This window comes from Cinclus cinclus, chromosome 3 (assembly GCF_963662255.1).
Source record: "Cinclus cinclus chromosome 3, bCinCin1.1, whole genome shotgun sequence".
NCBI classification, from domain to species: Eukaryota; Metazoa; Chordata; class Aves; order Passeriformes; family Cinclidae; genus Cinclus; species Cinclus cinclus.
The window spans coordinates 100583367-100727545 of NC_085048.1; the positions used below are offsets into that span (position 1 = coordinate 100583367).

At 40.7% G+C, this 144179-nt stretch overlaps 1 protein-coding gene across 1 annotated transcript; it reads left to right on the plus strand.

The window, feature by feature from the left end:
* The first annotated feature begins 41701 nt into the window (after positions 1 to 41701).
* Positions 41702 to 119689, plus strand: SPTLC3 (serine palmitoyltransferase long chain base subunit 3). Its single transcript, XM_062489391.1, has 12 exons — positions 41702 to 41818; positions 70272 to 70463; positions 71923 to 72077; positions 72992 to 73140; positions 83202 to 83326; positions 85521 to 85614; positions 94138 to 94243; positions 102071 to 102290; positions 104430 to 104556; positions 115919 to 116054; positions 117038 to 117167; positions 119531 to 119689. The coding sequence occupies exons 1-12, from the start codon at positions 41702 to 41704 to the stop codon at positions 119642 to 119644; spliced, it is 1665 nt and encodes a 554-aa protein (XP_062345375.1). The 3' UTR covers positions 119645 to 119689.
* The last annotated feature ends 24490 nt before the right edge of the window (positions 119690 to 144179 follow it).

Below are 144179 nucleotides of genomic sequence, written 5' to 3' on the forward strand. Positions count from 1 at the left end.
CAGAGATGGGTGCTGCTTGACAATTAGATTAGAAACATCAGTGACTAGCTGGTGTCTTTGGCAGACACTTGTGGCTTCCAAGAAACAACACTTTCAAACCTCGGCATGCCTTCCATAATCACCCAGACCCTTTTGCCATGGCATTTGTGCATCTCCATATTTCAATGGTATTTCCCTTCCCAATGTTAATGGCATTTTTCTTACCATGTGCACTGAAATAGCAGAATACAGAGAGAAAAAGGATACACAGGGGACTGAAATTTAACCAAAACATGACTGTTTTCTTGCGTTGTCTCTGAAGCCTGCTCCCTGTTCATTTTCACAACTGAACTGAACTGTATCAAACACAGCCTAAAATTTATTACCAACATGCTCCTTGCATGCTATTCTGTGGTGGAAGAGACTTCATTTTCTCGATGCTGTTAATCCACCAGCATTTCAACAGCTCCCGAAAGTATCCTAGACTAATTCTGCTAAGCAGGAAAAGGGTCATGGTACCCATTTCAAAATGGGAGTTAATTTGCTTTGAAATGCAATTAAAGACATTGGTCACTATGGAACTTGAGAGGAGAAGGAGCTGGCTGTTCCCACTAAATCTCAGAGAGAACATTTGCTCCTTTTAAAGTGGCCCTAATTTATGTTTGCTTCCTCCTTATCAAAATAACTGCAAAACTAAATTCCCTATTCCTGGAGATCTGTTTTTCTTTTTTTTTTTTTTTTCAAATGCTCTTTCAAGGGCCTTTGACATTCCCAATCACTGAATATGCCCTTTTGAGATGTCTGATGATGACACAAGGTATATTAAACCTTGCATTTAAAGATGCTGGTACACTTAGCAGTGGATTTAGCCCCAGTTAAAACAAGGCTGTAAGTCATCTTCTGCAGGATATGTCGAGATGATAATTTTTCCATTCTGGGCTGTTGCTGATACAGCAAGCTCCTCTGAGGGATCAATTATCAGCTGCATTTGTAGCATTTTGGTCAGCACATGCACAGGAAGACACTGTTTGCACACCCTGAAATGCTCAATCCTGTGCCACTTTGACAGCACTGGCAGGGAGCCTCAGCACTCTGCTTCTGCCCCTCTGCCCCCAAAGGCTGCCCTGCACCAAATCTGTGCCTCTAATCTGGCTGTTGAGTTCCGACCTAAGCTGTGACCCCCAGGGTCACAGGGTTCAGCCTCAAAACTTTCTAAGGGCAGCAGAAGAATTGTGGGAGGACCAAACAAACTGATCCCCTGAGACAGCATTTGCTACCATTTTCCCTAAAGGATCACAGATGTCCCCGAGCTTCCAAGAGAGGGGCCAGCTCGGGTATTTTTAGCCCCTCCCTTTCCTGCAGGTGGGTTCTGAGATGCCCCAGTGAGAACTCAGCCCCGCGGCCGAGCGCCGCCCCCATCTCAGGTACTGCACACCTCTGCAGCAGCCAGGGAAAACCTGCCAAACACACCTGCCATGGCTATTGGGCAGGAGGGACAAGCTCAGCACCTCCTGATTTGGAGCAGCCACTCTACTGTCTATTCACAGCCATTCCCTAGAAATACTCCCTGGGGAGACCTCTTGGCTTAGAAGGAGAGGCCATACCTGTGATACGCTCTGTGACATCCAGCAGAGCTTGGCCACTCAGTTGACTCCACTGGTAGCTGAACTCTTTCATAAGTGATTCTTTATCTACAAGACAAACACACGTTTCTGCTCACTCTTCTGAGAAGAGTGATAGGAGGAAGGAGAGTGGGGAGGGAAAGGGCAGGGGCACCCCCAGTTGATAAAATGAAGTAAATTTCCGCTGATTTTTGAATCCTTTACTTCTTTCCTTCCTGCCCAATTGGGAGGGGCTTAAACTGCCAAAGAAGAGCTCTCCTTTCACATTTGTAAATGCAAAGTTGTCTGCTGTACCAGGAGCTATGTTAAATATTTTGGATCAGGGACCTCGAGAGTTCAATCACATGTAAGCAGTGAAAAGGTTTTGCATTCTAGAGCAAAGAGGAAGAAGCCCAGACTTGGGAGAGAGAAAGGCACAGAGTCAGGCAGTTCATGAGTTCACAAAGCATCTGAGGTGGAGAAAGTGCAAACTCCCCTTGAAGATATGCATCTTCAACACTCCATTTTTCAGGCATATTTCCCCAGTGCAGCATTTTCAGAGCTGACGTAAATCTCTGGGGCACAGGAATTAGGGCAGTCCTTGCCTGAGTAGGTATTTGCTACAGCCATCCTGTCCCGTGCAAAACATGTGCAACAAGGCACCACAGGCAGTAGGATTTCTCTCTGTTTGTTTTAAGGAAATGTACTTGGTGAATCATCAGTTCCCCTTAGAAAAAAGAAGACAAAGAAGAAAGGTGGACAAGAGGCAGCTAATGCCTACAATGTGGAGCCTTCCAGGAGGCTGCTCTGCACAAGCTCTGATGGGCCAATGTGCCTTCATGCCAACAGCAAAGCTATTCATTTGGGATGGAAAATGGGTCCCAAGCAAACTCCAAAAACCCCTTTGCCTCTGAACTGTAGTCAAGCTGTAGTCCAGGACCTCCTCTTCAGAAGAGCAGCACAGAGCCAACGGCTCCTGACACTTTTGGGAAATTCTTCATTCAAGCCTCTTGGGGGACTGGTGCCTAAGGACCTTGCACCTGCACAGCTTCTGGTGGATGTCAGCTGGAGCGTTCCACAGGCAACAAGAGCTCTCAAGGCACTCAGTGCTCTCTTGTGTCAGAGAGCCAGAGACACAGTTGAGGTGAGTCCATGTCAAGCTCAGCCTTACCTAAACGAGCAATGGATTCTTCCAGCGCATTCACAGCTGCGGCGTGAACCCTGGGGTCCTTTGAGTTCAGGCTCTTTGTTATGCCCTCAACCAAAAGGACAATCACCGGGTTCAAAGCATCTTTCAGGATGGCTATGATTTCTGCCAGCACATCCAGCGCCTTCTGCTTCACTTTTTTGTGGCTGTCAGCAATCCTCAGGACAAAATAATCAAAAATCTGTGAAGAGACCAAACAACACGAAAGCTAGATTAACATGTCCTCATTTGAAAAGAGCGCTCAGCAATGTAAAAGATCCAAGTGATCCTTTCTGTCGGGTCAGCACTTGCTTGCGCAACTTCACGGCTTTCCTGTGGGCCGCTCCGCGGAACGGTTGCACAACCTCATGCTGGTGTAAAGATTTTCATCTCTTTTGAAGAGGTTTGCGTGGGGAAAGAATAGTTCCTATGGTGTTTCTCTCCACCTACAAGTCATTAAATTGATCCCATTTATACATGCAAAACAGTATCTTTGCTTTAGATGTATGGAAGCAGATATTTATAGGGCCTGCTTTTCTATAGGGTTGCCTCAAGTACTGATGACAATTATGATTTTGCCAAAACTATGGCTGGAGGAGATCCAAGGTTTCTTTTGTCTGTGTCAGAATCTGTGTTTGGAGAAGTGCAGGGCTCTGATCAACTCTTCCAGGATCCAGACCATTTGTCTAACTAACAGGTAGACTTGTGAAATTTAATGTGCTGTACAATTCCCATTCGAGCAGGTTCAGTCCCTTGAGAGCAACATTATCAGGCACCATTTTCTGGAAAAAGGGAAAAAGGAGCTAGCTACTGCGAGGAGAAGGAAGAGAACCTTCCTTGGCCATTTTCCTCCTTTCCCAAAGAGAAAGAAAAAATAAAAAGAACCAAGAGGGAGGAGCATCATCTTTACCAAGAGGACTACGAAGCAGGATGGAAATGAGAAGCCAGAGTTGTGCCTGTGCAAGACAAGATGGAGTTTACAGAAGGATCCTTGCAAAACAACTGAGTTTAAACCAACCCAGCTTGATACTTCTCTTCCCCATGCAAACCCATTTTTTATCTAGAGAAGAAAAATGCCATGCTTTCAGTGGCTGGGCCCCCTTCACTTAACCCAACCAGGAGTAGGAGACAGCAGAAGTTACACCAGCAGTAAATTCTGTCATCATCTGATGAACAGCATCAGTAGGCACCTGCCAGACAAATACAGTTGCACTGAAAGAACTTGTCCTGAAGCCTGGACCTGTATTAAATTTGTCTGGCTAAGAGTGACCAGCCTGTCCCAAAGAGCCAGGATGTAGTGCCAAGAACACACTGAATTAACTTGACTGCTACAGGCTTGGCAGAGGAGCTCAAGGAAGGGAATAGTGAAGATAGTCTACACACTTGGACAATGTTGGTGGCAATGAGCTGGGGGCTGTTTTTGCAGAGGTCTAGGAGCAGTGCCGCTCCTTCCATCCGTGTCTGAAACTCCCTGGCTTGCAGGAGATGGTAAAGCTTCTGGAGTGTCTCCGTTTCATCCACAGCTGGAGGTAACTTAACCTGGGCTTTTGGACGCTGTAGGAGGTGTCCATCAGAGGTTGACTTCACCCTGGAAAATAAAACCAAATTACGACTTGTTGGTGATGACAATACCTTCAGATAATTGTGAGCAAAACATCTAGAGGAGCTTCCCTAATGATGTCATTTCAAGCTAGAAAATCATGAGGCTCTGAAAAACAATGTGGACCTCATGATAATCATTACAAGACACAATCTGCAAGTAACACTCTTGCCAGTGCTCCCTCAGCAAAAACAAGGATGAGTTACATCTGATCGATCTTCAGGTGGCTTCCCAGGCACACAGGTAACATTGCTTTGTGTAGAACGAGAGACACTACTTCCAAGTTTAAATGCCTCCTCATATGGGAGGTGTGTATCTTAAAATAAGGAAACTCATTGCTCTGGAGAAATATCTCCGCGCCAGGCATGACAGTCTGGAACAGGAGCTCAGATGCATCTGTGCAGGTGAACAGGGGCATATGCAAAGGATCCATAAAATCAGTAACAGAGATGAAAAGGGAAGTCAGACATCCCAGCACTACACTCAGTGTAATGCAGAACTAGACATTTTCATCATAGAGCATTTGTAGGGAAAGGAAACAATCTCTGACACAGGCCATCTCTGCCAGAAAGACTTTTCTGAGGAAGAGACATGTCAAGCGTGTCATGTGCTTTGTCACATCTCAGTACCATTGACTAGAAGGCAATGTGGCCTGGGGCTTCTTCAAGCCATCCTTCCTCTTCTTCACCAGCTCCTTGACAGATGGGCATTCACCCTTCTGCTCTTGCACCCCCTACAAAGACATAGGGAAATCCCATGAAACTTTACAGTATCAGACAGGAAATGGCCTGTTGAAAACACAAGTTAGAGCCAGGATCACTTCTACCAAGGCTTTGGGAAACAGTGTGTGTGTGTGGGGGGGGGTTACGCTTAAATGTAAACCCATTTTCTCCTCCTCCCCTTTCTTGTTTGTGATCAATATTCAAAATATTCAAAACCCCACTTTTCCCCTACTAATATCAGCTCCTTTGTGGTCTGCAGATGAACAGGCTGAGGATTAACAGCTCATTCCCAGGAGCAAAATGATTGAGCAGAGGAGGAATGAGATGAAGACAGATTAGGTCTGTTTGATGTCCTATTAGCAGTGGGAATACTTGCACAAAGGAGACATTTCTCCTGCCAAGCACTTACTTTCTTCTTAATTCTTCTCAGAATATCTTCCAGGTCACAGGTGGAAACAGATTGCTTCAGAAGCTTTTTAAATTTTTGATGATTCATCAGCATCCTCACCATCTCCTGTCCGTAATGCCTAAGGAAGGAAGGAAGCAAGGAAGGAAGGAAAGAAAGGAAGGTATACAAACAAAAGTCGAGTGTTAAAAGAATAAGGCTAAACTCATCAGGTGCAATCCTTGCATGAGAAGGCATTACCTACTCAGCAAAGCGAGAGATTTTCCCCTACTTGTCACTGCAGAGTGCTGTCAGCTGAGCACAAGAGGCAGGAGGAGAACGTGGGGCAACAGAAAAATACCATTTCACTCTGACACTGTGGGTGTGCTTCTTTGGGAACAAAAGATCCCAGGGAACAAGGGAAACACATCTGCTTTGCTTTCAGGTCCTATTAGCAGTGCCTTGCTGCCATTGCACAATAATTTGCCTTTCTTTAACTGGCAGGGAAGCTGGACAAAAAAATCTCATGCTTCTTACTGATTATTCTGTACTACATGTATGCCTATGACGCTAGTTACTTATGTGTCCTGGGCAGCTATTAATGGGAATTTGTTCATGGGAGTTTAAGTTTAAAATCAGGGGGTTTTGATGACTGGGGTTGATTTTGCCACTAGGAAAGCACAGTTTTCTTCAAGAAGAAATTTAGAGGTCATTGAGCCACAGATAAGAGCATTCTAGAAGTCTGCAGAAGGGGTATAGAAAGACTGAATACATTGTCTAAAGTGCCCTGAAATATTTCAAGGAAAGTCTTGAGTTAATGAGAAATTGATGCTTGGGATCCTTCAGTGATGACCATTAGTCACCACTTTGGCTTTGTGTTGTGCGCCTAAGGCCAAGCAAAACAAAACAAAACTGGCTAATCTGAGCTTTTTGGATCTCAGGAAAGAATCCTTCAGGTCCCAGGAAGTTGCAAATGCTCCTTCTTGTTGGACAGCCTCAGGTTACCCAGTACAGTCATTTCCCCAGGCAACCCAGAGCAGTGGTCACAGCACCAAGCCTGACAGAGCTCAAGTGGTGTTTGGACAATGCCCTTGGGCACCTGGAGTGGCTCTTGGCATGTCCTGCACATGGCCAGGAGCTGGACTTGATGACCCTGATGGGCCCCACACAACTCAGGCTATTCCATGATTCTATGGCCCTTAGCCACACAGTGACATAACTTAATGTTTCCTCTAGTTTCCACTCCTTTGTGGTTTTCCCTGCATAGACAGGCACAAAACAGTTTGCCTGTCTTGAGGAGGTGAAATGCACACTGTTACCTTGTGTCCTTGTGACAGTCCTGAGCAAGCGTCCCTGCCGCGTGCGCCAGCCTCTCAGCCCTGGGTGTGCCTGCGAGCTTCGTGACTCCAATTTTCTCCATCAAGGACAGCAGCAGCTGGGCCGCACACTTGCGCACCTGGGCGTGGCGGCTCCTGGCAAGAGGAGAGCAAACACTGGGACACAGGGAGAAGGAGCAACAGCAGCACAGGCCGTGGCCAGAGCGTGCTCATTGATGCGGGAAGCAGGCCTGGCTTCTCCCTGCAGCTTTAGACACCTGTAGAAGCTTCAAGGCTCTATCCTTAGCCTTTGCAGGCACTTCCACTTCCCCACCATTCACCACATCTCAGCAACTCTGAGAGACTGGGAGAACTCCAGGAAGCAGCAGGAAGCTGAGTCAGAGGAAGTTTAGGTTGGATATCAGGAAAAGGTTTTTCACCCACAGGGTGGTTGGGCACTGGAACAGGCTCCCCAGGGCAGTGGTCACAGCACCAAGCCTGACAGAGTTCAAGAAGCATTTGGAATAATCTCAGGCACATGCTGTGACCCTTGGGGTGCTCTGTGCAAGGCCACGAGCTGGACTCCATGATCCTGATGGGCCACTTCCAACTCCCCGTATCCTACTGTTCAGTGACTCAGAGAAATAATACCCTGAGGGAGGGCAGAAATAGGGGACAAGAGGTCAGAAAGAAGATGGACTGGAGAATCCAGTCACTGAGTTGACAGAAGATGCAGGATACGGGACCCTTCCCTCCCACCATTCCCATGCTTTAGCTCATCCCTTCCCCCACCTGCACTCTAGAAGGTGAGGAATATCACAGAAAGAAGAACCTACTTGACTCCACTGTCCAGGAGAGCAGTCATTGCTCGTGCAGGAGTCACGTTCTCCACCATGATGCCCAGGGTCTGACTGGCTGCTGTCTGAACAAACTCTGGGGAGTTCCACACCATCCGGAGAAGGACCCGAGCCACCTCTTCCACCTCAGAGTCCATGTCCTTCTTCAAGGTCACAAAGAGCTCTCCCAGAGTGACAATGGCCGAGTAGGACACCTTTGTGCGGAGGTTGCTCACCTGGGGAAGTCATGAGGGGAAACATAAGAATCACCTCAAAAAGAAAACCAGTTGCCTTAGACAAAAGTCCCAGGAAATGACAACATGTCCCACTGTGTCCAGAGGAACATAAAAGCACAATAAGAGCAGCAGAGCACAAGCACAGAAAGGCACTTCCTCTGGCACCAATTTCTGGCCTGCTTACTGCAGGCCTAATGAAACCCATTTCATTAACGTGATCAACTTTACCCTTCTATAATTTCAATTCCTTTGATTTTAGGCGCTTTTATTTGAAAAGCAAAGAACCAGATTAAAGCAAGGGTTGCTTTCAAGCCATAAAGGCACAAGTCATAAAGGTAAAAGAGTCAGTGCGCCTGTTCACAAAAGCAACACCGGCACTTGAAGCAGTCAGCCAGGAAACAGAAAACTCTGGCTCAGATCTACAGACTAATTTGCAGCGTTGAATTACAGCTTGGGCAGAGATTAGGACTCTGGCATATAACATAACTGGTGTCTCAGTTTCTGCATTTGCACATTTCATTATAATGGCAGCTCACTCAAAGATGAGTGTCAGCTACTCGACCTCCCAGTAAATTCAGCTCCACAGACACACAGGTCCTACAGATGGCTGACAGACATCAGAAATATAAGGTCTAAAACCAGAAATGAAGGCAGTCCCTGAGCACACATGGAGATGAACAAGGACGTGTCTACTCTACACACCGTGTATGAACTACAGGGCGCAATTCAGAACAATGTTCTCACCTCACTGGTAACTGGCAGGCAAATGTCATGAAGTCTAGAAAGCAGGACTTGTGAATGGGACCCAGCCAGGTGTTTGATGCTGACCAGTCCCTTCTCCTTCATCTCCCTGAAAGGCAAGAACAAAAAAGATGGATTTTTCTCTCCACCCAAGAACTAGGCCGCACCCTCTGAAATTACCAGGCTGGCAGCTCAGTCAAGCAATGGGAAGTGCTTTTCAAGGAGTACTTGACGAGATCGTGGAGCTCCTTGCTGCAGGATGCTGCGCCAGTCAAAAGCATGCACAGATCCAAGAGACAAATAGAGGAGTTTCAGAGACCTCATTTGTGGCTGTTTTAGAGGACAGCCTCTCCAAAAGGACTGGCACACGGAGTCCCAGTCACACTGCTTCCTAGAAGCTGTGAGACCGGGCCATGCTGCCGTTTCTTGTCACCTCCCTGTACCTGTCCCTAAGGCAAAATCCCAGTGGGCTGTTACTGGGGCATTTTCCTTCCTTTGCCAGCCCCAGCAGGCAGTTCAGCAGTGACAGTCTGCACTGGCACTCCAGAGCTGAGTTTCCCCTCTACAATCTAGGCCTGTCTGTCACCCACTCCATTCCACCTCCACATTCCCCAAGAAAGCAGCAGGATGTCCCGGAAGTTTCCACACCTGGGCAAGAACAGTTGCAACTCTGACTTTTCCCCAAACCCCCTACCTAAAGCAATGCCCACAACAGCATAAAAGGTGCAAACAACTCTGTCTCTCAGCACTTGCTCCGTGCAGCCCTGAGCTACAGGAAGGAGTGTGAGGCATCAAGGCTGCAGTACAGGGCTGGTGACCAATCCCACAGGCACCCCTGAGTGTCACCCAGAACCCCCACACCTGCAGAAGCTCTCTGCACCTCACGGGGCACCAAAGAGAAATGGGGAAGAGAAAGCAGAAGAGAAAGGGCAAAGCAAAGGCGACTACACAAGGAGATGCCTCGTGGCAGAGTTTTCGTGCTCATCCCAGTGTGAATGGAGTCCTTATCCCTGCATGAAAGAATCATCCATCAGAGAGTGGATGCTAACCCAAACATCAAAAACACAACCCAATACCACCTAACACTTGTAGGCTTATCGCCTCTGGGCCTCCTTCTGTCCGTGTCTAATTGTGGGACATATGGTGAGTATTGAGAAAATATCTGAGGCCCATAGGAAGCAGTGTGAAGGAAAATGTTGAATTCCAAAAGTGCAAGCTCCCTAGAGGATTTCATTTCTTTTTCCTTCTCCTCTGCCACAAGCCCTTCAGGAGTAATGACAGGCTGAGGGATTTGAAAAGCACAACTCGGTCCCTTTCTCCAAATGAGGAATGGACTCTGATTTGGAGCTGCTTCTGGGACTCACATGCAGGAGGTGACAGGGAGACCCTGTCCCTGCCATTGCTGTCAGCAGTGGGAGCAGAGAGAAATCTTACTCAGTCCCACTGGGCCACTGCCCCAAGGCACCCAAACTTCTACACTCAAAACTGCTGCCATCCTGCTTCTGCCTTCAGCCAGCAAATCATCTCATCCCACAGCTTCCTCTCTTCCCTCAACATTTCCTTTGCAACTCCATGGAGCAGCAGGCAAAGCGAGGAATCAGCACAGAGCTGCTGCAGCTGGAGCAGAGCTGCAGACCAAGGCCAAGAAAAGGCTGCTCTCAAATCTTTATCCTCTCACTGCTTTGGAGTGCTTTCAGCAGTGCCCTTTGGCCCTCTGGGCTGTTGCCGCTCAGGAGCACTAGCAAGATACACCTTACCTCTTTGTGTGGCTGAACCCTCCCTGGCTGTGACCCTAGGGACAGCACTGCTCAGCTGTCTCTGCCCGGGCTCCTGGGACACGGCTCTTTTAGCAGACGGGAGCCCACACCTCCATTCCCAAGGTGAGGGTTCCTCACATAATCTCCATGCCGAACAATTCAGCAAGATTTCTTGGGAACAGAGGCTTCCCAGGTCCTATCACACACCAAGAGCTCTTTTCCTTCATCCTCTGGGTTTGTGCTGTAGATTCAGAAGATGCTGTAGATCAGATACAAGAGAAGAAGTGAATTAATTGAGTTCACACCTTTACAATCAACCCATCTAATGGGTGAGGAATTCAAAGCATATTTCATTTACTGAAAGCTTTGTTGTTTTTTTATTTTTCATTAAATAAATCTTTTTGTTGTTGTTGTTGTTCAACTTCTCTGAATAATATGAGGCTCGCAAGCCAGGAGAGAAGGGTTCTATGACTTTAAGTGTTGCCTGTTGTCTTCTACAAATTGAAATCAGGAAACTGGCAGTGTGAGTTGTCTTTCCCAGGGAAAAGAGCCACTGTCCATCTCCAGGGGCCTTTGTCTGGGAGTGGGCTTCTGCCTCCTGAAATTCTGAACAGCACAGGATTTCTCCAACACCAAACCAGCCACCACTTAGAACCCTGGCTGCCTTTGGAGTGCCCAACACCTCCTCCAATCTGACAGCGGGAAATTGAGGGTGATAAGAATTGTTTCCCATGGAAACATGCCACTTTTCATGTCTAGGGTCCTGTAGCCATGAGATCGCTAGCCAGCTAAAATTCCAAACGGCACTAAATTTCTCCAAGACCCAGACTGACACCACCTAGAGTTCTGTCTGTTCCTGGAGTGCCAAATGCCTCCTCCAAACTGACATCAGGAGACTTGGGAGGTGAGTTTTTCTTTACAGGGAAAAAGGCCACAATTCATGTCCAGAGACCAATAGTTTGGAGTGGGCTTCTGACTGTTAAAATTCTAAATAGTGCAGGATTTCTCCCAGCTGCCTGGGATTTCTCCCAAGCTGCCACTGCCTTGGACCATTGCTACCTTAAGGGTTCCAATGCCTCCAAATTCACATCAGGAACTTGGGGGGGGAGGCGGGGAGGGGAGTTTTGTTACCTATGGAAAGTGGTGCCTGAGAAGATAAAGAACTGGACACTGCATGGTACAATATTAATCAAGTAAATGCCTCATTATTGCTTTCTTCTAACCCTAATATACAATTTCTCTACCCCTACATGTAATGACACAACTTATCATTGGTTAAAGCCTTCCTGCACAAGGCAGATGTGGGCTTTTTTATTTTTCGTTGGCTTCAGAGTTTCTTGGCATTCACCTATCACATTCAGCTCTTCTTGTTTTGCCCCTTCTTTTCTTGTTAAGCAACCACTGTAGTTCTTCTTATCTCTCTTTCAAGGTGACTTCAAGGGCAAAGCTAGAGGTGTAGCTCAGGCTCATAAAAGTGTTCATATCCCTTTCCTGTATCATTCACAACATGTCCATTTTCCTCTAAAAACATTCCCACAATTCCCCCTTTTTGTTTTTGTGCTACAAACACTGCCTACACCAACTTTTGCAAGGCCCTTTGCAAAAGCTGCAGTAAACAAGGCAGTAAATGTAGCACAAGTACAATTATTAACAATACCAAAATTGCTGTCTCCAACAACCCTTAAAGCCACCCACTCAAACCTTGTCCTTTGAACACATGATAAAGTCCAAAAAATCCCACATACTGTTGTCCCTTTAAAGTTTTTTGTTGAAGTTCCTGAATTTTCTTGCGAACAGATTCAGAGTGACTATCCAGAGTCATGCATCAAACTCTGTCAAAGTCCTCGCATCCATGACCATGAGCTAGCAACAAAAACTCAGTAGCATCCCTATTCTGCAAAGTAGCATGTCTAATTGTATTAGTGTCTGTTGTCAACATTGACAATAACTCTGAAGTTTTAGTTGCTGTTTTTCCCACGCAGTAAGCCATTTTTTCCAAATTACACAAACCCTTAGCAGCAGCTAAGCCAGGAAGAAATATTGCATTTGCTGCTTGTTCTATGAGACTAAACAACATAAAGGAATCATCACAATCATTTTTCAGCATCCTAGCTGATCTTTTGCTGCAGTGCTGCTGCATTTATGTTTTATTAAATAGCATCTTTGTTGGTTAGTAAAAGGAAAAGCCAACTTTTGGCCACAGGCCACTGGATATGAACAGTGGGCCTTTTCCCTGAAAAACCCAGTTCACCCCCCCACTTTCCTAATACGAGTTTGGAAGAGGCATTTGGCATTCCAATCCAGGGTTCTAAGTGGTGGCGGCCTGGGTCTGGGAGAAATCATCCACTGTTCAGAATTTTAGTAGGTGGAAGCCCACTCCTGGCAACAGGTCCTTGGCAATGAATGTTGGCACTTTTCACTGTAAAAAAATAAAATCATAGCCCCAGTTTCCTGATGGGAGTTTGGAAGAGGCATTTGGCAGTACAAAGACACACAGGGTTTTAGGTGGTGGCAGCTTGGGTCTGGGAGAAATCTTGCACTGTTTTGAATTTTAGCAGGCAGAAGCCCACTCCCAGGAACCTGGTTAGGAAAGCTAGACCTTTGCACTGCAAAAAAACCCCTCATTTCCCCAGTTTTCTCATGTCAGTTTGGAGGAGGCATGTGGCACTCCAAAGGCAGCCAGGGTGGCACTCCAAAGGCAGCCAGGGTTCTAGGTGGTGACATCTTGAGTCTAAGAGAAATACTGCACAGTTTGGATTATTAGCAGGAGGAAGTCCGCTTTCAGGAACAGGGCCCTGAAAACAAAACAAACAGTGGCCCTTTTCCCTGGGAGAGAAATCTTGCCTGCATGCCCGTCCCCCCCTCCCCCCCCCCCCCCCCCCGCCCAGTTTCCTGATGTCAAATTGGAAGAGGTGTTTGGCACTCCGAAGGCAGCCAGGGTCCTAGGTGGTAGCAGCTTGGGTCTGGGGACAAATCCCTTGCCATTCAGAATTTTGGCTGGTAGAAGCCCACTTCCAGCCAGAGGCCACTTGCTACTTATGGGGCCCTTTTCCATGGGGAAAAAAACCTCACCCACTAGTTTCATTATATCAGTTTAAAGGAGGTGCTTGTCACTCCAAGAACAGCCAAGGTTCTAGGCTGTGGTAACTGAGACTGATAGTACTGTAGATTTAATTAACATATGCAGTTTGATAACCAAGATGCCTTGACAAGAGCAAACAGAGCTTTGAAGATTACAGGACTGGATCAAGTCTGGATGACAAGAAAGAAGATTTAACTATTTAGAATTGTAAAGTTTGTCAGTGTGATGTTTAACTAAATGATTGTAGCAAAAAATTACTAGCCTTCCTGAAAATGGTATATAAGCATATGTAGCTCACAGTAAAATTCAGATTCTGATGACGAATCAGCTGTACCCATCTCTCTCTCTCAATTGTTGATAATTGGTGCCCCGTCTGAGGGGAAGGACCAGCCTACCTGGTGGCAATCAGCAAGCCCCCAGAACTGATCATGTCAGTGGAAGAGCCACGTCTGGGCCCACAATCACCTGTCCTGTTGTGACAGGATACATTGGCATATAGGGCCATGTTCTAATATAGTCTGTACCCAGCATATTTGGAGTGTTTCTGTAGATCCAGATCCCCTTTTCACATTATGTCTGTGAAAGGTAAGCTCATGATTTGGGGAAGTAAAATCAATTGAGCTATTTGAGTTCCTTTGGGGAAGGTGGTCAAGGTGTCCAGGCCATGATCATAATCTCATTATGATAGTCAGAGTCTATAGCCTCAGGGAGAAGAAACAGTCCCATCAAAGAAATGGATGACTGACCTAAAAGCAATCCATGCATATGTTGCCCTGGTGGCCCAAGAAGTTCTCTGGGAAGCAAATGGACCAATGACTCATGTAATATTACTGTACTGGAGACTGCCAGCTCCAATTCAGTGCTCCCTGGTGTGGCGGGTTGTAGGTAGGCGATGATCTGGAAAAGACTGCTTATGGCATCTGGTCTGGGGCTTGCTGCTGGAGTCTGCTCTGGTTTGCAGTCCCTACAAATTTCACAAGTAAAGCTTCTAAACCCCTTTTACTGAGCATCAAAAATGTCATATTGAGTTCGGGTTAATAGCAGGTTCTCCAGTCCCTTTAAATCATGAGGGATCATAAGATGAGTTGACACCATAGACCATAAAAGATTATCAAAGCAGGGAGATCCCAGCCCATGTTCTGGAGCCATTCATCTTAGTTCCTTAATTTCTGAATAAGCAAAGTGTTCCCACCATGGGGTATTTACCCCAGCACCGTGAAACATGACTGGGATGACTATTTTTGCTGCAATATCAAAATCCCCCTCCTTCAGAGCCTTTTTCTTTAATTGCACCCAGTTTTCATGGTGGTCAGGAGGAAATAGGTCAGGTTCAGCAACTGGAACGACTGGTATTGGGTCAGAGGGGACCCCCTCGTCCTCACTGCTAGAGCCGAGGTCAGCAATATCGGCTGCTAATGACCATGAGACAGAGACACTCATTGTAGAAGTGATTTAAAGTTATGATTTAGGATGGGGGAGCCACACTTGCCCAGAAGACCAAGCATGGTTTTATTATCATCTCTCTCCTCGGACATATCCTTGTCGGAAGAAACACGGGAGATGAGTCTCAAGCTATCATGATCAACAAGTCTCGTTTATTATGCGCTAGATGATTACTTTTATACATGCAATAATTAGCTCATGCATATTGCAAACTTATAGCTCTTCATTGGTTATACTGTTCATGACGCATATGACCTTCGCAGTTGCCAATTCCTCTATTTTATTTACTTTTCTGCATTCCTTCTGCTTTCAACACCCTTGTTGTTGTATAATATCTGTGCTCAAGGATACTGTGTCCCTGCAGGCAGTCACGTAGGCCACGGCTACACTTTGACTAGCCTGATTGTATCGTGGCCTTTGCAATGCAACTATTCTTCTGTTATGCTCTCCACACTTCCCCCGTTTTCTTTTTGTGCCAGTAGGGATGTGTTCCCTCTCTGATCTATAGCTTGCATTATTGCTGCCTGTAAGCACTTAAAAAGGCATGGCACTATAATAAGCATCCCAAAATTTACAGTCCCGATTGTGATTAAATGTTGCAATAGAGATGCAAGCCAGGGACCTAAACCAAGACTTTTTATCCAGTCTTCAAGCGCAAACCCAGAGTTTTGTTGTAAGTGTGTGGTTAGTGTATGTAATTGCTGCAATTGTGTGTGTATGGAAACAGAGTGGTCTGATAAGAGAAACACCATAATCTCCCACCTGTTGCCTGTTGATGTACCCAAGTGTCTCGACCACAACACCCACAATGTATCAGCACCCAGGCATGATGATATTGGTCTCTACAGCTTAAGCATCCATAAAACCTTATCTCATCGGCATGATAATTGGCTAAGCAAGCAAGCAAATATGCTAATTGGTCTGCTGTCTTTGGCTCTATAATAGCTGGGCTAAATATTGTCCACAAAAAGGGTCGGTGCGGTCGAATCAGCAGCTCCAACTGCAGGGGTAGGTTCCTGACGGTCTCCACCTTGTGGCCGGTTCGCTGGTCTAGTCCAGTGTGCAGGGATCCACTCGGGCCCTGCAGGGGTGGAAACACAAAGATAACCCCTTCCCCAAAAAAAGAACTTCAACTGGACCTTCCCAGAGTCCTGTCTTGAGACATTTGTACTTGACCCACACCCCTGTTGGTTTTTTCTTGTAATTGTCCGGTTCACGTGTTCTATGTATGATAGCGGCCGGAACCTCCTCTGAACCAAAGATACACAAGTGGTTTAACACGAACAAAGTTTTTTGAAGTCTTTCTTGTATGTCTAAAGTGTCTTTGAATTTGTCTAAATATCTCTTCAGTGTATTGTGTGCCCTCTCTACTATTGCTTGCCCTTGAGGATTGTGCGGTATACCTGTCAGATGTTTAACTCCCCATTCACTTAGGAAGCTTTGCACCCTGTGGCTAACATAGGCGGGCCCGTTGTCTGTTTTTAACTGCTGGCAAACTCCCATCGCTGCGAAACAGCTAGTCAGGTGTCTGACTACGTGAAGCCCCTTTTCACCCGGCTGTGCTGTAGCCCAAATAAAGTGACTATGTGTCTCAATAGTAACATGTAGGTATTTCAGCCGACCAAAACTAGCTACATGGGTGACATCTGCCTGCCAAATTTCATTAATTATGGTCCCCCTTGGGTTGACCCCTATTCCCAAGCCTACTCCATTATTGTGATTGGCGCAAACAGGGCAGCTCCTAACAATTGCAGCGGCCTCGGCTTGCGAGATGCGAAACTGTCTTTGCAGGCCTCTTGTGTTTTGATGAAATATTGAGTGGGCTTCTCTGGCTAATGTAAACTGAGGCAGGGGTACTGTAATGGCTGCAGATACTAAGTCGTCGGCTCTTTTGTTTCCTTCTCCTAGGCTGACATTCCACTTATGACTCCTAATATGCAACACTGAGTAGGCCTCCGCCCTGTTTCTCAAAGCGCGCTTGAGCTGTAAAAACAGTTCATACAGCCTTTTGTTTTGCACGTCCTTAATAACAGCATCCTCGATTCTGGCAGCAACCCCCACTACATAAAGTGAATCGGACACCACGTTCAACGGTTCGGTGATGTGAGTCACTGCCCATACGACAGCCAGAAGCTCCAGTGTCTGTAAACTATCCTCGGGCGCTGCTTCCAGGAGTTGCTGGTGCCATTTCTCTCCCTTTTTCCAGACAATCGCTGCTCTGCGCGTCCTTTTTCCCGCATCGGTGAAGGCCATAACAGCATTAGGGATGGGCTTTTCTTCTTTCAGTGGTCTGGTAATCCAACTCCATTCCCCTATCCATCACAGTGCTCTGGGTGCCAGAGCCCCTGTCTCTATTCGTGCTCCTGCCCCCAGCAGTGCCTCTGCAAGGTCAGCAGAGTTCAGCAGGTACCAATCCAAAATAGGTTTTTCGATGGGTAGGTTAATCACTGCTGGTTCTAAGCCGGTAATCTCCAGGGTTCGCATGCGACCTCTTTTTATTAATATGGCCAGGTTTTCAATTTTTGTAGTTAATGTTTTTCGCTTCTGCAGTGGCGGCGAAATCCACTCTAGCACCCTCTCCCCCGTTTTCTTTTTACATTGTGTAATAGCTCCAAGTAAATGGGGTGCATTATGCCAAATGGTAAGGCATAGGGGTAACTCCGGATCTAAGCGTGACACAAAACCTTCCGAAATGCAAGTGCCGATATGTTGTAGTGCTTCTTGTTGTTCTAGCGTGAGGCTCACAGGCGTACAGGGATCAGTTCCCTTTAGCAATGGTTGTAGCTTTTCTAATAAATTGTTTGGAATGCCTGTAACTTGTTTTAGCCATTGTAAGTCTCCCAAAAGGCTCTGAGCGTTGTGTAAAGTCGCTATTGTGGTGGCAATTGACAACTTTTGTGGCTTGATTATCTGTTTAGTTATAGTCCAGCCTAAGTACTTCCACGGTGGGGCTCTTTGAACTTTTTCTGGAGCTATGATTAATGAAGAATCTGCTAATGTTTTTCTGATTTTTTTCTATTTGATCTTCTGTAAAGTCCTTGGGTTGTGAAAACAAAATATCATCCATATAATGATAAATAATTGTGTCAGGCAGTTGTCGTCTCAAAGGCTGCAGTGCAGCATCAACATAAAGTTGGCATATAGTGGGCGAGTTTCACATGCCTTGTGGTAAAACAGTCCATTCAAACCTCTTATCCGGCTCTCCTCTGTTAATTGCTGGTAGTGTAAATGCAAAACGCTTGGTGTCGCTCGAGTGTAGTGGAATCGTAAAAAAACAGTCTTTTAAGTCAATGATGAGAATGGGCCAATTTTCAGGCAGCATGGTCAGATTAGGGAGACCTGGTTGAAGGGCCCCCATTGGCTCCGTCTGGTCATTTACAGCTCTTAGGTCATGGAGCAATCGATATTTTCCAGATTTCTTTTTTATTACAAAAATAGGTGTGTTCCATGGGTTGGTAGACAATTTTAAATGTCCTTGTTGAAATTGTTCTTGTACCAGTTGATGTGCATGTTCTAGACTTTCCTTTTTTAAAGGCCATTGCTTTACCATCACAGGTTCGTTAGTGGTCCAGGTGAGTGGGAGCAGGAAAGTTCAAGCAATGGCAGCTACCCTAAAGGGTGTTCATTGGTAAGAACAAGTCCCAATTGCGACAGTACGTCACGCCCAATTAAACATTGTACTGTGGGAGGAAGCGTGGCTATTGAAAAAGATGCCATTGCTTGTTTACCTTCTATTTCTACGGTGAGGACGGGAGCGCGGTTAGCCAGTGTCATTCCTCCGATGCCGGTTACGGTGGTTGTTGCAGCTTGTACCGGCCAGTTGGAAGGCCATTCTGCAGGGGAAATAATACAAGAGTCTGCACCTGTATCCAATAGTCCAGTCAGCTTAATGCTTTGGCCTTGGAAATGTAACCGACAAGGCCGCTTGGGGCGTGTTGACAGGTCTAATGTGAGCAATGTCAGTCCTCCGGTGGAGCCAAAACCCCCTTGTGCTCTAGGCTCTTGTTGTAAGGGAGTTATTTCTCTGGTTAATTGTGGGAGCGGTACCAATTGAGCCAACCTTTGCCCTTTTGTGATTTTTATTGGGGGATAGGGGGTATGGACCATGATCATGATTTCCCCTTCATAGTCCAAGTTTATAACGCCAGGCAAAACAAAAAGTCCCAACATTGAAGCAGATGAACGACCCAAAAGTAGTCCCCCCACAGGTTGTCCGTTTATTAAGATAGGTCCAGTGAGTCCTGTGGGAATTTTGTGTGGCATTGTGGTTAGGATTGTGATGTCTACTGAGGCTGCCACGTCCATGCCGAGGCTCCCGCTGGTGGCTGGCTGCAGTTGTTGGCTGGTCCTGACGGCATCGCAGCTGCAACTTGTGTCCCCGCGCGGCCGCTGCTCGCGCTGTTTCTCAAGTTTCCCGACTTTCAGCGACAAGCATTGCTGTTATGCGTGTTGGACTGGCACTTCCCGCACCAGACTCCTGTCGCAGCACATTCTCGTCGAATATGTCCACTACTGCCGCAGTGGAAATATTTTATTTTGCTGTCTCCATTAGGATGGGAGCGATGGTTGATTACTGCCGCTTGGAGGGGTGCAAGAGCTGCCATGACTTGAGTCTGTGAAGATTTTGCCTGCTCTTGTAGCGCTTTTGCCTGTTCCTGCAACCCCTCTCCTATCTTTTGTAGGGCATTAACTAAAAAGACTTGCGAGCCTGAGGGGAGGGAGGCAGCCCTTTCCAATAAATCTGCAATTTGCCAATCTCCTGGCATAGAACTTATAAGATTTCGAAGCAGCTGAATTGCAATTTTGCATTACACACTGTTTCAATAGGGGCCCCTGCATATAATCTTGTACCCCGGCTTTTTCTATTGCTTCTATGACCTTATCTACAAAAGCTCCCAGTGGTTCTTCCCTTCCCTGTTTTATGCCCATATAAATAGGTACTCCTCCTGGACTTTTAATTTTGCTCATGGCCCTCCTTGCTACATTCATAGCTTCCCGACATTTATCTGGACCCATTAGTGCCTGTGCTTCAACCCGCAAATAGGCCCCCAACCCCATCAACTCTTCCACCGTCAGGCCATGCAACGGGTCTCCTGGGGCTCTCTGTACATTGGCCGATGCCATGGCCTCTTGCTGCCAATGTGCACTGAACAGCATTAACTGATGAGGTGTATAAATCAATCGTGCCAGACCCCTTATATCCGAAGGTAACATAATATAGGAGTTAAAAAGATAGTCCAGCATTTGTCTAACGGGTTCACTAGTGACTCCATAACTTCCCACTGTGGCACGCAATTATGCTAAAAGCTTCCAATCCAGTGTTGTAATAGCCGCCTGCAATCCTCCCTGAGGACTGTGAGTAAAAACAACTGGAAATGCAAGAGACTCGGTGGCGGCCTCGACAAGGTCAGAGTCTCCCTTTTCCACCCCCTGACGAGCTAACGCAGCCCACAGCTCACGCCTCTCCCTTGCCATGGCCTCCGCAAGGTCAGATTTTGCCTCAGGGACAGGCTCAAGGCTCGTTGAGGCTTGCGGAGCTCGGGGGGGGGTCACAGGGAGGCGGCCAATTTGGCTCGCTTCCTGGGTCTGCTGAATCCTCAACAGGGGGTGCAGACGGAGCTGGCGGCACTGAAGCCGGTAAATTTACAGTGGTAAAGGTGGGAGGATTTGGAGCACTAGCATTCCATTGCAGGTCATAATTTTTATTTCTTTCTTGGGCTGTCACTACCTCCTGTGCCGCTCTTTTTTCCGCCCGACTCATCAAGAGTTCATTGTGTACTACTTTCCACAATTTGCTTATCTTTTTTGCCGGTTTATCATCCTCTAACACTAACTCCCACAACTTATCCCCAAACCGTCTCCATTCTGATAATTCGTGCACAGTATGAGGGTTTATAAAATACCCATACGAATAAGCATACTGCAAAAGGGAGGGGAGTTCCTTGGCTAAGTCTATCCCTTTAATTTGCCTCTTTCTTAAGAAGGCTGTAAATAAGTCATATGCCGCTTGCCTGTCCATACTCACGTCAGCGCTGTTGCAGCCCCTCCAGGCTTCGGCAGCACGTACCGGCCCAGCCCACCGCTGTGGTCGCTTAGGACACAGAGCACTTTCTTTTTTAGCTCTGTAGTCGTCCCTCTAGCTGCAGGACCCAGACCCAACATGTTCTCCGAAGTTCGTGGCGTATCACGTTTATCACGTCGATGGTCACCATTTGTCGGAGGAAACACGGGAGACGAGTCTCAAGCTATCATGATCAACAAGTCTCATTTATTATGCGCTAATGATTACTTTTATACATGCAATAATTAGCTCATGCATATTGCAAACTTATAGCTCTTCATTGGTTATACTGTTCATGACGCATATGACCTTCGCAGTTGCCAATTCCTCTATTTTATTTACTTTTCTGCATTCCTTCTGTTTTCAACACCCTTGTTGTTGTATGATATCTGTGCTCAAGGATACTGTGTCCCTGCAGGCAGTCACGTAGGCCACGGCTACACTTTGACTAGCCTGATTGTATCGTGGCCTTTGCAACGCAACTATTCTTCTGTTATGCTCTCCACATATCCTCTCCCATAGTTCAGTTCCCCCCACTCACCTATAAAATTCAGATTCTGATTACAAATTAGTAGTCCCTGTCTCTCTCTCTCAATCATCGATACTAGATGGTGGAAGCTTGGGTCGAGGAGAAAGCCAGCGCCATTTGAAATTTTAGAAGGCAGAAGCCCACTCAAAATCACAGGCCCCTGGACGTGAACGCTGGCCCATTTCCATTGGAAACAAAACTCACTATCCAGTTTCCTGATGTCAGTTTGGAGGAGGCATTTGGCACTCCAAGATCAGCCAGAGTTCTAGGTGGTGGCTGTTTCAGCCTAGGAGAAATCATGTGATGTTCAAAATTTTAGCAGGCAAAAACCCATACACAGACACAGGCCCTTGGACAGGAATGGTGCCCCTTTTCCATGGGAAAAAACACACCCTCCAAAAATTTCCTGATGTCAGTTTCGAGGAGGCATTTGGAACTCCAATAGCTGGCAGGGTTCTCGAAGATGGCAAGTTTGGTCTGGAAGAAATCTTGATCCATTCCAAATTTTAGCAGGCAGGACCCCACTCCCAGCCAGAGGCCCCTGGAGATGAACGGTGGCTCTTTTACATGGGAAACAAAACTCACCATCCCTTGTGTTTAGCACTCCAAAGGCAGTCAGTGCTCTAGGTGGCAAATTAGGTCTGGGAGAAATCCTGTGCCATATGGAAGTTTAGCAGGCACAATCCCACTACTGGCTACAGGGCCCTGGACAAGAATGGGGACCTTTTGCATGGGAAAAAAACCTCAGGCCCTAGTTTCCTAATGTTAGTTTGGAGTAGGTGTTTGGCACTCCAAAGGCAGCAAGGCTTCTAAGTCATGGAGGGGTGGGTATGGGAGAAATCCTGTGCCGTATGGAATTTTAGGAGGCACAAACCCATTCCTGGCTACAGGTCCCTGGACACGAAGGTTGGCTATTTTCCATGGGAAACAAAACTCATCATCCCAGCATCCTCAGTTTCCTCATTTCAGTTTGGAGGAGGTGTTTGGCACACCAAAGCCAGACAGGGTTCTAGGTGGTGGCAGCTTTCCTTTGGGAAAAATCTTGCACAGACCGAAATCTTAGCAGGCAAAAACCCCAGTAAGTTCCCAACAGACTTAAAAAGGCAAGAGTACAATAGCAACTCATGAGTGACCTTCCTGTTGATTTATTCTCATCAGCCAATAGGTGCTTCATACAGAGCTCAAACTAATAAATTCTGAAAGACAAAACTAACAACCTTACAGTGAAACGTTGTCAGGGACAACTTCTAATCCTCTCTGTTTTTATAGCAGTGAAAAGATAAGAGGAGAAAAAAAGACTAGCAAAAAGGGGGGGGGGGGACAGGAGACACAGAAGAAAACCCTGAAAGAATTAGTGCCCAGACAGCTTCATAATGATTAATGATTCATTTTTCAAATGTTAAGTAATTCCTTTTCAGTCCTGGATGACAATAGAAGCATAACTTCATCAAAATTACTTTGAATAGCCTCATTCATGACACAGAGTCTTAGTTTGTCCCTCCCTCAATGTCTGATAATATTTTTATACCTGATATTGAATATGTGTTTGGCTTTGTCCTCTTCATTTGTACAATGCATTCATAAGTATCAGATCATCTTCTTTTGCTCTTAGATGTTCAAAAATGCAATAAGATGTTAGCAATAAAAGGGGAGTAAAAAAGGTGGAGGATAAGATGAAGGTTTCTTTTCAGTTCAAGCTAACTAAACAATGGAGAGGAAACGGTATTATATCATCTGTAGAAAGCAGCCTAGTTCATCCAATTCTAGCTGCAGAGAACATTTAGAAAGCTCAGGCCTTAAATATGATTTAATGAGGTACAATATTGCCTTTGTTGCCTAGACTAAAGGCATTTTCTTCTAAAATAGCTGATTAACAGAAGAAGCTCCCTTAAGAACAGTCGCACAGAGTATTCCTGTGAAGCCTCTACCTTAAATATTTTTTATTAATAGATGCCTATATCAAATGCAAGAAAAAATTTAGCACTAATGCTCACTAGAGACCCTGCTATTAGAGTGATTATTTTAGATTTAATTTCATTTGCAGATGTCATTAATTTATTTTTAATAGATAGCTAATACAGTTTTATCTATTCCTTGTTCAGGTTTTGTAGATATTAGTAGTCCGTGCTTCCTTCAAAGCAGACATACTGCTTTTTAATACATTCTGCTGTCATATAAATGTGGACTACATGTTTTTCCATAAAAAACCCTGGTCATTGTTTTGCTTTTAATGTTATACCAAAATACTTGCCCTTTGATTACTGTGGATAACAATCCTGCTGTGCAGTATATGATGTCAAAAATAAACCACAGTAAAGACAAGACTGTGTTCATTTGCAGAAGAAATGGGAGTTTCTTATTCGCTTTCCTGTGTCCAAGAGTTGTTGAGGGATGATGTGGATGTCAGGGTGGATGGGACCAAAAAGACCCCAGGAGTATCGTGACTGTAATCAGTGTCACATCCCTGGTGTTCTGCCTGTTCTTTTTCACCAGCATGTGAATGTGCTCATCATCATCCTTTGGCAACTTTGGGAGGTTGGATTCTGGTGAGACTCCATACAAAGACATTCTAGAAAGTCATCATCTCTCTCTTCCTCTGATTTTGAACTCATGCTCATGTTTGATCTCTACCATATGAAAAAAATAACTCTTCCCAAGACTGAGGGAAAAGGCAAGGTGAGTATTTCATACCATGTGAACTCTCCCCAGAGTAACTGTAGATTTTTTTTTCTCTTATAACAGAAAATACACCTTTTGCTAAGCCATCACTGCTCTTTTTCCTCTGGAAGCCCAGTTTTGTAAGCCTAGCAACTGCATACTGAGAAATGGAGTGTTACGGGAAGTAAAGAACAGCAGAAATTGATAATTATATATTTTATTATATTCTTATATTTTATATACTTAATATACAAATATAATTTTATTTGATAAGTTTCATTTTTCATTTCTCTTTTGACATTTGCAGTGGTGTTTTGCCAAGAATATTAGTTCAGAATGAATACCTGGGCAACTTTGAGCTATAAATTCCTTTCAACATCTGTTCAGAGGAGTTAATAATTTATTTGATGTGTTAGTTGTATGACAGCATTTCTGTTCTCTTAATGGCTGAGCCAGAAACATTTGTATCAGGATTCTAGATTTTATCCTAGAATAATGAAATTGAATTATTTTTTTTATGTAGATTGGGAATTTCATTCTGAAACTGGGGATTTATTGTAAATCTTTAAGTCCATTATAGACTAGAAGTTTTCAGTTACTCTTGATGAACTACTGAATTGATTTTTTTTATTTTCTTCTGTTCCTGAACTATGATTAGATAATTTAGTCTTAAAATGAGAAAATCACCAAAAATATCTAACCCATAATGACTTGCAATATTACTTTTCAACATAAATAATTATTCACTGACTATTTGCAAAGTATTTGGGATTCATAAACATCTTCCAGGCAAAAAGAACATTTGTCATGCTGATATGCCTATGCAGTTGTCAATAATAAGCCACAGATAATAACTGGAAGAACCAACAGTGCTTATGACAAAATTATTCACTATTTTTTGTGGTATTCAGCCAAGTCTGCCTAGGCTTTATAAATAGCTTCTAACTCAGAGATTCTGAAGGCCAGGCAGAACTACTGGGTCATTTTTCTGATTTCCTAGGTAGTATAGATCAGGTACTCTTCCCTAGTTGTGCTGGATGATGATTATATCCATGTGCATTTATTGTTTTAATTCTGCTGAATATAGATATACTGAAAAGTTTTAAATAAAATTTTAAGAAAAAATCTGGCATAGTAATTGATGAGGCCTAATAAGAAGAAAGGAATTTCTAGTACACCCATCACATATTTGAACAGAGCAGCACTCAAATCATGGTTAAAATTTTCTCTTTATACAAGATAGAATGGTTTAGAGACTTTCTTATTCCTTTTTTTTTTTTGCAAAATCGTGTAGAATCCTGATGGGAAATAGATTCCAGAGAACAGTGACAGCTGTTTCTCTGCAGCAAATGTGTTTGTTAATGGAAAGAAATGCAAGACAGCCATCTGTTGGCTTGTGCAGAAACCTGTTTTGTTCCCAGCCCCAGGCAGGAGCGAGTACAGTGCTCATTGTGAGGGCAGATGGTGTTTGTGCACAGTTTAAACTCAGGCTGAGCACCAGTCCACTAAGAAATTTCCACTACGCCTGTGAAAATGCATCCTGGGAGTGCTGCAGATACCTGGGACACAGGCAGGGCTCTGTCATTAGCACGCTACTGGTTGGACAGAGCATTTCTGTATCTTTTCCCAAGGAGCAATTCCGTGGGACTATGCAGCCAGGTGTTATCAAAGGTGATGGATTTAGAACTGATGCACTGCCTGGGGAGAGTAAGTGCACAGCTGGTCTCTAAATGTGTGGCAGTGTAGCACAGGAGACTTGCTCATCCCTGGGCTTGTGTAATATCTTCAGGTGTTACATCGTAAAATACAAACATGTGAAGATAATTTATCTTTCAATACTTGGGATTAGGGTAAAGTTTGCATTAGGTACCTTGGATCTTTATGTTTTGTAGGCTGTTGGCTAGTATTGAAAACTTTTTCCATCATACAGATCACTAAATGAAACAGTCAATAATTGGGTCTTTGACTGTCCCCGATCTCCTGACATAGATTTGACAAACAAAACTAGTCACATATCATTGCTATTTGTGCTGAGCACATCTTCTTTCCCATTTGAGATACTCTCCCAAGCGTCTGTTTTGAACTGGGACTATTTTGAGCTGTTCCAGGATCTGGGACCATTTAAGTAGGTTCAATTCCTAATAAAAAAAAGAGGTAACTTCACTCTGCTGTCTCCAGATTTTTTTATTAGATAGACACAAAATAGTGGATATACTGCACCTCCTTCTTATCACAGTGTAATTATTGAGCAGGTTCTCTCTCTTCCAAGTGATAACAAGAAGGAGAGCTCTCAATGTGGTACTACAGTGCTGTGTGTTTGGGCAGGGATTTTGTGAGCCTATCACATATTGCTGCTGTCACTAGCCAATCCAGCTGCATGCTGGTACTAAGCTTGAAAACACAGCAATTTCAACAATTTCAATGGAAATTGTATCAGTGCTCTCATCTGGCACAAACTGCACTTTTCTAGAGCTTGTTTTTTTGGTTTTTTATGGGTTTTTTTCTTTTGTTTTCTTTTGTTTTGTTTTTCACACCCTATACATTTCTCAGCACAGATAGATTGGATTTCAATAAAAATCAGAGTATAATAAATGGTCACTTGTTAATTCTAATATAATTTTAAACAGGTGCAAATTAATTTTGCTGCTTTTTTTTTCCTCTAAGTTCCTCACATATTCTTTTGATAGATCAGTGAAATCACAGGAAGGGAATACAACCACTGGGTGCAAAAGATAAAGGCTGAGTAGCAAGGGTGCCCGAACCATAAGAAAGGTACCTAAATAACTAATTATTCTGAATAATGGAGCAGAAGTCTATACTGGTTGAACTGCACAAATTATCTGTTTGCTGTATTTCATGGCATACATCCTTTGTGAACATTTGACACCCGTGATTGTTTTGGTGGAGATGTGCAAACTGTTTTCAAACACCAAGGATCTGACCCCTGCTTTCTATGTGATGATCATGTCTGATATTGTGGATCCCTGTGCTTTTTCCCACCCCTCACACCCCCACTTCAATAATTTGGCTTAGATTGTGACAGTTGGGATGCATTTATCCCATGTTTTCAAAAGGAGATCAATATTCTGTTGTAAATGAGGTTCAGCTAATGCTGAACTGATAGAGCTGAAAGGATAAGTGCACCATCAGAGGCAGGCAAGTTTGTTAACATCCCTACAGATCTTACTCTGAGCTGAATCTGCCACTCAGGTTGGAACTCTCTCTGAGTTTAAAGTTGGATAGGGAACATTTGTTATTTATGAATTCTCCAGTCCCTAGCAGAGATTTAAAACTATTCTAAAAATATACCTTCAGTGCACAGAAATGTTTTCAATATATACAGGAGATAAATCTTGTGGTCTGAGTCCAAACTCAATGGACAATTCAGTTGGAAGGGTAATCCAGTCTATGTGTATGCAACTATTAGAATAGAAATATTCCTCACATGCCATTTGCAAATAGAGTCCTCTTGCTTGAGCACAAGGCCCCTGAAAGAATGGAAGAAAAATGTATGCTGTTTCAGGGGAGATGCCTTACAGATTGTATGCTGGATTTGAGAAGCTGCCCTTTCTGCTAGGCAAGGTTTAATCTTGCTTCATCAGCAAATTGTGTCCAAAAAAGAGGCTCAGACTGGTTCTGATTTCATTATACTTAATATGAATTTCATGACTTTGCCTCCATTTTAATCTATAAAGTCTGAATTTTTTCCCTTTTATTTAAATGACCTGCTTTTGAAATTGCTGATTGCAGCTCTCTGGGGGTATTCACTTCCAGAAGCTTCTGGGGAAGAAGGACTGATCCTTAATGCCAGAGGAAGGTACAGCTTTCATCCTGCATAAATAACTTCTTTCTCAGAGCAATCTGGAGTGGGATGTGGGAATTGATATATTGGTTTGTGTTAATGGCAAGGGAAAGGTAAGACAGCTTTGACAGACATGGTGATGGGGGCTTTATCTTTACTGAAAGCTAGAGAAAAACTTAGAATTTTTGGACCAAAACCACACCAATTTCTTTAATAGAATGGAATGGTTTCCCAGGAATTCTGAAAATGTTTGATTCTGTTAATAATCTTCTCCAGGCTTTGGCTTTGACCTCAAAATCAATATAAGAAGAAGGTTTTGCCTTTGTTGCTCAAGACAGATAAGCTTGTTAGAGCAAGCTAATAAGTGTGGATTATGTCACTACAAATACAGAAGGGGAAGATGACACTTCAGGTGCTTGCCTCTGGCTTGACATGTGAGGCCAATGCTGCATTCCTACCTAGGCACAGCCTTTCTGCTTATCTTACAATAAATTAAACTGACTTGTCACTACTTGTCACTAGGGCTGAAGCAGCTTGCTTGTTTTCTCTTTCTTTCTTTCTTTCTTTCTTTCTTTCTTTCTTTCTTTCTTTCTTTCTTTCTTTCTTTCTTTCACCTCAGGGTAACTAATACACCTTTATTTTCCTGTGGTAAAGCATTGTGAAAGCAAGACATTTAAGTTTGTAAGACCAATACTATGCATCTGCCTAAAGTTGACATATCTCACAATGTAACTGAAGTATTCTGACATTGCTGCTTTTATTTGGGTTTATTTTGTTAAAAAAAAAAAGAAAACAAACCTGCAATCCTGTGTGTGCTAATTACCCCAGCTAAACACAGCATCTTAATCAATGAATGCATTGTTTTCGCTGCAGAATTCCGAATTTATGCTGGTATGGATGTCCCAATGCTGATAGTAGAATCTCTGTCTTGGAAGTAATCAATCTCCTTCCATAGTCAAGCAGTATTCATTCATTTCCTGTTGTTACTCACTTGCGTATTTCAATTTGATTCACTCATTTGGCATTCTGTTGTTTTCTTTCCCAGATCTACCTGCTCAGATTTAGCCACTTTCAAAGTGTTTGTCCAGCTGTGAGCTTCCTGTTTCACTGTCACTTGCTCTCCACAGAAGCAGATGCGATTAACTTAGGACCACCATTTGGTATCTCTGCACAATTTATCCTTCCACCTCAGAGTGGCAGCCTGAGATTTGCTGGTTTCCTGCACTTAAATAGACAAACTCCATTTCCCATGATTCTTATTTAATTGTTTCTCTTCTCTGAACTAATAGGTGAGGATTTTAACCCTGTTCCTGTGCCACTCAGCTTTTGCATTTCACTGTACAAAGGAAAAAAGACTGTATATCAATGTAAAAACAAATTATTTTCTTCATTCCCACTTCACCCAGAATTTCCTGACTATACTCTTCAAGAAGTTATACTGGGTTATTTTAGATACTTTATAGCTCATAGTCTTACGCTTGAAAGTTGCTGCCCATAAGGCTCCTTAAACGGAGGGGCAAAGGGTAAAGCTCTAGAAATCCTCAGAGTTTGCCTCAGGGACAAACACAAGGGAAAAATCTTGTCAGAATGAAGTCAGTTTCTATCTTGCCCCCAACCCTTTTTGGTGGCCCAGGTGGCTCCAGTTGAATAACTACAAGGTAGTTTCTACCATGCTGACAAGTGATTTAAGTACAAGTGTTTCTCTTGACTTTGCAGCCCTAGCAACTGGATCTTCTCTAGTGTATTGTGAACTCAGAAGCCATGGAAATTGTGACAGCAATTTTTTTCACGCTCAAGTGTTTTTGTCTTCTGTCTCATGAAATCATTTATAGAGAAGAAATAAGAATAATTGTTTTAATAAAACATTCTTGTGAAATTTCCAAACAGCTGAGACAGAAAAACTGACTTCCCACTGAAAATAACTTTTTTTTTTTTGCACACACTTTGTAATAAGTATTCACCATGCTTTCAAAAGAGAATGGTGAACAATGCCAAGCAAAAATAATCCCAGGACTCTGGTATAAATCATTTGGTTTGCATCTCAAAAATACTTCCTTCTTTTAATTAGAGCACTGGAGCTGCTAAGGAAGTACAAATAATTGCAGGACCGTGTTTCATACACACTGCCAGCCACTGGAGGTCAGTACAAGTTCATTCATCCAAACACCTTTAAGGTCCTTCATTCCTCCAGTTTTGCATACCAGGATTTTGCTAATCATTGAAATGACCCTTCACGTCTCAAACACCTTACTAGGTAGGAAGGATCTTGGGAACAGTGAGAAGCTAATGAACAACAAATATCTGCTTAGGCAAATGTCTTGGCTCCATGCAGCGTCCCAGGAAAAGCACCAGTTAATGTTTGTTCTAGTTTTGGATGTCTAACTCAGCAGCTGACAGAGGACTGGAATGGATGGAATAGCTACACCCAGTGCTCTTCCAGGTATTGGTTAATGCTTGTGCCTCACTGAGTTCTGTCTGACATCAATCCTGCTGCTTATGAAGCTTAAGGTGCTAAGAGTGGCCCCAGAACTACTACAGCAAAAAGTCTACACCTTGCAATGAATTATTTCAGTGGTTCATTGGGGTCTAGTATTAATGGATCACAGTGAAGCGCACTTTGCAAAAATTATCTAAATACTCTCCAGATAAAGAACATAAAGGTTTGAAAGCCACATTCTGTGGATTTATAAGTGATTTTAAAAAATATTTATCTTACAAAAAATGCTCATGCTATGAACTGCTAAAAATTGGAAAGCTCTGAAGTAAAAATAGATTCTGGAAGTTCTGCATTTATTTTCCCAAACTAGTACTTACTTCTGTACTCATCTGCATCTATTTCACTGAGAAATTTTCCCTATAGGAACGTGAATATAATTTTATTTGGCTATAGGGGAGGAGAGTGAAAGTAAGCAGTGAATTTTGTTGTTAAACCCCTGGTGCAGAAAGAAGCTGAGAATCTCTGTTATGAATTTGGCTGAGAACTAATTCGAACTTCCGTCTCTCACTATTAAAATGGTTTATAAGTTATGGGATCTTTGCCCTCTAGAGACAAATTGAAAAGGTAAAACAAAAAAATTTAAAGGCAACTAGAATAGTTTCAAGTGTTTAGGAAAAACTTGCTAAATACTTTTGTGTTTGAACCAAAAGAAATATTGAAACATAGGAAAAAATTATGAAATATAATTATTCATCCCCTGGGCAGCAGAAATAATAATGTGAACTGCTTCTTATCTGTAACTAAGGTCTGAAAATAAAATTCAAGTGTAGAAGGTCAGTTGAAAATTTAAAATTCAGTTTATTAACTTGATTTTATTGGAACACTGAGACTCGGTCTTGGAAGATAATAAAAACTACAAAATGCTGCACAGCCAGAACTACCAAGGCTTCAGGTTCAACATGGGTCTCACTATACTGGTTGTTTATTTTGAAGCCTAGTTCCCACAGCTATTTATCATCTTAGCTTTCATTAAGATACCATGATTTTGTCTTTGTGCCTGTAGAGGACCATATCAAAGCAGAAAAAGCACTGAACTGGAGTATTCCTCTACTGTCATTTAAAAAAAAAAAAAAAAAACCTAGCAAATTAAAAAACTAACAAAATTAGACCCTGTGATCCTGTTGTACTATTGATAAAACTGTGCCAGCTGGAATGCTGAGTATGGGAAGAGAATTTTCTCCCAGTATCTATCTCAAATGTGAATCCAGTAAATACATGATAGGAGAATCAACTTTAAACTGATTATAAAGCCTTCACAGCCCTAATGAATGACTTGAGACATACCAGTATCTAATAAAATACAGATCAAATATTATCATATATGCTGTGATGTCTGAAGAGAGACTTAACAAGGCAGTATCCTGACTTTTGTTGCTACCAAAAGTTTTTATTTCTTACTGGTGTTCAGTCAGTAATAATTATGTGTCTCGTACCTTTAGGAGGTTGCAAAATAGCTTGTATTTTACTGAGGGTGATGCTGAGCAACAGAGGTACAACATGAGGTCTTAGGAAGGCCATGACAACCCTGGAAAGAAAACTTAGAATCCAATCTGCAACCACATTTAATAATCAGGATCTGAAGAATGTTATAAAGAGAGTCAGGAATTTTGGTGTATTTTATAAACAATTACTTTCAGTCTTAACTTTACATTGTGAACAGCTGTATTGACTTGATTGGAAGTGTCAAAAGGATGCATGGAACTGTAGGAAGGCAGGGATGCCTGCAGGAAAAGCTTTGGTATTCTGAGAGTGACTAGCTTGTTAAGAAGACTTAAGTTTAAAAGTGTTGTGTGTTATCAATAGGTCATGACAGTGAGCAGTGGTTTGAATTCTTGTGAAGCCCACTGACAGTTCCAATTAAGTTTATGTGGGAAGGAGAAAATGTGTGGATGACTTTCTTGTTGTTCTATAATATATAAAACCCGGGGTTGATTTTTAATTACTTCCTGAAGCTAATTAAAGTATTTCCCTAAGTGTCGTGTGGAAGATGAATTTGGTCTGAGACTTCTTGTGCTTGGTATCAGGGTTCATACCTAAGTTTGTTATCAAGTTCAGTAAGATAGTAAATTAAATAGTAGGAATACAAGCAAATATAAACCAGGCCTAGGTAAACTGAGGTATAAATTTAATCTGAACAGAGTTTCTGAAGTCAACAAAGCCCTGTAGAGGCACATGTGTCCTCTTAAGGAGAGGGTCATGACTCACTGCAAGACTGATCACAGGGGTTTTTTTTTTCCTCTCTAGATTTTTATACAGAACTGATGAGTGTGTGTGTCTGTGTGTCTCTGTGCGTGTGTTCCTTTGTCCTAAACAACAAAATCTGGTCCTGGGTAATTCTGAATATACTGCAGAGGTATTACACTTTGCTCTGCTGAGCTATTCTAGTTATATCAGAGAATTTTCCTGAGAGATCCTTCAGTCAAAATCAGATCACTAATAGAGCACCAGGCTTAGGTCTAGGAGAGTGCTACACTGTCTGAGTAAAACTGCATTCATCTTGAATTTAATTATTCTAATCTTGAATCTAATGATTGATTTCTCCTGACCTGAGAAATCCAGTGATAAAGATGTAATTGTCACACTGTCTTAAAAGGCCAAAAACACTATCACCATTCTGAAAATCTTCCATGACAAGGAGTAGCACATCCTGTATGCACGTGTTGATGTCAGCTGTCTCCCAGGGCTGTAGAAACTGGTCCCCATGCACAAGTGCTTCTCCCAGATGTGTTCTACCACTGCTTACATGTCAGACAGAAGAGGGCAGTCAAAGGGCCATTGTTCAGCTGTCTGCATTACTAGGACCAGAAATCTTAGGAGATAAACTGACTGCTAAGACTGACAAAGGTTGTAGTTCGAAGCGTGGTAGTTGCTGTGGGAAGGGAAGGGAAGGGAAGGGAAGGGAAGGGAAGGGAAGGGAAGGGAAGGGAAGGGAAGGGAAGGGAAGGGAAGGGAAGGGAAGGGAAGGGAAGGGAAGGGAAGGGAAGGGAAGGGAAGGGAAGGGAAGGGAAGGGAAGGGAAGGGAAGGGAAGGGAAGGGAAGGGAAGGGAAGGGAAGGGAAGGGAAGGGAAGGGAAGGGAAGGGAAGGGAAGGGAAGGGAAGGGAAGGGAAGGGAAGGGAAGGGAAGGGAAGGGAAGGGAAGGGCTTTTTCCTGGCATTTCTTTCACACAAGTACAATAGTCAACCTTGATCTTGAGAATTTCTCCTGACAGTTCTCTACTCCTTTCCTCCATACACTTGTTTTCAATTAAAACAGTCTATTAAACCTTCCCCCACTCTGTTGTGGGTGATGCTCATCTGTCCTGCACAGACTGGCAGGAGCACCACAGCCAGGCCCCGTGGTAAAGGGGATGAGCTGAAGCTCTGGACCATCAATCAGGTGAAGACCTTGCGCCAGCACTGCTTGTGCCACAGTGAATGCATGGCGCTGTGGAGAGACTGGGGTGGGGGATCCAGACAGGCTCCCAAGGGCTGTGGCATGGTCGAAGGGGCCAAGGTGGTACCAGGAATAGTTCTATCCCATGGGTGAACATTAGCAGGGAACCAGTTCAGGCAGTGGAAACCTTAGCAGAGCCTTTAATGCTGAGTATTTAGTTTTTGCCTGTCTCAGTCATGTATCAACTCTGTTCCATTTTTAGCAGACAGAGAGAAGGCAACTGTATGCAAAGAAACTGTAATGATGCAGTAACTCTATGACATCAGCTGCTGTTTGCCTGCATAGTGCATAGCAGGTAAGGAAAGGAACTACTCCAAGTAAGAGACTGCTTCAGATGTCTGCTAGCTACAGTGAGAGTGCTGGAGCTGAAGGACATGCTCTCAAAGCAAGTTGGAGCTTGATTTTAAGCTGTTCTTGATCTGTAGAACTTGATGGCTTGAACTTTTAGCAGCGTTGAAAAAACAGCACAGAACCTCTACCCTGTGTAGAAAAGGTTGCTTTGAAATCCACTGTAAGCAATAGGCCACTAGGTGTAGCTGCAACAGTTGCAATAGCTGCCTCCCCACCTGAGGGATGAATGGACAGATAATGGAATTACACTTGTCTAAAAGTACTCTAAGGCCCAACTTGACCAACCCTACTCCTAAGAAATATGCTTTGTTTGAATAGGGATTTGTTTCAAAAGAGAACTGTAGGGACTGGAAAATAGTAATATTTGATTCCAATTCTTTACTGAGGTCTGACAAGTTTATTGTGCATAATATTGAAGTTAGAGAGTACACGGAATAGAAAAATATCACAGGAAAGAAACTTTCGTTATCTGGTGTCCAGGCAGGAGAGTTAAAAGACTCCAATAAACTTGAGGGGGTTTAATGAAAATCTTTCGTGACTGAAACTGTGCTGAATAGGACCTGCTGCTCAGGGAAATCTTCAGTTGATTTTATTTTCCGGTATATGTACAAGCTCTGAACTGAACTCTTGGAGTTGTAGCTCCTGAAACATGGCAATGTTTCTGGAACACCAGACTGTGTTCCTAAATCTTTTGTAACAATTCAGGGCGTTTCAGATTTCTGCACTGAACCTTTAATATAATAACTTTAAGTAAGGAATAATATTTTATCTTGCCAAAATGATAAATATAAATGTAAGTCTTGAACCAGCACCTGTCTCAAAAGTCATGGATTTCCAAAAACTCTTGAGACAATTTTGTAACGTTCCTGCATTTGGCAGCAATTTCTAGAATGAATTTCTCAATTCTCATTCCTCTTTTCAGTCTCCCATCTGTCACTTGGTGCCTCTTCAGAACTCCATTGACTTCAGTGAGGCATGAAATTTAAAAAGAATTACAGTTAAGTCTGCTTACAACTGAATTGCATCTATTTGTGTCAAGCCATAGGGAGAGCAAAACTCTCAACAGTCAAAAGAAATTCTCCACTAGTAAAAATAGAAAAAAAAACTTGATCTGACAAAGCTTTTAAAAGTTTGAATGTTTACAGTTAAGCAGGTAAAGTGATCAATATTTTGGTTTTTTCCATCTGTTTGGCAGTGTAAGGCAAAAATAACTAATGCCAACCATAGTAAAATATCATGAGGCAACTCAATGAAAAATATTAAATTTTTATAAGGTAACCCAGGTACCACCTCTTTACCAATTGGCAAACACAGGTTTTGGAGTTTTGTTTGGGTTTTTTTCTCTCTCAACCTGTACCTTCCTAAGAGATAGGATAAACAAAACTGAAACTGTGAATAACAAAACTGTAGGCAGTGACAACAGGAAATAAGACTCCAGAGAGCCCATGTGGAGTGGCTTGTCTTGAAATAATTTCTTCACTGAGAATAGGCAAGGCAAATAATCTACTGTATCATGTCACTAAGCTTAGTAATTCTAATAAAAAGGTTTTGAAGCATAACTACCGCTTGCATGAGTAAGGCTATTGACCTCACTGGGTCTAATTCATGAAGTGCTTCATTGAATGAGTAAGAATTTCAAAACAGAGACACTTGTTAGATTTAAAAAATGGAGCATTTTGCAATGCTACTTTCCCCCCCCCCAACTGAATAGCATTACAAGTTCTCATCTGGGCCTGCATAAATCTCATGCTTCTGGAAACACTGAAAAATTACATTACAAGAACAATATGCAATAACTTTAAAGTTTTGTATGAAATCACTTCATAATTTCCTTTTCAGAAGCTGAGATTTACATCATCATTAAACACAGGTTAAAGCTATGTCTGTATTGTTCAGTTTTATTATTATTATTGTTATTAATAATAATAATAATATTTGTCTACCTGGTTAAGTGTCAGTTGCCTTAATGTTACAGATGTTTGTAGTGGAGAATGACTTGTCTGAATCCACATGGTGATGGCACAGGAGGAACAGATGGCACAGAGCTGCCCCTGCCCCTGTCCATTCATCATGTCCAGTGGAAAAAATGACAACGCCACACTGATTCTTGGCAAATTACAGAGCCCGGCAAACAAATCAGCCTCACTGGCAGAGATCTTGGAAAAGTAAACTGAAATCTGCTTTGCATGGCTCTAGAGGTTACATGGCTATGGATCACATCGCTGCTGAAAGAGGTCGGTAGAGAAATGTCCCAGGAAAGAGATTTGGCCTCTACCTAGTTCTTGTAATTTTTTTTTTTTTTTTTTTTTTTTTTTTTTTTTTTTTTTTTTTAGCATTTGGCTCAGCTGAGTAGTTCTGTTGGCATCACTGGGTTTAGATATCTAAGTTTTTTATTTAAGGATTAAGAATTGCAGATTCAACTTTATGAGATATTTCTAGATAACAGTGTAGTAACGGCATCAGCCTTGTAATTGCAAGAAAACAGAACAGAAGGCACTGGGCTCTCTTGTGCTTGCTGCTGGATTTTTGCAGCAGGTTCTTAGATCCTGTATGGTTATTCTTTTTGTATTGGTGTGGGTTTTTTTGAATTAATGTCGTTTTTGTCTGATTATGATGTTCTAGTCATATCTATTTTATTTTTGTATCAGAAGATAAGCACGGAACTGTATCAACTGTGCAATTTATGCAGCCTTGATCCTTGCAAGGAGATAAAAGTCACAGGTGCTACAAATATCCTCAGGTTAGATACAGATTCCTAACTGGATTTGTGTATCATATATCAATCAGATATTTGTATTAGACAGGAAATATCAACAATTTCCCATGAGTATTCCTATAAGCTATGAGTACTCAAAACTTATCAACATCCAGCTGCAATCAGAAAACTGGTTCTGGTAATATTGCCTAAGAAACCAGGCTGACAGCACCTTTAAATGCTTAAGGCATTCAAGCATTGTCTTGTCATGTTTCTGTGGCCCGTGAAGAACAAGGAGGTGCAGAGGTGTCAGGAGGCAGCTGTGCCAGCCCCAGTGCTCTGCAAAACTGTGGACCTGCCAGTCACAGTGGAGCCCTGCCTGTTGTACCATGCCCTGCCCTCTTGCAACACTGCTTGCATGCGTCCACCTCTGCCATGGTTCTGAGCTTCTCCACATTATTCCCTGACTAGTATCAAACCATTTTGTGTATCCTTCATGTTGTGCAAGGCCAGCTGAGGGAACCTTTCAGTATTGGTGTGTAGTTTTATTTCCAGGTGTGGTGGCGTATTTCTGCTCAATCCCACGCATGCATTGCTAGATACGGTGTAAAGAAGCAAACACAGCTGTGGGATTCTTCCATGAAAGGATTTAGGAAATTTAGCCTACAGCTGGTGCTCATGAAATGTGGACGACTCAAAAGACACCCTGAGGGTGACTGACCAGCTGATGGCTGGTACTTGCTGTTGCCCTGTTGTTGTGTCTCCCTATTTGTCCATGAAGTCATCTATATATCCAAGGCAGGAGTTGACTCTGATACCCATGCATCCGCATACATCAAATATAAATATAAGTCATTAATGGCACACAGAATTTATGAGATGGACTTCTGTTACAAGGGAAATGATTGTGAGAACAAAAAAGGTTTTTTACTGTGTACTCCATTACCGGCATGCTCTGCTGCCAATTTAAACACTGTTAGAATCTTGGATTTTAACAGAGGAATAGACTTGGGTTCCCAGTTTTTCCAGGTCTTGTTTGACATTGGTGTTTGTGCACTCAAAACTAGTATAAAACTACCTGGTGTCTTTGTTTAGATCCTTATTGTTTCATGGAGTATGTAAATGCGAATCCCTCATGAACTGAAATTACCAAGGTCTTTACAATTAGATTGCAAGACCATTTCATAACTCTCCTGTAAGTAACTGTACTCTGGGATGAGGAGGAATCCTACGAAATCCTTCTGGATTATGACATGACAGTTTTCTGGGGTGAGCTCTCATGCTTTCTTGCAACATTTTTTTTTTTTAATTGGTAGGTAATCCAGTATTGCTATTATAAATGGAGACACTGTGAATCCACTATTGTTATTTTAAATGGGGACATTGTGGCCACTACAATGACACTACATGTCTGACTGGGCCAGAATTCTAATGGAAGTTTAGAATGTTTTGCCTCCATTTATTGAGTGCATCAGTAGAGTTCAGCCTATTAACCTGTCCTGTGTAACAATGGAATTTTTTACCAGAAAAGTTATTTTCTTCAAACACTGAGAGACTACTTAGACAAAGCCCTACCCTTCCCTGTTCTCTCTGCTCTGTTGTTAAACTTTGGCTAATTAACTGCATGTATTTTACTTCAGTTTTGCACCATATTCCTCAGCAATCTGTCTCAGAACATTTAAAAAGGACTTGAACACTTTTATCCTGATTTTGATGTGTGTTAGCAAAAATCCAATGGTGTTAGCAGAATGATGACAAAGCAAGGAATAAAATAACCTAGAACCTGGGTGGTTTCTACCAAAACCATTGATGGTTTTCCTACAGATTTACAGTAATTGCAGTCATGTCTTGCAAACTTTAATAGCATTTTTGTAGAACATGGTGTGTGGTCTGCTGGTAATCTTAGAAATTCACCATCTTCTTGCCAAAGTATGAAGAGTGACCAGTACCCAAGCCACTAAAGGGAAGTGCACGTACAATCTTAGTAGAGTTGGTGTCCCCTGCAGTTAAATACAGGCAGTTCTTGTACAGTCAGCATAGAAAATTATTTCCTCCCACTTACCAGAATGATAAAAATAGGGTATTGCTAGTGGTGGTTTTGGTGTTGCAAAGCAGACAATTACTGAGTTCTTCCTCCAGAGTCCAGGAAGCACAGATCCTCATATCTTTGAGTAATAGATTTAGGTGCAGCAGGTAGCAGGTAGCATGATAGCTATGTAGATAGAAGCCTGAGTAATAGCTAAGAGGGCTTTGAGTAAGACAAAGTTCTGAAGAGCACAATTTTTTTTTTTTTTTTTGGCTTGTGTTTTGGTTTTTTTTCTGGTTTGATTTGGGTTTTTTTGTTCAGTTGTTTTTTTGGCTTTTTATTTATTTGGTTTGGGTTTTGGGGGGTTCTATTTTGTTTGTTGAGGTTTTGGGGGGTTTTTTGGGGGCGTTGTTGTTGGGTTTGTTTTTTTACTGCAGAAGAAATACCACATTCTGTTTACAGATAATTTTTGTATATTTAGCCAGACTCATCCCTTCTATGAATCTTTTGCTATGAATAGGATCAGGGCAGGAATTTTAGTTAGCTTCAACTGTTATTTGTTTGTGAGCACTGGCTTTCAGGTCATGGTTAACATCCGAATGGGCAGCTCTTCTCTGACTTGTTTTATTTAATTGCTTGCTTAAACTCATACTTAAATGTGGTAATTTTTTAAGTTTAAAAAGACACATATGTTATGTTAATTTTATTTCTTGGTGCCTTGAAAGGTGCTGAGCCTCTTGGGAAGAGCACCTGGCAGAGCTGCTAGCTGGGACACAGAAAGCTGCTTAGGGGAGCAGCATTACTCTGGTAATTGTCCTTGACTTTATCACAATAGGGGGAAGATGATCAGTAACTGACTGAGTAGATGGCATATTTTACAGGTGTTTGATTTGCTGTGACAATCATGGACACAATTCCCAATGAAGAAAGCTCCTTGATGGGAGGGGAGAATGCTTTGCATTAGCTTGTTCCATTTATCAGCAGCCCATAGGTAGGCAGGAGATACTACCAGCCATTCTTCCTGCAGGCTTATCCTCACCTCAGTCTCCTTTTTTCTTTGCAAATATGAACTCTTAGCCACTTAAGACCAACAATTTATTTTGCCACTATAATTGACATTATTATATTCACAATCCATTTGTTATTAAGCTATATATACAGATGCTTTAATGAAACCTAAACAAGACTGATTCATACGGAATGAGGTATTCTTGCCTAGGAAAAGCACCAAAAAGATAAAAAATCTAATTTCTGATGGTGAATTTTGTAAATTGTGAAGGAAAACATTTTGGTGTTTTACTGCTTCTGTGTCATTTTAGTCAGTTAAGGGGCTATTTTCTTCATCCAAAATACTACAGTCTTATCAATTTGGGTATAGATCACTCTTAAGCAGGACCCAAAATTTTTCCAGTACATTGAAGATATCTCACTTCACAAATTACTTTAAAGAAGAAAATATATTTTAGCAATTTAATATGTGTCTAAGATAAGTTTTCAAAACCAGCACAGTGTGTTCCTCTGTGTATTTTCACAGTGGTTTGTTTAACATTTCATCTCCTGCATTCCACATACTCAAGTTCTAGGTTGCTCTTTCTGTATATAACTTATATTTCATTGCCAGGATGGCATAGCAATTTTTTCTAATTAAAGAACTTCAAGTATTTTTATTCTCTCAGCCTTTCATCCTAACTGTTTTCCAGAACTGGTATTATAATACAGCTTTCCTTTAATCTGTCTCCATACTAATTTTAATTATTTTGGGAGGAAGGGATTCTATTAAATGCTACCAGAGATACTTCTACTTTTACTTTTTGTCACTAAAATCTGCACTGGAATTTGATTCAGCGAAGATTGTATATGCATTTTCCCAATTCAAAACTTTTTTCATCAAAGGATGTATGTTAGTCATCCTTAGTAGTTTCACTTGTGATTAAAGCCTGACTTACTTTAAAAATAAATGAATCAGCTTTGTAAAACTCCCCTTCTCATTCATTGTAATAGCATGCCATTTATCCTACTACTGCCCAAACTGAGCTTAAAGGGACAGATCACTCAAGTGAATATTTGTGCACGTGTCTGTAGGATCTAGCTCTAGATAAATTTTCATTTTATTACTAAAATTACTTCAATTTCTTTGCAGGTATAATGTGTCTGTCATGCTACTCATACAAAAAGAGACTAAAAGAAATTTTTAAAAGGGTCTCTGCTTTACTCAGGGCAATACTTGTCTTCAGCTAATATACTCTTAGCAAGATGAACCATGCAATTTTACAGATTACTCTGTTAAAATTTGCACAACATTTTGGCAGTTTATATGGACTGACATCACTCTACATTGAGTGTAATTCGGAGAAAAGAATCAAGGTTTCTTCTTGGGAGGTATTTAAGAGGTAATATATCTTTAAATGTCTCCACCTCTGAATCCACCCACTTCTGGATAGCTGCAGCAGTCTTGTTGACTCACAGAAGCCGTGTTCATGCAAGAGCCAGCAATGAGCAGTATTTTTCAGAGATTTTAAGAGCACACCTCCTGCTATGTATTTCGCATTCTAGCTTGCTGGGGCTGAAGCTGTATGAAAGAAAGTTTTATGTTTTGAAGATATTGCAAAAGATAGTTCCTCCTCTCATCCTGGAAAATCCTGACAGACCAGTTGGATACCTTTCAGGCCTTAACCAAGAACTTTATCTTCTCATCCCACTGTCTTTTTTACAGTAGAAAGACCTGAGACACCCTTAAGAACTAAGAATCTGACTAATTTAAACAGATGGCTAATCCCAGTGCTGTCTGCAATGGACATCTACATCACCATCATCATCAGAAACAGAATAACCTCTTAAAAAGTGGAATATCTAAGAAAAATGGAATCACTAAAGGAATTAAGGTAAGGTTTAATTGTTTACCCAAATTGCCTCAATATTGAAAACAAATAGATAGTAGCAGCATTACTTATTAAGCTATTTTTATGGTTGTCTATGTGTCCATTGGACAGCTTGTATGGACTAGGCTTGTGTGTTAAATTTTGTAAATCATGGGACCTAACTTTGCTTTTGTCTGTCCTAAACTGCAGAGAGAGTTGGGAATGCTCATGCAAATGCTGTTGGTCCCATGGACTGATTCAGCCTCTCCTTCATATCAAACACAACAAACACATGTAGTAACTTCCTTCTAGAGCTTAACTGGTGGTGGAGTTGACTTTGCAATGTATTAATCACTAGTGGAAAGCTGTTTTGTCAGCTTCAAGTGTGTGTGGAGTAATTTTTAAAGTGTGATTTGTTGCTTTACAAGTATAACAACAAAAATATGTAGGCAGGAAAGCTGTCTTCTCATGATGTTTACATTCCTACAGGGTGGTTGGCTTAGCTGATCCCCGCACTTTACTGATGCCTGCTCTCCAGCCTTGTACTGCTTAAAATCCAAGTCAGTTTATTTTCAGTTTTCTCAGGCTGTCCTTTTTGAAGCAGCACTTTTCACATACCTGAATATTTTGTATAACTGTTGGCATGTAACATCCTGAAGAATGAACGACAAGTCTAAAAGTAGACTTCCAGCAAGAGTCCAAATCTTAAAGGTTGTCTCTCTGTGATACTGTGATACTCTCTGTCTCTCTGTTCTGACTGGGAGCTTGCTGTCTTGCAGTGTCCTAACTCTGGATCTTGATGTGATCATTAGGATAAAGTCTTGTAGCAACTATAGGAAGGCTGGCTTTACAGCACGGTGTGGTGGTGACAGGGGAGGATGGAGAAGGTTGCTTGCAGAGCCTGACCATCCCTGTTGGAAGTTTTAGACAGGGACTGTGGTGAGAGCTCCGCTGTTTTACAAATAAACTGCTATCTTTTATCTTTCTCTAAATGGAGCACTCACACGCCTCAGCACTCTAATGAGGGCACGCCCAGTGTCATGCTTAATGGTTGTCTGGCTTCAGGTGTCTCCCCGGTATGAATGTTTCCCAATCACTGCCTTGTGTTGGATGAGGAAAGCAAAAAATCTTGTGCAATGATTGAAAAAGACCTTTTGTATTTGCTTCCAGAAACCTAATTCAGTATCCTCTTGTATATCACATAAACCTCCTTGTCATTTTGTACATTACCTATTTGCCACAACTGTGTTCCAAATCTTTGCTTTCCACTTGTCCCTAACCTTTGCCATTCACTTACTGTTAACCTGCTGCAAATGAGTGATTTTGAAATCCCAGGAGGGCATTAAGTAGGATTTCCTCCTTAATAAAAAAGAGGAGTAAACAGCTAGAGAAGCAATGAATAATATTACTGAGGATGAGCAAAAGAAAAGAAATAAATATTGGCCTGAAAGGGATGGCAAAGAAATGAAGGAAATATTAGTAGATGCACCTTCAAGGTTAGTGAAGTCTTACAAGCACCACATGGTTGGAGGAGAAGGTGTTTTATCCTGCTGTGTGACACCTGACAGTAGCATTGAGCCACTTGTAAATACCATCCATGGGTGAAGGAAGCAGTGAGGAAGTGAAGACTTAGAAAGTTCAGGAGGCTTATCAAAGGCAGATTTGGTAAGTCCGGGTCGAGCACTGTGATCTTAATTACATACCATTTCCCCTTTCTTCCTGCTCCCAACACAGATTGGGAAAGAAGGAAACAACAGAGAAGAGTCCGGAATGAACCAGGAATCTCATTCCTGGTAGGAATCTCCCCATTCCTGTCTGGTCTGTTTCCCCGCCCCAGCTGCCCCACCCTGTTCAGTGCTTATGCTTGATGCTATTTTACAGGAACAGATACTGTTCCTTCCTCCCTGCGCTGTTTACTAGCCTCACTGCTGGAGGTGTGTAACTCCACACAGTTCTCCGTGCACTTGTGCTTGCCACTCCTCTCTGGGATGTGCTCCCCACTTTACAAGCTGGGATCTGACAAGCAGGGAATATGGCAGCTTGGTGAACAAGGAAGCCTGTACGAGGCTTCCAGGTTTCTCTTAATTCCAGTCATTCTTCCTTCTAACCCTTTTGCTCTTTAGCCACCTTGCCCCTATTTCCCCTAACACTCTGACACACACATTTATCTACCTTACTGCCCATGCAGTAAATTAATTGACCATTAAACACCTTACATAGCAGAAATCTAGTGCTAGTATATTCAAGGGTTGTGACTGGTGATGCTGTCCAGTATGATAATTCCAAAACTTTAGGGCTTAGTTGCAGCTGTGCTACTTGTACGAGCAGGGGAGGAGGGAGAGATGCTGTTGTTTAAGAGATGCAACTAGTGCAGAGACTGCAGTGAAAGAATAGCGCAGTGAAAGAATAGCACAATGAGAGAATGGCACAGAGAAGGCTCCTAAGCCTATAGCAATAGTTTTGCACAATTGACTGACTGGAACATCAGGCTTTGCAGAAATCAGCTCTATAACCCCTTTTTTTTTTTTTCCCAAAGGAGACCCTAGGAAGCACTGGCTTCAGGAAATGCTGGCTTTGGAAACATTCCTTTTGAAAACACTTGCTCAAGAACAATGTGTTTTTGCATCTTAATGATGTAAGAACATTTTGTGTGTCTGTGCGTGTATGACAGAAATGGAGAAGCAATTCTGATACCACAAAACCCCCCGGGTTTCTAAAGAAAGGATTTTGTTTAATGGGTTGGGAAAGGTAATTAGGGATGATCAAATGTGGGCAAGCAGGAAGGCTGTCTTTGCTTCTAGCAATCTGTAGCGTACCAAGGACAGAAAGGAGGTAGCTGAGTGATAAAGAAGCAGTGAAGCATCCTACCAGAAGAGAAGCTGTTTCTTTTGGGGAAGTGCTAGAGTGCTTTGGGGTGGGACTGCTTGTTCAGATAGCTTCTGTGATTATTTTAAGTCTGATTCACTCAATTCTAGCTGATAGCACAGACTCTCCATGTACTAATGGACATCAGGCTTAACCATGTCCCCACAGCCATGCTGCATCCTGGTATTGTTTTGGAAGCTGGGCAATGGTAAGACCTAAACTTTGGGATATGGGTTGTGGGCCATGTATCTACTTTGTTAGTGCTTTTAACAGAGGAATATGCTTAGTGTTCTTCCAGAATGCATAGTCTGGACTTGGCTTTACCCAAAGCACAATTCAGTAGCTAATCTATTTATTTATGTAGCTGTATTGGCCAGGAGAAGGTATTTTCCTAGTGATAGTTTCTTTGCTGTTATATTGCTGTTGATTAGGGGCCAATAATATCAGTAATATAATAATATTTTTAATACAATAAAAATATAATATAAAAAATACAATAAAAATGTTTCCGAAGGAAACATTTCCCCCTATAAAACACATGCAACAGTTCAATTTCTCTGATAGCTTATTTCCTTGGATGCCTTAGCCTCCAAGACATTATAAAGCTATTTGCCAACTCATTATTTTTATGTTCTGCACTGAGAATGGCAGGGCTTGGAAGAGACGTGTAGTCAACAAGACCAAAGGCTTTTCCAGGGATTTCAAGCTCCCATGTGAAAGCAAAAACGAGCCTGGGATGAGATCCAAACCAGTAATATCTGCCGCACTTATCTGATGGCCCAAAAATGTGATAGTCTCCAGCATTTGGGGACTCTAAAATTCAGAAGCTGTTTATGTTTAACCTCTGTCCTGTGATATCTGAAGCTCCTCCTAGCTGTTCTACTTAGCTATTTGGTTTCGTATTCCAGCATCCAGTCTCAGTGCCTTCCATGCCTAGTTTTTTTCCTCTTTCCTGCTCTACAATGTAATTTATTGCCTAATGAGGATCTTAAAGAAAACACTGATTGTTTAGGGAGTCATGGAAGGAATATGCCATGCAACTGTTCTCATGGCAGTAACTTTCTTGTGTGTTCTAAGGTCCTCCTGTGATTTCTGTGTTCTCTCTTCACAAATACAGACAGCACTTCAAGTGTTTCTGCAAACCTGGTGTAAGCGGGCATTTTAGATGCTTACTCAATATAAATGTTGAAGAGTCTGGTATGAAAAAAAATAAGCTAATTCCCACAATCAGAGTCAAGCAATAGGGGTTAATATTAATAAGGGATGAGCAAGGAGAGAGGGTTAAGGCTGATCAGGCCTTCCCAGCTGTTTGCAGCATCAGTTGTGCAGCCATAATGATCTACCAACATAATAGGGCTTCTTTCTGAAATATCTTCATATTTTGGTGTTGGTTTGGGTAAAAACAAGTTGAAAGGGAATTTCATTGAGTCCAGCCTGTTTCACTTGCAGCAGCTCAGGATTTTGGACATTTTCCATCGTGCATGTGTTCATGGAAAGTGCAATTGCAATTTGCCCTCTGGATATCATAGCTATAGTGACAACAGAAAAAAAAATGATATTTGGGTTTCAGTCAAATTCTCTGCCAATTACTGTGCCTGTTGCTTCAGCTCTGCCACAGATACAACCTCATCCTCAGTTCCTGCCTTCTTTTCTCCCTGGTTTCAAGCCTGAGAAATGTGTTGCTGTGCACCTGCCCTCTCAGATAATAATCACAGGTCTCAGATCCACGCCCTTGTTTCTGTCATCTGCCCTGCTATGTGATGAGCTCAATGCATTGGAAGCAGGAAACACTGAGGACAGACATCTTTCTGCAGCCAAGGTGTCACCACTATGTGGGCACATGTAACAGTCTTTGACTCTTGTAGCAATGCTTTGAGCTTGTTGCATGAGACCTGACATGCAAGGCTGAGATTTTTCACATAGCTCATTATATAAGGTTGGTCTAAAGTCATTACCCTCTTAACACCTGGAAATCTCTAAATTCAGGTAATTAAGTTTTGGAAGGTAAAGTCCTGACAGAAATAGCAGATAGTAATTTACTTTGGCATGAAAGATTCAGCATGCCAGGTCTTGAAGGTCAGCCTCCTCATAGCATAGTAACAGCTCATCCTTCTACTCATGAAAGCAAGTAAATGTATTGGGAGACTGGCTTAGCTACACACACAAAACCCATGGCTGAGCTCCACTGCAAAACTAATTAGTATACAAGGGATAGAAACAGGAATGGCCTTTGAAAGAAGAATTTTGAAACATCCTGGGTGCATGTAGTGGTGGCATTAGCAAAGCCAAAGATCTCTTGGAGTCAACATTTGCAAGGAATATCAAGGAAAGCCAGAACAGCTTTTACTGCTACATTAGTAGTAGGTGAATAAACAAGGGAAACGTGTCACATCAACAAATGGGGTGGATGACTTAGTGACCACAGATGCAGGTAAGGTGTGCTCTGTGCTTTCTCTGCCTCACTTTTCACCATCAAAGTTGTCCAAGTCTCAATGTTGTCAAACTACCAGCAGTGAAAGAAGGTTTAGTCACGGATCTCTTGAGAAATGGCAACCCATACAAGGGCGTGGGATTAGGAGGGAAGCACTCACGTGTGGTAGGTGATACCGTAGTGCTATCACACACGATCAACTTTGGAAGCTCCCGTGTGTCAAAGATCCCTGGTAACTTAAGACAAACACCCCACCTGTCTTCAAACAGCAGATCATTTCTATTAGAGGTTGCTTCTGGGAGCACAGAAGTGATTTGGAACAGCAAACATAGATGTACCAGAGATAAATTATGTTTGACTGACTGTCTTCTATGCTGAAGTGACTAGATTTGTGTATGAGAGGTAAGTGACAGATGTCACCTACCTTGACACTGGCCACCACCCTCATGTGCTACTTGGGATATTACGGTCTTGATGGGCAGACTGTGGGTATATACAGGTAATAACTGGCTTAAAGGGTGGTGGTTAATGGTTCATACTTTAATAGTTCAGCTCTGCAGGCTGGGCTGGGTTTCATGCATGTGGAGTGGGAGTGGGAATGAAGATATGGGTAACAGCAGTGGGACATATGGAGCCTTTCAGGGCTCAGCTGGGCAAAACCCTGAGTGCCCTGCTAGGATTTTGGTGTTGACTTGCCTTTAAACATGAAGATGAAACAGAGACCATCCAGTCGAAGTGAGTCTGTGACCCTTCCGCAAGGAGGCAGCATTTCTCTGGTGAGGCAGCAGTAGTGATCCAAAAATGAATGGAATTGATGCCGAACCTCAGTTGGGCTTCTATGAATATTTGTCTGGCAAGCAGCTTATTCATGCTCAATAGAGGTAATTAGTAACAGAAAGCCATGGTGGGCTAGTACCATTGCCTGCCTATTTGCATCCCTTCAGCATGAGAATTACCTTTGCAAACTTTAAGTGGTGGTCTGGCTTTCAGAAACAAGTAAGGTGAAATGCATCTTCTTCCCATGATGCCAGTGAGGGATGTGGCTGGATGTGTTCTATTGCAGAAAGAAGTTAATGAATAATAATGAGAAGAATGATAATGGCTGCTTAGGGCCTGTTTGGGTCTCTGTGCGAGCTGGCATATACACGATCCAGGCATGACCACAGAACATTGAATGAAATTAAAAGAGTAAATTTATTTCCATTACCTTGTCAAACTAGGGATCTCCAAAGCAGCACCTGGGACAGGCACATGGGCAGGGACACCAGAGAACTCAGTTCTTCCTTGGTCCTTGCTAGAGGATCTCTGAGCCTGCTGTTTTCACCTATATTTCAGGGGCTCTCACAGATGTAGATTACCTCCCTGCTTCTATCTTTCCCTCAGCAGGGAAGGAATCTCAAGCATGTTTGATTGGGTGCCTGTAAGTCTATCTCAGGCCTGTGTTATTGAAACACAGACATTGAACCCAACACACAAAGCTAAGCAGCAATTGGTATATGTGTTGTTCTACACCTCAGCTGCAGATCACTTCAGTGTGTTTATAATTCTCCTCAGCAGTCCTCTACTATGTTCCCATGCTTTCTATAAAATCTGGCTTTTCACCAGAAAAATGTTTAGCATCATGCTGCCTCTCTCATAGCTTGCTCTTTTCATGTGTGCAGTGGTATTTCAAATCCTGATTTATAGAGTACAAGACAACCATAAAGATCCTAATTCATCATGATATGCAGGTCTGTTTCTTCTGCCAATAGACATACGAACTCTCTCTTGGATTTTTGGTTTTTACTGTCTTTTTAAAGAAAAGTAACTTTTGTTGTGGCTACGACTGTGGCATTGTCCAACAAAGCAGGAAATTAAATTTCCCTACAATGACCAGTGGCTCATTCAGAGAATTCCTGCCATTCCTGGCAGCTAATTTTTCCACAGAAAATACTTCGAGAAACAATCTGAGTCAGGAATTTTGCGAGGCTATTGTCTGAGAGAATTGTCATTGTGGGATGGATATGGAATTGGGAAGAAAAATGTCACTTAAGGAGAAGAGCAGGCAGCAGGACCAGCAGTGTTTTGTGCCAGACTGAAGAGGAACTGAAGTGTTTTGCACTTAAAGATACATGAATTCAGACAGATGACCAGAATATTCTGTGAGATACCTTTAGTATAAAACTGCAATGTGAAGAGCTGAATTTTCAGGGTAGATGCCATCTATGTACACCTGTATCTTCAGAAAAACATAATATTTAACCTGTTTTGGCCAGGTGTTTTTCTCTCACCTGAAGTATTTTGAATTTCTAGAACATCCAGTGCAGATGTAACACAGCAATGCTTTATCTGTTCTACTGATCATCTCAGGGTTTTTCTTGGAAGTCATTCAGCTGTATCCTTGCCTTCATTCATTTGATCAAGCACGGGCATGTGCTCTGTCATTTCCCCATCTTCCAAAAAGTCTGGTCTTCTGTATCAGCCTACCAAGACATGAGGATTTATTCACCTAAAAAAGAAATATGGAAAGACAAAACTGAGATGCAGAGCTGACACTTGTTGCCATTTCGGCTGATATAATGCTGCAATCTGCTTCCTCCAGGAATTTCCATTTGAGTTTCTGCTTCCCTGTTGCTGCTGCTGATTCATAGGGCCTGAAGAACTGCCATGTATCTCTCCCTGTGACTCACATGTAGCTATCTGAGACTTCAGCCTGCCTAATCTCACAGTCCAAAGCTGCCAGCTTACACCTAGAATCGCAGCAGCCAGTTTGTATGTGCTTGCTCTTCCCAGGGCTGTTCTGCAGGAGAATGCCTCAATCTAGACTGGAATTTCCATTTCCTGCCCATTTGTTGTGTTTCCACAAAACTTTGATTGTCTTCTGAAAGGAATATTTCTTCCCCTGTCATCACCAGGTTGCACTTCCTGCAGGTAAAGGTAAGCTGCTCCAGGTTCTTATGCACACTTGTGGGGGAGATCTGTAAAGATCAGCCACACTGCTTCCTGGAGAGGGCAGGACACAGATGTTTTCACCCAGTCCTATCAGTCATGTGTCAATGACCATAGTGATTTACTTGAGACCTTGGAGGTCAGGAAATACAACCTGATAAATAAATTTAACACCACCTCTCATTGTCACATTGTACCTCACTGTGAGCCATTCCTTAGAAGAAAGTCCCAGCCCTGTGATCCGACGGAATGCATTTCCTGCTGCTCAACCTCAAAACTTCAGGTGCAACACAGATCCCAACACCAAACTACAAAACAATTCAAAGTGAACAAGATTTTTTGAAGACATTTCATGGTCCAAGAAAGCATTTGAAAAATCATGTTTTCTCTGCTTTTTGAGATCATATTCATGCAAGTTTCTGAGTTTGAGCTTTTGAACTTCCAACAATCTCTTGACATCAGTCATGCTCAGAGGGAACATTTTACTTTGTCTCTGGCACAAAATATGTGTCTGCAAGTCTCTTGAAGTCATCTTTTCTTTATAAGAGTCTTTTTAAGTTGCTCCCCTGTGCAGTATTTTATTCACATCACTGTTATATAAACAGCTTGTTTCTTTCTGTTTGTTGGTTGGAAAAGTGTCTGGGAGGTTCTAGCAGATAAAAGGGTGTGTTAGTCATGAAGGGGGAATTCTTCTTGGCTTTTGATTTTTCTATTTTGATCAGAAACAAAACAAAACTGTTCAAACTGTTTTGATGCAATCCCCACCCCTCTTCCTATCTTCTAATCACAATCTAATCATCCACCCCTGTGGGCCTTTTCTTCGGTTTATTTCCATTTCCTTTAGGTTACAAAAAACTCGTGGGGAAATAAGCATTTAAGTATTGGATTAGTGCATCTGTGGGTAAATAAGTAGTAATGGGTGTTACAAAGCAGATTCTCATTTCTCTCTGTGTAAAACCCAGTTTTATGCCAAATAAGAAATTACTTTGTCAAATTACCTGGAAAGAATCCCACATGGGCAAAACTTGTCTGTTGTTACTTTTTGGCTCTCAATACATATTTCAACAGTGGCTTTTCAAGTTGAACACAGAACCTTTGCTTCTTAAATTTATTTCTTACCCATAACCAAGCAGGAAGCATAGATTCCAAAAGAAAAAATGTGTGTTTGTCAAAGTCTACAATCTTAAAGAAAAATGTTAGGTTTTTGGTTTTTCATTCTGAGACAAGTATGCTGTTGATATATGCCAATTCTAATTGCTTTTTCTCAAAATCTGTTTTCAAGGGTTAGAAAATGTATCAATCCCATATATTTTCAGATGTGTATTAAAGGAACTGGTATGTTGATGTGCATAGTGTGAAATGTTGGATATGCTATGAGCACTAGCTAGTTAGCAAAGTAATGATGAGGTTGTGACCCGAGACAGGAGACTTGTGCTTTGGGAATGGAGGAACAGCTTTAATAAAATCTGGTTTCACCTTGGACTGAAGCTATTGTCCAAGAAGAGGTGAAATTTATTACCTCCCAGAAGAGGAATTAATTGACCTTCTTGCATCTCTTACTCACCAATGAAAGTTAAAGAAATAAAATTGTCCTCACTATGACTGTCTTGAGCCAAAGATATTCGGGGTCAAGGAGGGCTTCAGGGAGACTGTTTTTTGTCCACATGACTACTGTAAGGATGGAGCGCTGAACAGACTGGCCCCTTGGTCCTGTAGCAGAGGATTTGTTGTTAGAGCAGCAGTTTTCAGCATAAAGTAATGTCTACAAGCTCCACCTCCCTGCATGTACAATGTCTTCCAAAGCACACAAGGTCACCTGTCCCTTTCCAACAAGCTGTTCCCATCGATAGCATCTCTCCTCTTACTGGATTTCTGTTGAGATGAGAGAAATCTCTCTCTTTTATTGTCTTCCTTTGCAAATGAAGCCCTGTCATCACCTCTTCGATTTGGTAAAGAAATCACAGTAGGTTTTACACCAGAGATATATCTTTGAGGTTATGCAAGAATGAAAATCAACAGACACTCTAGTAGTAATAAACAAGACAGCATTACCAAGCATGACAAATCAAAAATGGAGCTCTTTTAACTTCCACTTCATCCCAAACCCAAAGGACCTTAACTTCCTTAACATAACTTCCTTATGCTTCCACCACAGCATAATTGAATTAAGCAAGTCAGAAGCTAAAAATTAGCTTTACCTATCAACAGGTAGAAAATATTTTAAAATTTGCAGAGGCATTAGCAGGCTTTTATATTTGTGATTCAGTATAATTAAAGTTCTTTAGAATTCTTGCATGTGGGCTGAGAATCACATGGGTTTACTTAAAGAAGTTGAAGCATGATTTCAGTCTGTTTTTTTGGGATCATTATCAGAGACTTGGGGTTTTTTGACTGTTTCAATGCTTACCTGCTGAGAATCAGTGTTATAAGCTTGTGATTTTGTTATAAAGATATTATCATCTACAGGAACCAAAATTTTAATCAGTGGCAAGTTATCCATATTCTTAAAACCTCTGGTAGGCATACTGCGTTTTATTCCCCACTGAACACTTTATAGGTGTATGAAATGTGTGTGACTGAGAAGTGTTACATGAGGGAGAAGAACCCCACCTACATAGTCTGAGCTTTTAGCATGGTAGCATTATAAAACCTTGGCTGGTTTCCTAAAGAAACAGAACTTACTTAGTTTTGCTGTCTGTCAACTCCTTAACAGATTGTGAACTTGTGAGCAATTTTCTTATCATCCCCTCTGCTTTGAGTAGGCTTTTGGACGCAGGAGAAAGGCCCAGCACCTTCCCTGCTGAAATAATAGAAGCTGCAGTGTGAGCTCATTCCTCCAGTGACCTGGACATTCTGCAGCAGGAAGGAGATTTGACCTATGCTCTGAATAAGAAATAAGCTTCTGTCAGTCTTCCTTTATTTTACATGAAAGCCAACATGAGACAAACATTAAAAAACCCCAGTATTTATTATTCCCAGAGTTCACACTGGTCTGTTTACTTCTGCTCCAACTCATTTCTGCATGGTGTGTATCTTACAATTGCATTTCTCTGGAATTTCTTTAGTCCACAAACTTTCTGAGATAAAGATGTTTTATTTTATTCTTTACTTGTAAAATACTTGGTACACATGGGATAAGTGTCTATTAAGGGTACCTTTATTCATAGAAATTTTTATCCAAATCTGCCACTTTTTGAAATGTCAGTGACTTGTCATCAGTACTATGTAAAGCAGTTGACCAATCTCATGTTCTAGTTGATGCTACTAAGTCAGAATGAAGTGTGTTTTGGTGTCATTTCTCATGGGACATTTCTGTTCTCCCAGTCTTATCTACACATGAAACTTGAGTTCATGTAACATTACTGTTTTTCCATAATTTGCTTCTAACCCAGTCAGGCATCAGCTCTCCATCTTTAGAGCAACCTGATCCAAAGGGGAGGAGTTCCAAACTTTCTGTTGCCGTCTGGCTGGTGTTCCTCCAGTTCTCAAGGGCTGTGTGATTTCAGTTCACCTGTAGATCAAGTATCTCACCTGCTCAGCAACAGCATTCTTGTTGGAGCTGTATTTCAGGACATCAGCTTAAAGACAGAAATGCAAACCTCTCACTCTGTGGCAGGTAATTTGTGTCAGCTCAGGCTGGAGGTTGAAGGACAGGCATTTTAGAGGGCTTGGAGTACTTCTACCTTGAAATTAACATGAACATGATGAGAATATTTTATTTCGCAGGGATGCACACAGAATTACTTGAATAGTATGGAAAGACTTTAACCAGCTTTTAACTAGATACCCAAGAAGGCTTCTGCCTTTAAAATATAGCCTAAAAAGACTGACAGAGGATAGTTTGAGGGTTCTTTTCTTTTTTTTTTTTTTTTTTTTTTTTTTTTTTTTGCTTATCAAAACATCTCTGTACATTGACACTTCTCAATAAGTAACCACCGTGGTTGGCTGACAGTAATTTGCTCTCAGACTCCACTGTTTGCTGCTTATTCCTGTATTTCTTTTTTCCAGCCCTGTACATCTTCCTGTTTTATGGCTACATTTCAAGGCTTCATTTAATCACTATTGCGCAGTGTGTGGCATTCTTGGCTGTGTTACATCCCCACTTAGATATATGGCCAAAAAAAAAAAAAAGACATTTTCCACAGGATTCACGCAGGGTTTGCACTACAGTATTTCAGTAGAGGTGGCAGAGATGGGCACCGATCATCTGTAACAAATCATACTTGCCAATTGCACTTTCTTGGAATAGGAAACAGCTTTATCTATGAGATTATGGTGATAAAAAGATTTACCAAGTCTGATAAATCTTCTGACGCAATTTCTTGAAAGTTGTGGTAGAGGCAAATGAACCAGTGTTACTTTCTATGCTATTGGATAAAGGAGTATTTTTTTGCACTTGAAGCAGATGCTGGAGTCTTGTTTCTTTATTAGTCTCATTTAACCATGGTTAAAACAAGCTGACACTCCTATGCTTTATATGTTCACATATTCTGACAGATCATTGCAAAACAGAATAAGAGTTCATTACTTTGGAGGGTTTTCTCAGTCCATATTGTTCAACAGGTAAGCTTTAGCAGAGCTCTTAAACAACAGTGGTTTAACAGTTGAGTAGGTAAGAACATTAGCAGTGCATTGAAACACTGAGTTTTCAGAAGAGAATTCAAGTGGGTGGGGGAGATGGGAGGAATAAAAAAATTCATACCCATGCAAGGCTTTGAAAGGGAAGGACGTCTCGAAAGCTGCCAGAAATAGGTTTTTATGTATGGATACTGGTCACTTTTGCATTAGGAAAATTAATTCTCAAGCTATCTGATACCTAATTTACCTAATGTTGGTTAATGTCATATTAAGGGCGATCATCAGCTGGATACAAAGCTGCTTATCTCATAAGCAGGTTACAACTATAAACAAACACTTGGGTTTAGGTCCCACTTTCACACTTGGAAATGAGGCACTCACATCTTCAGCAATGTGTAATTATTCAGGTGTCAATATCAAGCACATGGAATCACGGTTGAACTGCTGGAACTCCTGCTCACTTTGGGGCGCAGGTCAGCGCAATCTGCGTCGGGGCAGGGACCAAGAGCTCTCTCCAAGTGACAGAGGGCCGGGCCGGCTGCAAATGAGGGAGGCAGATGAAGAAAGCAGCGGCTGGACCGGAGAGTCCGGCTGGCTGGGTTGTCCCCCGCTGCTGTCAGCAGTGCTCAGCACTGCTGTGATGCCCGAGGGGGCAAAATGCGCGGTGAGAACTGGGTCAGGGGCGTGCCCAGGGAGCCCTGGGGTGCCGGGGTAGCCCCGGGCTAGCGAGGGAAAGCCAAGAGGAGGTGAAAGGTGGATGGGTTGAGTCTGTGGCAGGTGATCTCAGCCAGGATGACGGCGAGGAGCCACAGAGAGGAGCGGTTCAAGGAGGGGAAGATGGACACCTGTAAGCCATTGCAGTCTTAAGGGAGTTTATTTTCTTTCTTTTCTTCTTTTTTTTTTTTCTTCTTTTCTTTCTTTTTTTTTCATAAATAGCAAAGAAATAAGACTGTAAAGTGGATAGCTGCAGAATCACAAATAATTTTATAGCTAGCATGTGTATTGACTGTAGTGTAGCACTCAGAAATTAAATTCTTTAGTGTTGACTTTAGTTAAAACACAAGCAGCAGTGGCTGCTCCACCAGCTCTATTCTGTACTCCCATTAGGAAATTCTAGCACAAGCTCTTTTGTAACTGCTTGCAATACTTTTCTTCCATTTGTCTGAGTATGTAAGAGTGCTTTAATCCATTTTGTCATACATTCTTCAAAGGTATATTTACCTTTCAAAAATTTTTCTTTCTGGCTCCATTTCTTGGGAAATGTGGTGTCCTCTACATCATGTCTCATAACATACCAAAAGCAGACTTGAGGGCTGTAGTGGATCTTAGGAAATGAGGATAGAATTGTAGGGGTTTGTGTAGGAATGCAAGACTTCTACATTATTCTACTGAGATTTTTAACATGGGAAAGAGTTGTTAGCACTTAACTCAAGTTTGCTACAGAGATAAAAGGATATATGTGGAATTTCAAAATAATTCCACACAGCTTTCCAAATTAAGTGGTCAGATTTTTTTGAATGATTCCTGCAGAAAATAAAAATGCTTCAAAATTCTGTGGTCTGTGATCTTTTTTCCTAACAGTGCAGGAATGCCTGTGTCAGATATTTTCCATTCCTGGCATGGATTTATTCTCCCAGAGGTTATGTTCTGTTTTAATGTAAATAACCTATATGGTGTGATGCACCTGAATGAGGATAGTTTAAAGATTTTACATTCCATTCCAGTCAAGACCTATGTGATAATCTGAACTTTAAGCATGATTATCCTTCCTTCCTGTATATCTTCACTGCACCATCTGTCGCATTTTTAGTTCTATTGGTGTAGGAGCCAACCTTACTTCTTGGCTGATAGAATCCCAATTTGGATACTCCTCCACTGGTCAGTTTTTTTAAAGTGAAATTCTGATCTGTTTTGTTCATAAACAAATAACAGAGGATACTGGATTTTACCCCGTGCTTTCGCTTATAGTGATTCTGTGAGAATAAAGCAGAAATGCATTGGTCAAGGCACACCTTTAAGTAAACTACTCATACAGAATTTATGTTTTAGAATATTTGATATTAAGTGATATCATCTCTCTGCAAGCTTTTCTCTGGCTCTTCCAAATTTGGCATGACTTTTTGCTGGTACCTTTCCAGATCTCTCAGGGAAGCCATTACCTTTCACTGGACATTTCTATATCATTTTCACACAAGAGTTCCAGTGGACATGGCTGTACTGAGCACTGGGCTTAGTCTGAACTGCCTTCATCCAAAATGAGAAACCTTTCATTCACTTCTCTCTTGACTTAAAGCTAGAGCATATAGAGTACTTCAGGGATTAGGCTCTTGAACTCTTTTTCTGGAAGCAAGATTCATCGTTTTTCAAAATTTCTCTAGGGCCTTGTGCTGGTGCCCACAGCTGTGCTTCCCAAGAACTGAGTCATGCTTTCTTCAGAGCTCACAGTGCACTCCCCACTGAGACACCCTGGATTTGCCTCCTCAGTCCCTGCTGGGGAGCAGCTCTGCCTGGGTGTTCTTCAAGGGCTTCCACTGTCTTCCTCCTAAGCAAAATATAGACAAAAAATTATGGCGTAGGAAGTGCAAATAGTGTTTTACTAGACTTGCTATCTTCCAGCATCTCTAAGAGATTAGCTTTGATCCATGAAAATAAGAAAGAGGGGTGCAAAAAGAGACAATAATACTACCTAGTATGAATTTGATCCTCAGAGGGGGATATTCTTGAATTATGGTGGTTGTTCTGCATGTCCTGCTTGCCAATCTTGATTTTGTATCAACTGATATTTTCTACACAGGCTCATGTTATTCCATTAGTCCATAAGGAAGCTGTTAGAATGGGCACATAACATTTCTTAATTATGATTAATTTCATATTGAGTATGAGGGGAGTGCCCGGCTTTCTCTGTGGGTTGGGAAGGAACGTAAAATCAGGAGTTATCAGAGTATATGAATATTGTTTCAGAAGTCACTGTAAAGCATTATGTCTGAAGTCTCTAAAATGTTAACTACAGGAGCGTCTTGGACAGATTTTGCTAGGAGTTTCTGTCATGGGACCTTGGGTAGTTTGTTGGGGGTTTTTTTGCCTATTGCAGCTGAAGTTTATTCATTCTTTATTAACTGTTTCATGCCATGGAACATGCCACTGGGATCATTTTGCATATGTGGACATTTTTCACAGGTAAATTATATTTTTCTCTGCTGGATGGTAGGCTGTCAGTATGTAGTCCATCCTGTCAGGGGAGTCCCTGGACAAAGCAAAGTTGTCAGAACAAATCTGAGACCTCTCACCACTACAGTAGAGAGAGACAACTGGGACCTTTTGTCATTGCTCATTATTTGCCTCTTTGCAGAATTTGTAGCAGTCATTGTAGAAGGGCACAACATTTCTCTAATGCTCAGGTTTGTATGTTTGGGGTTTTATTTTTTGCAGGTGTGGGAGGGTAGAGGTAAAACAGGTCTTCTGAAAAAGGTTTCTTTATCATCTGTGTGAAGTTTTACTGTTACTTGCTTATCATGTATAAGTTCAAGCAATAACTTCTTTTTATAGAAGTAGGCAACTTTACTAGTATTTTGAAATATTTACATTTTAATGTGCTTTAAAACTACATTCCTTTTACGTGAGCCTTCCTTTTGGATTGTGTTGACAAGAAATCAGATTGGTGTCTGGGCATCTTCTGTTGCTCTTGAAACGTACCAGGTGGCTCAGGAGAGTGTGTTCTTGATCAGGGCTTCTAGATCCTTCTATTTGATCCTGCCAGTTTTTGCTTTGGCAACTACTGTTGCTCTGTCTCTGTACTTCCCAAATTTAGGAGCACAGGCACAGATGTGTGTACCAGAGTGTTATCCTAAGGAAAATTCAAAGAATCGTTATCGTATCTTTCAGAGGATTGATTTTCTAAAATAAGTAAAGATGTTAATGAGGTAAAGATAAAAGTGGGGGGTTTTGGGTTTGGGTGTTTTTGTTTTTTTTGTTTTGTTTTTTTACGGTTATTGTTTTTTGGGGGGTTTTTGTTGTGGTTTTTTTGTTGTTGTTGTTTGTTTGTTTTTGTCCACAAAAGAGGGGAAAAATATCAGTGGGGACCTTTTGTTACACAGATTTGTGAAGTCCACTGAACAGATTTAAGTTCCCCAAACATCAGTAGTTGCCTAAAACCAGAGTAATATTAATTTTATTTTAATTATGAGCAGAAAGTATGTATACCCATTTCCTTCTTCCAGCATCTATGATTCAGAGGTTCTTTCTATCTGCTTACATTTTACCCCCTGAAAATATGTACCAGCTGTTTCTGTAGTTCTCAGTAATTTCTGTTCCACATTTTATGTCATAGTGAGCTTTATTATGCTTAAAAGTATTTTGAGATGATATTTAGTCCATTTCCCAGTTCTCTCCATCTGGTTTACCTCTTCTTTCTCAAAAAGCAGTCTGACGCTGGATGGACACTTCAGCTGAGACCTACATTGGTACTGCTTAGTTGCTGTAGGATGATTTGTCCTTTTACCCTTAGCATGAGTTTCTTAAGAGATGGCTGGTTCTTTTCTCTAGCTCCTTTTACTTTTAATATTGCTTATTAAAGTAGCAATATCTGCTACTTCTGGGTACAGTCATGCTCTCCTGAAATCTGTGATTCTGCTGTTCCATTTCCTGCTTTTCCTAAGTCCCTTGATTTTTATGATCAGTATAAATGAAAACCTTGAGTTAATACACTATAATGTCTCCTGAAATTACTTCCAAAGTGCAGCAATGTTTTGACTATTGTCTTCCAGCTTGCCCCATGGCAATATGGGAAGAAATAATAATGGAGGTAAGGGAAAGACTTGTGAAATGTCTGTAAGCTTTTTTTTTCCCACAAGCAGTGATTTCATGTTGTTACATATCCAGCTTCTTCCACCACCCTGGAACATCCCCACTTGCCTGCTACATCCTTTCTTTCTGGAACTGTGCTGTTCAATGGTGAACCTTGTTCAGACCTAAACAGATGATGGTTAGTGGGTTATTATAATTGTGCTTGTGTAATTCACTCCAGGAATGGCTAAAAGAGCCAAGTTATTGCTGTCTGTCCTTCAAATTCAGGGATTTGGATCATTTTGCACTACCAAGGTCACATTTTCCTGAAGCTTTTAGAAGAGTTGATATCATGAAGGCCTCATCAGATTTGATTTAAATTGCTCTGTGAGCTCAAAAGCTTCAGTAGACAGGTACTTGCAGACAGAGGGGTAACATGAGGGAGTAGAACATTGCTTTCTTAGAAAAAAAAAGGGTTAGGATTGTTCAAATGCAAAGGCTAATTCAACTCACTTTTTGTTGTGCATTTGAAAAGGTGTCTTCCTTTGCTGAGACAACGAAACCCTTCAGTCACCCCTTTACCTCAATATTCTTGCACCAGATTTTTGTCTTTTGAATTTCTCATGTGCTTCTTTTTCCTAACCCTTGTCTTTTCAGCCAGGAACCATGGGCTCTACGTGTTTACATCAAAGTAGACATTGATCCACTGGTGAAAATCAGTACCTGGTGGGGTGAGGACTTCCCTTTTTGTCTGTATCCATCTAGACTGCTTTAAAGAGCATTTATCTAAGGCTGTTTCTGCAAACCTGGATAGCTACAGAAAGTTCAGATGAGAGAGAGCCATCAGTTTTCATGTTCAGTGTTATGACTTAGAATAATTACTGGAATAACTTATGAAAAGCATTTAGATGTATAATGCACTTTTAAAAAGAAGCATCAATGTATTTCTATAGTTTTTTCTATTTATCTTCAAGCAATTGAAGTGAAAGCTTTTTGAGCTCTGATTGAATTAGTCAATTTAGTAATAGTTAATTAATATCATAACAATTAAATAGCCATTAAGAAGTTGTATAGGCCTAGATCATCTTTTCCAGTAGTATAAGGCAGAAATGGAAATTGATGGGAAGAGGAGAGAGCCTCTTGCAGAACTGTTGTACCTGGGGGCATCCAGTTGTGAGTTTCTCAAAGGTGTAGGTATGGACACAACCATAACAGATTTTCTGTTTCCTGATAGTTTTCAAACAAACAAACATACAAACAAAAAAAGTTGGAAAAAAAAAAACACCTAGAGTAGGATGTTACTGCTTCTGTATATTTTTGCATGAAAAAGAAAAAGGTAATTTGTTGTCACTGGTTAAACTGTGTAGCTTTGCTGCATTAGGGCACAAGTTGGTGAATCTAGGTTACTCTAGACTGAGGTTCTCTGAGGACACTTTGATGATAGGGGGGTTGGCAGCTCTCATCATCTTGTTAAATTAAATGGTGCAGTGATTTGATCATGTGTACCAGTTGTGATGCTGGCTTTGGTGTAGGACAACTGACTTTAATTAGTCATGGTCACTGCTACCAAGTTGCCTAATGACTGGCTAAATGCGTTTTTGTCTTCTTGCTTAAAACATCTTCTGTTGTGTTTGAAGGTGTCAAGGTATTCATTTTCTTGACGTGTTCATAGGATGGGTGTTGTCTTCACCTTCCTAAAAATCTTCTGTCCTATAAACCTATATGCTATGCCTTAACTGAGTTTTTTCTGATTCTTTTTTCACCTTAGGGTTCTCTTTTGATGCTGAATTCTTATCCTAACTCAGAGGTGGTCCTTGTCTACCCAGATGGTCATCTTCCTACTGAGTTTTTAATGCCCCTATCTGTCAAGCTAACAGCACAAATCTGATTGCCTCTTTCTCAGCCATTCATGAGAAATTCTGCTTTTGCCGTTGGGGTTTTTTGTTATGGAATTTCTTATCTCTTTCTCCTCTACATGTGTGGTATGTTAAGATATTTGTATTTAAATATAATTTAAAAGTAGTTAATTACCTTGGAGGAGGTGGCATAAATCCAGCTGAACTGATTGCACTAAAAAAATTGACAATGACTTTCTCTTTCATCACATTTTTGAACTATGGTAAGTTACTCCTTGCAATCATAGGTATGTCTTGGAAGGCACACAGTTGCAGTTCAACTTGTGCATAACTCTCAGAATAAGTAAAATGATGTGAAAATTATCCTAATGGTATATGCAGCTTTCAGGTAATAAGTGTGTCGATTTGTCCTCCTTTAACAAGGGTTGTATTGTAACTTCCAGAAGTCTTTATCCAAACTGGAGCTGCAATCTTAGGAATGAAGAATGGCCTGAGACTGCTTCTGAATGTTTAACACCTTAAGATTTAAGCTTGCAATGTATTAGGCATGATCCAGCATCTATGGCCACATCCATTCTGACAGGGAATGTGTGTCTCGTTATTAAACTCGTTATTAAATCTCTGCAAAATCCTGGCCCTGTTTGAAGGTGTTGTGCCATATAATGAGAAAGGTCTGGGATCCAATGAGGATTCATTATGCTAGTTAGTACAGAAGATTAAGCATTTTCTTCACAGGGGAATTTCGCATGAAGAGGAATCTGATAGCTAATTAAAACATTTTCTGGTGCAAAGTCACTGTGTAGAAAATATGTAGGAGTTGGTGGATTGCATCATGTGGATATTAACTCAGAAACCACACTGGTCAAAATCATTAGCAATCTAGTTAGCACGTTTTGAGAATCTTTACACTGTTACAGTCTGCATCCCAATAAACAGTTTCATAACAAAAGTGTATGTGATATCCATTGGGTTAATTTCTAAATGCTAGCTCACTTCTGGAAGTAGCTTCCCATATTAGCAGATCATCACCAGTGATGATGATGCAGAAACTGGCAGCCTTTGAAGTGATACCAGTTCATCATCGTTTGGTTTGTTTGTTTATTTTTAAAGCCAAAGCCATAGGATTTGGATGATCAGGCGATATTCTGATGTGGCCAGGCTTTAATTTAAAGCTGTAATTTACCCTAAGCTTTGGAAATCGTAGCAAACACTTGCTGCAACCTGACACCACAAACTCTGTGGGGATTGCTGTAACCCGGGTGTTTCATCCACTTCTCTCTGATCCCACATGCCTGGCTTTCTGCTCTGTAATTGCTGTAAGGTTAGGAAACAACCTTTTAGTGTTTGTAAGTATCTCTCTGGGTAGTGAATAGCATTGTTTTGCCTCTAATAATTTAAAATTATTAAGCTCTATCTTTGCCCTCATGCCTTCCTATTTACCTTGAGTCACTTTGAAGTTCCTGGGGGTAATAGCAGAATAACAGCTTTATAAGACAATAATGTTGCTTTTTCTTTCTAGTGTTTCTTACTATTACTTGAAATGTACAGATATAAAGCCATTGGGAAAAGAGTTTGCTATGCTTTTTTTTTTAATCCTCCATGCACTGTTTTGATGTAAGTGCCTTGGTTATTTGGTATTGGTAGTAGCTGTTACGATTTACGTTGCAATTTATGAACCTTGACTTTCAGAAAAGTGTTTTCTACTCATTTCTCCCTTTCGTCAGATTGCATTTTCATGGTTTGCTACTGAGTTGTATCCCGAGTCTGTGTGCATTAGTCTAAACTTCTGTGCTATAGTTACATGTGGCTTTTCTTTTGACAAACAGTGTGGTGTGACCATTCTGCAATGTGCACTTCTACCTGCTGGACTAAATACATGCATGATGAAAACATATGCTGATGTTTTCTGTAGGTTTTGCAAAAATTGCACACAGCAGGGCAGTTTCTTAACAGTTGAAATTAAACATTCATTGATGCTGGAGTGTGTGTTGCTTGTAGTTTGTGCAGGGATAGAATTTACAATATATCAGATTATTAAATTAAAATAAATAATAACAAATAACTTATTAAATTAATATAAATATCTTAATTAAAACATACAAAACTAAGATTAAATGTGTACTTTCTGAGTACATATTTCTTCTTGTTCGGAATTCTTGCTACTGTTGAATGTTCTTCCTGAACATCATTTAAGAATAAGTATTCTGTATCCTCCCAACCTCCTATTGCAATCAAAAGTATCATTTCAGGATCAGAGTAAAGTGTTATTCTGGAAATTATGCAGTATTATTTTCCTCATTACATAACAGCATTTCACAGTATATTTCTAATGTGTTTGTCATTCACATCTGTATTTTCATGGTATTAATGTCATAGTCAGCATTGCAAGACTTGTTTATTTGATGCTGAAAGAATTGCTGCAAGGTGAGTATGTTGGAGTTTGCATTCAAATGACAAGTTTGGAAGGTGAAAATCCTGTCTTTTCATACCTTTGTGGTGTTTGCCCTTAGCATGCTGTCTTGAAGAAAGGCTCAAGTTTTTAGTCAGCAATTAGAGGACAGTTCATTAACAATTAGAAAGCCATTTCCTGATGCTTGTGAAAAGTTGGGTGAAGGCCTTCAAACAAACCTCAAGCAATAGAAGGAGCAACATTTAATGGTGTTTACAGGGAGGGAACATTTTAGAGTTTCCAAATTGTTAAATCCTGAATCTCTGCGAGTTTAAGAGTACAAGGTTTCTTTCCTAAGCTATTTTAAGGATGTCCTATATTTCCTAAACCTTCTGGACCATCTTGGAGATTTTACTCTTTGTCCTTATTGATTGTTTTGCTACCAGGTGTGTATTTTTTTCTTGAAACTTCAGTAGAAATCAGTAGTCTAAACAGGGATTCTGCAGGCACACTAATAAGAACCAAAGCTTTTTTGGCTTGGTTGCTACTTGCAGTTGTGTTGGATCCACTTTCTTGTGGCTTTGTCACATTGCAAGAGGCAGTGACCTTCATTCTAGCACCTTCTAGACCTATAAATTTCACAATTATTTTTAATTTATGTCTTGTCTTTATAGCTCAGTAATCTATGAATTCCCCATGTAGCCATTTTTGGCTTATGGTTTAGAAACTTGAGCCTGTTAGATCTGAAATGTGTTGTTACAGACATCACTTTTAAACTGAAGTATAGAATTGTCAGTAAGTGGGCAGATTTATGAAGTAATCTAAATTTGTGTCAATATTGTGTTCATTACAGGGAATGTCTGCTTTCATAATTTAAATTTCCTTTTTTTTTTTTTTTTTCTCCTGGGAACTGCATACAATCACCCAGATTCCTCCAGTGTCTAATGGATTCCTAAGTGATTTGGGACAATACTGTGTGATAGCCTGGTGGGTTTGCATGGAACGTGACAGTTTTATTCTTTGGGACCCATCCCTCTGGTGACAATGATCTACAGGAGACAGAATAGCCCACCAGACACTTCAAGTTGCGACTGTCCAGTGGCAGGTGCTGAGTGGGATTCAGCTGGACCATACCCTTCCCTTGGCTGAAATGGAATCCTGTAGTACCACAGCTTCAGTTTCTGCTCCAGATTACAGGCTTCTGTAGATCTGGCACTCATTTATGTCATTATTTATGTAAATATTTATATTCTTCCCCGTGTGACTGTCTCATACATCCTAGGACATCTAAAATCATCTGTCCTGTCCCAGATACTCTTCAAATGCTGGGGAAGAAACACCTGTTTAGAAGCAAACTGTCTGCAAGCAATCAGATGTTGCATTAGCAGTTATGTCTATTCTCCCATCAGTTTTTTGCTGTAGGAGCACGCTGTCCTAATTTGCTTAAGATTTCACTATCAGACATTGTAGGTCTGTCAGATATTGAGCAAACGTGGCTGTCACTTGGTTCACAGTTTTCAACACCTCTCTCTTCATATACATATCTGTATGGGAAGCGCTATGGGGATCAGTAAGTTTGCGTTGTTTTTTAATAGGTTGTATAAAACAACTTGATCAAATCTGATCCAGAAACATACGTAAAGTTTCATCCACCTCTGGATCAGATTTTATACCTGGCAGGGAACTTATATTTAAAGACTTTATTGTTGTCCCTGTAGTTTTATTTCAAGGATATACCTGTCTGCACTTACTGCTGCTGTATTGGAAGTGGCCATAGTTGCGGGAGAATATTTAATTAGAGCTTGTTTTCTCTGTAGAGAAGACTTGCATGAAAACATGAGTTCTTGGGGCTCAGTTTCCTTGATACAGCTCCACTCAACTGGCATACCTCTTTGCTGGGGAGTTACTCAGGGCCAGCACACAGGTTTGGTACAGTGGTACTCTGTGCAGTTCAATTCTTCACTCTCCCCTAGGTGCAAATCTGGCTCATGCCAATTAGCACAATTCCAAGGGATGCAGGACATTAATGCAATGAAAAATGATCTCCTTATTGTAACGATAGTGTTAACAACTATGTAAGTATTATTCATGCTACTGCATAGCTGTAATTTTTTTCTTTGCTAAATTCAATTATATTTTTTAACTATTGCTTGTAAAGGGGTTGCCAGAAGTGTGTTTAATAGACTTCAAGATGAGTTTACATTATTATTGCAGCAAGAAATTTCAATTTCTGTGTCCCTTATATTCAGTATTTTATACTGATGTCCATTCTAATAGCACTCTGAGATTTGATGTCAAAGTTGATTTCTCCATTTGAGAAACTGAGGGCATTTTGGAAGGGTTCTGCATTAGGGGAGAGCTTTGAAACATTATGGCTAATTATAGAAAATGGGACTCAGGAGGTATTGTATTTAAAGCTGACTTTGCTGCATTGCCATCACTCCCATTGCCTTCCTTGGCATCAAAATCTTGCTGCAAGGAGTTCTCTTGCTGCAGTATCTTACTTGAAACCAGCTAAGCTGAGGATCAACACACAAAAGTTGCATCTCCTGATTGTGTTTTTGGTTTCCAATAAGTTAATGAAATCGTAGACTTGTAAAACTCCTTGGTAAAACATCCATTCTCTTTGAATTCCACCTATAGCCTTTCTGTGTTGCATGTCTTTATGCTGAACCAGTAGATTCCCTGCATTTGTGCCTGGAAGGTAAATTTGCTGTGTGGCAGGCCACTGAGAAGCTATTTTGATTTGAGATGCCAGCATATTTTTTTAAAGCCATTAAACTGTGGATTAACATATCAAAGGGGTATTTGCTCAAGATTTTTAGATGAAGCCAAAAATAAAATTGCTGAGTAACTCTGGGCTGCTGCTTATGTTGCCTGTTTTACCACAGAAATTAGGGGTTACAAATAAACAATTTTGAAAAGGTAATGAGGGAAATGCGGGGAATGGAGTCCCCCAGGGATCACTCTTTGGACGTATTTTCATCAGTGGGGTGGAAAAAGGGGTGAGGAGAAATAATGGACAATATGTGTTGACAATACTGAATTCTTCAGGTTGGTGAAAAATTAGGTCTGAGCAAGAAACACTGCAGAAGTTTCTTGTTGGCACTGTGTACAATGCTGACAAAAGATCAGAAAAAAATGCAGGTCACTAAATAAAGCCAAAGAATTAATTGGAAAGGAAAATGGTCCCAAAAATGCATAAACACCAGTGTGTTCTAAATTTAGTATTTTTGCAACTGAGGAAGGATGTATGTAGTCCCTAAGAGGTGAAACTGTGAACTGTGGCAAGAAGGCAAATAGAACATTAAAAGTCCTTAAAAAGCAACAGAAAAGAAGACAAAGCATCCTTGGCAGATGTATAAATCCCTACTGTGCCCTCAAGTGGGGTATGGAATTTTAATTTTCATCCTCTGCATCTCAAAAAGGTCTGATTGATTTTTGCAGAGTGAAGAGAAAGTCAAGCATGAAAATACAGATTTTTTTTTAATTCATTTTTATGGGTTCAAATCCATGTAAGGACAAGGAGGCTGGACTAGAATTATATAGATTAAGATTCTTCTAGGTTGGGAAAAGACAAATAGAGAGGCAGAATTTATTTAAGTCTAGAAAATTATGAGTTATGTAATCAGCTGAGTAGGAAAGCACAGCAGACAAGAACAGTCAAAGTAAACTGTCATGACACTGTCAGGCAATTTCATTATAAAAATGGAAACACTTTTACAGATTAAATGAATTGTCAAAAGTCACAATTTATTTCCTCAACATTTTTAGGTTGAAAAATGATGAATACATTCATAGTTATCCCTTGATGACTGCTGAAGGTGATAAGACAGAGTCATAAAATCTCAGTCACTAATTGTTAAAGTTGGAAGATTCTATATATTTTTTAGAATCTTTGCCCAAACAATTCCTATAGTTGAAGGTATGGAGTAGAAAATGTGCTGCCTAGTGCAGGTGTTATTACAGGTAATAAGACAATTCAGCAGAGCACCTGTTGTGTAATGGTGTAACTGATGATCTCTGAATGGTTTCAGGTATTTGTTGGAAATCTGCTCTATTTGATTTCAGTGCCAGCAACAGTTGAATTACATCTTCCTTCACTGTATAGCTGCTGTTCCAAATGCACAGTCTCCAAATCCACCTTCTTCTGAGATGAAATGATATCATATGATACGATAACAGAAAAAGTCAACAGTAATGTAGTGCAAAATTACAGCCATTGCTTCACTGACCAATTCAGCCAATTTAGAGTGGCTGAAATTGAACATCCTCATGATGCTCAGTCACTCACTCATATACCCCTCACTTGAATCAGAAATGCTGCACAGAAATAGCCCTGCTACCACTCTCTCACTCCAGAAACAGAAAATGTTTTGATTATTCTTTCTTGAGACTCTCTCTTTACTTTTTTGTGGGACTCCAGGGATGGATTAAATGCTCTTTGTTTTCATCACTGTTTTTTAGATGAGGTGTCACTGTGTTTTTTGAATTTTTTTCTCCCAGCCTTGTACTAACTGTTCAAAGACTCTTGGGTTGTTTTCTTTAGAGCCTGGAGAATGTGGATCACATCTGGCTCCACATTCTCCGTGCTTCACTGCTATCTATGCTCAATCCTCCCAGCTGTTTGTATTCAGGACAGTGACAGTGGTTACCTGATTAAATACACCTGTCATACTGACAGCATCAAATGGCACCTGCTAAAATGAGAGTTCCACAACAGCAGAGTTTTATTGTGGAAGAAGGATGCTACAGTGCAGTAGTCTGTTAGGAACTTTCCTGTGCCTTCACCAATAAGGTTTACAGCAATAAAGTGTTTCTTAATAAAATCAATGAACAGAAACATCATAACTCTCTTCTGGGCTCAGGTGCATTATCACATCATCACAGCTTAATGCCAATTGATTAAAGAGCATCAAGCTACAATGCCACTTGAACTTCCATATATGACCATAAATATGCTCTTAGCCCATGGCAAATGTAAGGTAATAGGACTGCGTTTTATCCTATCTGAAATATTTGCTTTATTTCATCACTGTGTGTACACAGCTGCTATGACTTATGTGAAATTTGACTTGACCATGTATTTAACTCATCTTCATAAAATGTATTTTGTGGTAAATAGGTTTCCCTAAAAGAGCAATTAGCTTGAGGTAGGAGTGCATGTGTAGCATTTCTTCAAAGGTGTTCCCTCACATGGTGAGAGCCAGCCCTGCATTCCTTCTCCCCTGCAGGGCAGTAAGTGTTTCCAAAGTCTAAATATGTTTCTGTTCAGCCCAACCAGCATTACTTTCTTTTCTGGGTTTCCTTAACAGCCTTTCTATTTTCTCTTGTGCCCAGCAACACTTTTTCCTTTTTTAAAATTACTTTTTCTCCCAAAAAAACATTGGGTAATCCAGGATTGGACCAGCAAGTTACAACAGAAATCTAAATCCTTTGAGAATAAAGACATTTTAATGCAATATGAAGATCAATAATACTCTGTCCTTACAAGTGTAGTAAATTGACAATTGTTATTGATACAAATATTCTGTTTCAGGTTTCTACATTACATAACTAGTTAACCTACATTTTTAGTTCATCCTTCCCACAGGCAGAAATGGATTAATGGTATTTCTTCATATGCTGGCAGTTTTGTTTTAATATGTTAAAATATATGTCTTGGGTATTTGTTTGTTTGTTTTGAGTTTTTTTTAACAGGGCACTATTTTTTTCTGGATTGTGGTTTGTTAATTTTGCATTAGCAGACTACAGTCACGGTCTAGTAACAGCCAAAGGCCATCATATTTTGCAAAAATAAGGGAGTTACCACTCTTCCAAAGAATAATATGATGAGCCTATTGAATATGGCAACTGAAAAACTTAGCCTCTTTAATTTCAAAATGGAAATATTAATATCTTGTAATTACAAAATATTTTGTCCGCACACTGTTGTAAATTTCTGGAATTTGCTCAGAATGGGATCACTAATTCCAACAAGCAAGGCTGTGTGTCTTCTTCCTTTTTTTTTTCTTTACTTTTGCTCTTCTCTTTTTTGTTTTTAAGAAACCTTAGAATTAAGGGAGACGCCACTGAAAATAGGATTAAAAGCATTTTTGAAATCAGAACAGACACAGAAGGCAGGTATCATAACTGTTTTGGATACTTCTTCGGGTCTGGAGATCATGGTAAAGCTGCCCTGTTTTAGGCAGGATTTGTTTTATATAGGTTAGTTGCTGCAATGGGTTGCACAAGACTTCCAGAAGCAGTTAGGCACAGTGTAGGTGAGCTTTTAATGCTGCCCTTCCCTTTTTATAGCTCTGTCTTGCGAGACAGAGCATTGTGGTTTCCATTTAATCACCTTGGAAATAATTGTCCAGTTGCACAATAAAACATTGCCTATCTTTCATAAGTTTCACATGTTTCAAAATAGACAAGGGAGTGGTGTTGAAGACATCTGCAGCTGAGGACATGAGAGGAGAGAAAATGGAAGATACTTGGAGTGGTCAGTAGCAACTGCAGTGTTAAAGGTCCTCTTCTTCAGCTGATACAGTGTGAGATCTAAATGTCTCTTCTAATTAGAGAAAAAGATTTGCCCCGAGGTCAAAGGGTCTGAGCTTTGCTGAGATTAAACGTATTAATCACAAGTTTCTGTTGTGTTTTTTTCAGAAGAATGGAGTATCAAATGGAACTCTCTACAAAAAAACATTTATTGAGCACTTTGAACAGGCACCAATGTATGTTGCAGTTTTTACTTTCGTGGGGTTTGCAGTGGGAACAATATTTGGCTACCTGCGAGATTTTATGAGAGCCTGGGGAATAGAAAAACGTAACATTGCTGCGGAGAGAGAACAACAAAAAGTATGTATGAAAAAAGTCATTATGTATCCACAGCTGAGTTTTCCCCTGCTTGCAAGTGATTTCCAGCAACTTGTGGAAATAACAAGGCAGACAATTTTCATTTTACTGAACGTTGTACAGGGGTGGAGGACTGACACACCCTGCAGTGGAGTTGTACGCATGTGCATGATTATGTACCTACATTTATGTAAAATATCATTTTTACCCATTTTACATGTTCACCTCATTCTAAGAGTGCCATAATACTCTCAGCAAAGCAGAATCTCAGTATATTAGGTCAGTCCACAGAAAAAAAAAGTTCATAAATGCCTTATTAAATATATCATATTTTCAAATCCCTTCAACCCAAATTTCCTTTGTTCCATCTGGCTCTCTTGCACTGTCTTTCACAGCAAGGCATTTCTAATTTTGTTATAATTGAATTCTTGTAACTCCTAAAATTTTTTAATCCCACATAGTTCCAAGTGAGACTTGCACATTAGCAAGATCAACTGCCTTCCAACTTTGTTTAGAATTTTTGGTTGTTCCTCCTCTGTGCAGTTTGAGTAACATTTACAGTAACACCTGGCATAATGAAGGAAAAACACAAACAGTTTTACTGTTTCTCTTGCAAATAAAATTCTTGAAACTGTTTCCTGCTTTAGATTTTCAAAGATGCATGCATAACTTAATGAATAGCACTTTCAATTCACTTCATGATTTGGCCATTTGTTTATTCCAGTTGTGCCAGTTAAATTATTTTGTCCTTCACTACAGATTACACATTTATTTAATTCTCCCACGTTAGCTGCATGCCATGTTATTTTATCAGTTTATTGTATGCAGTGCTCAACACGTACATATTTCTGTTTCACGTAAAGATTTATTTACATTTCATTTCTATGGATAGACATAAATTCTCAACCAAAAAAATTGTTTTAACTGGGTATTTGCATTTCCATGTTAGGGCAGTAATGCCCAAATCACATATACTGGAATAGCTTTTGTCTAATGTATCCAGCATTTCATGAAATGTAGTGAGTTGTTTATCCTACTTTTCTGCAATCTGCTCCACACATAGAAAAATGCTCAATTTAAAGCAACTGATTTCTTCAAGTGAAAGAATCTAGATTTTTTTTTTTCCATTTTCAACTTTCAGGATATATAGGGAGAGTTAGACCAACTTGTTGACCCTTAAAAAAAAGCAAAAAACTTACCAACCATAAAAGAAAACAGAAAACCCTCAGTCTTAAAACAGAAACAAACAAAATACTCTAGCCTCTAAGAAATACAATATTGTGTGTTAAAAGAATTATAGTAAGACATTTGCTGTTTGGAGTTGTAAGTGACATAGGAACATGTGGCTGCTGTGGCTCTCTCTTTACTGATAAATCAGTTTCTCCTTGTTAATAGGAATTACTTGGGTACAGAAGCAGATATTTTTCCCAGCAACATAACCCTGTACATGTTTTCAAACCAGGATTTTGTGCCACTTTATCAAGATTTTGAGAACTTTTACACCAGAAACCTCTATTTGAGAATACGGGATAACTGGAATCGTCCAATTTGCAGTGTCCCTGGGCCACAGTTTGACCTCATGGAGCGTGTTACAGATGATTACAACTGGACATTTAGGTGAGTCATCTTACACTCTACTGCTTTCAGCTTCATGAACATGGTCCTGACAGCTCGGCAAAGCACAGAAAGTTGTGTCAAGATCCTTGTCTAATATCCATCAGCACGTTTCTTTCTGCAGTCAGTACCATGCTGACAATCTGACCCGTTTCTTCTGAGTATTTGTTTGGAAATGCAGTATAGATTTCCAGCTCGACTGCAAATGGGTTTAGCTTTGTCAGCACAAGACTGCTCACACACCATTTATAAAAATAGACCTTGAGTCAGAATATTACAATAAAATTAGTTTTATCCCTTGGTTAGGTTTTAATTCATAATTTCTTGCATTGCATGAATGTGGCTTCTTGCCTTCATAGTGAGTCTTTGGCAGTGGGTTTTAAGCAGATTACAGCTTGAAGGTGTTGGTGTATTGCAGCTGAATTGCACAGCTATGAAAATTTGCAGCATAGATAGTGTGTAGGTCTGCTATATTTGAGCTTAATTGAGAATGCATCATAGTGCTTCCCATATTTTCATCAATTTTAAATTCTGTGTGTGTAAGAGAACACCGATGACTTAATGGAAACAGTTGACAATTTGCTTGGAAAATCAGTGTCTGTAAGTTGTTCCTTAAATAAAGTTTTAAGTTTGTTTGTTTGTTTATTAAATCCATAAAAGCAGCCATTCACTCTATACCAGTATATTGCCATCTACAGCGTGGCTTCTAGAAAGCACTCCGACCATGAAGCAGTACTTAATTAGGGAAAGAGAAAGGCTAGAAAAACTTGCGGGTTGTTAGAGTATGAGGATTGTAAATTCCCAAGTAGGAACTTGATGCTGGAACAAAATTTGGTGGGAAAATTTCGGGATTTTTTCTTTTCATTTGGGATTGGAGGAAAAATTTCACTACTGTTCAAATTTTGTTTTGATTATAGGTTTACAGGAAGGACTATCAAGAATGTAATCAATATGGGTTCTTATAACTACCTCGGCTTTGCAGAAACGGATGTTAATGCTTTGAAAACTGTGACCATAGAGTTAGAAAAATATGGGACAGGAGTCTGCAGTACCAGGCAAGAAATGGGTGAGTAAACAGCAAGATGGCCACCAAAGGTTCTGCATTATATTCTTTTTCTCACACATATCTTAAAAGAATTGGATACTTAGAGAACTTTAATCACATCATCAATTACTTGTTTCACAATTAAAAGGAATGTTGTGCTTTATTTGTTCTCACATGAGAGTTTTTTCCAAAAGGAAAACTAATACTGATTTTCGGAAAAGCAAACCCAAATGTGTCGTATACTGGCCTGGGATTTTTAATGATGGAAGTAACAGGCTTATTTTTTAAGAGAAGTAAAAAAACACTTTGAGATGTCAACAATTATTCTGGGGCAAATTCAACTTCATCACAGGTTTATATTAGTTACCACACACAGAGGTTTCAGATTTGTAAAATTATCTTTTACATAATGTTTTTAATCGCATGTTCTAAGACTGTATTGGAATGTTTTATGAGATGCTACTTGCACAAAACAGAAATTTCTAGTTTGCCTTTAGCAAATAAATTCAGGAAGGCTCCATCTGACATTTTTGGCTTATATGTCCTTTATGATTTGTCTGCTTTGTTACTTTATAGGCTGCATGCAGTGTTACCTTCAACTTTCTGCTTTTACACAAAGCCTTGTATTCCTTATGGTACAATCATCTTACATTTCAGAAAAAAAACTGTTTCAAGACATAGAAATGCAAGCGGTGGTTTCTCTTCAGGCTTTACCTTTATTGGGAGTTATCAAAAAGAAAAATAAAAGGACTTCCCAGAATGGAGAAGTCTATATAAGACTTCTTTTGTTCTAATCCAGCAACCTAAAAAACTACATTTTTTTATCTTACAGGAAAAATACTGTATTTAATTTAGTTTTTTATTTAAATTCTCCATCTCAGACTAAAACGTAATGCAAACCTTGTCACCTGCTTCTTATCTTGTCACTGTGGTTTGATTTGCCAATAATAATTATGTCAGTGACACCGCTCAGAGAGGGTTTACAGATTGACCCTACTTTCCTTTGGTAGGTGACCCATCTGGTGACTGTAGTATATTATTTAACCTGAATTGCATACTTGAAAGTGGTCACCACTGCTAGTCCTTTAAGGTATTGAAGGAAGCTTTCTCTTTTTCTCCCAGATTCTATTTTGTCTTAAGAATATTTCAAGTTGTTTTCAGGACATCTAAGATTATGACTAGTGTTCCTTATTCTGTAACTTTTGCTGAATTTTTAGCGGAAGATTTCTTCAAAAAGACAAAAAAAAGAAAAACAAAAATAACTCAAAGCAACCCAACTTATTAGAAGATTGGTTCTGTGTTCAAATATTAAAAATCTTATTAGGCAACTTCATGTAGTCTATTTGACAGCCGATGTGTAGAGATTTCTAGGATTTTCTCTTCATCTGAACTGCTGTGGTGTACTCAAAGTTGTCTTGACTGATTGAGCAAGGTTTTAGATTCATTCTACTTGCCTTCACAACAAACAGTCCCATGAACTGCATCAAGACTATTCACAATGCAAGAATGGGCTGCAGATAAATAACATCCTAGAAGCCTTGTGAGTCTCCATCTTTTGGAAGTGAATTTTGAAGAGCAGCTTGGACATCAACCTATTGAGAAATGGAAGCAGGGTGTTTAGGCCTGACTTAGCTGGTGTAAATGAGCAGTCACAGCAGTTTGTCCTGGACAGGATTTGTGTTTGTGTGCTCCATGGAGAAAGGTGGCTGCACAGGGCAGGGCTGAGCAGTGGCTGTTTCGTTGGTGCTGGCTCTTCAGAGCCTGTCTGTCACCAAGACCTGTACAAACAACCTAAGAAAAACAGCCTCCTATTCATAGTGGATACTCTCTTTCCCTGTTCCTTTATGTTCTTGGGCTCCATTCTCACCACAAACAGAAAAATTCTGAGCTAAATATATCTAAGATAGAGACAGGAAATTAATTAAACATCTTAACTTTTTTAATTGCCATTTCTCATCTTCGTCTTAGATAAAAAGTTTGATGAGTTTGTTTCTGGGCAGATCACATTTCAAAATTTCTGTTGTTATTGTGTGTGAAGCTAAAGTATTTTGAAGTATAAATGCACTGAGCTGCTAGAGCCAAGCCTGTAAATTGCCTGTAGGGTTTTAATCCAAGAGAGCACTTAAACATATTTATATTTTCAATCTAATTGACTTTGAAAATACTGTTCTGCTTGTGTGCATTTAAGTGTCTGGCATGTTTGAGTTTTACCAAGATCTCTCTGTAAGCAATGGTAGCTCTCTTTTTGAGAAGAATCCTTCCACTACTTTCAGAGGATTTCAGAGAGAGGGTGGAACAAAGAAGACACAAATAATAGTAATGTGAGTGATATTTGAAAGCATACATTATAGTAAAACTGTCCTTTATGGTCTTCTGCCTACACTCCTCCTCTTAAAACTGTGGAGGCTGTGGAGGGGGTATACAGTGGTGTTATATCAGAATCCTGCTGCAGGTAGTTTCCTCTTAGAACAGGGTTAAAACTGATAAAACCAGTGGCTGACTTTCCTATACTTATCCCCATAAAAAGATTTAAGGCTTTTCACTCCATTTTTAATTCCATGCTCTTTTAAATTATAATAACAATAATAAATTACTTTCTTACTATAATGGCGTCATTTCAGACATGTTTTTGAGAGGTTTGCGGGACTTTCAATGTGAAATAAAAATACCTTCCTTTTTTTAAGACCAAGAATTATTATCCCTTAGGAGTAAGATCTTGAAGTCAGAAGTGGTACATCCATGGAAGCATTAACTTGCTGCTCCATGATCAGAAAGCAAATCAAACACCAAAAATTACTACAAAGTACACAGAAAACCAACCATAGAGACTCAGTATGCTGCTGCATAAAGCTGCTGTTTGTTCTTGTCTTGAATACTCTGTGCAGGTCGGATCAAAAATATTTAGCAAAATTGAAAAGTGTAAGAGAAGGGCCACAGGGATCATCAAAGGCCTCAGACAGCTTCAGGGCGAAGAACTACTGAGCTTCCTGTCTTCAGCTGTCACAAAGGCCTGACATTTGTCTCAAAAAAAGAGCCTAAGGGGAGAAATTATAGAAATTTTCAACACAATGTGTGATGTGGAAGAATGGTCAGGGTTCACCGTCCATTGCCTTCCCCACTACCAGGTGTACAAGGCATTGTGTGAAGCTGTTAGGAGGTTTCCACCTAAATAAATGCTGGAGGCTGCCAGACCCGAGGAGCTCATTGCTGCAGATGCCAGAACTTCACACTCCCTTGTGCGTGAGGGACTGGTCATGTGTGCAGAGAGTTCACTGATTGTTACTAGAAATAGCCAAACTGTACCTGATTTAGGGTGTCCTTATTAATTCTGAGAGATGCCAACAGACGATACAGAGAGATCTGCACCCACCCTAGCTGACAAAATTGACCATGAGTGTTATTTAAATTTAAAAAAGCTTCTGTCAGCAGCAGTCTCTCCTGCAGGAAAAGGTCAATTTTTTTTATTTCTCTGCCTTGTTCATTATACACCAAGAAACCAACTGGGACATAAAAAGAAGTAGGAAGTTTTGGGTTTTAGGAATATATATTGGGTCTGAGAAAATAAATCTTCAGTGCTGAAGGGTTTAAGTAGCCATGCAGTACCTCAAAGTAGCTACAAGAGAGATTGAGAGGGTTTTTTGCTAGGGTGTGGAGTGACAGGATAAGAGGGAATGGCTTCAAACTGACAGAGGGCAGGGTCAGATTAGATGTCAGGAAGAGATTGTTGCCTGTGATGGTGGTGAGGCACTGGAACAGGTTGTCCAGAGAAGCAGTGGATGCCCATTACTAGAAGTGTTCAAGGACAAGCTGGGTGGGGCTGGGAACAGCCTGATCCTGTGAAAGGTGTCCCTGTCCAAGGTGGGGGCATTGGAATGAGATGATCTTTATGGTTCCTTCCAGCAGAAACTATTCTGTGATTCATTCTATGATTCCATAAGTAACTGGACACCAACTGTTCAACTGGAGCATTGGGAATGTTGGGGCATTCCATGTAAACTGACCCCCCAAAATATCTCTACTGTTTTATGTATTTTATATTTTTTCTCAAAACTGTTATTTTTTAGCTTAATAAAACTACCAGCAAATAGGAACCTAAATGAAATAGCAATGTTCCCTCCATATAATGAAAAATATGAAAGAATGACAACTTGAATGCAAAGTCCTTTTCCCCATGCAAATCAATGTATTTTAATGGCTGGAGTGGGAGCTGGCTACTGTCAAAGGCAGATTCAAAAGCCTTTTGTCTGAGCCCCTCCTGTTGTTCAATGTTTATAATCAGCCTTGTCTAAGCAATGTGACTGAGAATTATTGAGAAACATGCAAATTAGCTTCCTGCTTGTTGCTTGCAGATGATAACAAAATCAGCAAAGTTACACCTTTTTTTTAAGGTAAGGCAGATTATTTGAGCACTCCTAGAGCCACGGTGGTGACAGGGCTGTCACACAGACAGCCAGCACTTCCAATGCTCTGTTTATCTAACTCACCAGTATTCCTCATGGAGATGACATACGTGAGTAACCAGAGCAAACGTGTCATTAGGGCTGGATAAGCAGCCAGGCAGGATTCTTGCCTTTTGAAATCCTTCTCCTGTGATTATGCCTTGGATCAAAAGACAGCGTGGAGCCTGCACAGAAACACTTGCAGGGTGATTCATTCCTGAGGGCATTTTATGAGATTACCCTTTAACACCCAACTTGCACTCAGTTTTAGGGCTTTTTCTTTGAGGGTTTTTTACACTTGATTGTGATCTCATTTCTAAAAAGCAGATCTGAAAATTTGTGCCAACATTTAATACACAAAAGTAGCTCAATCCCATTCACATCCATCCACTGGGTTTTAAGGCCTAATGTGGATTTCTAGCAGCATTTCAAGAAGATAAAAATAGTTATTTGGCCATTCTTTCTTTTATGCTCCTTCAAAGCTTTAATTAGGGCCAGAACTAATTTTAAACATAATAACTGTACAAACATGAGTAAATGTTTCATTTTTCAGTTTGGAGAAAGAGATAAAGAACTGAATTTCCCATAATTTGCAGTTTGAAAGAGGGATCTTAAGTAGAAATAAAGCCACGAAAGTGTGAATTTGTGTGTGTGTATATATATGTGTGTATATATACACATTTCGTAATCTTAGCTATTTTCTGATAGAGTATGGTATATATTAGGAAACAGTTCATGTAAAGAATTCTCTCTTGTCATGTTCACTAACATCCTTTTCCTTTTTGGACCTACCTTCTCATAAATAACTAATCCAGTTTACGATCAATTTATTATTATTGGATCAGATTTGTTCCTTGTGTATCACCATTGCAGAAGTATGCTTTGCAATGCAAGATTAATAATCTGGATGGTCCATCTTCTAGCAGGTGGAATTGAAGGCATCTGTAGGAGTTAAGGGTTGTGTGACTTGTTAATATCCAGAATATCTCTGATATATGATGTTATCTGCATGCAAATATTTTGATACTCAAGATGCTGCCATACAGGCTTTGGCATGATGAGAGAGGATTTAAGCTGGAAGTTTTAACCTTGTGATTTTCTAAAGGCAAAAAAAAAAAAAAAGGAAAGAAACAAAGAAAGAAAATCAGAATATCTAAATTCGACTGGAACTTTTGTTAAAACTAATCTACTTTTTTTCTGAGAATCACTAAATTACACAGGTACATTATTAGATCTGTGACACATCTTAATGGTATGGAAGTCCTGTCAGTTGGTAGTACATGTTAAGGAAACTTGAGCATTTCCTTTCTATCTAATGATTCATCAAAAACCCCTTATTTTTTGACTCTTTTCTGCACACACAGTGTTAAATGAGGCGATTGCGTAACATGCTTCTCACCCCCTCATTCCAGCATTCTACAAGCTGTGGCTTTCCTCTGCTAGTGGCTCTGTAGGACAGTGATACCATCCGCATCTGGTAACATGGTGTAAAGAAATAATATCATTTCCACAGCTTCTGTTTCTTCATCTTGCTATTAATAACTCATCCAATCTTGCTTTTGTAAAAGTGTGCGTGTCTTTCAATAACACAGATTTGTTTTCGTCTCTGACAAGCACCATACCAGAGTGAGTTTGTGACCTTAAGTTTCAAATATGATGAGGAAGTTCAGATATTTTGTTCTGCTCCCCACCCTCCCAAGGATGCTGCTGACAAACCCTCATTTTCATAGTGTAATGGTTCTCAGTCACCTCGGTGAGTCACATCAGGGATGCAGAGGGCTCCCAGCTGTTCTTTTTTCTTTCAAGGCCTTGTTGCTTATATCAGTATACTCTTCCAGCTTTTGTTTAACTTGAGGCGAGCAGGTATTTCCCTGTCTTCTTTGGGTCCTGGAATTCCAAACATAAAATTCTATTACAGGGTACCAGTTGCCAGTGTTGGCTGTTCAACCAGCCTGTGTCATTTATATAAGAATCTGCAAAGCTGTATTGGACAGACTAACCAGTGGGATAAACCACCTTGTCCAAGCTGAAAATGTGAAACTAAATAATGACTCTGTGGATCATGGGAAGTCCATTTTCCAGCTTTATCCATCTAGTAGTCTGGCAGTGACTTTCAGCCCAACAGCATGGATGAATCTAAGAAAAAGACTGTCAAAACACAGTGTACTTCATGTCTCCTGTCACCAGAGTGCAGTGGCAAGTTAATGGAGGGAACTGGGTCATCAGATTTTGAAAAGGAGGGGATTTGCTTTGAGAAGTGTGGGAATCTGTGGAGGTGGTTCCCATTGTGAAAGTCCACTTTTGATATGATCTTTGATCTTAATGTCTATATAGTCTTGGGTCACAGTAACTCCTGCCATATTTTATTGCATACAGCTGTTCAGCAGGGAAGCATAACTTTCAAAACGATTTAATTTTGCCTCTTAAAGATGCAGGTACCTTTTTTTTGTGTATGTCTTAAACATTTCCTGGTGATTTGGTGTACATTGTTTAGTTGTATCCTCATTTGTTGGGTCAAGCCAAGCTGTAGTCAGTCAGTGGGGAAATTCTAATGTCTGTTTATAGGGCAAGCTTAGAAAGTATCTGTGTATACAGTGTATTAAAAAGATATATCTAGTATATCACTTTTCATTCATGAGATCATATACTGGTCTTGAATCTAGCACAATACAAAACACTTTAAGGGCCAGGATTACCTTACTTGACATCACTAAGGTTGTATTTAATGAAGAGCTGTGTAATTACTGACTTTGTTATGTAGCTTGAGATGCTGAGATGTTTCAGCTTTTGCCAGTTCCTTTGGATCAAATTTGCATCTGTCTGGTAGTGCTGTTTATGCTTGTGGTGGTAGTGGCTGTGACCAGCTGGGAATGCTAGGACAAACCTCATCCCAGCAGCTCATGTCTGACCTCTTGTTTCTTCCAGTGGAGAGAAGTGATAGAATTGATGCAATTTATACAGTGTCCAAGGACATCCTGTGTAGAGATATATTCTGATATGATTAAATAATTGCATCATTATATGCTTTCTCAACTCTATTCAGTGTATACATCTGTCATGAACCTCCCACTGACAGTACTGGTGTGTGTTGTATTGCTCCTGCAACACCTTACCTACCACCAATAATACTGCCATGATTAAAAACCAGGGCTCATTTTGCAAATCCTTGTCATTCAGGATTTTGTTTTGCTAACCAATTTCCATTTGTATTTCAGGATTTGTAGGCAATAGTGGTGTACAAAATCATCTGCATTCACACTTAGGATTAGTGAATAATAAGTATGAATCAGTCACTTTCTGACTGAGTCATTCTTCACCATGACAAAATCAATAAAAATAGGTGCAAAATGTGCTATTCCTTTGTGGGTCATCTAATAGGAGTTTTAACAGAACAGTCTCTATTGAGTCAGGCTTTTCCTGTTTGTAAAAACAGAAAACGTGATGCAATCCCAAAAAGCAATTTAACTCCACCCCAGTAGTGTCAGACTTACTCCTGGAAGAGTCAGGGACAATTGTGTCATGCCTTAAAATGCCTGCCTTGCAAAGCACACACTGCTTGTTTCTCATGCTTTCACAAACCTTCCTATTCCAGCTGTGACCACAGTGTGCTTGGCTTCGAGCTTCCATTTTTAGACTTAAATCTTCTTTTTGTGTGCTGGTAGCCCTCGAGTGACTAAGTAACATCTGCAGGAAACACTAAGGCAGTTGATTCTTCTGGAACTCTTTGTTGTCTGTGTGTGCTGTAACCAAGTTGAAGACTAGCTGGGACAACTTTGCAAAAAATACAGAACCTACCACAGAAATACATGCTGAGTCCTGCTGGGCTTATACCTTAAGACACATTCTTACCCACATTTCCAGTGAGCAGCTCAGCTCTGAAACATTGTTTTGTATTTCATGGAACCTGGGTACTAAACAGTGACTGTGTGCTGAGCCAGCTCATATCCTCATGTGTCTTGGCATGTACAGATTCAAAAAACAGTCATCCTCAAAGAGCTTCACACAGACTCAGCTCATATGTAGTGGAGTTTCTGCAGAGACATATTTTCTGTGTCATATTACATAATTCTCAGAGCACAGATACAACCCAGCTCCAGGTACGTGCTGTGTGATGCAAGGAGTGCAGAGACTCTTGAAGTTCTCCTGGAGTAAGCTCAGGTCTAGCACAACCTAGGAAGGCTCTGGCAAAATCTCAGCAGCACTGCTGTTCTTTACTGTCCATGTAATCCAGTTTTTTCAAGAAGTCACATGATTCTTGCCCCTTACCTCCCTGGGTATTGGAGAGTTACCTGCCTGCTTGGTAGGTATTTGTCACACTCTATTTCCAAATGGATATCATTCTTACTTTAGATATTTAATGAGAAAAAATAACAAAAACACTACACTGCAACCAGCTTAGTGCTATTGCTGAAACTGTTCTCTTGCCATTTATATTTGATTTTTTTAATGATCTCTGCTCCATGATGAAGGTAAGATCATCTTCCTAACTCATCATTGTTGTTGAGACACTCTAGCCAAGTTTCTGCATTCCTCCATTCATCTCTCCTTCATCCATCACAGTGAACACAGCTTTCTTGTTCCATCCATTGTAATTCACTTCATACTATTGTGCCATCAGCTTGTGCAGTGCAAGTGAGGTAACATAGTCACTTGCCTAATTTTTTTCTTCTGTTCTCTGATTACAGCCTTATACACAGGGGAAATGCTCTGCCAGAATCCACAAGCCACTCTCTTTTCTTCCCCACAGATCATCCTGTAAGAGTTCCTTCTGCCTTGGTCCCTGCAATGCACAGCCAGGCAACCAAAGACTAGAGAGCTGGCAAGTTGAGATGATTCCTTACTGTTCAAAGCTATCTGTTATCTCAGTCTCTTAACATCACTCTTTTGTTTGTTTGCCTTTTGCATTTTGTCATCCTCCACTGTGAGTTGGGCAGGAAGGATACTGCTTTTGTTGGATAGTTGTAGCACCTTACTTGTTTGGAGACTTCAAGCACTAATATTAGATAATTTACATGCAATAAAGAAAGGTCTCTAGTGTTGTGTTATCATTTATGTTTGCTGTTGAGAGGAAGGAAGGAGCAGAGTTATCATCAGTTATGGGGAGTGGAATAGCTTTTACTTTCCAAAGCAGAAAAATAGAGAGAATGCTTTTGTTTGTCTATCCATATAAAATCCTAATTAAGAATTTTGTTCATGCATATAGGCAGGCAATAAAAAAAGGAAGAATTCTGTTGTCATCCATTTTTGTTTTCACATCTGGAGAGAATTCAAGAATGCCTAAAATGTTTGTCCCACATTTCTTGCAAAAAGGAGGTATTTTTGTCCTCATTGCAGGGAGAGAAAAAGACAAAAAATTAGTCTTCAGAATAAACTATGTCAAAAGTTATTGTGGGAAAAGGAAGCTTTTTCCCATAGCAACTGCTTTGCTGCCCTAACAGCAGCAGTATTTGTTAGCATTAGTCACAGCTAGTTTGCACCTCTTGCATTAGCCCACATGCACAGGATACAAATGGAAAACCCTCATTAGAACTTAATGTCACATAGCTTAATGACACATTTCTAGCCTGTTCTTTTGTATGTTTTGTGTCATAATAACTTTCACAGTTTAATGAGACTTAATATTCCCTGTGCTTATTTTTGCAGGCACCCTAGACAAACACGTAGAACTAGAGAAACTTGTGGCCAAGTTCCTTGGTGTGGAAGATGCTATGGTGTTTGGCATGGGCTTTGCAACTAACTCGATGAATATTCCGGCCCTTGTTGGAAAGGTGAGTACTTCCTTCAGGAACACATGGAACAATCATTTGTCAATTGTTTTAACTACTGTTGCAGTATTCTGGGCTTTCAGTGAATGGAAAGGCTTGATATCTGGAATGTGTGAGTCATAAAGCTGATGACCTTGTGACTTTAAATTCGTTCCTTTATCATTTGTGCTATCATTGAGTGTTGCTATCACACATACCCAAAAGCTGCTTAGGGATTAGTGCTCTAGCTCCTCTTAATGAAGGTTCTTCTCCCTAGAAAGTAACCAAATGTTGAATCCCATATCCGGGTGTTTGTGGGAGGAAGTATTTAGGCTAGTTGCTGAGATTTTGCCCATCTGCCTGTGATAAAAGAGGATGATGAGGATAATTTCTACAACACTTTGAGAAAGGGAAAAGCACAGTGCTCAGCATTCCTGGTGAACAGAGCTCCAGCCAGCCCTGCAGAGAAAGTTGGCAGCAAATGCAAGTCTAAAGCTGTGATCACGTTACAAAAGTTGGGTTCTTACTTGATGCTGAAGGAATCTCCTCTCCAGTTTGGAGTACCGAACTCAAAGGCGTAAATATCCATCATGCTATTACTGTGGACATCACAAACAGGCTCACTGTGCTGACAGCTGGAAAGTGAGTAACTCCTCCTCAGCTCATCCACGTGTGGAGGAGTATGAAGTGTGCCCTGCAAGTAGAAAACATGACCTCCCTCTTGGTGGAAGTGGAGTGAATGCATTTTGTGCTGTATGACCGAGACTTCTGAAACACCAGCGTAGGGTGAAGTCACTTCTTCACTCACTGTTGAAGATGACTGCAGCTTTTGCAGGATCTCTAAAATACATGCACACAAGTGTTGTAGATAGACCTGTAGACCTGTGCTTCAGAACAAGAACTTCAGTCTGCAGTGGTGCTGGAGAACTTATCTAGAGTTTCAAAGGGAACAGATACAGAGAATTAATGAAGGTAAATTTATGAAATTGCAGATATGCAGTGTGAGGTACTTCTTTTAGCTGTATAATAATTTTCCACTCCCTTACCTGGCTTCACATAGAGATTCATGCCTCTGTCAGAGGTGGGATATTTAGATATAAGTGGCACAAATAAAGATATTACTGTATGTGTTTTTAATATAGGGGTGTGTGTGTATATATATATATATATATGTATATACATATATATATATATTTGAAATTTTGGTATATATTATTATACAGTATTATTATGTATTTATATGTAACAAATATTATAATATATATATATTACAAATATTACTCAACTATCCTATGTTTGAGAGATTTACCCCTATGTTTTCCTCTATAATTAAGCCTAGCAGCTACCTTTTTTTGTCAAGCTGTATCTACACTTAATGTTAGTTCTGCAAACCAGTCTCTGGGAGATTATGTGAATATCTCTCAACCTAGCCCTAATCAGTGATTCCAGAATAAGTTTTTTTACTTAATTATGTGTTGCCCTTTGGCAAAACATAATGAAACACAGCAAAATACATTTAATAGAAAGCAGAGCTGTCTTAAACGGGTTCAAGCTTGAATTTCAACTGTGAGTTCTGCACCTTGTTAATATAATAGACAAATTTACTTCTCCCACATTTCTATGTTCATTTCTAAGAACAAAATGAGTTTTCAACTGTGTTAATAAAAAGTATACTACAGGTCAACTCTATATGCATTTACCAGAGAAAGACTTTGGTTCCTAAACTTCATTCACATCTTAATGGAGGTGGGCATCAGTGTCTTCTAATCTAATTTCTGCAGTTCAAAGTGCTGATGTCAGTATTACTCCTCCCTACACTACTGTCATACAGTCTTTATATGTGGGGCAGTGGCTGAAGTATCCTTGCAACTCAAAATGGGCTGTGAACAAGTGGTAGAGGAAGCAATATCCCCTGATTTTACTATAAAGCAGTCAGTCTTTAACAGGGTTATTTGCTGCTTTCCAGTTACAGTAAATATTGGACCCCGATGCACCACCTGGGAATGCCTGAGAATCTGATCCCACTATTTCAGCCTGCCTCTGCAGTGCACCCCAGCACCTTCAGGAAAGTGGCAGAAAATTCATTTCATGTTTAATCTTCACAGCTTAATTGGTGAAGTGCTCTATCATAGACACGTGTGCAATGCTGGCACACACATGCACACAAATCAGCAGCCTCCGAGTTCATGCAGATATTCATTGTGCTCCTTCTCCACAGGGCTGCCTCATTTTAAGTGATGAGTTGAACCACACTTCTCTCGTTCTCGGTGCAAGGCTTTCAGGTGCCACTATTAGAATCTTCAAGCATAATAGTGAGTATTGAAGTTGTAAAAATTTAGAGACAGAGTTATTCTCACTTCAAAGGCAAGAATGATTTCTTTCCATGCTTACTTTGCTGTCAGTTGTTGCTTTTGTCCAGGCAATGGTATCAATTGTTTAATATTATGAGTGGCTGCTGATGGGAAAACTTAAAAGTGATTTCTGATGGGAAAAATTAATAGTGCGATACTATAATTGCTATTGTGTCTTTTTGACTTGCTGAATGACTGCGTGCTGCCACAAAAGTTTTATTGTTATTGTCATTGTAGCCCAAAGAGTAGAAACACACTTATAGAAACATGTCTCTGTTTCCAGCAGATTCAGTGAAACCAGAATTTCTTTAACATGGTATTCCTTTGAAGAGGTTACTCTGAATTCCCAGGAATATAATAGCAAAGATGGAGATGGTTATATCAACAGCATCATCCCAAATATTCTTTGAAATAGAATTTTAGTGTAGAAATCACACATTAGCTTTGCAATTGTATAGTTATCTTCTAAAATGCTCCTATTCTTTTATTTAGTTAATGCTGCTCTAGTTACTGTCAGTGGCATTGGGACTGCCTTTGATGACAAGAGATTGCTCTTTGCCCTTATTCCCCATTGCAATTCCCTTTTCCATCCTCAGTGCTGCCACCAGGCAGTGATTGCAAGAAAGGTTTAGAAGCTAGTGAAGTGGTGAGAAATCAGAAGAATGATCTGATTACCTTTCTTAATGGCTAATACAATCCCTTCTCTTTGTTAAGTGTTGTGTTCTGCCCCAAGGGGAGCAAAAATGAATTATGCATATGCTGTAAAAGGCCTAAGGATGAGTTGGAATGAAAAGCATAGTATAATTATAATATAAAATATTGTTATAATTAATATTGATTCATAATTTGGGCCAGAAGCAATTTCTGAAGATCCTTCAAGGATTAAAGACCATCTGAACATAAATATTTTTGCAGAATTAATTATTCATAGATGAACCTGTAGCATTCCCCAACTTGGTCCACTTCCACAAATGTGGATATGCTAAGCATGGTTGCCACACCAGTCTTTTCTCAACTTTTCCTTGGTTGTTCAAAGCCTTATCCCATTCAGTCAGGTTATATCACATCTTGCAGGTTGACCTCTTACTACCCAAATCCAGGCATTCTCAGCCTCTCCACCTACCTATGCTGCATGCAGTCCAGCTGGTTTGTGTCACCTCCCACATCATTTCAGAAAACATTCCAGTTTGAGGAGTGTATTACTCTCAGCTGTGAAGGTGTCACCTGGAGCTGTCATGCTGGGTTTAAGGAATTCAGTCTTTAACAATCCTTCAATACCTCATTCCCCCCTCCCCCCCCCCCAGAACCTGATACCTAACCAGCTTCTGTTGTGCTGACAGTAAATTAAAGCTGATGATCTTCTGAATAATGGGTGAACCTAAAAATAATAGTGAGCTACCCAAACAGTGCTAATCTCGCATTGGGAAATGCAGACAATTACTTTAAGGATCTTGGCAAACCTCAGTGGATGCCCATCCAAGTTGCTTTGGAAAAGCTCATTGGTTTCTATATTAGAGATCTTATTTGTCAAAGACAGTCTTGTATGCCATTGCTGAGGCATCACCTTAACTTATTTCAAGTTTCATCACCTTAACTTTTTGCAAATACTCTTTGGAATTGACTGATAGCTTTTGTTGTCACAATTTTCTAGTCTTGAGCCTAAGATGCATTTAGAGAGTACTTCATGTGAAGAAGCTTCACATGGTCATGGTTTCTCTCAGCCCACTCTGAGTCTCTCAGATTGTTAGTTCTATGGTTAGAAAGTTGTGTCTTTTAATATTTCTTTAATCATACCCATGAGTTACACATCACTAACAACTAAGATCACACGTGCAGAGATGTATGTGCCTTTTGCTTTGGGGGAAGTAGGGTGTTTGTGGGAGATAGTCCTGCTGGGTTATGCTTTCCACTGCTGCCTTTGTGGGGTGCATGCTTTTATCCAAAATGGAGCAGACAGCCTTGTGCCCTCTTGAGTTTGTCAGGGACTAGTGTAACAGCAAAACAATTAAGGACCAATACTAAGTAATTAAGTAGCCAAAAATTCTAGCATGGGCTGATAGGGCTCTTTTCAGTTAGACAGATGTTTGTTTTGTTAGACCAGAGCTGTGTTGCTTATGCTCCCAGATTCATTCCTGCTAGTGTGTGGGTATGTGACATATACAGGCGTGGCCAAGTTGTCATGGCCAAGTTGTCAGAGTGTGCTCGTGCTGTCCTTGTCATGCTTAGGAATAGGGGAATTGAGCATGTTCCATGTCACGCTGCTTGGTGTGAATGCAAGGTTCCTTGTGCTGTATTGACCCTGTGCATGAATAGAAAACTTTGCACTTCAAGTTATTGCTTTAGGATCTTTAAAAAGCATTGATTTCACCATCAGGTTATAATAAGCACATAAATCTCTTTCCTCTTTCTTTTCCTGCTATGTTATGGAAAAAAATCTTTGTCAAAAGCAAAATGATACAAAACTTCGTTCTATGATAAAAATATTTCACAGAAAAGAGAGTAAAATCTACCATTTTAAACTTGCCATGAAGTACCTTCATCTTTCAAAGGCTAATTTTGTAAAACTGTTACTTTATTTCAAAGTATGAAATCTGTAAAAGAGGATTGATTTGTGATGTTTCAAAAGTAAATAATTTTTTTATTATTAATAGAGAATAATTTCATTTGTAAGGCAAGAAAGAATCTATGCCTTAATATATGTATAATGTAGTTCTTATTCTTACAAAAGATAATGAATTGTAGTTCAGTAAGTGGGTAGCTCTCTTAGACATTCCACTTCCCGTAAAAAATCTTAATAGTTTTTCTAGAACAGACAAAATCCTTAGACCTTTGTGCTTTTCCTAGGTGAAATAAAAGGCATCCAGATGTCTTTCCTTTTTGACAAAAACATTGCATGAGTGTATGAGACAGTTTTCAAGACTTAAAGAATAATATAACAAAAATGTGCTGTGGACCTATAAGCCTGTTTTTATTGGGAGATAGGAGTGTGCCCGGCATCCTGCCTGCCAGTGAACAATCCCTTCCTTGTAAACAGACAGGAATTTACAGGAGAGAAATGCACAGGCACACAGACCTACGGATCATCTGTGTGAGAAAAATATAAGAGAATATTCCATCTTAGCCCCATAACTAAAAACTACTGAATAGGGCCTTCCCTTCCTGTGGGCTCTCATTAACAATTCCTCTAGTCTTCACCCTGCTAAGGGCATAGCAGCACTAGCACATGGGTTTTGGCCTTTAAGGGAATTTTTCTGTCAGGCATTTGTGAGGTTTTGTGGGTACAATCAGCAAAGTTCAGCTCTCTGGAGCCCCTGCTCTGAATCACAGGTCTAGGGGATTTTAATCTTTTGTTTCAATTTTCTTTTAGGGTCTAAGCAGTCCTAAGTGTATTCAGTAGTGTTTTACTGGACTAAAATCATTCTGCTCTGCCTGTAAAGCACCTGCCTTTGTCTCCCTGGCTGTAGTGTGGACACCACTCAGGTTACCATTTCCCAGGCAGGGATTTCTTTGGGAAGATAGGAAATAGTTGTGTTGCTGCACTGGAATGCAGGCAGCACAATGGTCCAACAGCCATTATGCAGTTGGAGAAGGTGGGAGGCTAAAACATCTCCCCACCACTTGGGCAGTAGTGGCTTGACCTTGGTTAGTAGTTTAGTATTTTTGCCAGAAGGTGTCTGATGCTACCCTCACCAGTCTTGGGCTCCAGGGAGTCTCTCCCACCTTCCCCAAGTGACAGTCTTGGGGGTCCTTCACCTAAATGGGGGCTAAAATCAGATGGTTTTAGTTCCTCGTTTAGGGAGAGATTGACTTACTACCTGTAGGTATTTGGCTTTTTTTAATTTTTTAAGGTGATCTTTTAAGAACACCATACATTTAAGAACACCATACAAAAAAGCCGTTTTTCAGGACCTTTATCTGGGTAAGCTTTAGCCAAAATCCTTGACCCTTCCAATAAAACCTGAAAAACAAAACCAAATATTTAGCCATTAATCAGCCTGTGATTTTATCAAGGGGTTTCTCTCACAGCAGTTCTGGGTCTTATCCTGGTATCAGGTGTTCCTACAGTGAACAGATGAGAGTGTTGTGGACTAACTATATCCAAGTGAATTCTGGTCTTATCAGCCTGTAAAAGAAGGCACCATACAAGGCTTAGGGTTTATTTCTAATTCTACTATATTTTTCCCATGTTACATCAAGCAGCTCAATTGCAGTCGCATTTTCAGGTTTAGATTTACAATTGCATGAAGAGTCTGTGGGAATGTTGTGAGAAGGTACAGAGCTCAGGCAATGGGGAAAAAATACTTCCAGTTCTCTTCCTTGCAAGGGCATTTCACTTAGCAGTCAGAACAAGTGATCCTATGAGGCAGGCAGGGAATTGCAAAGCATAATCAAGCACATTGATTAGGTGAAAATTCAGCCTGAAATCTGGTGCTTGAATCCACATCTGAAATGGGAATTCCTAGCTGCTTCTTATGCACCTTTTCAATGTTGTGAAAGTAGTAAGGGATATTTTAGTTTCTCACAAAATTAAGTGGTTGATGCAGATGTGAGCTGTCCAGGTTTCCGTACAAAATACAGTTTTCAGCTTGGACAACAATTGTGAATATAGGTTAATCCAACTCTGGCATTTCTCAGTCTACTCAGACAAATTACTGCTTTGGAGTGCCATGAGGACACCTTAAAGAGAGTGCACAGCTACCTGGAGGAGTTGTAGTTAATATGGAAGGAACTTCTAGGCGGCAGAAGGCCTTCACCTTTCAGTGCAAATATATTCTCTAGCTAAAAAGAAGAAGAGGGGAAAAAAAGTGGAAAACTAAGTGCAACTAATAAAGCAAGGAAATAAAATGGGGGAAATGAAAGAGATAAATAAACATGTAAAAATTAGAAAGAGATCCCTTTGGTTGCAAAACCCAAAGAGTTTGTAGTGGCTTAGTACAGGATGGTTCCTTAATTTTTAATTTTTTTTTTCCAAGCATGTATGTAGCCCTTGAATTTCAGAAGGGAGGGCAGCGTTATAGTTATTACAGAGCAAGATGAAAGGCACATTACCCACTAAGGTTTTGTGCTCCTTGGAGCCTCTGGCCTCTATCAGAGACAAGATTGTTGCCCAGATAGGCGGACTGCAGCCTAATCCAGCTGGGTGTGTAATTCCCTGTGACACACACAGACGCCATGGCAAGGAGACTGGTCTGTCCTGCTCCCTGCATGCTGTGTCTGCGTTTGCCCTCTCTGCTCTGAGAAAGCCACGTCTGCCTTGCCAAGAGTGGACAGGGAGCTTTCTTGAGCCAGTGCCTTTTACTTCCAGAGAGATTGGTATTTATTCGGCGGCAGGGAGGGGAGTCTCAGGCTGTTACTGTGGCTGCAGTGATCACCACTCCCATGTTCCAAAGATATTCGTGTGTAGCCACAGGGTCTGTGCTGACTTCCACAAGAGTGCAGAAGACAAGAGACTGAAAATCGGAGTTACAAGCACAAAGCAAAAAGAAGAATGTGACAAGAGTAGTAGCAGCCTGTTTATTGTAATTAAACAGGATTCAGCTGCCATCCACAGGAGGTTTCCAGCCCACGCAGAGGAATGGTGATGACATCCCCAGCATTACAGAGTAAGGATGAGGGGTGGAGACGTCATGACTCCCTGAGCATGCTGTCCTCCCTCCAGGAGCCTGCTGTCCTCCCTCCAGGAGCCTGCTGTCCCACCTGCACTGGAGGCAGCATGACACGCTGCCTGCCCATGTCCAGACTCGCTCCAGCCCACTGGCAGTTTGTGTTCTTGGTATTAATCTTGAAGTAACTATGAGAGATCCCGAACAAGGATTATGCAAGTCCACCAACCCACTGATAGATCCACTGTACCCTCTTAGAAAACTTTATCCTACATATCTGGGCAATATGCTGTAAGGAGAAGGGGGAAAGTGAAACATGGCTAGATTTGGCTGTGCTTTGACTGATTAATCAAGTGAAATTCTTAGCACCACCTCCTGAGCTGGTGAGCGGTCGTTGGCCATTGTTGGTGATGGTCAAACAGGGAAGGACTGTTATTTTCTCTGTAACTGGTTATTCAGGATGGACTCGTACAGCTCATCATCTTAATGTCCTAATGTCTCTCAATCTAACTATATTTAATGGGTAAATAATTTGATTCTGAAAGTCACCTTGGGGTTGTTGGTTTTCCTGCCATTCAGTATATCACTTTGTGAAAAGCTTAAAGCACAAGCACATAGAGCATTTTGTTTTCTCCTTGAAGAACAGAAGCAGCCTTTTATGGGGAATACTTCTGTGGGAAAATATTTTTTTTCTTTCTGCCTATTTCCCCTTTTCAAATGAGGCACAGAGTTAATAGGTCAGTAAAATTCATTTGCACCTGAACAAATTAGGTGTTGACTGTTACAGGGTTCAGAAAGGGTCACGCATGCATATTTTTCAGAATGAGACATCAAAAAGAAAGTGAGGTAGCCCTGATCCTGCAAACAGACATGTTCTTAGTCTGTACTCCAGCAGGACTATATTATGTGTAAAGTCAGGGAAACTCATTCCTTGGAGAGGTTCTTCCCAGTCTGTGATCTCATGTTCCACAATAGTTTGGACAGAGGACCTACTCACAATCATGTATTTTTTAAAACAGAATTATGTACATTTCACTTCATCTATTCTTTACCTTTTTTTTCTTTTCCTGTGAATGTGCTAAAACAACTGAATCTTCAAGCTAGGCTTTTAGCTCAGAGGCAAATGACTTTTCTGAAGTCAAGAGCCAGTCTTGCCTGACGGATAGACAGAACACTGAATTGAAAAGCCCTGTGTGATTCAGAAGAGGGTTTCAAAGGTCTCAAAAGGATTTAGGTGACAGCAACATCAGTAAAGAATAATTTGGTGGAGAAAAGGGGATGTCTGAATTTTACTGTGAGCTCTCTGTCATCCAGAGGGACCCCTTTAAGAGGAGTTCTAAATGTTATCTATTTGAAACAGGAGAGAAGGAGAGCAGCTGCAAATGCTCAGGTTGGTTATAACTTTCCCTTATAAGGCACCAAAGAACTTTTATTTCCTTGATTGCCATCTAGTGGAAAGTGTGCTGTCTGCATTGCATCATTCCTAGCAGCATTTCCATTATGGAGCTCACTGAGCTGTGCAGGCCATTGCACCACTGAAACAAGGGCAGCTGAGATTGTGCATGTCTATTTTGTAGAGCACAGCAGGGACTTGCTAAGTCAGGTGCAGACTGGAAATTTTGTTGCTGAGAACTTCACCTTCCACCAACATCACTAAATACTGCTAAGAATAGGTGAGGTGTCAGGATGTGGAAGGGTTCAGGTCATAACCTGGACATCTCTCAAGGCACAAGTTATTCACAGAGGGCAATTAATGTGCAAATGGCCCCACTACCCTCGGATAGAAGCCAAACTTTGGGTCAATATTAATATTTCTAAGGCGTATTTTTTTTCCCTCAGGACAATTCATTTTGTACATTAAATTTGTGCTATTGTAGAAGGTTGTATCAACTATGTTGTGTTGCTGAAGCAAACGGGGCTATATTGTGAAAAAATGCCATTGATTTTCTCAGCTGACAATTTGAGCTGATCTGTAGAGTTTCTAGGGTATTATGAGACTCTGTAGGATGTTCTTGGAAAATATATTGAAATGCCAAATCGGATTCCTGCAAAGTACCAGAATAATTCATTTTGAAGAGTGTCCATTCATTGGAGACACCAGAATGCTGGTGCATTGAGGGTTGCATTTGGCCTGACCCTGATTTCTGTGGTATTTTTACTTTTTTCAAAATTTCAATGGCTTTCCTTCAAGAATTTGTTTAGATGACCCACACTCAGTCCTTAAGGAAGCAGCTAAGGATCACAAACTTGTTCCAGACCTCCTTATATTGAAGTCCCACCAGTGCAAAGCCTTTAGTCACCAAATTGGTGTATCCATGCCATGTGCTTGTGTCCTCCTGTTTCTTCCTCTCTCATCAGCAACCTTTTACTTGCTTTCCTTCTTGAGAAGGACAAGACTTCTCTTGCTGCCATCCTGATGTGCTTCGTGCAGCCTTATCAAAATCTTTGCTGAAGAAATGCTTGTTGTTTGTGACCTTGTGATTGGAAAGCCACCAAAACTCACTCTTGAAGCCTTGATAAATTATGAGTATCAGCAGCCCCTACACAGTACTGCTGACAGTTAGCCTCAGTACTGAAGCAAAGTGATTCCCTTTTGCCTTTAAATGCAAATGTATGCCCAGTATTTTTAGAAGTTTCCCAGATCAGGTCCATAAATGGAAGCTTTTTACAACTCTTTTTGTCATTAAATTGCATTCACACCAATGAAAAGAATTGTTGGGTCCTGCCTACTAATAAAGGAAATTTATATTTATGACTCCTTTTTTGTTAAATGTTATCTTTTTCTGTATGGGAAAAACAGCACTCAAAGAAAATTGAAAATTCTTGTGAAAAACCATTGTTAATATTTTTTCTTCCTCCTTTTTCTTATTTTTAAATAAAGATATGCAGAGCCTCGAGAAATTGCTGAGAGAAGCAATAATATATGGACAGCCTCGCACCCACAGAGCATGGAGAAAAATTATCATCCTCGTGGAGGGCATTTACAGGTATGTTTATGTTGTAGAAAGATGAGTATTCTATAATTTCTGAGTACAGAATAATGAATTAAGTGGGGCAAACTCTGACTCTGGGTATCTGAGGGAAATCTTAATGAGTGCAAGTTACAATAACATTCTGTGATCTCATAAATATGTTGATTTCCATTATGACAACCTGAACCTTGTGTCCTGTAGCTCCAGTTAGATCCTGTGTATTGTTCTGAATGTCAATTTAGCAAATTGTAGAGTGGAAGATGTATTGAGAGCAAGACAGATAAGGTGATGTATGTTGTGACAGATGTGATAAAGTTTGTGGTGATGCCTAAAGAGGCTGCCTAGAACAGAGGTTAGACAGTGTTAAAGGAATAAAATAGGTATTTATTAAAAGGCCTTTAAAGGATACACCTGGGGCAGTACAAGAGCCTGGCCATGGCTCCACCCAAGATGGACACAAGATGGACAGCCAGTCACAGGTTTTCACACTTCTATAAATTTTGGTCCATTTACATATTGGGGCTAGTTGTCTAGTTAGAGCTTCAGGTTATGAAGTCCCATCCTCCCAGATTGCTCTCCTCAATTTGCTGTCGTTTATACTTTATGGGCCTGAAGCTGTAATGGTGTCTTTGGCTCTCAGGCTGAAAAACAATTGTTTTGTCTGACTTAACTGTGAAGAGAACTTGCTAACAATTTATATGTAGTTCAGAGTTACATATTAATGCAGTACAGAGCCTGGAAAATAAGAAAGATAAAATTTGAGGCATCAGTGGAGCTATGGTTGGTGAGGAGTTCTACTGAGTGAGTAATCTGAGAACTAACTTTCTGGAGTTTGTTATGGGTAGGCAGATCAAAAGACAACTATGCAGAACTGATTAAGCTCTGCATGCCAGTTCTTGCCCAGCTGTTTAAATCTTAAATCTCAACCTAAACTTAAGTCATATCAGCACCTTCATCTTTTTAGTAACTTGTGCTGGATCTAATAGACTCACACTTCAACAGGAAAATTGAAAGACTGGCTTTCAAAGAATTATATAGTGGTATTTAACATTGCCCTGGTCCCTGGAGGAATTCAAATGAGAGAAGTGCCTTTGAAAACCTATCTGATAATAGCAGCATCAGTAATGCAATATAATTATAGAGCACCTCAGTCAGATAGCTATGGTGTGGTGCAGCTTACACTCAACCAGAAAGTCAAACTGTCCTTGGAGTTGAGCAGCAGAGCAGTGGCACCAGCCAGGCTCACCATCCTGGGCTTCATCCTGTCAACTGCTCCAGTCATTGGAAGGAAAAGGTCATTGGGAAGGCAGCCAGGGGGCTCGTGGAGGGGAGCCACTGGTGGGCAGGAGTTGGAGAAGGGAAAGGCAGGAAGGGCTGAAGAAGCAGGGGCTGGACAGTAAGAGGGTTTGCAGGAATATAGGCAAGGCCACTGAGGGAGATGGGAGACAGGAGATGGGGGAGCAGGACAGGGGTGGTTTGGGGAGTAGCAACACCTGCACCAGAGAGAAGGAAACCAGAACCACTCATTCACAGGACATGACAGGGTTTATAAAAGTGGCATTAAAATTTTATATGTAGGGATTGTATCATGTGTTGCTGAAATACAGCCAGTGTAGATGGGCAGTCACTTATGCCATTTTACTGCAAAATGCTGGCACAGCTTCACCAATTAGCTTTTTTTTTGAAAGAAATTTTTTATGATCTCATGTCATCACAACTTCATAGCTGTCAGTTCTTTCTTTTTGTCTAACGTTTTCCATCTGCAAAGAGACCAAATCGGTACTTATCTAAACACCTGTCACTCAGAGGTGAACCTGGTCGGCAGCAGATCAGCTGGTGCAAGGCAGGCTGAACGTGTCCTTTCAACCAGAATAAACAGAGCAAAACTACAAATAAACATCCCTTGGCACTACTAAAAGAAACCTCGGATTTAAGGACTTTGATCGTGCAGAAATTAAGTGGACCACCAACATTTTACTGACAAATGTTCCTATTGGTCACCTGGCTGGCAGAAAAGGCTCCAGCTGCTGAGCTTTGTTCACTTTTAACTCCTTTACCCTGAATATTGACCACTAGGGAACAAGAAGGTAGACTGGTAACACTGAGGGATGGATCAGTCCATGCAGTGGGATGAAACCACTGTCAACTATTTAGCTTTACTTACTTATAACTGTATTTCCACATTTCTTTTCAGTGTAGAGTTTTCTTTTGCTGTAGTTTTGCAGTTCATTCTCAAACAAGATTTAATTTTCAAAAGTTCTGAGAAGCTTCTGTTGGAATGTTGAAAAAAAAAGCACATTACATGTCAGAGTACCTACTAAAAGGAACCATAAAGTTCCTTCGGCTCTATAAAGGCTAAATAATGTTAAGACCACTCATGCCCTGAGTGTCTATGCTTCTGAAAGGCATAACATAAAAGAAAAACAAAGCTCGGCTCTCTTAATAGTCTCTTGTTGGAAACTATCCCTAGCAGTAGCTAAGCTGGTTGGTTAGTTAGTTGTTTTCACAGTTTCAGCAGATCAGAAATTATAGACCATGGTTTGGTTGTGAAGCAAACTTGCTGTGACTGGAGGGTGAATGCCACCAGGTGCCACTGCACTGTGTCCCTGCCACCGCTGCCAGCACACGCACACGCACAGCCAGGCGATTCCTGCAGCACTGCCAGGAGCAGGCTCACAGCACAGCCCGGGCAGTCCAAGCCAGTTGGTAGCTAAGAACATTGCAAAAACAAAAAAAAAAAAAAAAAAAAAAAAAAAAAAAAAAAAAAAAAAAAAAAAAAAAAAAAAAAAAAAAAAACACCAGAGAAGGACAGAGTAGAAATTCTCTTACTCTTTTCATGTGTATATTCTTTCCTTTCTTGGCTCAGGGCTTTTGAAAGACTAAAATTTTCCAGCCCCATATTGGCTAATGGTAGTTTTTTTGAAGCTTTGCCAAATGTCAAATTAACATTCATCAAGAGGATTTAAGAGGACTTAGAATGTAGTTAATGTATTCTTCTTACAATAATTAATAGTGCTTTTTATTTTATTCTCTAAGTTATGCTTCAGGGACATAGAATTTAAATAACATGGTCAGAGCAATTCTCCAAGTTAAAATATCTTGATTTGCAAGTTTGGCTTGGCCAGTTTTTACAGAAATGGTTTTTCCAAAGATGTAAAAGAAAACACCAAGCTTTCTTTCTTTAAAAAAATATCGTTGTATGGGACACCATAGTCTTAGTGTGGTGAAGTTCAAGGTATGGAAAGAAATTTGCCTTCCGTTTCCATTAGGAGTACCTTCAAGTGTTTACACTGTGCATAAGCCTGGATTTACTAGCTGGCAAAATTTGAAAAGGGTCATTGTTAGCCAACATGAGCATTTCTGTAAATCAGACTTGTGTTTGAAACCATAAACCACAGATTTTGCTTGATTACAACTGAAGGCAGAATTGGCCTCTTTACTTGGGAAGCACTCAAGCTACATGTCAAATAAATAGCATTAAGTACATGTTTGTTTGCTTTTAATGTCTGTATTATCTTAAAAAGAAAAAAAAAATCAGCAAAAGTAAATGTAACTCCCAGTGAAAGCTGGTTGTCAACTTGAACCAGCCTAGCAGCAAATATATTCCATTTGTATTCCAAACTGAGGGAGACCATCTAGCCATCAATCTTGACTCCAAAAAGCATGAACAAGTTTTGGCAGTGACCTGGGCACAAGTTAAATTGACTTGCTAATTCATATTTTTATTATTTGAATTCCAGCTAATGTTTTCCTTGGCTTCTACCATTTCCAGTTCAGGATTAATCAGTTACTATGTTCTTAGATGCATATTTACTTAGGAGTCAGATAGGCGAAGGCCCAAGGCTGGAGTTATGGGGCATCAGAAATTGATCAAAACAGATTGGTTTTCATTTGTTTTTTCCTTACTTTTAGTTTAATTTGTTTATTTTCCCTTCCAGCTAAGAAATTAGCTCTGATCAGTTAGATATTGTCCAATGCTTTTTCACGTGTATTAGAAGTTCCTTGAGAATAAATGCCAAAAGTGTAGGAAATCTAGCAGGGTTATTTTTTATTTCCTGGGATCAAGTGACTGGACTTCCAGAAAAGAATGAGGTAACATTTAATGTCTTTGGCCAAAAACCAGCATTAAAGGTTAACATTTCTATAATTTCAGAGTTGAAATGGAGTTGTATTTGAGGGCAGGGTTGAAAGATTTCCTTAAAATTATTGCTCTAAACTATAAAACAGAGTGTTGTATGAATGTACAAGGTTTATGTAAGAAAACAGTACCTAAAGTAACTGTTAAAGTGGAATATATATCTCTTGTGGGTAGCAGGCCATGAAAGGAGGGATTTTTCCCAATTACAAACTGGCCTGAAAGGGAAACAGACAAACTCTTCAAATGTTGAAAGGATAGTGATACTCTAGGGCATGTTTGGAGATGAAGTAGATAAGAGGTGGAATATTTGTAAATTAGTTTTCCTTACAGGAAAAAATAAAGAAAAAAAAGAAATAAAAAGCAGGAAAAAGGAAACTGTGAGGTAGAAACCTCTTTTCCCAAGAAGTTTCAAGATAAACTGGGCAAAAAAAATCAGTATTGTGTCAAGGGCAAGCCTGTGTTCCAAGTGAAGTGACCATCACAAGCACATACCCCCTGTCTCTCAGAGCTCCTGGATCCACAATTCATCAGCTGCATCAGGAAGAACATCGATGGTTTGATGGGGATTGAATCAAGTTTCAAACCGGAGTGTTCTAAGAAATTGGGATTATCTCCTCGCATCTGGAAGTTGGTTCAAACTGGGAGTGTACTAATCCAAGGTTTTGTGCCTGTCCACCACACAAGGGAGATGAGGGTCAGTTGCAATCTAGAAGCTTTCCATCCCTAGCCACCAAGCTAGGAATATGTGCTACAAAGCACTGTGTAATACCACTTAATGAGAACACCTGGTCTGGGCAGAGACAGCTTGAGTTCATCTGCATCTGGGGTTTTTTAGTATGACCTGTGTGTTTGAGCAGATCTGGAAGCAGATCAATACATTTGTACACAAAGCTAAGTGGCCCAGACAGAGTGAGACAGAAGCAGTACATTTCACTTCTGGCTCTTTGGTTTAAGCTCACTTGACATAAACATTCAGTAAACTTTCCATTTGGGCTACCCAAGGGCTTATATGAAGTGAGCTTTATCTTGAAGCAATTCTAGACAGAGTGGTGTGTGTATCACTAACCACCTCCCAGGGTCAAAAGAGAGACCAAGACCAGAGCAGGCAGCAAAACAGTTGTCATCTCTGCCATCAGGAGGGCTGAGACCTATTGGAATGGCAGCACAGAGCACAGACGTTACTCCAGCAGCACTTTATCTGTTCCATGGATACTTCAAGGCCACATTAGGACCTCTGTCAACTATTGCATCTATGTCATCCAGCATCTTTCAAAAGCAGTAGATCAAAATTGAAACTGAATACAAGTGCCTTGTTTTGCTAAGCAGATTAGAGTTCCAAGAGAAATCACCTACTTATATGAGAAAGTTTTCATTAAATCTTCTAAATGGTTAAATCTTGCATCAGCCACGTACCAGCTCCATGTATTCTGGGATTCAGCACAACTTTCCTTCCATTATGTGAATATGCAGTATTTTTAATTTACCATTTTTTACTCTTCTGGAAGTTAAACGCTGTCTCTCCTGCCTGAATTTCCTTGAGCCACTAAGCCTGATGAAGACCATATAAATGTGGAAAAATTATTATTATCCTTTTCTGCCTGGCTGGTGTGCCCAAACGTGGGTGGAGAGTGGGATTGCAGTTTGCAGAGGTGCTCCTTGGCCCTCCCTACAGACCATGCAGACACAGCTGAGTGCTGCCAAGCCCAGCACGTACAATGGTGCACATCCAAGCACACCCAGTGGCTTCATGTCATTTTAGCTGACTAATGCTCTGACTCTGGGCTATGTAGGGACTGTGGGCTCTGCCCTTGTATTCACTAGGAAAATAGCTGTGGTTGTTTAAGTTGCTTCTCCCCCAGCTGTCAAGTGCCATTTGGGAAAAGTGAGAAAGCCCAGTCCTTAGGAGCTTGCAGAACAAGCCCACCCTTCTTTGCTGCAAGGGACCATGTTGCCAGCACAGTCCCACAGCTGCCTCTTTTATGGGTGGGCAAGACAGAAGGACAAGATTTGCCAGCAGTCACCAACAGCCAAAAATATGCTTCCAGGCACACACAGCCAGCCTCTCTCAACCTCCCAGTGTGAACAGCACAGGCAAGCCTTGTCCTTGGCTACTCCCCCATGCTGTTACATTAATGGAGACTTGCCTTTGGGCAGGTCTCCTCAAAAACTGGAGACCAGTTTCCAAGCTTACTCAGGAGACTAAAGGATGAAGAAGGACTAAAATTGTCAGAAATTTCCCAAGTGCTAGAAGCACATCGTGCTCCTTTTATGGTGCCAAACTTCCAGCTGCACAGTACAAGTGAAGTGGCAAAAAAAGCAGCTTTGTCCAGGATCCAAAAGTTTCCAAGACACTATTGATTGCACTTCTCTTTTGTACTTACTTGTACATTTGGGACCAAAGTCGCTGTTTCTGGTCATCTGAAACTCATTGCATTTGCAAGTGGATACACCTCAGCTGTGGGTCTTAGCCACAGAGCCCTGGTTTTCCTGGCATGCAGCACACTGACATTGTGCTTGATAGGAAGCTTTTACCTTTTAAAGACCTGCTTACTAGAGGTAGTGGAAGAGAAGACAATTAACTCATTATTAAATGAATACTGAGTGCATCTGAGCATATCCAAGCATAGCAGTAGTCATCTCACAAAGGTTTTCAAGATACAAGTGTTCACAGCAATACTTTGTGCATGTCATCTTTATGGGATCAGAGAGCATTTCTTATTTATCTCCCCACACTTTCATTGTGCTGGACATCTCCACTGTGCCTTCTCATTTACTGGCATGACTGCCAACAGTGCAAAAGATTTATCATCTCATTTCTATAAATCTCAGTACACCATTAGCCACGGAATCATGGAACAGTTGGGTTGGAAGGGACCTGAATACTCACCTTGTTCCAACCCCGCTTGCCATGGACAGGGACATGTTCCACTAAACCAGGTTGCTCAGAACCCCATCCAACCTGGCCTAGAACACTGTCAGATATGGGGCATCCATCACTTCTCTGGGCAACCTCTGCCAGTTCCAAATATTTTCCTTCATGGCTGTAAGAAAGTAAAAAGAATAGGAATGGAAACTTTTTTCCTTTTGATTACTAGGTATCAGGCTACATTTCCTAAAAAGTATGTATCGAAGCAAAAATTGGCAAGACTGGCTTTCAGTTGCCTGTTTTAATCCCTGATTCTGTGAAGACTGGGAATGCTTAGAGTTTATGGCACAAGCTGTGGTTTTCATATGGCCCATCTCCATTGTATGTTGGACCCAATTCCTCTGCACCAGGTGAATTTGCTCTAGACATGTTATGCCCAAACATTGCCACAGTAGCTGATGATGAAGTAAGAAAGGACCAGAGTGAATTACAGCAGTTCTTTATAATATTTGTTTTGTAGAAATGAGCTGTAATGTGCTGCTTAGGGTAAGTATTTCCAACTTGTTTTACACCTTTCCTTCTCTCCTCTGACATTATGACAATTCACCAACATTTAAAGACTTTTTGATTAGTTTTGAATGTTTGAATTCTAAAACAGTTTACCTGTTTTGTACTCACCTGCAAATGGGAATGGGTTGCAAGTTTTCTTTGGCTTGTAAGTAAAAATTCAGATTCCAGGAGGACTTCCGTGGAACAAGGCAATTAATAACTATAATTTCTGCCAGTACAGTAAAGAGTGGAGGGTTTGTTGTTCACCCCTGGTTCTCTCCATGTGCAGCATGGAAGGGTCCATCGTGCGCCTGCCGGAGATTGTCTCCTTGAAGAACAAATACAAAGCCTACCTCTACTTGGACGAAGCTCACAGCATTGGTGCAGTGGGAACAACGGGCCGAGGAGTTGTGGAATACTTCGGAATGAGTCCTGATGATGTTGACGTATTAATGGGAACATTCACAAAGAGCTTTGGAGCAGCTGGAGGATATATAGCTGGCAAAAAGGTAAAAGGAAATCATAAACTATTTCACATCAAGGGTGTGGGAGCTGCTTTTGTATGATGTATGATATATTTCAGTATCTTTTTGAACAGACTGCTTAACACCAGCACTGTTGTAAAGTTAGCATCATTTTTGCCTGGATCCCAAATGCACATCAAGCAGTCAGACTTTCTTATTTTTGTCTTGGGTTCGTATTATGTAATTTGCTTGAGTTGGGTTATTCTGTGCCACCCTGATGATTGTTGTTTGTCTTGGAAATGTTTGGGCATGTTGTGGTTGGCTAATACACTTCCCTACATTAATTTGCATGTGGATTGCTCATTAGTTTGTTTCACATTTGTAAACAGTGTGTGGAGCAATACTGAGAGATTAAAACCACAGTTTCATCCACTGATAATAAAATTCCTAAAGAGTTGTGGATTGACATAGTTGCATTTTTTAGGAGAATGGAGAAAGAGGCTACTGGGAGCTTTTTGCAATAGTAAATTCTGTGTCCTCAATTGCTCCACATACATTAAGAAAACAATCTTTTGCCAACAACAGATGTCAACAAAAAGTAGAGCTGAGCTTTCTTTAACTGGGGGTGTAGAAGAGAAAGCATGATCAGCACCATTGTGAAATGTCACTGGTTTTGTTGCTTGACAGAGAGATCAAATGGTTGCTGATTATTTTCTCTTTTCATACCCAGCTGAATGTATTTTTAAGCAGTCTGCTGAATGAGTGGGAAGCCTGTTTAGACAGCCCATATGGTTGTTGTCAGGATAATACTAATAAGTGTAGCCTTACAGTAGAATGAAAGGGCTATAAGAAAGTATAAACCACGTATTTCTTACTGTCTTTTTTGGGTTTGCCCCTGGAGATCTTAAAACTATGTGTCACAATATATCAAGAATCCATTTTCTTTGTTTCCTTGGCTTCCTGAATTATATCTGTAGGTTTATTTCTTACTAAAAACAATGTGGGTAATGTAGCTAGGAAGTATAAAAATATTAGACCTGTGAAAACTAGTCCCATGTAATTTATTCTCTAATCCTTGGGAGGTTTTAAACTGAAAACAGGTCACTATTTTCACGCCTGTGTGTATCACTAAGTTCTGCCTCAGGCTTCTCAGCCTTGGAAGGCTGCTCACCCATTCACCCGCTTACATTCCTTTCTGCAGCCAAAAACTCACAGTGGCGCTGTTTATTTTGCATCAGCTGGAGCAAAGAAGCCTTCTTAGCTTTTAACCAAACCCTTAGGAATACAACTGCAATATGGCCAGGCACAATCTGTGTAAATCTTTATCCTCAGCACTTGAGTTGCTGCATAGACTCATACACTATTTTGGTAGTGATTTGTGTTACTTTCACTGGATTTGGTATTTTTTCTGATGATCATTTTTTTAACAAAGTCAGTTTTTAAGTAGGCCTTATCCCTTTCTCACTAACATGCATTCAGCTTTTAGTGTGCTGTTACTCTGATATTTTGCACTAGGAGATATACGTTGTTATAACAATGATGATCTTAGTAGGATCTGAATTCCTACTGCACACCTGGATTCAGGAGAGTTACTGGTGTTTTAGACATGCCTACAGTATATCAATGGCTTTTCTAAGAGGACAGATTGTGTTCATAGTTATTGCGTTCTTAGGAAATGTTAGAGCAATTGCACCAACTCTGACATAACTGTCCCTGCCACACTGATTGAAAGCTCTGATTGAAAATTTTTGTGCTTGTAGACAAAGATAGATCCCAGTAAGGTTTCTTTTCCTGGGCTAGGTCATCTGGCAGAGGACCTGTACTGATGTCATATAGCCTTTGTTTCATTACCAGAGGGGAACTGAGCAGCATTATTTTAAGTGCAGCTGTTCATTGGTCTTGAAATTATTTTGGCTCCTTTATAATAAGTCTTAGCACAGAAGTAAACATATTCTATTCTAAACTTTTGTTTCAGCTGTAATTGCCCCACTTAAATGGTAAAGCATTTGCACCTGCCTGATGTTTCTTCAGGCCATGCATTAACAGTGGCAGCCAAGAATGCGATCCAGTAGCTGGTGAAACATCCTATTCCTTTTGCGCATTCCCACTCCTGCAGTAGTTAAGAGGGAGATCTGCTGTTTGGCCAGCTCAAAGCTCATTCATGCTTTGTTTTGCTTCTGTAAGGGCCTTGTGGACTTTTTACGAACTCATTCTCACAGTGCTGTATACGCCACATCTATGTGTCCTGCTGTAGCAGAGCAAATCATCAGGGCAATGAAATGTCTCATGGGACTGGATGGGACTACACAAGGTAAGCCTCCTTCCTTCCTTCACTCATTTCAGCTGCTACCAGGGCATCTCTCTGGGTATGGGTATTGTTTGCACAAGCAAAACGTCATTCAGCAGCAAAGGAGTATTGTAATGGCAGGGCAAAAGAAATACTTCTTATTGTCAAATTAATACCCAAATCTTCGTACTTCTAGGTGGTGTTGACCCTGGGTTTTTTTCCACGCTCACCCACGTGCAGCTGGGATGGAAATATTTTGGAGTCCTGGTTGTATTGCTAGAAATGAGTTGCCAGCCCATCCTGCTTTGCAGTAACAAATAGAAATACATGGATTTCCCTTGGAGTACGTTGTCTGACTTTGTAGTAGGGTTCATAAAGACATGCCTTCATTTATGGACTAGGTGTTGTCAGTTTAGCTTTGTTCTAAGTGTGAACCTTCAAAATGGCAAGCAGTGCAAGCATGGTGCAACATTTCAGAACAGGTATTGTATGTTAAATAATAGTATGAGAAAATTATTGTAATAATTCCTACCTCACTCAGGCATCAATTATGGTGTCTTGAGTAGTTTTGTACTACATTTTTGTCCCAAGAGAATTGACTACTTTGTGTCCTTATGAAAAATTAGGTGTAATTTTGTTCATCTCTTGAAGTTGCAGATGCAGCTCTGAAGTTGATGTCCAGTCCTCTGTGTGACGTTTTATCCTCTGTGTAATACCTTTTATTTGTCACAAGACAACTGTGACATACGTATCTGTTACTGCTTCAAAGCAATGCTGATACGTGTTTGGTGTCCTAGGACTTAAATCCCAATATGGAGAAAAAGTGATTGAATTTGTGTAGGTTTTTTTTTCAGGAATTCCTGAGTGTCATTATATTCTTTAACATGCAGCTGAAGATACAGATTCTGCTCTGAATTGTAATCTCTTTTATACTGATCCAGCAGTGCTGTTTTCTCTGATTTTGTCTGAGACTAACAGAATTAATTCTGTATTAGTCCTCCCTGATAGATATGACTGGGATAAGGTGGGAATGAATGAGATAAAGGGTAGATGACAGCAAGTGAGATAATGCTCTGTACTACCTTACCCTAGGGGGCTGTTTCAAACCATGATAGATACAAGGCTATTAAGGCATTAATCGCAGTGTTTGGATGAGGCCAGAATTTACAAGACCCAGAGTCCAGAAGGAGGGATGGAGAATCCACTCCCAGTGCCAAATTCTGCTGAGTGCAAGGACAAAAGGCAGCAAAACCCCAGCACGGTGCACGGGCGGTGAAGAAGCGATGCTTTTGTCATTTTGGCGGAGAAGCCGGAGCATTAAAATCTGCTTCCAGCTTGAAATTCGGAAGGTTCTGGTCTGTGTATGTTTGGTGTAAGAGACCATCTCTAACATCTTTCTCAAGGGTAGCCCGGGGCCACGGCTGGTGCCTGCCGTGAGAGGGCGGTCTGACACTGAGCCTGCCCGGCACTCGCTGGCTCAGCGCTCACAGATGCTGCAAGCAAAACACAAAACATGCAGAGCATTTCCAGGCCTCCAAAGCCTGGTAAAAATGCTCTTCAGCTAGCGTGATTCTTCATGCAGTTCAGTGCAGGGTAAGAGGAGAGCTGGGTTCAAGATGGAGTCTTTTAGGATGGGCGAGTCTGACTTAGGGCTAGGAGTTTGAAGCATTTTCTCTTCAACAAGCAGTGTTGTTTAATGATACAGTGTTTGGATTCCTGCACAAAGTAAGAGCTTATTAAGTTTTCTGCAAATCCGTTAGGAAATAAATTAGTCTTCTGTCAGTTTTTTAAAAATTGTCTTGTAATATGAAATGCAAATGAGTAGAAAAATTAATAATCATATATCACAACTTAGACCATTGCTCAAAGGCTGGCTAGCTAGCTGGCTGTGATGTGTAAAAATGTTTCTTGTCCTTCTGAGCCAGACTCATTATTTTAGTCTTTTGGGTTTTCTTTCATGTGGACCTCCCTTCATTAGGCTGTCTTGTGGACTACAAAAAAACCCCACAACCCAAAATACAGGAAAAAAATGCTATGCTGGACTACACTGCAATGTGTTGCTTTGGCATCAGAGAGAGGAAGGTGGTGGCTTAGAAAGAAGCGAGGAACAGAAGGGAGAAAGCACTGTCTCTCCTTAAATATTTTTGATTCCAAGGACAATGACCTTGGCAGAGTTCGTTTGGCCCACTGCCATAGAGGGTGGTGAATCCTACACACGACGTGAGCTGTGGAGCAGAGAAGTTTCAAGTAAACTGAAGTTGCCACAGGGTAGTATTGACCATGTGTTGTCTGGAAGCCTCTCAGATCCATAGAAGGATCCATAAATAATGGATAATAAAAATAAACTTCCATAGAAGGAGTTTATTTTGCAATTAATTTCAAATGGCATTCTCTTCCCACCGGATGATTTGGGAGATCCTTTTTAAGGAGATGTCCACCAGTGGCTTATCCTTCAGAGGTCATTTCTCTGGGAGAGTGAGCCTTGCACAAATCACTGGGAATGTTTTAGACAATAATGAAATTCGAGTTTGCTAAAAAGTTCCATGTGAATTAGAGAGTGCTTGTTGGAAACAGGATGAAATAAGGGGACAATAAATATGCTAACTCAGCATGTTCTTATGTCTGAATTTTTTGATTCCATGGCAGATGAATAGATGACTGAAGAGAAGGAAGACTGATTCGGTCATTTAAGTTGCTGCTCAGAAAAATCCGTGTTTTTTAGTCTTCTTTATTTTCCTAGATATAAGACTATTACAGTTCCTTGAATTTCTTACTAGTTATTCTCCGCTAATTTGTTAGGCTGATTCTAGCTGATTTAGAAATGACTAGCACAGATAAAATTATATAGTAGGTAATGCCAGAGCCCAGAAGTGCAGATACTGCTTGTGTATCCTAATGGGTATCCAACTGATTGATCTTCCATGTTTTCTTCCTTTATTTTCAATTAGTAAGAATATGGTTGTTTGGAAAAGGAATCAGGATCTGCATTTCCAGGACAGGATCAGTATAGGGGATTCCTGACTGCAGGGTATGAATAGATGTTTATGGGCCCAGGGGTACTGCTTCATCACAAGGAAAGAACAGGTTAGCACCTTCAGAGTAATTCTGTGAAATCTAAACTGTTCGGCTGGAAATTACCCACAGCCAGTGTCTGTTCCATGCTGAAAGGTGAAAACATATGGGTATATCCCACATCAGTATTTGTGATAGCTGTGAGACATGATAATGTGACTGGGAGGATACTGCAGAGCCCACAGCCAGCTATTACAGCTTCATTTATTTTGCCATGTTTTCTGTGGTGACTCAAGAAAATAAAGGGCAAGAAATTCTAAATTAGAAGAAGGTAGTAGCTCCCTCAAAACTGATATAGCATTATTCATCCCAGGAAAGAGGAACAGGTTGAGGTCAATATTACCAGTATTTCTTGAGCAACTATATCCAAAGAATCAGAAACTGACTACAAAAGATGCAAATGTGAAATAAAAATTTTAGTGGAGTGGAAGTCCTGTTTTTTCTCAGTGCATGTTTTACAGAACTCTGAAAATCGATGTCTTGTAGAACAAAACACATTTGTTCTAGTACCATAACATCATAGATACTTTCACAGTTCCTATAATAGAGTTGTTCAAAAGTATGTGAACTTCTGGCAGCTGTAATCCTTCTAGTAATGTCATAAAGCAGCAAGTTCCACAGTTCAGCTTATGTAGTCTATTAAATAAATAAATTATTTTATCCTTCTTAACCCTTTGTGTCCTTTTCATCTCAATTGTGTCTCTGCTCATTTATTAGGAAATATGGGAAGCAGAAGGCCCCGTGGCATTTACTCTTTATAATTCATAATATAGATATTCTTTATGTGTTCTCTTTGTGGCTTCTCATTATACCACTGGAGGTACCTCAGGAAACTCAGCAGCTGCCTTAGTGGTTTTATCCCATGATGAGGCTAGAATTGACTCAGAGTGTTTGGACCCAACACAAATTTGCAAGTACACTTACTTGCATGCAACACAGCCCCTCCAGCTGTGACCTCAGACCTTTTCTTCCTCCCCCCTTTCTGCATGAGAATACCAAAAGCATATTTTTACACTTAAATTTGATAGGTAAAAAATAGAACCACTAGGCAGGCAGACAGTGAAGACTGCTGGGAAGTCCAAAGCAATTTTTTTGATGAGTAATAATAGATTGTACTGGTGTAAAAAGCAAATTGAAGCACTTATAAAGGAAACATTTTTTCTGTTTAATGATGCCAAACAATAATTCACCAACAGCAGTGGGAATTTTTCATGTTTTTATGGGATATGGAAACATTTAAAAGCTTGTCCTCTGGAATCTACTAGAAAAATATTTTTTGTTAAAAGGTAATTCCTGAAGTTGCTCAGATTGTGTTTCTTTAAAATGTTCATTTACTTTGCCATTTGTGCTGATTTGTTTATCTATTTACAACTAGTAGTTTTCATTTGTATTTTTAGCAAACTCTTGTATTCTTGCATTTGGGCTCATTCAGATTGTGAGAAACGGCAGAATACTGCTTTCTGTTTTGGTTTAGCATTAAAGAAATTGTCTTTAAGAAGTTCCTTTTTAAGATATTTCCACTGGCCTCAGATTTTTTTGTATAACTAAAAGACCAGCTTCTTAAAATCAGTTTCCAACATTTTCCTCTGCTACCTGTCCCCAGTAGTCTTTTGAAAACATTAGTTTTGCTTTGTTAAGATCCTCTGGAAATTCAGAAACCTTAGTTCCACATCACTATGACTTGACATAAACCAACACTGGTGCAAGGGAAGTTCAGTCTTGTCCTCAGTTTCTCCTTCCCCTGCCTATCCCCTTACTCATGCCCTTTCTTCTACACCAGTGTGAGTGTTTGTGCAACCATGCAATGAATTGAATCACAGCACTGATGGAGCTGAAAAATAACCAACCCTCCCACAAATGGGCAGCCTACACCCAGACTGGATCCCAGAGCCAATCTGCCACATGGCTCCAGGAATCCCAGTGTCAGGACTTGAGCAGCTGGAGCTGAGAGGAGCGATCCATTTTGCAGCAACATAAATCTGTGCCAAACTGGGCTGATCATGAAACTATCGCTGTAAGCTTTAAATCTGACTTCGTGATGGATCCCTTGGGCCTCCTCAAAACAGCTTGCAGAATCAGTCATGCTAAAGCCTATCCTTTTCAAATTCTCATTTTGCTGCTTCATTCTGAGGGGATTGTTTCACTTAGGTCCTTAGCAAGCAGAACGCTTGAACCCTGGCCTAATTTTAAGTTAATATTCCCAGTAAGTGCGTTATATTTAAAGCCTTTAAGTACATTTATTCCCTGTTTGCACAGCACTGGCTGCATGACTAGGGCTCCCACTCACGACAACAGGGAAGATATTAGTAATGATAACATTCTGCCGCAATTATTTGTCTAAGCTGAACATCACAGATGTTCTCCCGGAAGTGGATGATGAAACAGAGCTAAATTCTGACATCTTTGCTAAAAATGAGTGAGATATGCTGTTCTAGTGGGGACACCTGCCAAGTGATCCACCTGCCACAGGACATCCAATGTATCCATGGAGAGTCAGTTGACCTGAACAAGCTTTGGACAGAAGAGCTTTGGACTAATAGTGTTTGCAGTGATTTACAAGGTCTCTGAGGATTAATCGAATTCTACCTCATTTGCAGTCACTTTCCTCATACTCGAAGTTAAACCAGTGCAGTAGTCCTCTAGGAGACCCTGCCCATGGATGGATGTTCCCTGTACCCTGACATAAGCATCAGCTGCAGGCAGAGGAGGGATGTAAGACCTGGATGTGACCTGCAGCCTGTCCCCTAGCGGTGGAAGCTCTTCTTTCCTCAGAGACAGCAGCAGGCAGCTCCATGTCACAGTCCCCTTTCCAGGGTGTCTTTCTTGTCGGGAAGGGATGAGGATTCCTCCTGTGCTGCAGATGCTGCTGGCGCTGCAGTGCCTGAGGCATCCAGCTCTGTTCTTAGCCTGGTGAGCACAAAGCAGGGAAGCGCCCCGTTCCTCAGAAACACCTAATGGGATGCAGATGGAGCACCCTGTGCACTGGCTGGACCCACTCTGTGATTAATCACCTGTGCTGGGAGTAAAGAGGGTTCAGCCACGCCTGGCTGCCCTGTCCCTGCATTGTATATCTGAATATAGGCAAGGTGCAGATCTGACTCATTCGAGAAATAAAGTAAAAATGACCGAACCTTTACAGTTTTTCTCCTTTCTGTTTCAACTGAAATTGCCATTTTTCTTCCCTTAATCTTCTCTGAAAAGTGTTTTGAGGCAGTTTGCAGTTAAAATAAGTCCTTAAGGGATTATTTAGCAGCTGAATTAAGTTGAAATTACTAGATTTCTAGTTAGCATTTGATTGCAAATGTCTTCACTTCTCCCCAGTTCATAGCAAAGCTATGTTTTATGAGGATTGTTTTATCTGAGAAAATATTTCCTTTTAGGCACCCTAGTTTTATAGTATTCTATTTGTGATTTAATGCACATGGAGGTACGTGTGTTATTCTTATAATGGAGCCAGAGGAAAAAAATTAAAATCTGTCCATCTACAATAGTTTAGTGGGAAAGAGCTATTGTTTTCCAGGGTTTTTGCAGCCTATGGAAGATTGCTTTTTCCTATCTAGTTGTGAGTACAGGAAGGCATGGAGTTGAGTGCTTCATCCAAGGAACACTGACACGGGTATGTAAAAAGCTCAATTGTTCAACTAATTATCTAGAAAGACTCCATGAAACAACAGCTGGAGAAGATTAAAGCAGGTGGATCTGTGTCTTGAAGAGTCCATGGCATGCCAAGAACCAGTACAGTGTGGGGTTATCTTTCTTGGCATGGGTTCAGGAAAAATAGCTCTCCTTCACCTTCTATACCTGAGATCTTGATATGAAAGGCTACAGTTTGTTTATTCCTCTTTCCAGTAGACTGAGTCGCAGCTTCCAAGAGTAGGAGCCTACAGGAAGAGTTCAAAGGTGGAATGTTTGTACAGGAATTGAACACAGGCAGCTCCTCTGCTTACGAGCATTTTGCAGGAGGCAAAAGCAGACATCTCTGGAAGAGAAAACAAAGCTTTGTTTTAGAGAGCTGATACTTTTGCTGCCTCTTTTGCTGCCAGGATTAGGTCCTCAGCTGTCATGAGCAGCAAAGTTTTGTTGAAGTGCACAGAGCTATGCCAGGTGAAGCCAGCCTAAGATCAGGCCCTTGGACATGTAGTTAGGATGCCTTCCTGATGTCAGGTGCCCTGAAAATGTGTGACAAAGCTGCTAAGTCTGTTACTCCAAGTGGCTCTCTTAAAAAGCTTGTTGCTTCAAAAAATTGTGAGCAAGCTACTACATTTTATTATTTCTCTCTCTCTCTTGCCTTCTTTTTATATTTTTCTTTCAACTAAACCATATTAATTTTGAGCTGTAAGGCTTTCTAAAAGCCTGCATAAATTAATGAGCTAAAGCCAGCAGTATGCAATGATGCGTATCACATAAAAATATAATCAGCATTTTTCCCCGAATTGCAGACACCTTAGAACTTTGCAGTAAACCAAATATTTTTAAAGTGGTGCAACCAAATGAAAACTCTAAATTTGCCAGCAGAAGGTAGATGGCTGATGCAGTAAATCTGTTTTTCTTGTACCATCCAGGCAATTAATCCTTTATATTAGAAAAATCCCCATAAACCAGCTGTGTGTGTTCCCAGCAGCATGAAGATAACTTGTGAAATTTGGGAATTGTTTATTGTTTACTTTTCTCTCTTTCTGTCCTTTCTTAATTCAGCCAATAAGAAGATATAGAGCATTTAATAAAGTCATTCTCAGCCTTAGCTGAATACTCTGGAGCATTAGTGTGCTTTTTTTTTTAAAATAGAGGAGGGTTGGTTTTCTCTGTCCAAACTGTTTTTTCCAAACATATGCTGTGTTGTGGTTCACATATTTCATGGAATATAACTCTCTGGATATGCTGCATGCTGTGCTATAAGCTCTTTGCATAGACTATAAATCCTCAAGGATTTTACAAAATAAGAATTTTGTAACACATAATTTACTGTCTAGGGACCCAATTCTCTAACTAGTCCCATACAGGTAAATTCTTACACTTACAAGATGCAGCCATATTCTTTTAGCTCAAGGGTCTTTTCAGCAGATTTTCACTCAATAAATTATAAAGGATGCAAGATCCCAGCCTCGGGAATCAAAGAAAATGCTTTATAAATGTGATGCTTTTAGTTAAACATCCCAAGTGAATTTGGACTAAGACCTGATGCTAAACAGAATTCATCACTCTTAATCTGTAGCATGGGAGGGGGGGGAAATCAGGCCGATGAGACAAAAATAAACATTTTGCTTAGATCTGCCTCCTTATCTTGACATTGGAAGGTCCCATAAAAGAATGAAAAAGAGTGTTGAAATACAGCTACAAATTTTAATGGCTTTATTGCTCTTATTGGGACAGCATATAAGAAGTCTGCGTATATGATGTGTGTCTGTGGTCTTTGACCACAAAACTTAACATGAGAAAGGAAAGTGTTGACATTTGGTAAAGAAATAGGTTCCTCCCAGCCACCCACCCACAAATACAGTGTGTGTAGCAATTGTCTCCTAATGTGCTTTTTTCCCCCCTCCAGATATATGTGAGTGCTCTGATTTTTTATTCAGCTCTTCAATGCATCCCTGCAAATGAAATTAGTATTCTGGGATGTTGCTAAAACATTCAAGTGGCTCTTTTGCATCAGCACTGGCTGGCTTGAAATGTGCTCCATAGGGAGTCTTGAAAGGGGGGATCTCACATCACAAACGGTTGAGGATGTAGAATCAGGAAAGGAATATTAGAAAAGGAAGAGGTGTTTGACTTTTGGGGGTTTGCCTGAACCTCCTCTTTCAACTCTAAAGTTTCTTTAGCTGGAGTCTAAATATCCAGCACCAAAAATAAGTAGAGACAAAACTTTCAACTCTGGATTCTGCGCATATGGTTTGATAAATAGCAAGCACCACAGGCTGGAATCCTGCATGGCTCACATTGTGTTTCCAGCTCTGTGGTAAACACATGAATAGAAAGGAGAAGGCAGCAAGTCTTAAGCTGCACTCTCCGAGAACATCTGCATTTATGAAAAACTTTCCCTAATTGAAAATCTAGTAGTTTCAAATGCTTTCCAGCTGAGAGTTTGGAAACTAGCTCAGGGGCTGCTAAGATAGCAAGAAACAGCAGTGGCTTTCAGCCCCCAGTTCAGGTTACTCCCCCACCCTCCTCCTCATAATTTGGACATTGAAGAGGTACTAATAACATCTTTACAATTTCTAACAAGGAGAAAAGTCTCTTTATAAACGTCCAGCACATTATTCTGTAGTTCTCTAACTCCCTGCCCTTCCCACCATCTTCCCTTCCCTTCCCTTCCCTTCCCTTCCCTTCCCTTCCCTTCCCTTCCCTTCCCTTCCCTTCCCTTCCCTTCCCTTCCCTTCCCTTCCCTTCCCTTTCTTCTTCTTCTTCTTCCTCCTCTTCTTCCTCCTCCTCCTCCTCCTCCTCCTCCTCCTCCTCCTCCTCCTCCTCCTCCTCCCCCCTTCTTCCTGTTTCTTTGAGATCTACTACACCAAAAATATTTTTGGAAATACCACAGACTATTGTTTTTATTAGTGACTGGAAAGCTTTGTAGTAGGATGCTTTTGTGTTTCATTTGTTTTCCTTGCTCTGACACAGCTGTTTTTGCTTTAGCAGCATTAGAGAGATGGTTAAACTATTTGTGTCCTTTCCTAACCCAGCAGATCTCTTCCACTGAGTGCTTTAAACTGAGTTACTGAGACTGTAAGTAACAGGTTGTCTGCGTGAGCAGTTTTGTGTGTAAAGTTACAAATGCACTGTTTTTATGAGATCTTTTAATTTGTTCAAGCAAAATACCGATCACTGTGAAGCAAGTCCCAGTCTCCCTATAAATTTCTTAGCCAGAACACTGACAGAACCTTGATTCGGGAAGATACAGAGCAAATGAAGTAGTAGATCTTGTTCAAACCTACACATGCTCAGAAATACTAATGCAAAAAAGGTTCATGTAGGTGTGGTGATCCTCACTTCAGCCAAAAAGAAAAAGGAAGAAAAGCCAGAGCAGATGGTGGGGGCAGAATGTGGTCTGAGGACAAATCTGCCAAAGGTGGCATGTAGCTGCTACAAATGCCTTACTGGCCACTGTGGTTACACAGAGCAAGACGAGGAATAAGGAAATGGGCATCCAGTCAGACAATGGTGACAGCAGAAAGTGGTAAATGAAGAATGAAGTGAACGAAATAAAAAGTAAAATGAAAACATAAATGGAGAGTGAGAATATAACGCATCTGTGCAAAGGCAAAGGGAAAAGCAAAGGGAGCAGAGGATATGAGTTGCACTGGAGGTTTCAGTCTTCATGTCTGGTGACATAATATAAATGATATTGAAAGTATGGGCTGATGAGCAGCAGGAAAATGAAAGTTAAGAGTGTAACTGTGTCCTGCTAAATCCCAGTTTTACCACATATTCTCACTACCTCTGCTGAGCAGACACAAGCTGCTGAACAGTGATTAGGTTTAGAGACTTGATCTGCCCAACTATGGCTTGGCAGTTCTGTTTCTGGCGAGGTCAGGCAGACCTGGCTTGATTGGGCCATGTGAACTTGGGCTGGCACTGGGCAGGCATGTGGGTATGCAGGAGGTGACACTATCCCTGTCAGCACTTCACAGCTCATAAATCACCTCACTGATTAGATATAATGCAGGTGGAGTGGTGAAAGGACATATAATATCTCCTACTACAGTAATGTAGAGTGTGTCTCTTGCGTCTTTATGCAATGGGTTGGGAAGCAATTGGGAAGCAGTTGTCAGAAACCCCTTCCTTTGTGTCACTGCAAAAGAAATGGCTGAAATGTCTTTTCAAGCACATTTTTCCTCTGCTATTTTTTGTCTTCTTCCTTCATTAAAAATAATTGTTTTCAACTCTCCTGTCAGTTTTGCTGGGGGGTCCCATCTGTGGGTCCATGACTAAGTAAGGCCAGGGACAACACAGAGATAATAGTCAGTTCTGTTGGGAAAGAACATACTTGATTTCCATGTCCTTGTCTGCACTACTTCTCTGAAGGCAAGTATCATCCAGGAGGCTTTATTTAGCACAACAAAGTCCAGGGAACTGTCCATGTCTGTCCACAGACTGTTTCTGCCCATGGGAAGGCACCTCACAATTACAAGAGTATCAGCCATCCATCCTACAATGCCATAATAATCAGTGTGGTTGCATTTAGCTCGTTCCATGTTTTTCTTCTCAATCAAATAGCAACACTTACATTTTAGCCAAACTGATACCCGCAGCCTTGATTCTTGCCTGTGACTAGACTCCAGTTATGATCTTTGCACTGACTGTTCTCCTGGCTGGCTCATTTCAGGGCTCCAAAGAGTGCGTCAGCTGGAGAAAAACACAAGGTACTTCAGGCGAAAACTGCATGAAATGGGCTTCATCATTTATGGCAATGATGATTCTCCTGTTGTTCCCTTGCTCCTTTATATGCCTGGTAAGATAGGGTAAGTACTGAAAAAAACTTGCTGGCAAAACGAGCACTGTTCAAGTTTGTGGGTTATTTGGTACACACTGCAGAAGATGGTGTTCTCTGTCATAGGTGCTTCCGAAGAGAAACATACACTGTCAGTTGAATTCCTATTTTAGTTCTGTTTTCTTTTAAATTTGGCCCTAGGTTTAATTTTGAGTTGTTCCAGATGTCAGAATTTTAAAATTTTTCTCTTTTCCTTTTTTAACATGGTTTGGAATAATACTTTTCATAACATTTTGAATTTGAATTTTTTGGTTTTGGATTTGTAATCATTAAGGAGACACATTGCATTTGATGTATGAACTGGTTTAGATGTCTGCTTTTTTTCCCCATCTGATTTTTGAGTGGTCTTTGCATGTTTTACCATTCAGTTCCTCTCAAGCAGCACTTTTGCACTGACTTGCACACACAGACCAGAAGTCAGTAGTAGCATAATGGTAGTGTTGAGCTGTAGGGAGTATTTGCAGGTAGCTTAGGGTGGCTGTGGGTTCTTGGCACATGCCACATACAAGCCTTCCTAACAGGCAGAGGAACTGTGAGAGCAAATAAAGCATCACACAGATTGGTTTATTCCTACTGATGTTCAGGAATCAAGCATTCATACCTTCCACAAGGCCAACCTCTTCCATCCTTAGGGACTGTGAATGCCCAGATGGTTTGATTTGTACTCAGAGACTTTCACTGACATGAATGAATCATGTCTACCCTGAAGAGCCCTCTCTGCCATCACTCTTCTAGTATTTGACACTCGCTTGGTTTCATGAGCTGCTAAGCAGCAAAGAATCTCAGTCCTGCTGGTAAAATTCTGGCTTTTATGGAAACCAGTGGGAATATTCAGTCAATTGAAAACAGGATTTTACCTATTGTTGCATTATTTGCAACTGTTTTTTGTCTGTGATCAGTTTATTTGGGATAATGTATTTTTGATTTTTCTCCTTCTACTTTTTCTCTCCTTAGGGCTTTTGCAAGACGCATGTTAGAAAAAAATATCGGGGTGGTCGTGGTTGGGTTTCCAGCTACTCCTATCACAGAATCCAGGGCTCGGTTTTGTGTGTCAGCTGCACATACACGGGAGATGTTAGACACGGTAAGCACAGCAGATTAATTAACCTGCCCAGATTAACTTCTGGTGCAAAGGAGGATGGGAGAAGCTGTGCCTCTGCTACTTTGAATCTCAATAGTTCATTTTTACACTTGTTTTTCTGGCCTTGTCACTTGATCTTTAAAGACATTTGAGCCTTATACATTTTATTTTCTAAAATAAATTGTGGGACATTTAACTTCGTACATTCTTCTCTTTCCAATACTGGCTGAATCTGTCATGACTAATAAAAACCTACATGAAAAGCACAAGACAAAAGTTAAATGCTCCATCAGAACTTTCAGAGTAGAAAACCTGAAACTATATGGAAATAATTGAAAATCAAGTTTTCCATACCCATATTTCCATTCCATATTTCCATGTGTTTCTTGAATTACAGAAGTATATGGGACAGCCTTGGGGGTACAGGTGGAAATTGCAAACAGTATTTGGAACTGTTTGAAGCTAATCAAGTTTGATTGGTGCTGTCTGGCCAGTCTCACTTCTGTATCTTTCTGTGATATCAGAAATACCATTAAGAGTATGTTGAGACTTCCATCATAAACCTCCGTTCCAACACAGAAATGTGTTTAAAATAAACTCCTTGAAATTTTCCATTTCCTTTTTTTGCCGAAGGTGTTTTTGGCCTGGCTTGATATATGTTCTTTCATTCTCAGACTAAGCCAACTTAGAGGCATGGAACAAAGAGGCTTAATGATACATTTCAGGTTTTGCTTTTCCTCTCTTTGCATGAGTGTTGATGGTCAAAGCAAAAAATCCTTGAACATGGAAAGGCATTTGAGTTAAATGTGCCACTGGTTCATGCAGACAAGTATGTGAGCTACAGAAAGCTCCCTAGTCTCCTTTTGCATCCTGAGATGCACATGGATGTGGAGGCTGGAGCCCTGTCCTGCTGGCCAGCTCCCACACCAGTGTAGATAGCTTTAAAATAACATCAAAAACCTGCCTTGCATGTGTGCAGTGTAAAATTCCTGCTGCTTTAAAGGTGCAGAAATTATTAACAAGGTGCAATACCATAAAGGTATTTAGTCAAACAGAGCATAGCTACATTCTTGTGTTGGCCCTTACCAGCTTTTGTTGTTTGGCTGTATTTTGGGTTATGTAACTGGCAACAGGCAATGAAGTTGATCTGAAGATTAATCTCTCGAGGTTGCTGCTTTGATTTTCTTCCTTTTTCCCCAAATGTCAAGACCACCTCATTTTTGGGCTGTCGTTCTGCATTCACTTCCTGCTACCTGCACCTTGCTGCTTGCAGGGAAGGTCTGACACTCCCCAGCCATCGCTGAATGTGCTGAGCTTTTGCCACAGCATTTGTGGTATTCTTCCAGCATGGGGGAAAGGAGATTCCCAGAGTTTAATTATTTGCAGAAAGAAAGCTTTTAGGACAAAATACCTTGTGACTGTGATTAAACCCAGGGTAACAACAGGTAACAAGCACAATGAAAATGTTTCCCTTTGGCAAAATTTGTTCTGTATCTCAGCCTGGAACTAAAGAGGAAAGATCTATGAAAGGGCAAGCTCCCAAGAATAACTTCCTTAATGACCTGGAAGGTATCTTTCTGCATAAACCATTACTAAAATACTTCTTTTTATTCTAAATTACTTCTTTTTGTTCATTAGCTTGTTTTAGTGGCTTAACAGAAACAGGATCAAAATCAAAATTTCCTTCTTTGATGCCAAAAAGCTGGCTGCTCTTGAATGGGGGTCAGATGCTGCTTCCCTATGATACAGAGTTCCTTGGCTACTTTTTGAATCCACTGAGAGCTGGGGACACAGCTCACCAAATTGCATTGCAGTATTAATGAACAAAAATTATTTGTCCCTGTGATATATAAAATAATGACATTCACTAAAATTATCTTAAACTATTCAGACTCTGTATGCTGACTCTGCTCAGCAACATAAGCTGAGTACTACCTAAGAAAATGCATTGGCAACTCCAGTCTTTGGGAGCTGTGGAGGAATACTGAAGTATAGCCTCACACATTTATTTTGCATGAGCAAAGATAACTTTTTGTCTTGGTTGTTACCTCTCTGTGCTTTTGGAAAAAGTAAATTTGTTTTCATCTGTGCCTAATTAATGCACTTACTAATAAACTATAACCTATGGAAGGAGTAAATTCCTTTCTCATACTTGCTGCTGTACATCTACAACTGCACTAATGTTCACTCTTGCAGAATGAATGCAAAATTTGGCCATTTGTCCTTTAAACTTTCTTTAATTGGTTTTGTTGGGGTTTTTTTTGTTTCTGTTTTTTTTTTTAATAATCTTGTTCTGCAGTAAAGTAGAACTTACTAGAACTTCCTTTCTTTTCCAATAGAATTGACAAAGTATCATGGTCTTGCAGGTTTTGAATGCTCTGGATGAATTGGGTGATTTTCTACATCTGAAATATTCCCGGTATTCCAAGTCAGCTCATCCTGAATTGTATGAAGACTCTAGGCTTGAACTTGAAGATTAAGTTTTCCACCCATGAAGAGAACATTATGATGCTATGAAAGGGCGGAAAACCTGAAAACTAAACAATACAAATGCATTTCTTCCCTTCTAAGGACCATTTTTATTTCTCAGTTAACTAAAAGGAGGGGAAGCTCAGGTGTTGCATCACATTGTATCAAATTTCTGTATTCAAGAGACTGAAATACTGATACAGATTTGTCTCCCCAGGAGATCTGTCCTTCTTAAAGTATTTTTGATGCAGAATGAATGCATCCATTGACCCAGTTGCTAACGTACAGCTTTTGATATGGCCCTTTTTTATGAAGAGGCTTCAGATAGTCTTAATTGTGACTGAAATAATAAAATTTAAAAAGTTAATAGATTCCAGTGTAATATAGCTGAGCTTCGTCAGTGAGGCTGACTTTGATCTCTTGAAGAGCATAAATCGAGACGTCGGTGTGGACTGCCACAAAGGAATGAGCAGAAAGTGACCTCTTTAACTAAGTTGCACTATCATGCATTTCTCCAAGGACAGAAAGTGTTAGAAAAAGTCTAATGCTGAGAACAAGAAAAGTGGCCTGATGAGATCATGTATTTCTGAGAGCAAGTTATGGGAAAGGGAAAATTCCTCCTCTCTACAGACCTTTCCTCCATCACCTAAATGCACTCTTAGCTTTGAATTGTACAAAAAATTTGGCTTAGATTTAAACAGAAATGCATTTCTCCCAACTCATTTGACCTAGAACCTATCACATCACTATCTAAATTCTTCAGCAGGCTTGCTCCCTTTTTGTGGAGCAGTAGTAAATAATTTTAATAAACATTTAACTTTCCCGTAAAAACCTTGATCAAAACAGTCAGATACTTGCAGTTTGCAAACTGCAGATGACATTTATGGGCCCATTCGTAAGTTTCCTGAGCTACTTATGAGCCTCATAAATTCACTAACAAGTACATAATGCTGGAGCTGTTCGTTATGCAGAATGTGAAGCTCAAGATACCATAAGCAGTTCTGCCACCTGTTAAATAGAAAACTCCACCATTTCTATACATGCTACATCCATCAGTGAAGTAACATTTCTTGAAATATTTTTGTCTGTTTTATGCATGTCAGGGTTTGTTCTGTACAGGGTATTTTTTAGGTTTTTTGTTTTTCAAATAATTATTGTATCTCCTGAATAGGAAGATACCCTTGTCCCCTTGTCCACTGCCTGAGTGCCAAATGCTCAAAGCTACCTGAAGGAGTTGTTCCAGACAGCAGCTTCCCTGCAATGCCAGCAGCCACAAGCATCAGGGTTGTGTGGGCTGAGTTGCTGGAAGGAGATTGGAGGCTTTTTCCTAATTTTTTTTTTCCCCAGCGTTGAAAAGCAGTTCTGCAGCTTTAAGAATGAACTCCAAACAATTCCATGCTATCAAATGTCATTGTAAACACATCAGATGAGAGATGTTTAGCTTTCTGTTGCACAGATGTACCACACTTTCATGTACTCTTGAAAGCTGTGGTGTAAACTTAACCCACAGCTGCAATATTACATTTAAGAACAGAACAATTAAATTGTGGAGTACCAATTACACTATATTACTCCCTGCTTGTTAAAGCAGCTTTCAGGATATAACAAGGCCGACCTATTATGAGGGCCCATTTTTTGTTGGATTTTTGTTGCTGTTGTTGTACAAGTTAATAAAAATCCAGTGGTGCTATAACTTTAAGAATTGATTACAACACATTCCGTAATATCAAATGTCAGCTTTAAGAAATGTTTATCAGGGGCTGGGGGAGGACAAAGTGGGGTGTCATGTGATTCTTCACTGTGGTAGATGGACTTGAAAAGCACTGCCGAGGTGCAGGGGAGCTGTGTTTGTGGACAAGAGCAAACTCACTGTATAAATATTCAAATACCCAAGCACAGGACAAGAAGAAATTAGGAAACATGAACTTCATCTTTGAGTAACCTGGCAGTTTGTGGTGCACAACTTTGTTACATGCAGAGTGAGTGCATTTACTGTGAAAGGAGATGGGTTGAGAAATCTCTGCAACCTGTTCCTTGAGGAAAAGCACTGGATTTGATATATTGCTTTTTGATCTCTATTGCTGAACATCTGTGGCCAGATCCTCAGTTGACTTCTGACCTTCCATCTTGGGGTATACAGTCATAGTTTATATTTCAGCAAACATCATTACACGTCCTGTTGCAGGCAACATGCTATTTCCCTCAAAGAGAGGCCTGAGATTGATTAAACTACAGAGTGATCACTTTCTGTACCCCAGTAGGGGAATGTTTTCAGTCTAAAGCTGAATTCTTCCTGCCCTCAGAACATTATTCTCACTCATATTAAGGACAGCTATTTTTTAGAGACTGTCAGTTGATTTATTATGTGCTCTCTTCTGATTTCTTCCATCCCTTACACACTAGAGAAAGTACAGACCGACTACCTCTTGGCTTGGGGAACAATTAGGGAGAAATCTCTGCTCCACTCATGCAGTAATAAAACTCCCAGGAACTTCAGTCTTTTAGATTTTCCCCATGAGGTTTATAGTCTGGCACTTGCTTTTCTAACAGTGTGGAGTTTTTCCTGGTTTAATTAAATTTTAAAAGATTTAGAGGTGATCAGCATTTGAAGACTCTATTTTAGCTCATGTCTGAAAAAGGCTGATAGAATACCCATTAGGAACTTTGCACCTCTAGCACAGGATCAAGTAATTCCTAGAATGTGCTCCCTCTTCAGGCATGCATGTTCTTGGAAAACATAGTTCTCTCTAATTGCTTTAGAAGGTTTTGAAGAGCTGCCTTCCATAAATTTAAAAAATGCTCAAGTTGTCATATTTTAATCCAGTGGAAGTGGAAGTGTAAATACACTAACTATTTTGTGGGCAAGCTGCATCCTGTTATCTTACCTAAAATCTTGATGGACCTTTATGACACAGGAAAACTCTAGAGTTTCTCTTTGACAGAGAAACTGAATTGTTTGCCCTTTCCTGCACCTTTATCCTTCCTCATCTTTTAGAAAGTCATCTTCTTTAGAAAGTCTTCATCTCCTGAGCTTATCAAACTTGTCGAAGTGGTTCCCTCCTCCAATTCTGTCTTTTTTCTATTGTTCTCTGTTCTGCTGTTCTCTGTTGGGGGAAAACCACACAGGCAGCTGCAGTGGACTTGAGTGCAACAGTTGCCTTTCTGGGCATTGCCTCACTGCCTGCTTTTCCTTGTATTCTCATCAGCTCTTACAGACTTTAATCTTTCCATTTCAAGTAAAAAGTTTTCTGTGGATGGTGCTAAATTTCTGTGCTGAACCAAATCTGAACTGCCCAAGCTGTTGAACCAAGAATGGGCTTGTTCTGTCACTTATGCAAGTTTAGATCAGGTTAAGTCTCGCTTTGAAGTCAATACTGTTGGTTTAAAGCTACTACAATTGTGAGAGGAGCCTGCCAGTATGAGGTAAGTTGCCTGCATTTGTTTCAGAGGGGTTTAAACACTAGTGTCTCTGGACTGTTTCACAGCTGCTGCTCTTCACAGAGGACCAAGATATGGAGTGTATCTATTTAAGGTAGGATTTCAGCTGGATTTTATTTTCTTTTTTTTTTCAAAAATGTGTTTGGTTGAAAGTGTGTTGTATATTTCCCTGTCCTGATGAGGCAAGGAATAAAGTAGTGATGTAAGAAAAGGAGTCTGTACTAAGGGTGTTTATGTACTTTCTAGCCAGCTTCGAAATCCAAGAGATTCTCTAATATATGATCTGTTTTTTTATTTGTGGATGAAGTTTAATTGTTCTTCAATTTAAAACAAAGATCAGGACCAAATTTTAAAGCAACCACACCACCAGCTGAGAAATGGCCAATGTCATGCCATTATTGAAAGCTGAACATTCAAGCCTCCAGATGCCTTCAAAAACAGCATCTAGGTGTTTCCCTCATTTACTCACAGATCCAGGGTGGTTTGTGCTCCCTGCAGATCAGTCACAAGACAATGAGAGCTCACTTTATCCATTTGGGAGGCAAAGTGTCAGACTTGTCAAGATGGTCCCAAAACCACCATCCACCTGACCACACTAAATAATAGTTCAGCACCGTTGGAACAGGAGTCCAGGGTCTGAGTCAGGCTGCTTGCTCAGCACTTACTGAAGAGGGGAGCGTGTTTCCACATATGTAGCATGTCACTGACAAGTGGCATAAGGAAGCAAAGATAAATCAATTTATATCACATGCTAACCAAATGAAAAGCATTAAGTGTAGTGGCACAGGATCTGGAGAGATGTGGTAGACCTGGAGACTTGGACTAGAATCCAGTTATGTACAGAGACTTCTTGTGCAAGCATTACAGTTGTTAAATCTTTTTAACCAGCTATGTGGGATAGTAGAAGGTGTGCTCTTTAATATCAAAATAATGGCTTTGAAGGAGGCAAACAGAGACATCCTACCACCTGTGTTGCTCCAGTTTGTTTTTGAAGAAAAGGAAGGGTAGATAAGGTGCCATAGCAGGTGACCCTGATACTTGGTACTCTACTCATAGAAACTTCTTGGAGAGTCACTTCTGACAGATGCTGTGCTGAGGCCCTCTCTTGGTTTGAAAGACAGGTATCTGCTAGGGAGGGCAGAGCCTCCCTTTGGAATGGAGAATTCAAATCCCCTCCCTCTAAATTACTATCATTTAGAAAATTAAAGGGGCTTTCAGGCAGAGGTATGGGGATAGGAATAACAGTTCTTTACTAATATGTATAACAAACAAACAACAATAATAACTACAGCATTAAAAGTAAACAGAGCTGGGGATCTTGAGGGGCTTTGCTTTACAAAACCTGGGGCAATCTGATTCCGATGCGGAACTCTGAGAGCACCAAGATGGAACAGTGGAAAATCCTGGGCTGGTGGGTGAGATGAAAAGCTCTGTCAGTGATAGCTGGAAAAGCAGGGATGTCCTGGCCATGCAGGTGGGTGCAGGGCAACAGCATAGTGAAGAGCCCCAAAGCAGTGCCAAGGAAGCAGCGGCAGTGGGACAGCGCCGGCCCAGCTCCAGCAGGGCAGGAGGAGGCAGCTCAGAGTTCCTAGGCACACGAGGAGATGACGGCAGATTCCTCAGGACCAGCCCCGGTGGTGACGTTGAACTCCTCCTGACACCCTGCTAGTTAGGGTGGTGGTAGCTCCTCCTGACACCCTGTTAGTTAGGGTGGTGGTAGCAGTCCAGATGAAGCAGTCTTGTTGAAGCAGTGATCTCATAGAGAAGGTCTGGTGGCCTTTGTCCTCTGCGAAAGATCTAGTGGGTACGGACCCAAATACCACATTATATCCATGTGAGGATCCTTGGCTCCTCCCTCTGGAAGGAGCATATCACAATGGGATGATCTCATTCTATGAGTCCTGCAGTAGGTCCTTGATTGCCCATTAACAGAGATGGCTCCTGGAGGGAGTTGATGGCATTGATGGGCCCATTAACAGTTCATGAAGGTGGTGATAGAATAGATTTTGGGCACATCCTGGATTGTAACCTAGGACAGGCCCAAAACTGTAAATTGTTATCAGTATACCCACATTCCACAGCTTGTGCTGCAGGGATGGCCAGGGTTGCTTGAGCCACCAGCTATATCAAGCTGTGCTGATGCTGGAAATTACTCAGATATTGTTTTAGTTATAAGCGTTCGAAGAATCACTGATGGTTGGCATGCCTTTATTGGGCATCACTGCTGGGACTGCCTGTGCTGAGGAGACAACTGCCTGTGCTGCTCTGCCAGGCGTACCTGATGTGCCTCCAGGACAGACATGATAGTCTGTTCTCATCTTTGCAGGTGCAAGACTTGGGCTGTAGGTCACTCCAGCAGATGAGCTTCTTTCTGGCAATTCAGGTCAACCAGAAGACATAGCCAGAAAAGCAGGACTCCATAGGAAGTCTAAAAAATCAATTGTCACAAGTACTTATAGTAACAGAGAAATGCTAATGTGTGCTGGAGCAATGGTGCTTTGCTATTATTTCCATTGAAATTGTCTCATTTGCTGCTAACATGAGTTGACTCTGGTATCCTGTGGGTGGACCAGAGTATGTATCTTCCAGTTCCTGTAGAACAGAACTGATCTCTCATGCCATGACATGCCATCAAGTTTGTTGCTCTGACCTTTGGTACTTCTGTCTCTCCAGTTCAGAGCACAGCATGGAGGGGCCGGCCAGCTGAGCCTGGGCTCTGACCTGACCCCACGTGGTCTGTGACACAGCAGTAAGTAAGTGTTCCTTGGCACAGGCTGGCTTTGGTGTGCCCAGATAGCTTTGTCTGAAGTAGGTTCCTCTTCTGTTCACCTCTCAAGCAGCTGTTCTGGAATGCATGGAGGTGATGAAATCAGTGGGGACATTTCAAAAGTGTAGCTTCTCCTGAGTGTTTCCTGGAGCCTGCTCTGACTCAAGGATTGTGTCCTCTTGTGTCCTGCTCTCCCTTTGCTGTTACCACACAAACCTTGTGATGTCTTGTCTCCCTGCTCTGAGCAGAAACTGTTCTGTGCATTGCTGGGGTTCCTACTTTCATGTGGGAGCTGCTTTTCCAGCAACCCTCACACCAAGGACACAGCTACTCTCAGACAGTGTGGCCAGAAGAGGCATGATATTTTTTATAGTTCCAGGACCATCTATTTACACTTTTGGCATTTCCTGATGTGCTGAATATTCTGATACAAACTCTCTGACTCTTATCAGCACGCTTGAATACCCATATTTTAAAAACTGCTCAGTGAACCACTGTAACCTAAGAATTAGAGCTCTAAACTGGATACAAGAGACCCAGTTCTGCCTCGATTCTGCTAAGCAATTGCAGATGAGACACATCAGTTTTCCTTGCGTCATTTCTATCCATATGCAGAACTCTGATAGTAATCTTAATTTGTTTGTAAAGCAGTAAGTTGAACTGATGAGAAGAGCTACAAGAGTGAAATGTTGCTATTATCTGAGTGATCTTTTAATTTCTACATCTCAGAATGTCTCCATTAATCCTGTAAAAGTCACAAGTATTCTGTTTACCAGACCTAGCATATGAAACAGTACAATGATGAAGACTAATTATAAATCATAGAAAAAAAATTCTGGTAAACAGATTCCTCAAACATTTCCATTCTGTGCAGGCTTTGTCAGTGTCTTACAACAATGATGCCAGTTGGATTAGAACGCTTTTAAAAATGTGAATCTATCTTTTCAAAGATTTGTAACCAAGCTTTTCCAGTTTGTTAAAATGTAATTAGTGTCTGCTTGTTAATATAATGTTCATTGATTTTTAAAGTACACAGACTTCAAAGCTAGAAATAAATAAATAAAAAGAGAGATAATTCAAACCAGAGTGGAACAGCTCAGACAGTTTTACTCTTTTGCCAGGATCCCAAAGCTGTCATGTTCAAACAATGCCACAGTTTGAGTGGAAATGTGAAGATTAAATCCAAACCCTGCATGTCAGCTTTTTGCAAATGACTATCCAGGATTTCCATAAAATGTCCAACCAAAACAGATTATGTTGCAGAGATTTTTATTGCCTAACATCTTGTGATAGTCTCCTGGTTCTCTAACATGTATTAGAAACCCATGCACCTAGCAAGAATCCGTGGAATTTTGGTACCTAATTCAGTTAGGCTCTTCTGAAGAATAATTTGAAAGGAATTAAAGAGGAAAGGGTTCACAGGATGATGGATGGTTGCAGAATCTCCCAGTTTCACATCAGGGTGGAGTGGTACAAGATGGAAGGTACATAAATATGGAACATAATTTGACCACACTCATGGATGAAATTATGCCAGAGCTAAAAAGACAAGTGGACATAACTTGAAATTAAGACAGAAATTCAAAAATGTGATTGAGGAATACCCTCAGGAGAGACCAGTAGCAACACTAGCACACTACTCCTCAGGAAGAAGGTGGCCTTCAGAAGAAAAAGATGGAAAGGCATATCCATGGGACAGCTGTAGCCAAGGGTAGGAGAGAGGATGAAATTAGCTAGTGTGGGAGAGATGAAGCTGAGCAACAAATTTGTTCAACTGGAGAAGGAAGACAATTCAGAAGAAAAGAAGAAAGGAACGGAAACTACCCCCCAAAGGCCAAATGACAAGACAGTGGAGACAGCCAGGATTGAGACTCCACAGGGGAGAATGAAGGGGGAAATAATAGACAGACTGATTTTCACCCAAGAGGGAGAAGAGATTCCACCACACCAGTGGTGTCTATGGACAGGGGTGTCCATGGCAGCAGACAGGTTCCTTGGTGGTTTGGAGCATGAGAGGAACCATGTGGAGTCAAAAAAGCAGAGAGATGCCTTGTTCTGCCATGAGTAGGAATGTTAGATATGAACCATGGGCAAATCAAATAAGGAAAACTGGTGGGATTAAGGATTGTCTTCTATTCAGGACAAGTGATACTGTGGAAACAGGTGAAGAACAGCCCCAACAGACAGAGGACAATGCTTTAAGTTACAGATGCTCTGAGGGCTTTTTTCCACAAAACTCTTCCAGTCCCAATGGAAAATGATAAACTAATAAAAAAGTTGTATTTCCTCAGAAGTAGCCCTGTGAAGGAAGCTGCTGAGAGGCAAGCAGCTAAAGCAGATTCCTCTGAGGGCAGGCTCCATTTGGTTACTTGTGATACTTGCCTTCCAGGACTGAAAATTGCAGTGAGGAACGCCAGCTTTCAAGTATAAACAGTGAGAAACGGGCACAAGAGCCCTGTCTGATTTCATGTTGGGTTTTAACAGATGGGTAAAGGAATAGCCTGGTGGTGAATATAGCAAGGGACAATGGACCCCAAAAGAAGAAAGGAATATTGGCAACAAAGTATTCATTCTGTGCTGGTCCAAGTACATGAAGATTCTTTTTTCTAAAAGTTTTTGGAAATGCCATTCACTTTTATAATTGCAGATTTGCTGTGTAGTGCTATCCATGGTGAGCACAGAAAAGAGTTCAGCTGTGTGATAACATCTAAGCTTTGTATACGATACAAGTGTTCTGGTTTCTACCTGTTCTTTAAAAATTAAGAGGCCACCTAAGTTTTGAAATGGCTGCACAGTCATGCCAGACAGTACTGACAGGAGATGTAGCTAGTGAAAACACTTGATAAAGTGGCAAAAAAGAACGTACAAAAGGATGAAGGGGAATCATTGAGTTCAGGATTTCCCATTTGCTTTAGAATCTGCTGTTTGTAACAATCTCCAGGTCTGAGCCTTGTCAAGTCATCCCATGAGGCTGCAGACATGGCTTGGCTTATACCATTTCAAGAATAAGTCTCCATCACCTTGGTTTGCTTTGACTTAACCAAGCTATAGATAAAAGCACCTCAGTAGGCAGACAGGAGATAGAGGTTCATCAATTGCTGCAAAGTTTAGGTGATGGTAACTTTAAAACAAGGATGATGCTGATGATCACGAGGGAGCAGCAACTGCTTTCTTTGATACTTCAGAAGCCAGCAGGATATTTTTCCATGGAGTTGCCCGTGGATGCAGCACACTGAGTGTGTTTCTTATCTACACAAGATTAAATCACCAGCAGCCAAAACAACAATCACTGAAGAGTGGAGAGCTCAGAAGTTTTGAATGTGGAGTCAGGGTCTTCTCTAAGTCAGATTTTATTTTCATGTTCATCTTAAGGATTTGCATCTCAGTGGTGTCACTGGAGGGAGTCCTGGGGAAGAAGAGTGGGCAGGGAGAATCTTCCTCAGCTCACAACTTATATAGTCCTCTCAGTCTGCAATAAGAAATAAGATCTTGTAGGCACAGGACAAGTGACAAGGAAAAGCAATGCTGTGGTAAGAAATCACCAAGTGAGAGCTCTGAAATGTCAACCTGAGAGAAACAGTGCAAATGAAATGAAAGCAAATTATAATGGGGTCTGTGAGCCGTAAAAAGAGAAGCAAAAAATTGAGTCATGATTTAGTGAAGTTTACTGCCTATGGCAGAAACAAAGTTGAAGATTTGACTATGAATGTGCCCTGAGGAGCCCAACATGGTGGCCCAACAGGTGGTGACGAAACAGAACCTGCAGCGCTGGTTCACAGCAAATGGGTGAGAAACCAGGTAAAATAAAAGGCAATTTTGGAAAGACTTAAAAAAATTGAGGGAAGGAGAAACAGCCTGGATGCAAACACTCCAAAACTCATTGATACAGGGGAACTGAAGACCTGGAGGAGCAATCAAGGGCTTGCTTAGGCAACACAGAATGGAAATTTGCCCATGGAAGAGAAGCTGAAGGGTGGGTCACAATCAGTCAGCAAAGGATTAGATAACACACTCAGGGGAACAAGGCAGGGATAAAGTGATGCTAGGTGTACGGGGTTGGATGTGGGGACCCACAAGGCCCTGACCAGCTTAATCATCTACGATTCCATGGAGACAGCAATGAAAGACTTGCATTGTCTCTCTGAGAACTAATTTTGCTAGGTATGGGCTTAGGTCACATATTACAAATGGGTCTCTTTTTATGTGGGATTCTAGTTTGGAGTTTGCAGTGATTGATGGATTAATTAAAACTTCATCGCTGAAAGGGACAAGAATTTTCTGTTAAAAATAAATAAAGGACGACAGAAACAGCAAAAGAACCTTCTGCTTTTTTTCTGATCCCCCTGCAGCTTAACATGCTTCAGGAGACTACTTGGTGGGAGAGAGAGGAAACAGGATAAGAAAGGATTAGCAAGGGATATCAGCATTTCACTTAGATCTTTGGCTACCTGGTCATTCTTGAATTCTACCTCCCAGTATCCTTCTCTTTGTTTTTATGAACATCACACAAGTATCATTTTGGTGCCTAATAATATTTATGCTCTGATCTTTCATTTGGTCTGGAAAAGGCACTTGGCCAAATTCTCAGGTGGTTATAACTGAACTTTATTGGGCAGATGTGAGCAGAGTTGCTGTTGAAGCTCCAGCCCACTGGATTACTGCTCGTACAGCTGTGCTGTCTTTTTAAAGCCAAATTACTTGGTATAGAAGGATTTTCTCCACAGAATCTGGCTGTCATCCTTGTGAAAGTACGTTATATTTTCAAGTAGATCCCATGGGCCAAATTAATTGTACTGCTCTACTGATGTCAGTCATGTTACCCCAAGTGTGAATTTGGCCCCATTGTTCTAAGACTAATGGAGATTTTTATTTTTTGGGCTTTTTTTAATGAAAGTGGATCATAAAATATTCTCAGATTTTCATCTGGTTTTGCTTATAATAATTATCCTTTCCCGGAGCTGAGTAGTAAAGAAAATATTCATATTCTCCAATGTCTGGTATAAATTGCAGTGCTTGTTAGCTGCAGTCCAAGACATGGGCTAAGGACAGAAATTGATGCATTTGCCCATGTCTCCATGGACATGAGAAAACCTCTTAAAGTTCTCTGGCCTATATCAGTGAAACACATTGATTTTCAGTGGCTTTTTGTACTTTAGATGAAACTCTTCTGGCAGCAAATGCATTAAGATAACATTAAATTCCACCTTTTTTATTAATGGAGACAAAAGGCATGATCTTTTTCAATCAGTTTACATCTTTTTGAAATAATATCTGTATGGCTTACAGAATTAATGCTGAGGGAGAGAGCCAGCATATTTTAGCTGACAGCTTGCACCCAATTAGGTCAGAGAAGATGTAGGGTGTGATTACAGCAAAATTAGCTGAACCAGACAGCTGTTACAGGTGGTTCCTGCTCCTGATCTAATAACATACCTGAGGAAAAGTGCAGTTGGGATGGCACTGCTGTCATTTCAGAGAGAGGGGCTGGCTATCCATGCCTGGCCACTGCTGGATTGCACTTGCTGTGTGTCATACCTGGTGCTCCCAAATTTGTGTTGTGTGAAATGCCAAGAATTGAAGTGGTCTGGTTGAATTATTGCATCACTGCTCCGTCCAGTTCTGAGGATCAATGAAAAAGCTTAAGTGGATAGAGAATATGTCCTGAAATGCCATATAAGGATTAGAAGGAACATTTTAAAGCAGAAAGTTATTTATAGCAAACCTTAACAGCTGGAGCTCTCTATCCTTCTCTAAACCACTGTGATGCCTCACAACTCTTGTTCACCAAACCTTTTGGTCAATTTGATACTGCAATGGATAATCACTGAACAGGATTGCCACTGATTTATAGGAAGGCATCAGCCAAAGACCTTGACCTCCTGAATAAATCTTTAAAGAAATAGGTGTGAAAATGAATCATGTGGAGCTGGTACTGCCTCTCCAGCTTAGGATTCTGTCCCTGTAGGTGCATTTGAGGCTTCATCTGGGGCAACCAACCTTCAGAATCCACAAGAACTGCAAGGAACTATGGATCTAAAGGAGCTCCTTCTCTCTGAGCTCGGATTCCTCTACCCTAACACAGCTCCTGCAGGGTATCTGGCCCTCTGGACGTTTAATGAAGAACCAAGACCAGTTCTACATCAGTGGTTTTGAGAGTGGGAGTTATTCTTGAAAGAGGATTGCTGATATTGGATCAGCCCTAAAAGTAGTGGTGAAAGCTCTTCTGTGATTATGCAATTTTCTTTTCTTTCTGTTGTGAGTAGTGGTGGAAGAAAATGCACTGAGACTGACCCTGTGCCCACGTAAACAGTGTATCTGTGAAAACCATACTTCTTGATGAAAGGAAAATAATATCCTGAGCAAAGAGATAGGAGGTACACTAACAAAAAGAAATCAAATCAACAACAACAACAACAAAAAAGACAAGAGGGATTTCTAACTCCTAGCAAAGTATTTTTTCTTTTCTTCCCCCATACCACAAGAATGAGCTAAAGCAGCTGAATCTATGTTTTCTGAAAGTCTGTGGGGAGACTCTTAAAGATGGATCATTAGCCAAAAAGCTTTCTCTTGCTAGATTTGTCCTAATTTTATATAAGTATTTAAGTACCCTTTTTCCTTCAGAGTTTAGGATTTGATTTCAGATTATTTTAATGTCAAAGACAGGCTCAATTTTCAGTAGCATAAATTTCTCTCTGGTGTTTATGGGAGAAATGTCAACTGGACGTAGCTGCATGTACTGCAGGGCATGCTTCATGCTGTTCCTCTATCTACTGACTGCTGCTCCCCACTGCCTAGAAACTCACTTTTTTGCCATCTGTTTATCTGTCAGGCCTTCAGGGGCACTCTGTTACTTCAATGCCTCTCTCTCGTCCCACTAAAACGGTTTCATGTATGCACAGCCTTAAAATGCACAAGTGCGAAAGAGGAGACAACTCTTCTGTGGTAAAATGACGTAAAATAATTTTAAAGGTTAGCCTTTAAAATTAGGTCGGCAGAAAGCTAGGAAAACATCTACTGTCAAGGACTTTCTCCTAGTGATGTCTCCATGCAGTGGTGCTCTCCTAAAGGATGGATCATTGTCTCCGGTTGTAACAGTCAATGCTCTGGTACCCTTAAAAACAGTTGAAGCTGGAGCAAAGTTTTCCTAATTAAATTCAAAGCCAGGTAAAAGTGCCTGCTTTAGGAGGTCTCATAAAATCCTTCAATTCAGGTCAGTTGTGCTGCTGTTTGCAAGCGGGGGCACAGTTTAGTGGGAATGAAGGAAATTTGTTGTAACAGGTGGAAACCAGGCAGGGCTTGGCCATGCAGCCACATTGTGCTGCTGCTGAAGTCAGCACCACTCAGTGCAATCTGCAATTTGCAGATTTTTGGATAACTGGTAGTTTACAATAAATTTCCAATAAACAGTAAATTGGAGATTTTAGATGGACTTATATTGCAGAAATCGAGTGTACCTTTAAGGAAGCTGAACACATCAGATTCAAAACCAGGACAGATTACTAATCCACAGAAACAAATAGTATCCATTTCCATCCTGATCTGGTTGACCAAAGGTTACAACATTGTGTCTGAGCCTCAAGGATGACATTTTTTTCTCTTGTTTATATCAACAAGAGTTGTTCTTTATCTATACTTTATATCAACATCCCCTGGGGACCCTCTTACCTCATAAGGTATTAGGGAAATTCCAGACAATTAGAAATTACCAAATGCTTCACTATTTTAGAAGAATGAAGGATGTGACCCCTTTCTCCCAGGTTCCCCAAAGAAATACAAACCTGTGAACCTGATATCAGTTCTGACAACTGCAAGAAAACTAGGTACATCAAGGACCTAACATTAAGTTCAAGAGATGGTGACATAAATGACACCTGTCAGTATAATTTTGATCATAAAAATGGTGGTACAAAATGCAGCACATATTAAGTGAGTAAATTGTTATGACAGAAAGGTATCAGGAGGGTATTTTTATCAATACCCTGCAATGATTTGTTCTTGCCCCCAAGCTATTCATTATTGTCTTCAAGAATTAGGAAGAAAAAAATAAATAAATCAGCTGCTGGAAAAGTTGCAGATATGCCACAGTAGTAAATAAACAAGACTGGTCAAGTCTGCAAGGCAAACTGCAACACTTGACAAAGTGGACTCCTCTGAACATGTGTTTTAAACCAGCAAAATGCAAGATCATACATCTGAGAACATAGAGTGAAGATTACGTCCTGGAAGCAGTGCCTGTGACAGCCTTGGCCCAGGTACCGTCTGTGAATTTCGTCAATACGCGCACAAGAATAAATTAAATCCCATCTCAGACCTCCTAAAATCTGTTTGTGTTAAACCTCTGTAATCAGTTGTTCTCATTAGCCAGACCACTCTGTTCCCAGCCGCTGTGTAGACTTCAGTGAAAATTTGCCTGCTTAGGACAATTTTCCCCATTTTCCCACAAGATGGAAAAAGGCAGAAGTATCTGATTCTGAACTTGAAACTTAGTTGTTTCTTCTCCCTCTGAAATGCCTTATCCTCTGTAGTGAATATACTGACAGCTGTCAGTTATCACACCAATTACTTGACAGGAGGCTAAGTTTTAGGACAGATTTGCCAATTTTAAAAGAAACAAGGCCCTGTGGAAATCAAAGTCAAAACATCACTAAAGATCTGATGGATAAAATGGTGATGTTTGATTGGAAAGGGTCACTCTTGCATTCTTGAAGCTCATGAACTCTTCAAGCCTGAGCAGTTCATATTGTTCTTCCTTTTAGGTATGAAAGTGTTTCTCAGGTATTCAAATGATAAAAATTTCCAGGATTAAGTTATCAGTGCAAACTAAAGTAGTTTTCCTTGTGAATGGGGATTAAGATAGCTTCTCATCACATGACTGCTCTTGATTTTTCCTCAAGTCCCCTACCTTAAAGTTTTTCCATTTGCATTACTAATTAATACAGGCTCCCAAGTTCTATGTGACATCTGAAAATGCAACACAATCTGAAAATCACTGGGGTACTCTTGGGAAACATCCCACTGAGTCATCACTGAGCAGATAAACTGACAGAAATTACCATCAGCCATCCCCACAGGTGAGCATATAAGATAGGCAGGGAGTCAGAGGAACTTCTTGGACTCCTCCAGAAGCACATTAACCACAGGAGAAGCTGCAACACTGCACTGGTGACAATCCAGCCATTTATATGGAGGTTATTGGTTGTTGGCACAAATACTGGAAAGATGTGTTGTCAAGCTCTAGAAAGAGGCATTGCACACTTACACACTTACCCATGTTCCTTTCACTGGGAACACTCCAAGTTTGTTTCTATCTGAATGTGTGATTGACAGTAAAGCAGACACCCACCCCTGTACCCAGAGTAGGGCTGAAGTATTTGCATTAATCACTGGAAGTGCCATATTTTCCTCTTTGGAAAACGCTTGTGGCTAGTAATTTACAGCCTTTGCCAGCCCATCCTTGTTAAAAGATTCATGCCTTTCCAGCACTGGTGAATATCACCCCTCTTCTGAGCTTTTTGGTGAAGCTGAGTTCCCTCCATTGTCCTAGTACTGCACACTCCTGCTGGACCTTTCCTTGCTTTATGTGAGCTACAGCCTGTCCTTCCTTCTGGCCTGATCAGCACAAGTCAGCTCAGGCCTGAATAAAAGCAAAGCATTTTTACTGAAGAGACATTCAAGTTCAACCAAACCTCTCGTAGCTCCTGTCTGTGGCAGCAAAAGTAAGGCACAAGCTGGCAGAACAGTTCTGGTTAGATATCTCAGCACCAGGACACAGTGCTTATCATTTGTGATGGTGACAAATCCTTTGCCTAGTTGGTTGCTTTTTCTTTGTTTTGGTGTATTTGGATTCATGTTAGGGGCTCTGTCAGAAGGGGGCATGTTACGGAGCCTGACTGTTCCTGCCTGTTCCTTGTTCTTCCAGTTGCAACCTTCTAGGAGAGCCAAGCTATGCTCTTCTAAGTGTTGTCCAAGAACTGGAAGTGAAAGGGTTTTTTTTTAATCAAAATGGCTCAATGTGTTCATTTCTCAAGCAAGTGGATTTGGCTTTCTAACCAAAGATTGTGATTGTGAGAGCCCCCCTGTATGGACTTTTTTCTTTTACTGGGTTCCAAGCAGATCTGCCCTGCTATGACTCTTGTCTTGCAAAGGCAGGAAGGCTCCTGGATTTCCTAGTTTTACCCAATGAACATCACTTAGCATCCAGCCAGAAGACTTGGTCAGGATGAAAACAATATTGAATTTTTCAGGTCTCATTTATTTAAGAGAGTAAAACGTCTTTCTTCTCAAAGTGCTTCTCTTTAGCTTTCATTTCCTGTGCACAGACTAGCTTTGTCTCGAGTACAATAATTAAGTTGTTGACCTTCCTTAGAGGTCAAACATAGCTTCCCTTTAGAAAAAGATAAAAACAAGCAATAATAGATACTTTGACTGGTTTAAGATACTTGGTCTGCATATCTATGATGTGGCTGTAACTTCTGCTGGATATTTTTCCCAAGATAATTCAGGGTAACATGCTGTTGATCCATGTGTTTTGGTAGGACCATAGTATTTACTGGAGTTGCATTTTCCTCAGTCTTTAGGAGCAAAAAATTCCATTGCGACTTCATCAAAGAGCATGAGGTAGCATGCATATGGTCTAATGAGAATGTTTCACAGCATTTTAAAATGGTATTTTTACTCTACATTATATTAGTGGGTTTTTTTTCTTTAATCATCTGAGAATGTTTTTTCAAGACCAAAGTAAGAAGAGAGAAGCTCAGACATTTTCATGCATTATACAAGGCAAATTGCCATTCTCTTCATACTGCTCTTTTCTTTTAGTGTCAACATTCACATTCTCCTCATTTTAAAATGGCACATTTCTAATTTTTATGGTTTTCTTTAATTCTTGTTTACTTGTTTAAAAATATGACTTCTAGCTTATATTAATGTTCCTAATAGTCTGATGTTACATTCCATATGGGATATGATGTGATGCCAACAGTTCCATTCCCAGGAGTTGTGCCTGAGGCACTGGGATCATCTGATCAGTCTGAACAAGTATTAGCAGCAAGTCTGACTTCTTTTTTATGGAAATGTGAGATCTTGTCCACGGCATGGAAACGGTGTGGGGAGGGGGGGGAGGGGGGGGGGTTGGATTATGCTTTACAAACTGGGCAGGAAATAGAAGTGACCGCAGGTGGAAGAAATCCATGAATTCCAGTGATAGGAGACTCTGTTGTTCATTTGTGCAAATGGCAATATGTGCTGGAATTGTGCAGCATGTGGGAGGGAGGGAGGGAGGGAAAGCAAGCAGGCATCCACCCCCACTCCTGAAATAGGATGGGGCAGCCTTCATACTTTTGAACTATGAAACCTTCTATTCTAAACTGTCATATCCCCTGTACCTTTCTTATTCCTTCCAGAAGCTTTATTCAGAGTTTTAGATTTCCTTTTCTGGTGCAGACAGTGGAATGAAGTCTGAAAGAAAGAGCAAGATATAGAGCCATAAAGAAGTCCAAATGTACATGTGCTCTTGGAAGGAACTCCCATCACAGCTGAGACTGAAGTTCACCCGATGTCATGCTGTTGTTCCACTTCATAGCTATTAGTACAAGAGCAATACCCTCCTCATTCACCAAAACCCTTAAATTTATCACACTGTCCCATAATGATAAATTGAAATCAAATATGCCATAATGATGGGGGGGGGGGGGGTGGGGGGGGTGGGAGGGGTGGTTAAGTGGAAAAAAAAAGCCAGGCCTAAGCAAAGCACCTTTTTTCAGTTTCTGAAGCAAAAGAGCAACGCTGGTATCTAATTTTGGACCCCAGGGAAATGCCTCGATACTGGAGTGGTGAGCACCACATACAAACTTAGTGAGAGCCTGGTATTCCCTACTGCCAGCAGTCATTCAGACTTGTGTGGGCACCCCTCAAAACCCTTAAGTTAAAACTATGGTTGCAGTTCTTTCAGCCATTTTAGGGCTTTGTAGGTAAATGTGGTCCAGCAGAATCAAAAGGCAGTTCTGTTTCTAATAAAGATTAAAAAATATTTTTGAATTACCCTCCTTGTTCCTTACTATTATACGGTATTAAAATATAAGAGTGCAGCCAAGGAGAATAGAAAACAAAGAGAAAAGCCTTTTAAAAAAATTCCACATTTTTATGTCCTTTCCCTACTAACCCACCACAGAATTCAAGGGTGGGGGATTCAAGGGCTGAAAGAATCTTCATATGGTGCCAAAAATTCCCCACAGATCTCTCTGGTCCCTCAGCATTTGGCTATTTAAAGCAAACACATTGTGTTTTAGATGCTAATTTAGATCCATTTTCCATATGAGGAGGTGGGATGTAATTAATTAGCTGTTCTTTTGATTTCTTAGTATCACATGTACATTTCGTAAGGGCATGTACTTTTGACAGAGGCTGGAAAAAGGAAATAAAATACAAGTTGCACCAGTTAAGTCTTCTGGGTACAAATGATGGATCAGCAGGGGATTATCATGTGTATTTTATTGCTACCAATGCTGATTGAGTCATGTGAGTGTTAATACAAACCTAGGGGGAAAAAAAATCTGGATGAAATCACACTAACAGAGTTTAAAGTGTTTATTTTAGTCATAATTGCACTGTTTTTACATAATGTCTTTGATCTGTAGGTTGGAAAGAGGCAAAGCCAGTAGTCCACAGTAGAAGTAACCAAAGATAAACTTCTCTGTACAGTTTAAGAAAATGAAGTTCATAGTCAGAGATATAGAACATATGAACATAAAGAGCAGGGAGGTGAAACCCAGGCTTCAGTATGCCAAAAACTACAATTCATTGCCATCTCAGCTAATGGAGTCTCTTCTCTGGATTTCTGCATTTACTTTAAACTTTATGTGGATCATGTACCAGAGAAAATTCCACATAACAAAGCAGTCACGACAATCAGGGAGAAACCTTTACCTCCTCCCATCCAACATGAGATAAAGAAATAATAAATCTACAGCAAACTCCTCCAGACCCTAGCTCAGCACAGAGCTCCAGCTGCTCTTTTTCCATGACCCTGTTGGCCACAGATGGTCTTGGAGACCCCTCAGAGGGTCACCTCCAAACTGGGAGCCAAATTCACCATGACAACAGCAATTTGATGTGTGTGGTGATTTACCAGAATGCCTCTCTCTTGAAGAAGCCACCAAGTCCTCCATGTCTGCTCTTATACCAGGACTGGATTTGCTCATCAACCTTCAGAATCAGGGAGCTGCAGCACCAAAGCAACTGGCCTGTGACCTCTTGGGTCAAGGGATGAACTAGAATAAACAAGCCCCACAGACCCATTTATCTCTCTCTATTTTTTGCCTCTTTAATTTGTTTTCTAAAGCTAAGGAGCATCCCCTGATTGAAGACTAAGGACATAATGATACTCTTTAATTGCACAAGTCCTTTGTCATCTTTATCTCTACCCAGAGGAGAGGAGGTTTGTAGAGGAGCTCTGGCCTTTATGTGAGGTCTGCTGATGTAGCTGGGCAAACAGACTCTGTTGCACTCTTCTGTTGGAAGACCAAATGTGTTTAGGGCATTCAGTGGGTCCCTCCCTGTATATTTGGTGAAAATGCCTGGGCGTCATTTTGTGACTGTTCTTTTCTTTACTGTTCTGCTTGTGTGCAGTTTTCCAAAGCAATGTCTGGAGGATTTCATGCAGGCTTGATTCTCCCAAATGCCTCTCTATAAGAGCAGAGGAAAAGGCAGGTTCCTCTGTGGGGCATTTCAGAGCCAGAGCCTACCACAGCTGCACCAAAATGCTGAGCAATTCCCCTCTTGCTGAGCTCCAGTGGTGCCAGGGAGGCTGAGAGAAGCCCATTGGAACCCTCCACTGTCCCCTGCACTGTTGGTCTGTGAACGGATGTAATTGCAAAAGTGAATCACACTTTAATGACAAATGCTTCAAAAACAAAGCTATAAAATTCTTAACTCGGTTATTAACTTTAAATGAATTGTTTAGGTTGTTTCCTTCCACACACCACCCCCATTAACTTATTCTTGAGGGGAATGTATTTATGGAGCCATGTGCTTCTCACATGGTTGAGGCTAAAAATAGCTTCAGAAACTTATTCCAGCTAAAACTTAATTTAAAATCCAGTTTGTCCGCCTAACACATTGGTCTTTTTGGGTGGTTTCTTTATTTGTAATTATAGTCTTGACCAGCCTTTCAAGTGCTGATTATTTCTGGATTTCCTATACTGTTCCTCTATTTAATAATATATAAATAAGCACATTCTGAGCTCAAGGATACAGAATATATTTTCTCTGTATGGCCTGAACTTCCACTTGGGCAACAAGCAAACCTACTCTCATAAACACACGTGCACGATGGAGACAGGCAGCATCCGCCCAGGTTTCTTGCTTGGTTTGGGTTTTTTTGGGGAGAGAGGGGCTTATCAGTCATTGAAAGTATATTGTCTAAGTACTGAACTGGTTTTCCCCACATCCTTTTTTGTCAGCCATCAGCAAATCAGATGCTTCAAAATGTCTGAACCCTCATGGGTCAAATCCTTCTTCTGTTTATTTCAGTATGAGTTTTGTCACTCATTTTAAAGCAGAGACTGTAGCCCATAATAGACAATTACACAATTCCTGGATGAAAGGGATGTTTTCTCCTTGCCCTAGATAATTAACTCCAATGCAGAATCTTTCCATTCCCATCACTAGTTTTTTGTTTTGGTTTTTTTTAATTGGTCTTGAGATGACCGTGTCCTGAGCTCCAAGGGTTGAAATCCTTTAGAAAGGAGATTTTCAGCCTGCATTTTATGAATCTGTGGGGCAGCAACAGGCAGCTGAAGAAAGCAAAAGTAATGTCAGTAGGCTCAGGAACTGCACAGGGATCCATGTGAAACAAATTCAACATTCCACGTTAAAAACCAGATGGAACACCTCTGATTTTGCTAATATGCTATACAGGGGAGAGATTTTGGTCACATAAGAATGCTTAGATTTTCATAGAAATTTTTTGTTCTTCTGGTTTCAACACTTTTCTGTCTGCATCCCACCACTCATTTCTACAGTGTTAGGCATTATTTATTTAAAAGCATGGTCCTTTTTGCTTCCAGAATTCATGTCAATTAATGATGCTGTATTCTGTCTGTCCAATAGGATGGAAGAGGTAATTTCCCTTTGTGTAAACCAGTTGCTGTTTTACTAGACCTTTTTCAATCCACTTGTGTGTCTGTTCCCTTCCTTCTTTTAGGTCCATGTGCCTCCTCACAGGGGAATGTTCCTACTTTCCTTCAGCTTTGTTTAGCTTCATCAGTTTAGGGTTACCTGCTAAATTTAGCAATCACTTCATAGTTTTATATATATATATATATATGTATCTATGTGTGTGTGTAATTTTTTCTAATTAGTCTTTTTTATTTTTAATTTACTGTTTAAATCATTTTCAGTCAGTGGCAGAATTTTGTCCTTTCAGCCCTGATTGTTTGGTTCATGTCATCAGCTCTAGCAGGAGTCTCTCTGTAAAGCCAGGTAAGCGTTGTCTGCTATTTTGCTGAAACAATCAAAGAATGCCAGTGGACTGGAGAGGTACCAAATCTCTTTTTATGTTACTCTTGCAAGCCCTTTATTTTTTTAAGGATTGTATCAACTGTTTGACTTGATACTGGTTTCTGCAATTAGGAGATGCCATTACAGATATAGCCACTGCTCTACTCAAACCAGAATTGTCTGTAGTTCTACAGCTTCAGAGAGGGTTGCCATGTGTTTATTAGAGACAGAATTAAAGCTGTCATACTTAGCTCATTTGTAAAAGTACTGTAGGTTTGATAACCACAAGAAGGAGACAAACCAGGGCAATTTAAACATTTACAGATTCATTTTCTTCCCAAGATCCAGTTATAATCAGTTTTTCAGGCAGTCATATAACACAGGTGAGTTTACTTGGGATTCTTGGGGCAGGTTGCAGGCTCAGCACCTTTAACCATTGCTATTTTTGTTTTTGAATCTGCATTCAGCAGCTTGAATTTCACACACATCCAACTGATCTCTTCACACCTAATGTCTCTAATTGCATTATTATGCAGGAATGATCATGCCTTCCAATCCTTTTATATCCTGTATCTGGTTTACACATACATTCTCTATCTCTTTTTCAGTCAGGGTTTTTTTTTTTTTTTTTTGTGGTTTTTTTTTTTTTTTTTAGTTGAAACTGTTAAATCAGTGAAAACTTTAAAGAAAGTGAGGTTAACAGCAGAAGATGCTTTACACTGGTATTGATTATTCCCACATATCGGAAAACACTTTGTTTGCATCATCCCTACCTGCAGGGAGGGGCAGCTACACCCCAGTCATACCAGTTTCTAGTTTTAACTAGAAGAGTAAAACTGGTGTAAAACCCCTCTGTCCTTTAGCCTCCAGGAGCAATTGGAAGTTTAAAAGGCATAAATCAGATTTCAAGCATGTGAGTAACTGCATGCTAAAACCTAGCATTTACCATGAAATTATTTCTTAATGGCATTTTTATGTGGTTGGTAGGGGCAAAACACTTGCTACAAAAGCCAGGAAATTCAGAGTTAGCACCTCTGCACCATCACCTTCTGTGTGCTGGAGCTCTGTGACACCTTTAGGGCTTGGCTGCTTCTCTATTGTCTACACAATAGAGATAGTGTATATATATAGAAATAGTCCAGTTTCTGCTGCCTCCTCTTACAGGGGTGTCCTCCAGACTCTGGGTGCTCTGCAGCAGCAAATGTCACCAGGGGTGACATCCCAAATGCAGTTTTCAGGCTGAATTTCTGTTATTGAAACTGGAGTGCTCAGAGCTGAGGAGCTGGGAGTTAACATCTGCAGCTACCAGTGTTTGCCTTCTGCTTTGGAGCCGTTTGATGGCATTATTTCCTCTATACGTGTCATCATTAGCAATGCCAGTTTAAAAAATATCCCACTAATTCAGCACACTTAGGGGACTCGAAGTTTGAAGGCTCCAAGGGAAAGAAAAGCAGTTGTGAGATTGATGGTGAGAGCAGAACAGCAGATAACAGCCCAGGCTCTAACTCGCAGAGCCCCCTTAGGGATTAAATACACAGCCAAAAGCTGAAGTGTGGACCAAACTCCAGGGGATGAGAGGCAGGCAGGTATGTGAAGACAAACTCTGGCTTGGTGCTTGGCTGGGACAGGGATTTGGAAACCCAGGCCACCGCCACATCCATGAAAATCAAAGGACAGCAAGCAGGAGACAAAGTTCTGTTCTCTTTGAAACAAAGAGCTGCCAAAATGTTCTTGTCAGGGATTTTTTTTTTCTCTTGCTTTGAGCAGGCAGAGCTGGGTTGCAGCCGAGGGACCAAAACAGAAAGTGCAAAAATGGACATGTGTTTAGGGGAGCTCTGTAAACACAACCCCTGCACACAAACTTTTAAGCATATTCAGGATTTGGAGTTTCTGCTTTGGCATCTCATTACGTCCTTTAATGAAACTACTGGAAATGAGGTAGTCATTTTTTTTTTTCTTTGGTTTGAATTTCTAAAAAGCATAATTTCAGCAATTTTTCTCTGTTCCTACACACACAGACAAATTGCTTTAGACAGGAAGAAATTGCTTTAGACAGGAAGAATTTTCTAAATTGCGTTAGACTTGAATCAAATAATTGAAAACCCATTTTTAAAAAGCACTGTTGTACTTTGCATTCTTAAAAAAAAACTTGTATTCCCAATTGTTTTTCAGTAAACTTTCATCGGTCTGTTTAAAGTTCTGCAAGTGTGAATATTCAAATTTCAAACATCTGGCTTCAAAATCGAACATTTCAGAAGTACTATATTCCCCCCTTACTGCAGAATTGTCAGTAAAACTTCAGCAAAGACAACTCTTTTCTTTGCCAAGGGGCTGGTTCTGCATGATTCACTCAAATAGGCTTTTTCCCCATTGACTGGAATGGGAACAGAATCCCCCCTGAAATAGTAGCCCCTCTGGTTTAATCCATGACAAGAGACAAACAAATAGACCCTTTGAAATGAGTTTCATCTTTTGCATCCCATTTGTTCTCTGAAGCAGGTGTCAATTGGATCTTTTCCTGTCTGTCTGTGGTTGAAAAGCAACATGTTGTAGTTAACCCCACTTGTGAACTCCCCCCCCCCCGGGATCTACTAAAAAGCTACTTGAGTTGAAGAACCAGAAGTCAAAAAAAGGGCCTTCTCTCCCTTTCTCATTCTGTTACAAGTGGTTTCTTGTTTAAAAAACTTCTCTGTACTTATATGTCTCATAATGTACATGTCTCCATACAGAGTAAAAAGATTCTTCATACATAGGGTCTGATCCTGCCTGCACTAAAGTTCATTTTTTTGTAAATCATGGAAAAGAATTGCTTTTATAGTGGGCTCAGACACAAATTTCCTATT

Bases quoted from the DNA above. Each gene is read 5' to 3' on its own strand.
- SPTLC3 (XM_062489391.1), top strand. From the start codon at position 41,702: ATGGCTAATCCCAGTGCTGTCTGCAATGGACATCTACATCACCATCAT. The intron at 83,327-85,520 runs GTGAGTACTTCC...CCTTCTCCACAG, and splicing joins TTCCGGCCCTTGTTGGAAAG to GGCTGCCTCATTTTAAGTGA. The intron at 102,291-104,429 runs GTAAAAGGAAAT...TGCTTCTGTAAG, and splicing joins GATATATAGCTGGCAAAAAG to GGCCTTGTGGACTTTTTACG.